This window comes from Olea europaea, chromosome 18 (assembly GCF_002742605.1).
Source record: "Olea europaea var. sylvestris chromosome 18, O_europaea_v1, whole genome shotgun sequence".
NCBI lineage: Eukaryota > Viridiplantae > Streptophyta > Magnoliopsida > Lamiales > Oleaceae > Olea > Olea europaea.
In genome coordinates, this window is record NC_036254.1 from 30,063,288 (window position 1) to 30,165,129 (window position 101,842).

At 33.6% G+C, this 101,842-nt stretch overlaps 2 protein-coding genes across 9 annotated transcripts; both read left to right on the forward strand.

Annotated features, from left to right (window-relative positions):
* The first annotated feature begins 3,821 nt into the window (after positions 1-3,821).
* LOC111368111 (serine/threonine-protein kinase ATM) lies at positions 3,822-79,310 on the forward strand. Of its 7 annotated transcripts, XM_022989321.1 has the most exons (79): positions 3,829-4,109; positions 4,922-5,030; positions 5,133-5,276; positions 9,461-9,622; positions 9,723-9,918; positions 10,043-10,199; positions 10,278-10,417; positions 10,497-10,584; positions 11,546-11,649; positions 12,136-12,234; positions 12,852-12,908; positions 13,206-13,290; positions 14,194-14,268; positions 14,777-14,818; positions 14,952-15,022; positions 16,647-16,695; positions 18,195-18,266; positions 18,670-18,810; positions 18,900-18,989; positions 19,078-19,265; positions 19,705-20,296; positions 20,403-20,474; positions 20,579-20,743; positions 21,509-21,634; positions 21,782-21,909; positions 23,366-23,522; positions 24,224-24,270; positions 24,350-24,413; positions 24,514-24,588; positions 24,684-24,803; positions 25,180-25,365; positions 26,035-26,156; positions 26,250-26,319; positions 26,456-26,583; positions 27,720-27,861; positions 27,948-28,088; positions 28,239-28,337; positions 28,471-28,517; positions 32,166-32,358; positions 32,435-32,653; positions 33,558-33,629; positions 40,309-40,378; positions 42,577-42,691; positions 42,781-42,904; positions 44,580-44,723; positions 45,875-45,982; positions 46,930-46,977; positions 47,079-47,183; positions 47,312-47,398; positions 49,678-49,992; positions 50,132-50,247; positions 50,391-50,457; positions 50,538-50,612; positions 50,898-51,017; positions 53,429-53,593; positions 53,673-53,771; positions 54,915-55,066; positions 56,943-57,144; positions 57,271-57,318; positions 57,437-57,520; positions 58,014-58,097; positions 58,517-58,597; positions 63,745-63,834; positions 64,556-64,618; positions 64,847-64,987; positions 65,079-65,135; positions 65,259-65,318; positions 67,063-67,157; positions 67,274-67,382; positions 67,935-68,024; positions 69,064-69,143; positions 69,233-69,311; positions 75,537-75,583; positions 75,657-75,756; positions 75,836-75,967; positions 76,040-76,174; positions 76,258-76,323; positions 78,259-78,405; positions 78,864-79,310. In XM_022989321.1, exons 1-79 carry the CDS (start codon positions 4,032-4,034, stop codon positions 78,939-78,941), a joined length of 9,090 nt encoding a protein of 3,029 aa, XP_022845089.1. In that variant the 5' UTR covers positions 3,829-4,031; the 3' UTR covers positions 78,942-79,310. The 7 variants fall into 7 exon arrangements, 6 of the variants coding, with proteins under 6 accessions (XP_022845094.1, XP_022845092.1, XP_022845091.1 ...); XM_022989323.1 differs by lacking the exons at positions 78,259-78,405; positions 78,864-79,310 and adding an exon at positions 78,021-78,244 and having other exon boundaries at positions 3,827-4,109; XM_022989322.1 differs by lacking the exons at positions 69,064-69,143; positions 69,233-69,311 and having other exon boundaries at positions 3,828-4,109.
* An 18,765-nt stretch (positions 79,311-98,075) lies between these two features.
* Positions 98,076-100,187, forward strand: LOC111368115. 2 transcript variants are annotated; one of them, XR_002697953.1, is made up of 4 exons: positions 98,076-98,196; positions 99,087-99,553; positions 99,821-100,071; positions 100,105-100,187. XR_002697953.1 is itself a non-coding variant. In XM_022989332.1 (3 exons), exons 2-3 carry the CDS (start codon positions 99,110-99,112, stop codon positions 99,971-99,973), a joined length of 597 nt encoding a protein of 198 aa, XP_022845100.1. In that variant the 5' UTR covers positions 98,076-98,196; positions 99,087-99,109; the 3' UTR covers positions 99,974-100,164. The 2 variants fall into 2 exon arrangements, 1 of the variants encoding a protein (XP_022845100.1); XM_022989332.1 differs by having other exon boundaries at positions 99,821-100,164.
* The last annotated feature ends 1,655 nt before the right edge of the window (positions 100,188-101,842 follow it).

Genomic DNA, 101,842 nt, shown 5'->3' on the forward strand with positions numbered 1-101,842 from the left:
TATAAGCACAACATACCAAAAGTTTGGATCCCATTGACAACTGATTTGGTATAGCTCTCGCGTCCCGCACTTGAAGCATTAAGGAAGTGACTGTCCATATTCTTCTCTGGACATATCAACTCATATAGGTTGATCGCCATCTCTCTCTCTCTCTAGACACTAAGGAATAGACTAGTCTTATCATAGTTATAGCATACCTTCATTTTAGCTAAATACATTAGCCTAATCCAGGCTTTCTTTTCTTGCCCTTTACTTTGTTGTGACCCTACCATTTTATCTTTCTTGAAAACTCAACACTAGGTTTTTCTTCTCCAACTCTAAATCATCAGAGATGCCGACATTAAACTTCTGGACAAATAGTATATTGTTAGAAAGCCATTCCTTTAATCTCCAAACATAATACCGTCTCAAACCTCTTAGCCTTCGTCAACTTAGCATTAACCAACATGACCCATTCTCTCATAACTTCCACCTATCCTTAGCCCGACTTTAGAATTAGGGTGAGTGGGCCAAAAATAAGCTCCACCAAGCCCTACCATTTGGGTTGGCCCAAATATCCAAACACTTCAATGCCCATTAAGCTCACATTGTTGAGCTCAACTTCAACCTCAATCTCATGTTATGGCTCAAGTCTAGCCTCTGGCTCGACATTAACTCTTCCAATATATTTGTCCAATATGAGGTCCTTACCATATATGTCATACTCTATCTCAATGATATATCTCATCTAGGACTCTCGATATCGCTATAGCAACTTGTTGACCTTGCTCGAAGAAAGCCTCCACCAATTGCATATTAGAGTGTGCATTTATAGTTTGGTACTCCTACATAAAAGCTCTATTAAGGTTGTACAAACATGCACTATATGATGGCCTATATTTGAGTTGAGGTCTACAACAAAATGTTCGTATTTTAGTTTGACTACTGTTGTCATGCCAGAGGCTTGGCGATTTCTACCTCATTCGTAGTAGTCCCTCAAATTCTAGTCATGCTTACAGTATGAGTTATGCCAAGCGATAAGTGTGTTTGTCATACACTTATTAGGCACTTCAACGAGCTAATTATTAATGAAATTGAGTGAATTCCTATTCATAATTGTGTAATTATGATGTTTGTAGGCCAAAATTCCAAATTAGAGAAGAAAAAAGCTATAGGATGAAAAATAAGAACAAAAGTGCACAAAAACATGACTTTGGAGACCAAGGTGTATGTGTCAAAAGTTTAGGGACCTAGGATTGCAATTTTTGGGTATGATAGAAAGGAAAGTCAAAATTTGAGAATTAAAATGGACAAGATAAAAGTTGATGGAGTGGACGCACAATTATGTGGAGGACCAAAGCTATAAAAAGAAAAGAAGTGAAGTGAAGTGGTGCCTAGGTGCCATTATAGCAGCGCCTACACCCCAGTTGCCGAGTTGGGGACTTTTGCTGTTTTTCGAAGGTTGGAATCATTTTGCAATTCGCTAGGACGATTTTTATCCTTTTTAATATATTTTGAATCCCTTTTTTCATTCATCATTCAACATCTTAAAAACCTTGGCCTAGAAGAAAAAAGGGGAAGCAGGAAATGAGATAAAATATCAAACAAAGTTTGGGATTTCAAAGGATGATTCAAGATTTCAACCCTTCATATTCTTCAAGAATATATCCAAGGAACATGTTTCTTCTTTTATCGTGTATCTCTTCATTATAACCCTCGTTTTGTAATGTATTTCCTCTTTATTTCCTTGTTCTGTTGCTATTGTGTAATGAACTAAGTATATAAAGCTGGAACATGATTTAGCTTGACCTAAGTTTTCATCAATATCAATATAATTACAATTTGATGCTAAAATTGTCATTATCATTGTGCATTTTTTTATTGTGTTTACATTTCCATCATTTATTTGGCCAATAGATGACAGTGTTAGGCGATTTAGGTAATTATCGAGAGATAATTAATGCCCTATATTGTTTTAGGAGATAAAAATATACTTCTAACTCTAGGCCACCTATTTGAGTTATTTTTGTTACATCTAATGTAGTGGGTAAAACTAATTAACTAGAGTTATTTTTGCTCGAGAAAGGTAATTAACTAAAACTAAAAAATCAGTTGTAACATCGTAAATTGATGATTTATATTTCCGATTTATTGAGATATTAATAAAACAAAGGTCAAGCAATATCGTAAATCCCATTCCATTTAAAATCTAAAATACTATCACTTTTATAATTGTTTAGTTTAATTAAAGTATAACATTACATTCTTTTCATTTTTAACTTCAAAGATTTTAATTATCCGTGCCTTTATCTTTAATTTGAATCAATTATAGTGTAATCGAAATAAACACACTTTCGAGGGATCTACTTGGACTCAACATCCACTTTATTAATTGAACGTAACTGTGCACTTACAGCATATAATTATAGCGAACACCAAGTCTAAAATGTTATGCATTTAAGTTTTGTCAAAATGATTTAACTTGCATACTGAGTAGACATGCAACCCTATCAATTGGCTAAATAATTGTACATGTGACAACTTGTAAACTTTTAGGATTCTACAAATTCGTCCATGTGTGTTACTCTACAATTTAAAGAAATTAGAATTGAATCACATGAGCACAAATAGAGCAATCCTTGTGCGATTCAATGCTCTCCATCACTTTTATTACTTCTTGTCACAACCTTTGTACTTACAATATTGTTTCGTAGTAAAAAACAAACATCATCTGCACAGATCCTCATTAACTACACCAACCTTCTAAGATTCATATGAGTTGGTATAATAGCTCCATTTTGGATCTACAAAGAAAATTTATAATTTTGGGCTCACTAGTGCTTTCCAGACAATTTTCCACCGTCCGGTGAGCCCAATATTACTAGAATTTCAAACCAATAAACATGCTGCGACTTTATATTAGGTTTACAATGCCTCACCAACTCATCTTGCAATTGGTGTCTCCCGATGGGATAGATATATGTGTAGTGTCTATTAGGATGGATAATCGTTCCACCTTCATGACATATCAAGCACGTGTGGTTACAAAGAATTGCCAATCACAACACCCTCCCCACACAATTAAGACTTAAAATTTATAGGCTTTGATAGTGATGGTTCAAAAAAACATGAATTGAATTGACCCCACATTTCCGACTTACCACCTCAGCCTTTGCTAAAGAAGATTGTGCCCCATAGGTTACTCTTCTACACCCAATTGTAATAAATTTCAATAATTGTCCTAATTCCATCTCATAGATATGTACAATATCAGTTAATATCCGACATTTAAAATCTCTTAACTTAATTAATAAAATCATTTACAAATAATAGATTACGTCAGTTGATGATGTGTTATAGAGCACCACGTTCCCATCAATCAATCACTGCACTCTACTCACCTTATTAGCCTCAAAAAAGCCTTTGCACACAAAATGAATAAATAACGTAATGACGGGCAACCCTTGTGTATTCATACGCATAAATGGCCGACGTGTCGAATGATACATGGTCATTTGATGTACAATTTTTGAGAATCAATTTTGTGAAAAATAAATTTTTTAATAATATATGGTTAAAAAGTAGGAAAAATTGTAGATCCATGCGTAAATATGTATGATTGGAGTTGGATTTGGGATTTCAATCATGCATTGGCCATTTAGTCCCGGGTCATTTTCATCTGGGCCAGTAGTAGAAGCGTAAATATGTATGATTGGAGTTGGATTTGGGATTTCAATCATGCATTGGCCATTTAGTCCCGGGTCATTTTCATCTGGGCCAGTAGTAGAAAAAAGAAAAGGAGCGTCGCTTTTTGTACCCCCGATGACTACCGTGGACGCGCGCTTTACAACAGTCCAAATCCAGAAAACACGCTTGCTCGCATCACCATTCTCTACAAAAACCCCTTCAGTCTGTAAACCCTCACACGAACCAATTCTCTCATTCTCCCGTCACTTCCCCCTCCTCTTTGAACAGCACTATATTTCTGAGCACCAATATGCTATTGATTCCATGATCAACAATCGGAGCCGACAGTTGTTTAAGATACGGAAATGACTACCAGAGTTACTGCACGAGATGTTCAGGAGGTCATCAACAAACTGTCTTCAGATAAAGCCAAACTTCGCGAAGTATATATAATTTCCAAAACAGTTTATATAAAACTTACGAAAAGTTTTAATGTTAATGATAAGTGAATTCTGATTAGTTTTTATTTTTAAATGATTTCAATAGATAATCTGTGAGAAACAGTACCAATGTGATAGATTTTGTTTTATATAAGCAGAAATAGACAATTGTAATGCATTTTTTCTTTTTAAAATTTAGACGTTTGGGAAGGCAGGCGTCATCTGGTTTGGATGAACTATTTATTTTCTATGTTCTTTCAGCGTTGGAGAATAGTTGGAAGCTGTAATTCGTTTCTCTCTGGTTACATTTCCAATATTTTATTTCTTTTTTGTTGTAATAGTAAAATAAGTAGAAATGTAATTTTTGTTAGAAATAAGTCAAAGTAGACTATTACTACTCATCATAATTGCACTATCTCTGTAATAATTTGGAAAAATAAGCAGAAAAGTACATTTTATTTCTTTTTTGTTGTAATAGTAAAGTAAGTAGAAATGTAATTTTTGTTAGAAGTAAGTCAAAGTAGACTATTGCTACTCATCATAATTGCACTATTCTCTGAAAGAATTTGGAAAAACAAGCAGAAAAGTAATTCTTAATTTTGCACCTTGATATTTTAGTGTTTACTAAAAATTAACTGGAAAAGTGTGTAGAAAATCTACGCATAATCTTTAGAGCAGGACATTTTTATTCACTCTCACATGCCAATGTTTTCTTATTTCTAATAATAAAGATACATTGTTCAAACCAAAAATTGAATTGAAGAAATCTAAATTAAATGTATAACATTTTTATATTTGTTGACCTGTGATTGTAGGAAGGGATAAAATTATTGAATACATGGCTAGAAGGTGAACGATCTGTTGGATTTTGTAAGTACTTGTCCGAGAAGACTGCAATGCTAAAACCTAATGAAATTCCAAATTGTAAGCATATGTCACAGTCTCTGTTTAATTTTCAGTGCTCTCAAGTGTTTTATTTGTTGGGATAAATTTGAGGGCCCAATTATTGACTATTTATTCGTGCAGCTGAGACGTGGCCTTTTCTTGTCAAATTGCTAATACAATGCATATCCCTGGAAATATCCTCGAGCAAGAAGAGATTGCCCAAGTTAAGTTTGGGAAAGACTCTTCGGATCGTTGTCCAACGGGCTGAGGATGATAGATTTGCTGGTCAGTGTTTCGAATTATTGTATATATGATGCATAAAAGTAGCATTTGTTAAATATTTACAATGTTTACAATTACTCAAGTCAAATTTTTATGAACTGGATGGCTAACTGTTTCTGAATTGAACCCCGGCGTGATGGTTGAAAATTAAATGTTTGTTTGGAAAGTTAAAAAAGTGGCTAAAAGGTTGAGGTAAAAGTCAACAATTAATTTTATTCACACATATCATGGGACCCACAACTTTTATCTATTTTTCAACCATATATTTCGTCAACTTCTATCAAAATTCACTAAAGCTTTTAGCAAAAGGTTTGTCAAACACTCCATAATTTTTTTTTCGAAAATGATAATATAAGGATGAGGGGTCAGCAACACTAAAATAACTACGGATGCTGGTGAGCAAAGTTGAAGATATGTCTTTTGCCTATTTTTATTATGTTTTTGGCCATAATTGAGCTGGCCCCTGTTGTAAAGTTGACTGTTTGATGTGATATAGACACCAGGTAGTCTATATTAATCTAATGTAAAATTGAATTTGCGGGGATTTCTAACCATTTGGGGGGAGATTTTAACATGGTTCAGTTCACTGTTGAGAGGTCTAGCGGTGAGAGATTAAAAGGGGCAATGGAGGAGTTCTCAGATTTTATCAGGGAGAATATATTGGTGGACCTGTCTTTAATTGGAGGAGACTTTACTTGATCTTCTAATCAGGATCAACCTGTTCTATCTCGATTAGATCGATTTTTGATTAGTGGGGATTGGGAGGAGAAGTACTCAGAGGTTACTCAAAGAAGATTGGGGAGGGTGTATTTTGATCATTTTCTTATTTTGCTATCTTGGAATGTGAGGTGTAGTGGAAGACATTTTAAGTTTGAGAAGACGTGGTTAAAAGTAGAAGGCCATAGGGAGCGTGTGCGAGGTTGGTGGACATCTTATGATTTCTTGGGGTCTCCTAGTTGTGTGTTGGACCAAAAATTGCAAGTCTTGAAGAGAGATATAAAGAAGTGAATGTGGAGGAGGTGTGAGATGTTAATTGACGCAAAAATCAATGCATTTTAGATATAGAAGAGCTGGACAGGAGAGAGGAAAGTCAAGGATTGGTAGGGGATGAGAGGGAGATGTGAAAATTTACGAGGAGAGTTGGAGAGGTTGGTAGAGATGGAAGAAATAGCTTGACGCCAGAAATCTAAGGTCAAATAGTTGAAGGAGGGGGGTAAATGTACCCAATTTTTTCATAAGGTCGCTAATTCTAACAGGCGTATCAATTCTATCACTATGTTGGAGGTAGATGGAGTTACTTATGAGGTCCTACAAGAAATTGAGACTCAAATGATGAGTTTCTATCAAAATCTTTATGGGGAGCAGTTTGACTGGAGGCTCAAGCTAGAGGGGTTAGATTTTTTTCCTCTCACCGAGGAGGATGCCTACTGGTCAGAGCAACCATTTGGGGAGGATGAGATTTGGAAGGTAGTGTTTAGCATCAATGACGATAAGGCACTAGGACCGGACGACTTCTCCTTTTCATTTAATAAGGATTGTTGGGAAGTGGTGTGGCTAGACATTGCGGAGGTATTTACTTATTTCTTTCAGTGTGGTAGGTTCTTGAGAAGTTCTAATGCTACATTTATTGTGCTGATTCCAAAAAAATCGGGAATGATGGACATTAAAGACTTTCGTCCTATCAACTTAGTAAGTGGGGTGTAAAAGATTATTGCAAAGATGCTGGCAAATAGATTAAAAGAGGTGTTGGGGAAAGTGGTGTCTAAATTTCAAATTGCATTTGTCAAAGGGCGACAGATTCTGGGTTTCGTACTTATAGCAAATGAATGTGTTGACTCGAGATTGTGAACAGGGGTTCCAGGATGTTATGTAAGCTTGATATTCAAAAAGCATATGATCAGTTGAATTGGGGATTCCTTTTGTATATGCTCAGGCGATGCGTTTCGGGGTTAAGTGGTGATGATGGATTCAGTTTTGTATCTCTACGGTCTCCTTTTGAGTTTTGGTGAATGACACTCTCAAAGGTTATTTCCAGAGTAGCGGAGGTTAGAGGCAAGGGGATCCTTTGTCTCCACTGCTGTTTGTTATCGTTATGGAGGCGTTCAGTAGGATGCTTGAGAAGGCTGTAGAGGAGAGTTCGTTGAGGGGCTTTATGGTTGACCAATTGTGGGTATCTCATTTGCTATTTACAGACGACACATTGATCTTCTGTGATGCAGATGCTGAGCAATTCAATAACTCCTATCGTCTGCTTCTATGCTTTGAAGCTATATTTGGTTTGAAGATAAATTTGGGAAAATCTGAGGTTATTGCAGTGGGAGATGTCAACAACGTGGAGGAGTTGGCGGTTATATTAGGTTGTAGGGTTGCGCATCTGCCTATTTCATACCTTGGGCTTCCCTTAGGAGCACGTTTTAAAAGTATACACATTTGGAACAATATTGTGGAAAGGGTGGAGAGAAGGTTAGTGGGTTGGAAGCGTAACTCTCAAAGAGAGGACGTCTTACCCGTCTACCCCCATCGAATCTCCCTACTTATTTCTTGTCACTGTTTTCTATTCCCGTCTCAGTGGCAAATAGATTAGTGAGGATTCAACGGGAGTTTCTATGGGGAGGGTGAGGAGAGGAGAGAAAGCTTCACTTGGTTAATTGAAGCGCAGCTTGTTTTCTCGTAACGATGGGTGGCCTCGGACTGAATAGTCTTTTATTATTTAATAAGACTTTGCTGGGCAAGTGGTTAAGGCGATTCAGCGTGGAGAGGGAGAGCTTTTGGAGAGAAATTATAGAGGCAAAATATGGTGTTATGGAGGGGGATGGTGCTCAGCTGTGGATTGTGGTTCTTATGGGGTGAGCTTATGGAAGTATATTCGACGAGGGTGGAGAGACTCTCGGGATAGATTGACGTATGTGGTGGGGAATGGCAATACTATCAGATTTTGGGAAGATTATTGGTGTGGAAATCAACCATTAAGAGTGGAGTTTCTTTCTCTGTACCGTGTTGCTTTGAGGCCATCTGCTATGGTGAATGAAGTCTTATATATATATAATGGAAATCTCAGTTGGAACATTGTTTTTGGGAGGGGTTTGCAAAATTGGGAGTTGGATGATTATGCGCTGCTTTTGACCTCTTTATATGAGGTGCACATCAAGGTAGGAAAGAGTGATTGTAGCAGGTAGAGGTTTGTACAGGATGGTATCTTCTCAGTTGGCACTTATTTTAGATGCTTATTGGATCCTGTGGAGAGCTTATTCCTATGGAAGGTGGTATGGAAATGTAAACTGTCCCCTCAGGTGGCATTTTTACTATGAATGGTTGTGAGGAGACAGGTGTTAACATGGATAACCTCCGAATAAGGGGTTTGTATGTTACGGAATGATGTTATATGTGTAGGAAGAATGAGAAGATGATTGACCACTTGTTTCTTCATTGTGAAGATGCTTGTTCCCTGTGGAACGATATTCTGGCTTCCCAACACATGAATTGGGTATTTTCACGACGTATGGAGGACGTAGTGAAAGTATGGAGGAGAAAATTTCGTAATAAGGATAACACACTTGTTTGGGATCTTATTCCAAGATGCATCGTGTGGAGGGAGAGAAACAGTCGCTGATTTGATGATCATACACGGACAACTGAGCAAATTAAAGAATTTTTTTATATGACATTGTATTCTTGGTTTAATGCTACGGCTTTTATTCGTATAGACGGGTTGCCTAATTTTAAGTTTTTTTCTTGTATTAATTGATAATACACTGCCTGTGTATTATCTGTGATTAATAAAATATTTGATTATCTAAAAAAAAGAAAAAAGAAATTCTAACCATTCTAACTCATTTCTAACTGTTCTAACTCATGAGCTTACCATATAGCATGACAGGTCACACACCATAACTGCAGCTTTTGAATTCATTACACGATAAAACTAATATCAATGGTTCGTTTGTGAATTTATTGGTCTAGGACGATGTGAGAAAGTCCTTGCTGAAACCTATTTTTCTTGGGTGTGAGTTCATTGACATACTTACATGTACTGGTAGAGTGTAATTTGAGGTTTGATCTCGATTCTTTGATTTGTTTGTTTAGAGTATTTAAGTATACATATAAGTGCCACTAAAGTATCATTATCATACAAATTTTTACAATAGAAGTAGTGTCTCTGTTTCATGTCATTTTCTATCCCCTTGCAGGCAAAAAGTTTCTTTTGTTACCTGTGGCTAAACTACTCTTCAGTCACGTGTGGGATATCCTAAGGGACGTTCCAAGCTTTCAGTCTGAGTATGGTGTTATCCTCAGGCATCTTTTAACAGTTAGATATTATCGATTTCATATGCGAAAACGAGTTTATTCCAGTGAGTACACCTTCTTCTTCACTAATTATTAGCTTATAAAATCCCCTTGAAAAAAATATTTACAATGTCAAGAAATTTGCTTGTCCTTTGATATGCATAGATCTTGTACTTCTGTACATGGAAAAGGTAGGGACAAGCTTGAGTGCAGAAAACATCGGCCAATTAACTCCCAAAGAGGAGGTCTTCCGCTCCACTCTTACACTTCATTCACTTCTTGAAAATCCTCCTGGAGATGTTCCTGATGATCTCAGGGAAGACATTGTGAAGGGTTTTATTGGAATATTTTCTAATGTTAGGTAAGACATTGAATAGTCTCCTCACATTATTCTTTTCACTTCTATCTTTCTTCTTGTATTTTTAGCAGTTTACAGTGCTTTTGTGGCTTAAAATCAGATAATTACTTTTCCCGTTGCGTGTTAGGGATGAGGGAAAGATTTCACGCAAGCTTATTGAGTGCATCAATATATATTTGATGAAGGATGGACCAAATTTAGGTTGTAAATCCCTGGAAATGCATGAAGCTGTGCAGCAATTTGTGTTCCGTTGCTGGATCACAACTCATGACCGGAGTCTAAAAGTATGCAACGGAACGCCTGGACAATTTCTTTGATTTGAATTGAAATGCTTTGTCTCCTAATGTTTGTCCTTTTTATAGGATTCACTTGTTCTATATGCGAAATTGCAATTAAGCTTAACTAGGGGCGCCGATGATGGAACAGCTTTACTAGAACAACTTCTGGACGTATTAGGCAAGGAGCTAGATCAGATGAGTTCTGCCAGCACAAATTTTCCCCGGTTAGTATGGTTTTATTTTGCATGTTTGGGGTATTTGGAATGCTTTCCACTTTTCTTATGTTGATGATTTGGCATTTAGGAGTGATGCAACCAGGGACGACAAATGTGGGATCTTAACAAGCTCACAGTACAGCGTATTGGAGCTTTCAGCCTTTGTATTTCGCCGGGTACTCGCTATAGAAACTTAGCTTGCTCCCCATTCTCATGGTTGATGCCCTGTAGCCCTCTTTACTACATGTTTGCAGTTGCTTGTCTTTCAACTGCCATGTTGCACTTATCTTAAATAAAAAAAAAAAAACTAATAGAAAATGATGTCCAATTTTCTACATTGTTGAGAAAATGGAATTTTTGATTGTTGTATTGTACTCTAGGATGCATTAACACCCTCTTGGCGTCGGGAACAATGAGTTGGTGTCAGACATGTGTACACATCGTTGACACATTGCTGACATATTGGGAGATACATCGTGTTGGATGTTGATATGTCGCCAACACGTGGCATGTCCAAATTATTTTTTATTTTTTTTCAATTGGATACATCGTTGACATATGGCTGGGAAATGCATCTCGTCGTACATTGACACGACATTGCCAACATGTGTCAAAAATGTCAAGTGGCTTGTTCAAATTTTTTTTTTTTGGTTTTTTACCATTGACCACATTGGGAGATACAGTGTTGGCACATCAGGAGATATATTGCAGATATGCGGATGAGAGATATGTTATCAACATAATTTTTTTTTTATTATTATTATTATTTTTTACTTTACAATATATAAAAAAAATAAAAGATGAAAATAAAAATTAAAAGAAAGTAATATTATTTTGAGTGTCATGGATGTATCATGTTGCTATTTCTTTAGAAAATTGCATATCGGCATGTCCTTGTCGTGTTGTAACTGATGTTTGTGTCTGTGTCAGTTCTTGCTAGATTATATGGTTGAATAACCTCGATTTACTCTATACAATTCCTTACATTTTTAAAGTTTCCTTGGGACCTGTATAAATATTAGCATACATACACGATAAAATCTGGAGTTTCCATTTTTATCGAAGATACTAGGAACATAAGTGTCTAAGTTAAGGATGTGGGATTATGGTAACTAGTTCATGTGATTCTCTTCTCAGGCGTGCACTAATGCACCGAAAACACGGACAGCTGAAAAAAGAGCCAGACGGGAGCATGCTGTGGTCCAGATTAAAGAGAGGCTCGTGGAGGGGAAATGGTCGTGGTAGGTTCAAAAAGAAGTATTTTATTGTTAACTAAATAAATATACTTAGAATTACCTATCAACCTTCCTTGGTGGAGCTTGAAAACCCTCTGAGGCTGTTTGATGTTTAGCTTTAAAAAAAAAAAAAATGGAAAAAGAGAAAAAAAAAAACTATGTATACTTAGAATTTCATGTCATACTTGTGGACTGATTTTGATTGAGAGGTTTTATATGTACTTGTTTTAATGTTGATAGTATGTGATAGCTAAATATAAATCTCTTTCTGAATATGGTGGTTGAATGGCATGTAGACTCCCTTTTACTAGTTCCAGAAATTTTATTCCTTCAATTTTATAGCCTTTTAAAAAAGAGGATATAAGCAAGAAGGATTTCTGGAATGTGGATTACATGCAAACAAGAGAATCACTCATTCACTATTCTATGCTCGTGCGTTAAACTTGTAGTTTCTTATGGTCACTTTTGGGTTATATGAAACTTGTGCGACAGGCATGCTGCTTTTTTCTTTCTCATCCGCAAATTCTCTACTGGCATCAAAAAAGGTCTCTTATTCTGTTGGTTTGAAAGCATATCTGCAAATTTTGAAAGGTAATCTTATAAGCTTTACGATAGAGGTTTGATTGTGTCCTTGTAGGCATCTAAAGTAATAGCTGTCTTTTCTCCATCAATGACAAACTGACCATACTTTGCTTTTACAAAATTATTTTCCGTCTACCTTTTCCTTTACAACATTATCCTCCCTCTATCTCTCTGGAACCTCTCTTTTTGTCTGATTACTTATTTTTAAGATGCTTAGCTCTCATAACATATACTTTTCTTTTACAACATTATTGTCCCTCTACCTTTTCTTTTACAAAATTAGCATTACTCTATCTCCCTCTCTCGGGAACTTCTCTTTGTCTGATTACTTATTTTTGAGATGCTTAGCTCTCATAAATTTCAATAATCTAACAGTCAAAATCTATCTTTATTGAATGCTCTTTTCAGTTTGAAAGTATAGCATTCATTTGGCTATACACGTGCAATCCTCATATCCTCATCCGATTCTAGTTTCTTTGTTCTATTCTCTATTCCTTTCGCTTCAAAGGAGAAGCATTCAGTTGTGTGGCCATACATGCTTGTGCACAATTTGAGTTTACACACTCCTTGAAGTCCATGCATAATTTTTTTATCTTTGGGACTCACTAGGACATTCTCCATTACAGAATAATTAATGATGCAAACATGGAGCATGCTTATGATGGCCTACTGTGGACTTTGCGGTAAGCTGGTTGTATTTTATAAAATAATGTTCAGTCATTGCTACTGTGCTGGAGCTGGCATGATGCAATGCGTAACCGCTGTCCATAATTTCATTTTTCTCAACGTAACCTTCACCCCTACTTGTATCTGTCCAAACTCTTGGTACTTGATGCTCATAGGCATTCTAGGTTCTTTGCGTATGTTTCAGATATACTTTTACATACATTTGAGTGCATATGAAATTGCCTGTGTAGTCCTTCTAGGTTCTTTCTGAATTCTTCCGCTTGACTTTTGCCTACATTTGATTGCATATGAAGGAGTCTTCAGGGACTTACTTCGCTGCTGCTATTTCCTGATACAAGTGCGGAAACTGTACGAAAGTCATCTTCTACCGTGAATGAGGTAATTCAAACCATTTTTTTCTAGGCAACTGAATGGATTTAAGTTCTATAAATATATTTTTTTCCCCTATTTTCATTTGGTTGTATGGAAATGACAATTTTTTTCTTTCTAAACTTGGGAATGTCAATTTTATACTCTTTCTGACATATTTAGTTGTATATTTAGTTGTTTTGAAGGATATTCTGCAAAATTGTGCTTTAGTGCATGTTGTTTGCTGATGAGGTGTCGTTCTTTGGATTCTTGGGGGCCAAAGTGTTCTTGTAGATGTCATGTAGAGATTTGAACTCTTCATGTAATTGTGGACATCTAAACCTCAACAAGTATCAATAAGCTTCATTGTCTATAAGAGAAATAGATATCACTTAACTTTGGGGATCTATATGGACCCAGGGTGGCAAGAGTGTGGAGATGGCAATGATGGCCATTACCTTCTGTGCTTGCAAATTTTAAACACCCTAAATGCAGGATGTATTTTGTAATTTTTGCTAGTTTTAAATTATTGAATCTTTTCATGGTGTAATTTTACAATTTCCCCAGTTTTAAACCATTGAATCTTTCCCCTCTATCAATATTATTACTTTTTCCTGAAAAAGGGAAAGACAAACTTTTAATATAATATAACGTATAGAAATTTTATTTGCAAACTCACTGATCCTGCATTTAGTGATGCTGGCAAAGACTGACTAAAAAGTTGAAATACAATATAATGCTCTGATCGGTTGATGTGTATGTGCAGTTTGTGGGGGTTCCATGTTATTTATTTATTTTTTATCTTACACTAAATATCAAGTTTCGATTCAGCATAATCCTTTGTTAATCTGTATGTGCAATTTGTGTGTGGCTTCCTTGTTTTTTTACCTAACCTTTTCTTCTCAATATGATTTTCTTGACGAGCTTTTGTAGGCTGACAAAGGTTGGCATATAATATGGAGCTGTCTCATGCGTGGTTTGCCTACATTCAGTAATGTCCCCTCAATTGTAAGTGTTGCGCTTAAGGACTTTTACTGGTGTGGTGTATTGTCCACCTTCAGCGTTGTCTATCACCTGTCACTGCATAAGCACCTTTCGCAGGGAAATATAGGGAAATAGAAAATGCCATTAAACTCCACATGGATTAATATTACCATCCGAAATGGTAGATTATCGATTTTGATATGTGAGTTTCCTTGTTAGTTACTGTTGCCATCACTGGTTATGCTGCAGTAAGCACTTCTCCAAGCTCCTTTTGTGGAGTCTTCAAGTGTTTTGAGAAAAAAGTGAAGAGTGTTTTTTTGAGTGGTACAATTGAAGTAGTTATATCTCTGTTTTGACTCTTTGCACCATGTACATGTGGAAGTCAAGTGTATAACTGAAATCCATAGCTAATCCTTTGGCGTATCAAATAGTATACCATCACTAATGCTCTTTTGAAGGCAATTTTCATAATTTCTAAAATGATGAAAATTTTTCATCATTATTTGCTTTCTTGTGCTTCTGTTAATTGCAGGTGGATGCTGCTTTGATGCTCCTTTGTAACATATTGTTAAGTGTAAGATCACAAATATCTGCATTGTCAAGTTACTTCTTTTGTTTTGATAAATTGTTCTTCTGTTACACAATGCCTTGACATAAGAATGTGGATTTCAATTTTCTTGACCTCTTTTATATATGACATCTTTCAGGACACAACAAATGCATGTATTGTTACCCAAGATATATGGGACCTTCGATTTTTCAAACCTTTGCCATCCGCGTAAGTGGTTATCACTTGAAAACTGGCGTTCTTTCTTCCTTTGATTTTATTATTTTTGAGTGGGGTGGGTTTCAAGTCCTAATCCTGGATCTCCAGGTTCTAATGAGGGGTTTCAATCTCCAGGCGCTTAAAGGTGCCAGTGTCCCTACTTTATTCTTTAATTTTTTTTCAAACAAGGTTCAGAAAATAAAATTTAAAGGAGTTTTGGCATTATTTTTTAACGGACATCAGATTCATCTGCATTCTGTTGTAATGCGCTTACAGCGCCTGTGAAAAATGTCATACTTTGGCTTTGTGTCTTACCTGGACAAAAGGCATATACATATTTCTGGAGTTTTTTATTGGAATCCACTGGTGCTTTGAGAATCCCAATATCCAATGATTATGGACTCTAATGAGTTTCCCGTTCTTTTGAAATAACACCTTCCCTTTTTTTTTAATGCATTTCAATGATTTTTTATTTATTTATTATTATTATTTTTCTATTTGTTGTTACTCTTATACTCATTTTGGTATGTTTCCTCCATTCCTCTTTGAAATGAAAATAATTTGTAGCTCATATCTTATTGTTCGTGTAGGATATAGCCTATTTGGTCTGATATATCTTGAATTCAATAAATTAGAAGGCTAAATACTCTATTTCAGGATAGTTCTTTTTCTTTTCTTTTGTTGAAGACAATATTTAAATAATATACTATTTAATAGCTTAAACTTTGGATCAAGTGGCACAACATAGTACCAGTGTAGGCAAAGGTGCAGCGTTGAAGTCTTTCCGGCACTCATTTAAATGAATTGTGGACATGTTAGGCTTCTATGGGAAAGAATAAATCCTACCTAAATGTGAGGGGCATGTTGAAAAACAACATTAAAATATATAAGTTTGGACTTATCTAATGACTTAAGCTTTTAGATCAAGTCGTTCAACACTTCTTCATTACTACCTCTTTCTTATGTTTTTACCTAGGGAGACGTTTTTGTTGCTTGCCATAATCTGTTGGATGTTAAAGAGTTCTTACTTAATTGTTTATTTAGAAGACCCCATGAGAGAACAAAGGCCATATTTGCCCAAAAGAATGTTGAAGTACTCCCTATAGCACCAATTGTCAGCGAATATGTTCTGTAAAATCTGCAATACTATTGGCGTCTAATGTGAATTGTTGCAATGAGGCATTGCTTGTTCAGGATTCAGTCTGTCACCTTTGAGAATGCTTGTTCTTGAGGTCTGCTGCCTTGTGCAATTTTGCCCTTTCCATTGAAGTGGGAGGATGTTCAAATTAAGAGCAGTATTAGTGAAAAATAAATGATGTGCATAATGGACTTTTCTCTCCTTTGGTGAGAACTTATGGATGATGATATATAAATCCTGCCTTGGAGATCTTGTCCTAATGTAGATTTTTTTTCCTTTCATTTTTACCCCCTTCTCTTTTGGGTGTTGCGGTATTCATAGTAACTTGCTTGGGTACCACTTCTATCCCTGCATGAAGTAAATTAATCAATTCATAGTTCTGATATCTGAGTCATTGTTTTTGTTTAGAGTCCTGATATGGTTTATGATGAATGAGTGGTTATCTCTTGATACGTATTCAACTTTCTGATATCTTTAAATGTTCTGAGTATTTTTCAGATCTGTTTTATCCTTCATCACATGCTACTTCTCGAGGAAAGCTTTGCAAGTAAGTGAGACCTCAGGTTCTGTATTTGCAAAAATTTTGCTAGTCATATCACTCATATCATTTGATATTAGACATGTAGATCATTTATGTTTCACTACAGAGTCATTTATTAGCAATTTGAAACAGATTTCTTTGGCTGGGTGGATGCATGCATTTTGAAGCTCTTCTTTTGCACATATATATGGAAGTACTAACCTATTTGAGAGTTTATATCATGCTTCAATCCCCCCCCCCCACACACACACACACACTTTTTTTTTTGGATGTAATGCATGTTTAAAATTGCTTACTTAAAAGATGTCCAAAGCTGTGTTGTTAGTTTGTTGGTATAAAATTCACTTGTGGTAGATGGGAAAGCGAGGATGGTGGATAACATATTACGATTGCAAATTTCTTGCTTGGATAATCTTTTATTTTTGGTTCTTGGTTCTGGACTTAGATAAAAAGCTATTTACTTCAAATGTCAAATGCTCAGAGTTACAATATATAGCTAATATATTGATATCTCATATGGATCTTTTGTCTTGTCCTTCGATGCTTTACGGCCCTTTGGCGATCAATAACTCAGATCTTCTATTTTAACATTATTTCTTGCTGTTTTGTTTTCTTAGTTTTCAGCTAAGATAGGAATGTGTCTTGTATGATGTATATGTGTGTGTATATACAACTTTAGTGCCTCTTTGCTGGGCTTGACCCGGTGCTCTCCCCTAATCCTTTCGGAAGCAAAGTCCTAACCGCTACATCCCTGGGATAACTTGAATCTGCCTTCTCTTTGTGCTTGGAATTGCTTGTCAATAGTCTTAAGAGCTAGGAAGAAGTAAATGTAGAAATGTATATGCATACATATACATGTATATGCGAGCTAGCATTTGTCCCAATTCTTCTCTATCTTGTAAAAGTGCGTTGTCAGATATAAAACAATTGTAATTTCATTTGTATAACTTTGTCTGTCTGTCTTTGTATATCAGTAATATTTTCGTAGTGTTGCAGGAGTTTTACCACTTTTCCATGTATGGAAAAAAAATTGAAATACTGCACCTCGTTTTATTAAAGGCATGTTTGGCATAAGATTTTTGTATAATCATTTTTTCATTTTCAACCGCACAGCTTCCAAAAAAAAAAGATCATTTTTCACTTGAAAAAATCTGTGCCAAACAAGCTTTAGGCAGTGCTTGTTCATATCCAGTTACAGGCAGTTATGTATCATGGCTGGTGTTCTAAATCAGTGCTTATGGCACAAATAATTCCTTGAAATTTGTCTTGGTGACTAAAGCATATCCTCACGATATCTACTTCTGAATGAGCATATTTTTAACTTGTTTAGGTTATCCGGATATGGCAATCCCACAGTTCATGAATGATTTATCTCGGTATCTATGCCGAGTTCTAGGTTTATTATTCTATTTTGATAAATTGCATAGCTAAGAGGGTGTTCCCAAATCTTTTGAACTTAATATTGTTGTAACATCACTTCAATGATAATTTTCTTCTCTCTGTAGGGTGATCTTCGAGATGCTTTATATCTCCGTCAGTATCTTGTGCGAGCTGTTCTGGCATTGGTCAATGGGAAGGTTTGTTCCAAATTATTTATAGTTTCACTGTTATTTATAAACACCGTATAGTGCAAACATATATGGATAACAAATAGATGCTGGATTATCCTTTCCTCTAATTGTTATTTTCCAATTTTTACCATTGTTTTCTCTGTGATAGATGTGAGATTGTACATGTAAAGTGCAGACACTAATTCGATTATTTTATCATTCCCATCCCTCACTGCACAGTTTTGGTCAAGCAGATGACATTTTTTCACTGTCTTTTCTACTGATCCTTTTATCTGTTCCTTTGCCTTGATTTGCTTTTCTTTTTTTGGTTCTTCCCTTGTTTCCAATTTTGGCGCTTGGGAAAGGGGGATTGGGGGGAGGGGGATGAAAGTTGCTCTAGAAACTTTGAGATTAACTCCTCCTCATGTAGGAGTGCTCGACATTGAATGAGCGGTCTGTTGTTCTAGTTCCAGCAGCGATTTATGCTCTTTCTGTTGGTTCTGCTCCTCTCTTATATGATGCCAAAGATCTTTCATTATATGTTCCTGAAGCTATGGAGGTGCGATCAAAGGTATTTCTCTTGTAGATTCACTCTTGTATCGACAAAAATATGCATCTGGTATATGTTGGTTCTTAGTGACTTAATGCTATTTGTGTTAGGCAGAGGAACAGTCGTTAGAAAGTCATTGTGAGTTTTTTGATTGCTCAGTTGAAAGTCTTGCAAGGATTCATTACGATTCATGTCCAAAGGTGCTGATGTTCTTCTTTCCTTCTTTTTGAAAGAAGTTCTTAGTTTCGTTGTTTTTTGATTTTCATCAGTTTAAATTGATAATTTTAGGTAACCCCATCAAAGTACCACGAGTTTGTACGTCTTCCTCGGCAACTAAGAGATCAGCTGCTTCATGAAGTGGAAAATTATGTTCTTGAAAATTTAAGTGAGAGAGAAATTGAAAAGATGCTTCTCCCCGAAGTCATCTACGCTTGCGCTCTCTTATCTAATTTCATGTACTGCTCGTATTCAACGAGGTAGTTTTTCGATTTTGTCCTTCACTGCTATTCTCCATTTGGTAAAAATCTGTCATTTTTCATTTCTACACCTCCATTTAAATGCTTCATCGAATTAAAATTGTATATACGATGGTCAATTGTAGTTTTGGTTGCTAGGAGATTCTTTCTCAATCACTTGATTCCAGAATTTGCTTATTTATTTTTGGCGACTTTGATCTTCTCCTCCTAGTCGCACTCACAATTTTAACGTTCGAGTTCTTCCTGGTATGTTTAAAGGACTGATGACAATATAACATGATTTGATAACATATTGTACTTGGCATCTTGGTATTACTCTCTAGGATCAATTTGCGGCATTCATAGGTTTCCAGAAAAAGTCATAATCCATTAGAGACTAATGCAGTTTATTCTATCCTTGCTGTATCCATCACGTTTTACTCGTTTTCCGTACATTCAGGATTAGAGAGGACATCTCTCCTTTCCTTTCCAAACTGGGTGAAATCTTGTTAGAGTTACTGGATCACGCTGTGTTAGTTATTCAGAAAACCTATAATGCTATCAAGTCTTCTTGTTTGGGTTCGAATTCTGTTTCCAATAACATGGACTCAATAGTGGCTTCCTTTAAATGCTTTGCTCACTCGCCGTTGCTTAGCAAATGGCAACAGAAAGATGATGCTTTTTATTGTGCAATTGTTCAATCCATTGAGAGACTTTTGAAGGCCCTGGCAAAACTATATGAAGGATGTCTTGAAAGCGGAAGGAATCTTCATTCAGACGTTGATTCTGACTTATCAGATTTGCATTCTGTTCGAGATCGTATTCCACCGAATAACAACAAAGTTATGATCGTGGATGTAGAGTTGGATGTGAATAGTGGGTCTACTGATGATGTTTTAACCATTGATGGGGATCAGACCTCTGGAACTTCCATGTCATCTGTAAATCAGAAAATGGACCTCCTGTCAATCATTTCAAGTTTTTTCTCAATTTCACCAATAGTTACATGGGAAATCTTGTTCAAACTTAAGGAGAAAGAGAGTGATCCAAAGGTATATTAACACCATATCTGTTTTCTTTCCCAAGTCCTTTTCCAATATTGCTGCATACGTATCTGTATTTACGTGATTTTATTATTCAATTATCATGTTGGAGTAGGTTTTGGAAAACTTTCTATTCATTCTCTGCCAACAGGCGCACTGGTCTTCCTACAGGCATTTATCAGATTTGGTACCCCCCTCTGGCTGAATCTTTCTTATTTAATTGAGCAAATAGGCAATCTTAGTTATTTGATTTGGAAATTGTATTCTTAGTTAATTTATTGCACTCTGCAGGTTCTGTCTATAAATGAGGTTGTGAGTACATGGGAAAACCTGAAACTCCAGTGTGCACCTATACTAGATGCCATCTGTGCTTTGTTGGAGAGCTTGTTGCACTTGGATGGAGTTGTGAAGGATAAGAACGATACTTCACCTTTAAGGAAAAGGCAATCTGAAGAGGTATGTTGCATAAAGGCACATCTTTGAAATGTGAAGCCCGACCTATGGGCTTCCATTGAGCATCTGCTAAATTGTTCAATCTGTGTACTCTCTGGCCACTATGGGATTCGAAGTTGTAAAGCGCTTTTTGTAGATAATACAAAACTATTCTTCCAAACTCTACTCAAAATTATTATCTTGCCGTAATGGTATATCTTTGAAATGTAAAGCCAAACCTTTGTGCTTCCATTGAGAATCTTCTAAACTGTTCAATCTGTATACTGTCTCTTGCCACTATGAATTCCTGCTTGTAAAGAGCTCACTGTAGACAATACAAAGCTACTCTTCCAATCTCTGCTGAAAATTATTATCTTGCCTTAGTCTTTATCTGGTGTGCCAAGGCTTGCCACTACTCTAATATGACAGCTGATTCAGCGTGTAAGTGTGAGGATGGAAAAGTTAGAGATACTACAGCCGCATGGAGCTTTTAAAACTGCAAGTCTCTGACAGCTTGCTACCGTCGACTGAGCATGCTTTTTTCCTAGCTTCTTGTACTAAAACTCCTATTTTCTCCATATATTTTCATGCTTTTGTGTGATCTCATAAATGGGGTGATCTTTGGTGCTAATATATGTGTCTGTCACAATGTAACCGTATTTAGGAAATGAATGCATTTCCAGATGTGTAAGTGACTATTTACCTCTTCTGCATCTTCTGTTTGTTTGTTAATACAGTGCAATAGAAGACTATTGCATTCTTTAACTTAGTTGCTTACCTTGCTTTCAGGGCTTGGTTTCTCTTGGAGATATAGTTAATAGAGTATTTGAGAACAGTCTTTTTGATTGGCGTGGTCGTGCTAAGCTCGTTGATTGTGTATGCAACTTCGTATCTCTCAGGCCACATATTGCTCAGGTTATCAATGTTCTTTTCTTTAACGACACTGAGAAGAATCCAAAGGAATCAATTTATCATCCTTTCCTTTTTTTCTTCCTGACTATTAATTTGTACTGAAAAATGTCATTTTTGATTCATGTTATATGTGTGAAAATCGTTAATCAGTCGATGATTGAAAAGCTGTTTATGCTGCTCCATGATCCTGATTATCGAGTTAGATTTTCCTTGGCTCAGTGGATTGGTGTCCTTTTCCAAACGTGGGATGGTCATGTTGAGCTCTTCCAAGATGTGTGGTAAGTGGCTTCAAATTCAGATTACAGATTTCCTAATCCTGCTGGAAGTTTATATCCCTTTCTAGACATGCTGATTTGATCTGTCTATTATGTACTGTTCTCTAGTCATGCCAAATATTTTACTATCTTATAGTTCATGTTGGTTGTATTATTGTTATGAGTGATCATGTGCAGGAAATTCGAATATTTGAAAAATCCTTATGCAAGAGAATTCAAAATTAAATATCCAGTTATATGGTATTTCTTAGGTATTGAAGTTGCTAGATCTCATAAAGGAATCTTTGTATCTCGAAGGAAGTAAACATTAGATCTTTTGAAAGAGAAGGTTTATTGGGTTGAAACTAAGCTGAAACTCCTATTAATATGAAATGCAAACTTCGGGCAATATTAGAAATGAGACAGTTGACAAGGAAAGAAATCAAAAGCTGGACAGGCTTATTTATGTGTCTCAAACCGGACTAGACATTGCTTTGTAGGTGTAATTAGTCTGTTTGTGCATTCTCTTTGTGAAGAGCAAATGGAGTACTGAAGGTTAAAAATCTTTCCTGATAAAACATTTGTGGTACTCTTATAACTTGGAGAAGCAAGAAGCAATTAATAATTGCTATATCTAGTGCAGAAGTAGAATAGGGGTATAGCATAAGTGATACGTGAGATGATGTGGCTAAGTTCTATATTATCAGAATTGAAGATGATTACTCATGATCCTTTGAAGCTCTATTATGATACTAGAGCAACCACCAATATTGAGCATAATTCCACCGAGCATGATAAGACTAAGCATTAATCAACCTTTTGTTCTTTCCCTGTTGTGTGAGCTTGACCGGTTTGATAGGCACTTCATCAAGGAGAGATTGAAGAATGGCTTTATGTGCTCCATTTGTATCTTTCGGGAAACATTTATTATATATTTGCTTAGGGACTATCAAACCAAGATTTTTTTTTTTTCCAACCCTTAGCAAGCAAGCTAGTAGACATCTTCTTACAAGCTTGATGGGGAGTGGTGAAGAAAATCAATGCCAGCAATGGAAATTTTGTTCGTTCTGAGATTTGATACCCCAATGTGGATTTTGTTAATTGTAAATTCGTGTAGTTACCTGTCAACCAGTTTCTTACAACAAGTGGAAAGGTCACATAGACTCGTAAAGAAGTTGAAATGTGATATTTATAAAATGTTGAACATGTGATCTCATCATCTACTAACAACCTTCTTGTCATATACTTGCTGTATGATCCTTTTTTTTTCCTTTGGGTTGTGATTTCATATTTCAGCTTGTGTTATAAGATTTTCATGTGACTTGTAGATACTTTCTAATTCTAGTGCTTCTAAAATTCCATATCAATCATTTGGAATTGCAAAACGTTCCTGTCAATTTGTTTTTGATTTACTTGCATTGGTTTCTCTTCTAAAGATACCTATTACATGCTCGTTTATTTTTCAAATTCCTTGTATCAGTTCAAATTTTGGTACTAAGTTGGTTGTCTCCTCAAGAGAGAAAGTTGTTACAGCAGCGGAAGTTTTAGCTGCTGGTCCTCAACCTCGTCCAATGATGGAAACCACCATAATAACTCTCACTCATCTTGCTCTGCTCAGTGAGAAAATTGAGTTAGAGGTACTCTTTCCAAGACCTTGTAAACAATTGATTTTATTTTATTAAGTGATAAATCTGAAATATCTATCGCGAAGGATAAATAACTGCCTGTGAATAATAATGTCCAATGGACATTGTAGTGTTGGCATCTATATCCTGATATTATGATAAATGTACTGTGGAATATGCAAATACTTGTTGATGCTCGCATATTTTTTACCTTCTGGAATGAAGAGAAAGGGAAAAGGCATCACACCCTTGCATTTGATAAAATTTTAATTCTGAAACTATCACCCCAGTTGTAACCATTTTAGATCTGTAAATATCAATGCCAAAGTGTTTTACTGAGGGAAACTCTTGTAGACCAAAAGCATGGTTAAGAATACAAACATAAAATGAGAGACCATTCATCAAATAATAATTTGCTTTTATTCTGTGAGGTATGAGATAGGTCGCTTTCAAGTTTCACCCACAACGAAATGGGTCATTGACTCATTCTGAACCTTGTGACCCTAGTATGCCCCATTTAGAGGATGTTAAGCTATACGACTTCTTCCTTAAATATCATTTCTTTTCTTTTACTTACCCTTTTATTTTGTCAGTTACTTAACTGACACATCTAAAAACTTACAGGGACTGATGCTCGTCTCTTTCTATTTTAGCAAGAAAAAAATACATTGCATTATTTCTTACTGCTTTGATGTCTAAATTTTGCAATGCAGGCTGTTTTTATGATATGTGCTATTGCTGCAATTTATCCTTGTCAAAGGTAAAAAGGAAAAAAAATTTCACCTCTTTGGTTTCGTGGAGCCTACCTGGCTTTTCTGAAATCTTGTCCCTTGCTCCAGGGAATTAGTCATTGCCTCACTTGACAGTTTATCAAGGGAACTACACTATACGAATAGGACAAAGGTGATAGGAAGATTATCTGTTGATTATTTTGATTATTGTGCAGATGATATAAAAATTTCAACTTTCACATAACTTTTATTTTGCATAATTACATTTATAGTATTTGGAGGAGCTTATGGGGCAAATTCTCTTTTGCTGGGTGGTTTGTGGTGTGAGCTTAGTTGCTCTTGTTGAGGTAAATTGTCATATATTATCTAGTTGATGCTCTTGGTATGTCACTTATATCGTTAAAGACAGCTTCCAATTCATGGGTTGTTATCCATTTTCCAGACAAGAGAACTTTTCATTTTGAACGTGGAACCAGTAACCTTCATGCAGTATTGTTGCAATTGGCTACTTCCAGCTTTGATCTTGCACGAGAATGCGTCCAGCCTAACGTGGGTTGCTAAGGTAAAAACTCTGATTGGTACTCCTCATGTCTAGATAACGCTCTAAGTTCACTTGTAATTCTGTGTTGGCTATAAATTTGTTCTGTAAATGTCCGAGAACTTACCACTAAATTGAGGCATGCGTTTCTCGTCACATGCTAAAACAATCATAGATGCGAATATTATTATGACAGTAGATATTTTTCAGCACCACTGGACATGAATTCAATGAAAACAGCAGTGGAAATAGTTGCCTTCATTTGGAAGGATGTATTCAGTGGATTTTCTTTTTGGAGCACTTAGTACTCATTTAACTCTTATATGTATTTCACGTTTTTACTTTAGGTATCTTCGATAAATATGCTTATGTATGCTTGTTCTTCTTTTTTCTTTTTCAGGTTGCTTGCCAGCCCCGTGCAGATCTGATTAGGAATCACTTTGTGCAGATTTTCTCTGTTTGTATGGCTTTGTATTGTAGCAAGAAAGCTGGGTGGGAAAAGGGATCTGAAGCTCTGGAAAGTTTAATTTTGTCCATTGCTGAAATATCTGAGCAAGAAAGAGACGAACTAATTAAGAAACAAATGGTATGATCCACAGTTATCTGCCGACAATCTTACTGTATATTTTCTCAGGGAACTTAGGTGCAAAAGTTGTAGATTTTTTAAATTGACAATGGGTGTATTTAGGTGTATTATCTAATGGAGTTATTACTCCTGCAGAAGATCATGATGGACTTTACATTTTACTAGTGGTGCTTCTAATCATTAGTTTTTGGAATGAGATAGATATAACTTCTATTCAATTTAATCTTATTTGTTTCCATGTATTATCCTTTGATTAATAAAATTATCTGATTATTTCTCAAAAAAAAATTAATCTTATTTGAACATCTTAAATCACTGGTTCTCTTTTAATTAATGAAATATAATTATAGAGTCTCATTCTAGACGATATCAAAGCTTCATTACTGTCTTTTTCTTATTCTCATATTTTTGCCCGATTCTCTCCTCCTGCTTCCATCTTTTCTGAACACTTAGCAGTTTCCATTGTATGGAATATTGTTCCTTTTAATTGTATATAAGCTGTTTGTTTAGTACTTTTTTTCCGCTTGGTTTTCTTTCATAGGAATTGCATAGAAGATGCTTGCAATTCTACGGTGGTCGTTGGTCTTCAGTTAACTAGTTTATGTTTGTCTTGATGGCATCAATCGAAAAAGTTTAACTGTTAAGATAAATTTTCTTATTTGCTTGCAGGTTTCTATAGTAAACCATACTTTCTCACTTGCTTCCAGCGCTTCAGATCCTCCACTTCCCTTCTTCTCCAAAGACACAATTGCACGTGCAATTCAAACTATTGTTGATGGATTCTTGGAGATGTGCAGTACCTTCCTTTAGATTCAACTTTTTTATTTTGCTTTTCGTTTTTATAAATTTGTATGTATTTAAATTTCTTTACTTGATTCTTGTAGAGAGGATTGTTCTAGAAGTATCAGCCTTATTGACAAGATTAACATCTTTAGACCTGACAGAGTATTTATGGTGATTTCTTGTTTCCTATATCCTTTGTAGTTTTTAGGGGAATTATTCTATTTCTTGCCACTTCATTTCTGCTCATTTTCTGAGTGGTTGTTGTGAATGCTTATTGATTTTCAATGTTTACTTCACAATTGTGCAGTTCGTAGTTGAGATGCACTACAGAATTACTGCTGCTGCGCATAATCGGCACAAAAGTAACCGTTTGGCTGGAATTGAAGTGCTTGTTGACGTGATTGGGCATAGAGCTGAAATTCCTAGTACTTTAAAGTGAGTGTGTCTATAGATCTAAGGGTTGCTTATAGCAATATGAAGGAGTTTTAACCTTGTTGGCCTTTTTCTCCCTCTTCTCTTTGCATGAGCAGGTGGTTACAGAATGTCAAAATTTAACTTTGCCCAACTCCATTTAAAGCCATTAGATCACTGTAGAATTTAAGTAACTTCATTGCTTTCTGTGCTTGTTTATGCTGTCGATCACATATATTACAGTATGCTAGAAACTAGATATGCTGCTTGTGACATCTCTGTTTCGTTAAATATATTTTTCATGAATGTGGTCTTAATTGCGACTCATTTATTTTATTCACTGATGATGGATTTTTGGTTCTTGTTCTCTGTTCTGAGAGTTCACACACATGGTTATTGTCTTCGAATCTGAACTTTCAGTTAATGCTTTGTGAGGGTAAGGATGGCTTAGCTTCAGCATATAGTCAAGTAGCCCATTTTATTTGAGTTAGAATGTTGGTTGATCAGTTCAAGGCTTTTGAAGCTATTTTAGAATTGTATTGTAGTGTGCACTTTGTATGACTCCAGCTGCCTCTTACTGGTTTTCTTCTACGTAAGGCCTACCACCAGTTTCCCAATACCTCTTTTCTTAGGAACAACAAGATGCATCCAATCGAGTCAAGAAAACCATTTGTACTTTGTATTTACTTTAAGCTGCCTTTTTCGTTGTTTTTCTGCTACTTCAGATCATAACTAGTTCCATAATACTATTATACGAATAACATCAAATTTAGTTCAAAAAATCACTAGACTTCTCAAACTGGATTTGAGTTCGGAATTTTGTTGAACGTGGTTCTCAGCGTGCCACACTGTTTAGCAGAATTTGTTTTCAGCAAAGTTAATAGATATTGTACCATTTTATTTGTTTTTGCAACTGAGACCTTTTATCATTCAATATCAAATTTAATGCTGTTATTTTCCTTGATTATTGTACACTTAAATCTCCATGATTGACTTGAATACATGTTACCTATTTGAGATTGGATTGGAAGTCATGTAGACATTTTCCAGTTGGATAATTCTCGTCTCATTCAGCCATCAACTCCCCCACCCTGTTTATGAATAGTTCGGTGTTATTTTTTTATTGGACTTTTCTAACACCTTTGTCACTTTGTGAACAGTTACATTCTCAATTTAATTGGTCAATTCATTGGTTGCTATTCTTTAATGGATCAATGTTGTTATATTATTTCCACATTGCTCAAGATCTTCAGTGATAACCCATCAGGAGAGACTACTGGAGTGCTAGGCGAACACCTTCAGGTTATGTGTCACCTAAACTCATAGTCCGTTCTTTTTGAACTTTAGGTTTTAATTTTCCACACTGACCTAGTTACTTTATTGGTCAGTTCTTGGTGTCTAAGTTGGTTTCATGTTGCATTCCTTCTGACTCTAATGGCGAGCTTTCTGTCACTGCTTCTTCTGAAGTTATATCTTTGCTCCAACGGCTTATCTTGGATACTCATTCATCTCTACACGAATACATTAAAGTATGACGATATCTCCTCGAATTTCCATCTCTCATAACTTCTGTAGAAAATTATTTTTGGTGATTTGGACGACTCACTTTGCCACAGTGACTTTTCTACTGTTTCTTGGTGTGGTATTGTTCCTGATCATTTGCCAACATATTGCTTTAGGAGCTAGAGCCATTCCCTGAAATAGACATATTTGATGAAATACAAAGGTTCCACCAGAAGATATGTCAAAACTACTCACCAAGGGTTCACTTACTAAATGTAAGGGAGTGATGTCTGCTCAGGATTACGTGGTTCATATGCTTGCAAATAAGTGATTTCTCTTCATGCTCATATCATCAGTTTTTCAATTCCACCGTATTTTTTACTTAATTAATTATATTGTTATTTTCAGCTTGTGAAGAGATCTCGCTATGTTCCACCGAGATTACTTCTCTACAGGTGCACGGTTTTTCCTTATTTTCACAAAATACATTCTGTTTTGTCGTGCAAACTAGTATTTCCAGCTTTTGAAAGAACTAAGCAAAAATAGTGCTGAGTAGGATGCAAACCCTAAATATTCGGATCCAAATCCTTATCCCCTTTTTGTACAAACCTCTCCCCATGGCAGGGATATGATCTTCTTAATACATGCTCCCAGTTTTCCCGTTGAGGAGTATCATAATTTAATAACATCTTGAAATTAGAATTCATCAAACTGAGAACTTATTTTTACTTTTCTGAAAAAAGGATTTGTCTGCCTTTTCCTATAGAGAGAGAGAGAATTAATTGCACCTAAAGAGGGCTTCTCACCAAGACGTATGGAAGTTTCTTCATTTCAGAAGCATATTATATCAAAGCAATAACATTGCAATTAATAGGTGTCACATAACAATATTTGGAGGATTCAATATACTAGTAACAGGTGTAAAATAAATAAATAAATAAATAAATAATTAATTATTTTTATTTTTAAGGATTCATAAGGGTTCATTGCTGATTTCAAATTCTTATAAAACTTCCTCAGAAGTTTGAGGATGGTAAATTCTAGGAACATTTGGATTCATTGCCATCTTTCTTCTGGAGAGGTAGTTTTGAAGGAAAAAGCTGCCTTTTATAAATTATAGGTTATGTGTTAAATTTTTCTTGATTAATTTATTCCTACATGTGCACAATATCCTTTTCTGAGTAGCTTCATATCTTGAAAGAGGTTGACATATACATTTATTCCTATCAAACAAGAAGATAACCAAACAATAAGAGAGGAACAATTAGGTGTTGAACCACCTAATCTAAAAGTCTAAATTGTTGTAGACAAAAATACTTTATTTAATTTTGTAACAGCTCAATTTTTCATAAATTGTAGTGTGTTACCAAAGATTTACTTTTCTTTACGTTAAATGCGGACCAATAAAAATTTATTTCTTTAAAATAAAATAATTGAAATATCCATAAATTTAAACTAAATACGAAAATTGTATCTTTAAAAAAACTGACATAATCAACTAACTAATTAAATAACATGTTTTTGAACGAATTAAACTAACTAGTAAATTGAAAGATAGAAAAACTTAATGTTTATTTTTTTAATCCACTTGGCAGCCTGCATCACCTTCCCGCCAAAAATCCAAATCGACTCGACTAACCTGTAAAATTATTGTAACAGTGAGTATTTAAAAATATCCAAAATGATACATTCAATTTTATTATATAACAATTAATTAAACATTTCATATTACTCTTCTTTTATGGAATATATTAGTGGCCAAGCATGACCCATCTCAGATCATCTTGAATTCTCGAGGGATTTCATAAATCTTTATAATGAACTTGAAGGTCCGTTGACAATTCATTCATATTTAATTGAATACATTCAAGCATAAGGAAACAATCCACTTGTACATAAGTATCTTACCTTGATAGATCAAATAAATCTTTGAAAGATAAAACTCGAAAATCACGTTTCAAAACTTTCGAAATTTTCCAGACATAAATGTGAAAAATTGCTTTCTGCCTCGAAAAGCACTCTCTTTTTATGAAATGTGTAAATAGATATTCTATGGTAATAATTCTCACTTCTTTGTTTGACCGTGTCTATGTATAATTATTTTGTGGTGAAATTTTCTCTGGACTTCATGGGGTATTTATAGTAAAAAAAAATATTTACAAATTGAATTTTGGTGCAATTATAGGCTACAAAAAGAGTACAATATCAATATACTAAATCTCGATCTATCAATATCTAATTATTTGACCCAAAATAAAATTGAATTCAATATCTGTTTCGCATTAATCCTCCAACTTTTCGAAATATAAAAATATAGCATATAGAACAAATAAATTTTTTCTATGAATTTTTAGAGCTTTGCAATTTTTTTTTCTTGAAAGTAGACCTTTATGTGCAGGCTTGATTCTTTTTTAATCAAAGCCCCAACATGGCGGCAATGTGCACCTTTCATTAGGGTCTTAAAATACGTAATACGTGACAATATGTATCGATGTAGTCCATTCCTACTACAATTAATAATTTCCTACTATTCCTACTACTAATATGTTTTATTTTTTTAGAAGTTTATTTTCTATTTAGTTTTCTTGTAATAGGACTTTTATATTTTATTTAATTAGGACTATATTTTCTTTATTGAGTTGAATAGGAGTTTTAATTAGATTAGAATTTTATTAGTTCTCTAGTTTCCTTATTTCAATTTCCTAATACTACTAGGAATAGGAGATAATTTGCCTATAAATATAGGAGTATTTTACACTTTAAAACAACAGTCAATTATTATTCAATATATACGTGACATGATTGTTCAAATATAGTTTTTATTTATTACGTAATTCTTATTATAAGAATTTTATCAACGCTTTCGCACCAGTATCGATCGAGTATCAAGCATTACAAGCATATATGTATTTATGCATTTTTCAATTTTTAATATTATTTTAAGTATTCTAAACTAATAAATAAAATAATGTATTTTTTGAAGTTTATACATATTATTTAAATTTTCAACTAAAAATATTGCTCCAAATTATAAATGCTATAATTACTTGGTAATCAATTTCTACAATTAGATTAGACGAATTTCTATTTTTTTTCATTTAAAAAAAAAAAAAACCCTAATCTTATATAGCTCTTTCTCGGATTCCGTTCAATCTTCTCTTCTTCGTCCAAGTCCAAGTCATCTTTCATATGATATGATGCAAAATCATCTTCACTGGGCTCCTTTATTTCAACTTTGAGAATTTTTATTACATTTTGTAGATGGTAAGATATCATTGTTAATCTCTTCATCATCATAGCCGTCAACAATCTAAGATTGTGCATTACTAGCATCACTTGCTAGTAAAGTTTCTAATTTATCGTTCATCCTCTTCTTTTCATCAACCTTGCATTAAATTGGAGATAAACTAGATTCCTCATCCTTGTGGCATCTAGCAATTCTTCTTCTTTGTGTGTACCTACGTATTAACGTAAACAAAGTTGGAAAATTCTAGTATACTAATTTAATTCATCAAGCCACTACCAAAGTAATAACTAAAATGCATCAACATAATTATTTAATTAGTTCTTACCCCTTTAAAGACGCTCCAATTTTTCTAAATGTCAAAACCCTACATACTGTTGTGTATAATTCATGATTTTGGGTAATTTGGGCTAACTTGATGTTTGTTGGGCTCAATTTGCCCTCCTTTTTTTTTTTTAATTATAAAAATAGGTTTGACTTTTCCAGGCTACTTTGGACACAATTTTTAACACAAATGCTTGCACATTTTGGTGTTCAACCGTGCATATGATGTCAACAAAATGGGTTGATCGCATTATCACACGCATATCTCGTATGGGGGCATTTCGAAAAACGCCATATGTACACATTTTAGAACTCTACTTTTCATAGATGGGTGACAGTGGCTTTTATACTATATTGACCAACCTCATCTCAAAGCTTAGTGCAATTTATTTATTTATTTTTTAATTTAAATTTGTCTTCAACATTCTGCTACCAGCCAAATTTTGTTGTCGCAACGGTGAACTGCATCGTATTTTCTGTTTTTTCTTGTGCAATAATTAACTACAGTAATCTTGTTGGTTGATCGCTCTTGCAGTCTCAAATCATTGCACAAGAATTTGTTTACAAGGGGAATGCATCCAGGAGAAAAGAATGGAGAAGATGTCTCTGAAGATGCATATTCGCATGCAGACAATGAAATTGTGACCGCAGCTTGGAATCTCGTTGAAATGTGCAGCATGGATAACACAAATGATCTTGGCGCGATGGTGTCTGATTTTGTATCCAGGGTATTGCTATTACAGTTGCCTTTATCTCAATATAACTTTCGACATCACATTTTCTTAGTTTTAATTTTATTTGCAGGTGGGTATTGGTGATCCCCATAGTGTTGTTTTCCATCGTCCTGGGGAGTCTCATATACGTGCATCTGGACTGGTTAATGCCATTAGTCCTGCAGATCCTAATTTCTGCATGGATACAGGCTTGTCAGAGGAACTTCTTCTTGTACTAATGAGGCTTTTGAAGAAATATCTGATGGATGAATCTGTTGAGATGATTGACATGACATCACAAGCTTTTCGGGTGAGTCGATACAAGTTCCTATGCGAGTAATGATATACAACACTGAACCTCGGTCATGCTATCTAATGTTTTATCTTAATGATCTATGAAGTGACATGTACATTATATGTAAGACTTCTAGAACTATTCTTTAGGCTCAAGCTATGTGAAAGTTTTCTATTATTAAAAAATATATAGATTTTCAATGCACTTGATTTCCCTAGATGATGGCGTCTAAAATTTTCAAAATGAATATAGCTTGTGATGGACAATAAAATTGCACCCATGGATTATGGATGTAAATCTAGTAATCTTGACCAACATGCAGGACTTTTGGACTAGCTATGGTGCTGCTTACTAATAATAATCATGTGTCGGATGGATTGTTGTTTCATCAAAACCCTAATGTCTGAATTTTTTTATGAATGGGGGTGTCTGTGAGATTTGAACGCAAACCTTTGTTTTCTTTGATACCATATTGAACTCTCATCATGTGAAAGCTTAAGCTATTAGAGAGTGTACAAATTATTTATTTAATTTTTGTTTTGATTACTTCAAGGAATTTTTTTCTTTATTTAGTAATATGGGCTGCTAACTAATTACACGGAGAAAAATAAATTTAACTTCAATTTAAGCTTTTTGTGTATATCATCGTTGATTTGATTGTGGTATTGGATCAGTTAACTTGTAATTCCTATTGGAATATTATATGCAGATATCTTGTAAATTTTGTTTGCAATGTCTTCTTTAAGATCTTGTTTGTGTTAAAAGTATCTCAATTAAGTGTTGTGACGTTTATGGTGACTTTGTCCTTTTATTTTTATTATTTATTTATTTATTATTATTATTATTTTTTTTTTTTTGGGTAAATTTGATATATGTTATTAAATCAAAATGTTTTTGTATTATTTTTTCATCTACTCAGGGTATACTTTCAACGGAAAAGGGTCAACGAGCTTTACTCTCATTGGATTCCTGTGAGAAGTCTCTTATTGAGGTGTATACTTCTCTAAATCTTTTGTCTTTGACATCATGTTATGTAGCTATAAATTTACTGGGAGTTCTATAAATAAACAAGAGATACCCAGAAAAATGTGAGCCATGCAAGTTTATTAACGAGTTTAGATGTCTGAGTGCTTGCATCCTTTGTGAAAAGAAGAGAAATCAACTTGTTTTTGTCAATTGTGTGTTCAAGAAAGATCATACTTTGGATAAATTTAGCTGTATCAGTGATACATATTATTTCTGCTACTCTGTTCCTTCCTCATTCATGGACCATAGGGACAAGAATGAACTGTGCCTTATCATACAATAAATTCAGAGTCGAATCCTTTTTCTGTACCCGCTCTGTTCATTAAATTTAAAGCAACTAGATCCTTAACAACTATAACAACCAATTCGTGTAGCATATCACAGTTGCTAAAAATTGTGCCTAAGTGCTCAATTGTCAGGTTTAATGAAGTGCAGAGAAGGCGCGTTATTGAGTTTTTGGTCCTTTTTGAGTCCATTTTCATCCCAATTCACTAGTTCTACTGTTGTTATATTAAGTTTTGGCTGCTAAATTTGCATTAGTTGCTGAAATAAATTGAGAAATCTTAGCTCAGGGTCTAGGGCTATTTCTGAATATCTATGCTCTTGCATTTGAAGTATGAAACAACAAATGGATGTAGGAATTCTTGTGGATTGTGTTATTCCTAATACTTGCATATTTAACAAATTTTCCCATCAACACTCCCTAAAACATATATATCACCTGTTACCCACTTGTTACGACTAGAACTAACCTTTGCAGCTCCCAACGCTTTGGTATATACATACACTGATTTCCAATAGTAATACGCAAATTGTACGGTGCAAAAGTTTATTTTACTAAGTGACAATCAATTTCAATATGATGTGTTTTTCTCTTGAAACTTTGGATATAAATGCTGTTGAGATTGCTATCTTTAGAATAAGATGGTGAAATGACTTATCTCTTATTGATTATAGAGAATGCTGAATATATACAAATACAGGAAGAGAAATCACAGGCTGATTCACATTCCTTGATTCTAGCCACTAATTTAGGAAAATAATATGTCTAATATGTCTAACCAAATCAGAGAAAAATAGGAAACTACTACAGCTAAATATAATTACATAAATACATGACACGTGGAAATCAATTCTAGATCATTCGGATATGCCCTACAGAATTAACTCTGTTAATTCTACACTCCCTCTCAAGTTGGGCAATAGATATTGATCATTCCCAGCTTGGAAACTAGGTCGTCGAAGTTGATTCTTGGAAGGGCCTTTGTAAGTATATCTGCAATCTGAAGATGTGTAGAAGTATAGATCATCTTGATGATTCCTTATTCTATTTTCTCCTTGATAAAATGTCTGTCAATTTTCACGTGCTTTGTTCTGTCATGATGAACTGGATTTTTAGCTATGCTGATGGCAGCTAGATTATCACAATACATTTTAATGGGGTCATCACATGAGATTTTTAGTTCACCTAGGAGTCTTTTTAGCCATATCACTTTGCATATGCTAAGTGCCATAGCCCGAAAGTCAGCTTCCGCACTACTTCTAGCTACTACAGATTGTTTCTTACTTCGTCAAGTGACTAAATTTCCCCATACATAGGTGCAGTAACCAGAAGTGGATTGACGATCAGTTATGGAGCCTGCCCAATCTACATCCGAGTAGACTTCACTGCTCTTATTGTTCCCCTTTTTAAAGAATAGTACTTTGCCTAGTGTCGTTTTCAAATATCTGAGTATTTGATATGCAGCTTCCATATGTTCCTCGGTTGGATTATTCATGAATTGGCTAACAACACTCATGGAGAATCCGATGTCAGGTCTACTGTGAGATAAATAAGTCAGTCTTCCCACTAGTCGTTGATATCTTCCTTTGTCGACTGGAGCATTACCTTCTTTCATCCCAATCTTACGTGTTGAGTCCATTGGAGTATTCGTCGGTTTACATCCAAGCATACCTGTCTCCGTAAGCAGGTCAAGGGTGTATTTCCTTTTGGAAATAGTTATTCCCTTGCTTGAGCGGGCCATTTCCATGCCGAGAAAATATTTTAGATTTCCTAGATCCTTAATCTCAAATTCTGATGCAATAATAGACTTTAATTGGCTCATCTCGTCATGATTGTTTCCTGTGACAATGATGTCATCCACAAATACAATGAGGAGAGTTAGTTTCCCATCAGGCGAATGTTTGGTAAAGAGAGTATGGTAAGATTGTCCCAGTGAGTAACCATATTTCTTCACAACCCTTGTGAACCGTTCAAACCCTGCTCTTGGTGATTGTTTTAGTCCATACAATGATTTATTCAATTTATAAACCGGGCTGGAATTTTCTTTCCTTTCAAACCCTGGTGGAATCTCCATATAAACTTCTTCTAGGTCCCCATTAGGAAGGCATTCTTGATGTTTAGTTGGTGAAGTGGCCAATCTAAGTTTGAGGCCAAAGATAAGAGGGACTCATTGTATTTCGTTTAGCAACAGGGGCAAATGTCTCTTGATAATCAATTCCATATGTTTGAGTGTAGCCTTTTGCTACTAACTTGGCCTTATACCTGTTTAAGCCTCCATCTGCATTGTATTTTACGTTGAAGATCCATTTACAACCGACTAGTCTTTTTCCTTTTGGAAGTTGTGAGAACCTACGTGCCATTTTTGTTGAGAGCTCGCAGTTCTTCATTTATGGCCTCTTTCCATTTTTGACATTTCATAGCCCCCTGAACACTGTTTGGAGTCTTTATAAGTGACAGATTAGAAATAAAGGCACGATATACAGTAGAAAGATTGTTGTATGACACAAAATTAGATATAGGGTGTTGAGTACAAGACTTGACTCCTTTTCTTTGGGTAACGGGATCCTCAAGATCATTTTATGATTAGGAAATAGGATCAGATGGATTTTCGATGTTACCTGAATCCACAGGGTCAGAACTTGGATTAGATGTTTGGCCATGCTCGAGAAGAATCTGATTCTCTCTCTCTTTGTCAGTTTTTGACCTTCTGGAGTAAACTTGGAGTTCTTTGCCTTTTCCACGTGTACTTAGAGTTGGGGATTTGATGACAGGTTCTACAGGTTCGATCGTTGACTAAGGAGGAATGAGCAAGGTTGAATCGGGTGATATGGATGTAATTGGCTCAGGTTGTATTGCCGTAGCTAGGATAGGTTCTAGTTGCCAAAACTGATATTCTTCTCCTCTTCCAATGCCAAAATTCTTCCACTGAATATGAGTTTTGGGGTAGAAAATTGTTTTTCGAAGAATGTTACATCCATAGTGGTATATAACTTTTTCGTTTCTGGAGAATAACATTTATACCCTTTTTGAGTAGGAGAATGCCCAAGAAATACACATTTAATGGCCTTTGGATCGAGTTTACTGCGAAGATGTGGTGGAACATGAACAAAAGCTGAGCACCCAAAGACCTTTAGTGGTAACTTAGAGATGAGCTGTGTGGATGGGTATGCTTTGTGAGAATTTGGCTCGGAGTGTAGAACCGGAGAACACGAGAGGGCATTCGATTAATCAAATATGCAGCGGTAAGGACAGCATTTCCCCAGAAACGCTTTGGAAGATTAGATGTGAACATAAGAGCACGGGCAACTTGTAGAAGGTGACGATTTTTACATTTAGCTCTTCCATTTTGCTGTGGGGTATCAATGTATGAGCTTTGATGGATTATGCCCTTCTCGGTAAGAAAAGTACCAAGGATGGAGTTGAAGTACTCTTTAGCATTGTCAGTTCTCAGAATTTGAATATTGACTTGGAACTGATTTTTAATCATTGAGTGAAATTTCTTGAAAATTGGACCTGCCTCATATTTTTCTTTCATAAAAAATACCCAAGTGACTCTACTATGATCATCAACAAAAGTGATAAACCATCGTGCTCCCGATATATTTTTAACTCAAGAAGGACCCCAAATGTCACTGTGTACAATTGAAAATGGATGTGAAGGTTGATATTTGTGTGTAGGAAATGACTTCTTGCGTGCTTAGCAAATTGGCAGATTTCACATTGGAATAAACTCAGATTTTTATTAATAAATAGTGATGGAAACAATTTTGACAGGTACATAAAATTAGGATGACCTAATCTGAAGTGCCACAGCATGATTGCACTATTATTATCATGGGATGAAACATAAACAGACATAGAATCCTTATTGGACTGACTCACTAAGGTTGGTGTAGTAGTGCAATGAGCTGTTAAAGTTTGAACTCCAGGAGAATCGCATGACTTGAAGAGATAGAGGCCTGCACACTCCTCAGCATTGTCAATCATCCTCCCCGAGTCCTGTTCCTTAAATCTGCAATGAGTAGGGGAGAATTTAGCAATACGATTAAGATCTTTTGTGAGTTTGCTTATTGATAATAGGTTGCAAGATAGCTTTGGAACCAGTAGGACAGAACTAAGAACAATATGTTTAGAGATAATAATGGTTCTAATTTTGGAAACCGTGAATAAGGAACCATCCGCAATGTGCACTGCATGATTTCCAGAACATGGTAAATAAGAGTGGAATAAAGTGGCATCACCAGTCATATGATCGGAGGCACCCGAGTCAATTATCTAAGGGCCGTTTTTCTCAACTTTGCTGTTAAGAGTGCTTGAGAATGTACCCTTCTGGGCTATGGAACCAGATCTGATGACATTAGAACTCATTTGTGTTTGGTTGAACATTTTCAGAAGGAGATCAAGTTGTTCTTTGTTGAATATTGTGGATTCAGCTGTAGCAGAGAAACCACAACTTTTACGGTCAGAATTCAACCTAGTTAGTTTCCAATCGACGAGTTTACCTTGAAGTTTCTAGCACTTTCCTCGAAGATGTCCAGGTTGACGACAGTAATCACACCATGGTCTTCCTTTGTGAGGGCGATTGTCACTTCCCTGATTGTTGTCTCCATGAGCGGTAAGGCCAGAACTTTCAGTTGGGGTTGTGATCCATTGAGTTCCCATCATGACCTTTCTCCTACTTTCTTCTCTTTTGACCTCTGAGAATGATTCACGGAGAGAGGGCAGAGGTTTAGTTCCCAAAATTCTTCCTCTTACTTCATCAAGATCTTTGTTTAGGCCAAGTAAGAACTTAAAAATTCTTTCTTTCTCCACAATAGTGCTGTATTTCTTTCCATCTTGAGGACACTCCCACGAGATATCTTCGAACATGTTAAGTTGTTGCCAGTATCAAGTGAGAAGATTAAAGTAATAAGTCACGGAGTTATCACCTTGTCGAAGATCATAGAGAGTTACTTTAATTTCAAAAAGTTCAGAGGTGTTTTCATTGTCCGAATAGGTTTCTTTCACACTATCCTAGATTTCTTTTGCAGTTGAATAGGACATGAAGTTTTGGCCAATCTCGACATCCATCGTGTTGATTAGCCAGGACATGACCATGTAATTTTCAGACTTCCACCTTCTGAATTTGGGATCCGTCATGGATGGTGGCTTTGCAGTTCCTGTGAGATAGTCATCTTTCCCTTTGCCGATGATATACCTCATGGTTGATTGAGACCACTAGAGATAGTTCTGTCCATTGAGTTTATCCCCAGTAATGGGAATGATGGAATGTTCAGAATTTCCATGAGGGGTAGAGATGATGTCCTCTACAACAGAGGTTACATCAGATGAAGATTCTTTTCCGGAGGCCATCTCAAATTTAGGGTTTCAGATGGGTAGCTCTGATGCCATTTAGAATAAGATGGTGAAATGACTTATCTCTTATTAATTACAGAGAATGCTGAATATATACAAGTACAGGAAGAGAAATCACAGGCCGATTCACATTTCTTGATTCTAGCCACTAATTTAGGAAAATAATATGTCTAACATGTCTAACCAAATCAGAGAAAAATAGGAAACTACTACAGCTAAATATAATTACATAAATACATATGACACATGTGGAAATCAATTCCAAATCATTCGGATCTGCCCTACAGAATTAACTCTTTTAATTCTACACTGTCATTTCAGATGCTAGATTCATAGGATGGGGATATCTAAATCCAAGTTCTTGAAACATATTTTCCAACCATATAAATTCACATGTAATCTTGCAACATATACACATCAACTATTGTTGAACCTGCCTTATTATATATATTACGTGGGAGAGTGCTGTTTTGGTGTTCTGTCACTCATCTCTCTGTCTTCTTGGCATGTTTACTTTGACTTTACCTGTCTTCCTCAAGCTTTTTGCAACCAGTAATTCATACTTAATCCCTAAAGATGGAAAAGCTATTATATGAAGTCATTCGGTTTTGAGGCTCATATGTGTTTCTCATATGATTTATAAATTTTATGTGAGAGTTTACTTGAAAGCATTATTTCTTGTTCTGATGCTGCCACTGTTATGTTAATGGCAAAATAGGGTTTGAGTAAGTTCTACACTTGAGTAAATGATTATTGGCCAATAGACAGAATATTTTGATGGACTAAAAGATTATCAATCAATGCTTTTTTCTATCATATAAATCCCAGAAAAATTGATTGCGAACCAGGGGTAACTGATACATATGCACCTTCCTATTTAATTTGATGAAATTGTTGAGACCTGCTTGTTTATTTTAAGCACACCAAAATATTATATCATTGACGGCATTTGTAAATACTCTGGTGATTTATGTATTTATAATGGTGCTTTAATGTATGTCTGTAGGTCCACTCCAAGGGAGTGAATATGGAGCTAGTACAGAAATTCATTGCAACTCTACAAAGAAAGTACAATGGTAAATTTTCAATTTGAAGCATACATGCTTACATTTTCAAGTACGTGAGGGAGCCTGTCTCTTTTTGTCTCATTAGTTAATTATTTAAGAAGTATATTTAGTGCTACTTTCACCTTATATACTTATCAGTAGTTTTTTTGTTCCACTGCAAGCACTTTATGCTAATGCGTATCGGTAAATTTAACTTGAAACTATAATAAAAGTTTGATGGTCAACGAAATCGTAGAAGAATCAACAGTTGAATAGAACATGACTGAAAACACAATGATGCAAAGTTGTAACACCTAAATTTTTCATAAATCCTAAAGTATTATTAATGATTTATTTTTCTTCACATCAAATGCGGAACAATAAAACTTTATTTCTTTAAAATAAAATAACTGGAATATCAATAAAATTAAACCAAAACATGGAAATTTTATCTCAAAGAAAATTGGCATAATCACCTAACGAATTAATTAACACGTCCTTGAACAAATTAAACTAACTAATAAATTGAAAGGCAGAAAAACTTAATGTTTATTTTTCTATCAATCCACTTGGTAGCGTGCATCACCATCCTGCCACAAATTAAATTGACCCGAACTAACTTGTAAAATCATTGTAAAAGTGAGTTTAAAAACAACCTATTAGATGTGCAACTTCCATACTAAATTATATAACAATCAATTTAAACACTTCATACCTCTCCTCTTATTGGAATATGCTAGTGACTAAGCGAAACACTCATCTTAGGTCATCTTGAATTTTCTATGGAAATCATCTCTCTTTATAAAGAGCTCGAAGGTTCATTGGCAATTCATGCATATTTAATTTAATACATAAAATCATAGATGAACAAACCACTTGTATATAAGTATCTCTCCTTGATAGATTTAAAAGGTTGTAAAGGAATGTAAAATGATGTGAAAACCCTTTTCTTATGTTTCTGTCTCTTTCTACCTTGACTTTCTTTGGCTGTGTCAGTATAAATATTCCGTGATGAAAGTTTCTCTTGACTTCATGGGGGTATTTATAGTGAAAATAAATATTTGCAAATTGAATTTTAGTGCAATAACAATAAAAAAGCCGTGTACCACCTGAAATTGGATAATAATGGGTTCAAATGGTAGAGTAAGTAGTATACTCGACTATTGGTTTCTTGGTGAACTACACACCGTGCAGTAAAAGTAAGCGAAATTTGAACAAATACTAATCATCCCATTGAAATAGGGCATGTGGCCGACTTGGACTTAGTTTCAAAAAGTTAAAAGAGGAAAAAAGTTTTTACTTGATTAATATTCCAAGTCCCTACCAACTCTATTAAACTTTTATTCTTTTAATTGGACTTAACTTGATGTAGTCTAATGCATAACATTTTTTTCGAGTCGAAGACTTCTAATTGATTATGAGCTACAAAAAGAGTCCAATATTAGAATACCTATCTTCCTTCTATCAATATCCAATTATTTGGCCCAAAATAAGAATTTAAAACCTATTTCACTTTAGTCCCTCAACTATCAAAAATAAAAATAAAATAAAAAATCTAGACTAAATAATTATATTCTAAATTTTTTTTAAATAAGAACTAACATCTGATCTGACCTCGAGAACCTGTAAATGAATCCCTTCAGAGTTTCTGCCATCTAATGATTTGACTATTTCTTATAGTTGAGCGAGGGCCCTAGTTTTAAATTTGAATGCTCTAGATGAATGATAGGGACCCATGTAAGGAATACAATGGTATGCATTTGCAAAGATATGTATTATTGTATGCGATGAGCCAAATCCAACACCGTCAAACGCGTCTAAATTCACCAAGATAATAATAATGTCTTCTGGTGCTGACTATTACTTAGATGCTACCCAAATAAATAGATGAAATCACGATTTCCAGGTTGAAGGATCTAGTTGTGCAGCTGCATGAGTAGCTCTTTAAAGTGGTTGATTAGCCGGTGTAACAGTCTAATTTCATTAAATTTCGGTTCTCATTTAATTCTTATCAAGAACATAATTTGCAGATCATTCTAAGCTTATGAAAGGGGAAAGGTATAGCAGCAACAAGGTTCATGCATATACCTAGGCTTGTACTTATTGAAGTTTCTAGTTAATACCCATGAGCTTGAGAATAAAATAGAAATTTTCTTTGTTAGTTTTTATCACTCAAAATTATCTGGTTTGTTAATTAATTCATGACACTTTCTTTCCATTATTGTTAGCTGAAGCAATTTCCATCGACAACCATAGTGTGTGGACTTCTGAAAAAACTTTTGACTCGTGGATATGTCCACTTGTGCATGCCCTCATGGGTTATTGTAACGATCTTATTCTAAGGTTATCCATTCTTCTCCTAAAGACTCCGTAACTTTTATTACTTATTGGCTTTATTCATTAATATATGTTGATTTCAATTCGCGTTTCAGATTATGTCAAGATATTGTGCTAGTGAAATCTGAAGTTGCAGAACTTCTGTTTTGCAATGTCATTGTTAATCTTGCTGGGAGGACGGATTTGGATGTTGATATATGTAGACTAATCTCTTTGAAGGTTACTTCTGGATTTTCTGTAAATTACTAAGTGCAATAACACTATATTTAGTAGTCAATTACATTGGTCCACCAATCCATTTATATCCAGTATTCTCTCACTACACACACACACACACTCTGGGGAACTGTTCACTTTCCTACCTGTTTTAAAAGTAAATTGTTGTTTAAAAGCTTGTTTGGGAGGTGTTTATAAATATTTGAAATTATAAATAAATAGAAATTAGTGGTGCATAAGTGGTACTACTTGTGATTCCCACGAAATGTATGGATAAGAAATGGTTTGACCATTTATGAACTACTATTACTAGTACTATTACTATTATTATTATGATCTTTTGTTATTAGTGTTTTTCTTGTGTTCCTTTAAGCATTTTTGCAAAGGGATGGAGGGCAGCAAGTGAAGATAATTTATTACGTTTGATGAATATAAAATCATGGGCCTTTGTTACCTTGTTACTTACAAGGATAAATGGATAGTCTTGGTCTCGCTAAAGTTGTTGGCGGAATCTAGGGATTTCCTTTGCCCATTTTCTGGTACAATTGGTCTTCTCTGCCTTTGTCTTTTGCATATTAGGAATCATTCTAGTTAATTTTTGAACATAAACAATTGAATTAAACTTTGTTATTGGAGCTTTCACCATAAAGGGGGTAATTGTAATAGCCAAGGCTTAACCTAGTAGGTTAGGAATTGTTTTAGTGGCCAGTAATGTTTTTGCATGCTACTTTTGGGAAGTTTGTTTTGCAACATTGCAATTTCTTAAGCACGTTGAGCTAGTCGGCTCATGCATTATTCATATAATCAATGTTCCAGCAAGTTTACATGATTATAATTTAATAGGAATACTCGTATAGTCCGAAGGCCTTCGAATAACTTGTCAATAAACTTAACGATGGTGTATAAACACCCTGTTACCCACTATATGAAGGAATCCTTGGTTATCTGGTATCTCTTGGAGTCAAGATTAAACCATCCCTAACATTCCAACAAAGTGGCAACTGACATCATGAAAAACTAGAATTTCTTGATTTAATTTTTTGGGTCAGTAATTTCACATTAAAACTACAAATTATGGATGGCCCAAATTACACACTTTACAAAATAATTTTTTAATGTCTACAAAAGTGAATAACTTCCCTGCTCATTGCATGGCTTCATCTCCTTGCTGATGGAGTGGGAATATTTTTCCATACCTCTTAAAGCTGGTCTGAGCTTGTTCTTGATAGAGGGAAATATTTTCAAAAATTGAAGTTCCATTGGTAATCCATGGATGCTACGTTCCCTGTTGATTCTTTGTACCGATTGGTAATCCATGGATGCTACGTTCCCTGTTGATTCTTTGTACAGTTCGTCCAGAATCTTGTGAGAATAACTTACGTACCCTCTCAATGCTTCTAGGCTTTCTACTTTGTGGTATATTAGGATCCTATATTTCGTAAATTAGTACCTTGGTGACTATCAATAGAATTTACATTTTGAAAGAGTAATTCTTAGTTAATGTAGGGAGTAAACATTGTCTGTTTCAAACTCTGTTATATTTGCTTGTTAGTTTCCTATGTCAAGCTCAAGTTTTTTCACTGTCAAGGTTATGTTTCCATCACTTAGACAGAAATTACATTAACATTTATTTCTTGTGCATTTGTGAGACACAATTATATTGTTAGTTGATGTACAGGTACAGGAGAATATATTTATTGAGTCCAATACATTAGTCAAATCGATTCAGATTTTCTTGGATGCTCTTAATGAGCTTCGCCTGTGCCACGTATTGGAAAGAACCAGGTCGTCTTCTGCTCTTCATAACCAGGAAAGATTAAAGGTACAGGTGTTAAATAAACTGTTTTTTGTATTATGCGTTATGCTTTTTGAGAATGGATAATCTGATGTTTGGGGTAACCATGGTGACACTGATGACACTGTTGTTCTTCTGTGCTTCTTAATGAACTGCTGGAAAGATGTAGAAACACAACTTGTTTTTTCTCCTCCTGAAGTTGTCGGAATTATTCGTAATAAGATATTGGCTACAATTGAAAAGGTCTTATCAATAAAATTTCCATTTAAAAACTTGTAAAGTGAAACCATGGTTTAATAATAAAGAAATTATTTGCATGCTGAAACTGAGGCCAAAGACATTGAGGATCATTATGCTATACAAATGTCAAAACAATTTAGGTGCCATGCTGAAAATATTCATTTGGAGTCGAAGTTATCATTAAATTACTTACACCACCTGTCCAAGACAAGAATAAAACAACATTTGGTATATCAAGTTTTCCACAAGAACTAATTTACTCAAAAAAATGCACAAACTGTTAAAACAAGCCAATTTGTTAATTGAGTATTTGGACTCTCTAGTGCATCATATTAATCCATATTAGTAAGTGGTCGAAATGGTCAATGCTAATAGCTACAACTTTTACATGAGATGGTTCTGCAAAATTTAGTAGTTCGACGCAAGTGTATTGCCATCCAAATTACCTTCATTGTGCTTTCAAGAATAATTTTAGATCTCTATTACATCGAAATACTATGTTGATTTCTTCGATTTTTACTGGTTTAAAATTGTATTTTTCCTGAATTTTTTATAGTAAAGAAGATGGATATTATCAATGACTTGTAGTTGAAGTGGTTCTTCTTATTATATTATTCAATGTCGTGGAGTCTGTCTTTGATAACCTAGCACAAATTTACACTTGTTGACTGATCTATATGAGCTGATCAATTATCAAAAGAGAAGAAACTACTAGGAGCTGTTATCTTTGTGGTCATTTCTTCTTATTCACAATCAGTAGTGCAATTATGTCAACAAGGTTGCTTAGTTGCGCTTGCAAATGTAGATTCGTATTTTGCGAGTTGTAATAAGTCATATGCATAAATGCGTTATTGTCCAGTTTTGACGTCGTGTGTATGTGCTAAATGGTTTCAAGTAACAGAAATAATCTAGCTTACTAGATTCAGTGGTTTAAACAGGGCACTAAGGCTTCTGGCTATGGGTCAAAATCACGTTCTACATCAGCAAAGGTGAAGGAACATCACTCAACTTCTGGACTGGTAATGTCGACATTGTCCTGGGAAAAGGTAGACATTTCTGCCTTCATCTTTCCATTTAATAGCTCTAAAATCTGTTCACTCCATTTGATTTTATATATTTAATATCATTGTTCTATATCTGATTTCTATATATAGTCATGATGAATGTACGGAAACTATAAGTTCACCTCTTTTAATGATTGGCAAAATATTATGAAAAATATAATCTCGTAGAGTACACCATATTGTCAGACATTTTAGATACCTTTCTCTTTTTATGTGATCATAATATACATTAGTCTATATTTTATGGGATGACGACACTTGGAATTTTATGTCATATATTCTGTATAAGAAATTTAGAAGCCTAGAAAATTAGGTAAACAGGGCAAAATCCCAAACCCACTGCATTTCATATTCTTCATTTCCTCAAGTTTTCATCAGTGGCATAAATAAATACAAGCCAGGTTTTCTTTCATGATTTTATCAGATTTGTTGGACTTTTTGGATATAGGATCGCAGAAGCTTGTGGTAGGTAGTACATTATCAAAATCTTCCTTTGATGCTGGAATGTGCTTCCAATTATCAATGCCGAATTTATTATTAAAGAAATTCTGATATGGTAACTCATTCTGGACAGCTTCTTCGCATGGCAAATGCAGTTAACCATGTAATCATTGTACCTAAAAAGGTGTTCCCACTTTCCAGGATGATAGTAACATTACATGAATTCACTGACCCATCTTTTAGAGTATAAACTTTTCACAAGGACAAATCTGTTAAGGTATAACCACATATAGGATAATAAAGTCACTCCCTAGCCTAAACCCAAGAGGGTGTAGTGAAACTGGTAACGAAACTTTAGTACAGGACATACAAATGTTGAATGCTTTTGTGATGTTATTTCAAATTGTTTTCAGTGAAATACATGGTTGTTGTCTCTGTCATTTTTTTTGCAGGGCCACTAATTTTCTCATTCTTGATGTGTTGTTTAGGTTTATTGGCTTTCTGTTGATTATCTTCTAGTTGCGCAGTCAGCAATTGTGAGTTCATATATCACTCTCTTTCTCATGCATTCGAATTATCAGAGATTACTGTTTTCTTCCATCTGTATCCTCTTTTGTTTAACTTATTATGTATACAGGATTGTGGCTCCTACTTTACTGCTGTGCTTTACGTGGAGCACTGGTGTGAGGAACACTTTGGTAGCCTCACATTGGGTAGCCCAGATTTCTCTCATCATGAAACAGTATGCTTACGCAACTTGAGTATTTATTATGTTGGAGAAATGATTGCACACATTTCTCTTCTCCGTCACACAATATAAAATGCCGTCTCTGTGTGTTCGAGTTACTTAATTTTCTTCTTAAATGTCAGCTTCCACGCCACATTGGAATACTTGCCTCAGCATTCACGCAAATCAATGAGCCTGATAGTCTCTATGGGATTATTCAATCTCACAAGGTCAGTTGAAGATGTATAAATGAAAGTAGATTATAAAATTGATTCCTAGCCACATGTTCACGAGTTCACTCAAAATCATTACTTCTTATTGAAAAGAGAGTGTTAGATACTCATTGCAAAAATATATTAGGATGCAAGTAAAGATAAATGGTGTTTAGGGTAATTAAGGGGGCTATTGAAAATGTTTCTTTGTCTTTATCCTGACTAATAAAATGCTTATCCAAAAAAAAAAAAAAAGAAAGAAATAAAGAAAGAAAAATCTTGGGCATGTAAGATATTAATGTATTTTGATAATTCTAGGAATCTGATTGGTAATCATTTTGTTCGTATATTCCTATTAATTAGCTGTTAGATTAATCATCTATGTTTTGTTATAGGACAATTGTATTGAAGCTAGAAATAGTCCTAGAAATACAGCCTTATTAGGCAAAAATTGTGTGTGAATATGTTTACACTTATAATTTAATGAACACGTGAGAACTAGTTTTTGCCATTAGGTGTTACATCATAAAAGAATGTCTAGGAGAATTCCACACAATTCTCAATTGATGAGTTTATGATAGCAGAGCAGTAAATCGAAAGTAGTTTTCCGCTAATTAACCTTTGTGGTTGAAATTTTAGGGAGAATAATGTCAACTTGCCTACTCAATCAACTATTACTTTATTCAGAAATGCTAGTATGTTACACTCAAATTTCTTATAAAATAGGGGCGTAGTTGCTAAATGGAAAATTCTATTAGTTTTTTATTGGAGGGGAGATACAGATTCGGGAACCCTTGAGCTCAATTGTGGAAACAATCCTTAACCAAGTGGGACAAGGAGAAAAGGTGAAATTTCTCTAACTTAAAACTTTATAATGGATAGAAAATGTTTAAAATACAAGAAAATCACCCAACAGTACTTGACCAAGCAAGGCAAGGTCAACTGGTGAAAATATCACTTGAGGGCATGTTTCATGTAGATTTATTGTGAATAAATTTTGTGAAAATTGGTTTTTTTTAAGAGAACACGTGGTTTAAAAATATGGAAAAGTTACGAGTCAAAGTGCAAAATTATTTTTATTGAAAGAATGTGAAGTTGAAAGTGAATTTGGAAAGAAATGATTTTTAAGAATCCGTACCTAGAGGGGCTAAAACTATATTATGGAAAGAAAATATTTTAAATATAAGAAAATCAATGAAAATAAATTACAATCTATTTTCAGTTTTGCGCCTAATATAAGTGCATATTTTGTTATCTTTCTGATTCCACTTCCATCACAATCTCAATAACTCTAGCATTTTTACTTTTTTTTTTGAAAGGTAATCTCAATAACTCTAGCTTGAAAACCTTTATTACATCAGTTTGGTCTGGTATGCCACATGCCTTTAGATGCGGTGTAGTATCCATTTTTTGTTTCCACCCCCATTAAATGTTACTATTACCATTGCTACTACTACTATTACAGTCTTTGCTGCATGTTAATAATAAATCATTGAATTTTTATGATTATCATGTTTTCACCTTGGTTCATCACAAGATTCATTATATACGTATCGGTTTAATTCTTATAAGTAGTCCGAATCCTCAAATTTTAGCTCTTTTAACCTCACCTTGCTTAATTTTTAGCTTTTCAAACCAGCTCATATAGTTATGCACTATGCGATCATGACGTTGTCCTCCACTTCAATATCAAACTATTGAAACACCCTAAATTATCAAGGAGTAGTGAAGGTGCTACACTTTTAAAAGCTCATTACTTCTTAGAATGTATATGATGAACTACCTTATCTAAAAGATCGAGACATTAGAACGGGGACATATTTATTCATTTTGATAGTCTTAAACACCCTTGATGTGCCTGCCATATTCCTCTCTTATCGAAGACCTGACACTTACACAATTTTCATAAATGGGTGGTAGCAAGAGTTGATTTCGGGACCTTTGCATGCTTTTCTATCACAAGATAATTGTGAATTGTTTCGATTAATTTCTGTGAACTGTGAATACATATTTATATAATAACAGAGATTAGGGAGGAAAAAATTGAAATACAGTTTATACCATTCATTCTTCATAACAAACGGAAAGTCAGTGGTCCAATTATGTACACGTTTCTAGGAAGGAAAAAGCAAAGATCAAGAAAACAATACTCAGTAGATAGAATTCTGGCCGAGGCGATTTCTGCCTTTGACTTTTTTCAATATGTGATTCACATAATTCTTGAGATGTCACGCAATATATCACGAAAGTTGTGTGGGTAGATTTTGATACCGTTTTGTCCCCTATTCATTCTGCAGCTGACCTCTCAGATTATCACTTATGAACACGAGGGAAATTGGAGTAAGGCACTTGAGTACTATGATTTGCAAGTACGCTCAGAGCCAATGGTTCAAACTAGTAGTTCCACTAATTCTGCTCTAGAGAATTCCCTACAAGCTGCTCATCCATCCTCGTCCAGAATCGAAGATGAGATAGTGCACAAGAAACCCTATAAAGGACTGATTAGATCTTTACAGCAAATTGGCTGCACTCATGTGTTGGATGTGTATTGCCAAGGATTGACTTCTCAGAAAGGCCAGTTTCAACGTGATCTAGAATTTACTGAGCTGCAGGTTTGGTGATATGTTTATTTTCTTTTAGCTGATGGAAAGTAATTTGATTATGTCGTGTCTTTCTCACCTGTGATGCTTGTTTCATATTGATGCTTTGCTTTGTTGGCTTCCCCGTTGTGGTTTTTTCCTTCATGTGCAGTACGAAGCTGCCTGGCGTGCAGGAAACTGGGATTTTTCTCTACTTTCTTCAAGTTCTGATGTATCAGTTTCATATCAACACAGTAAGGGACATCGTTTCAATAAAAATTTACACAGGTAATCTCCTTAGATCTTGAATAGTTTGATTGAGCATTTGCTTGAAAACTGCCATCATAAACTAGCGAACACAGAGAAAAATTGCACAAACTTGATATCTGTCTGTTAAAATCAATGTGGACATTCTGCTTGCTGCAATGCAGCTGTTTAAGAGCACTACAAGAAGGAGAATTTGATGAATTTCATAAAGAATTGAAAGATTCAAAGCAGGTTAGTTTCTGCTCGGCACATCTCTTACATTTGATCTGAGTTTTACTTGGCGAAAAATATCTATGGGTTATTTCTCTCAGGATCTTTTGCTATCTCTCTGCCATGCAAGTAAGGAGAGTACTGAGTACATATACTCAACGGTAGTTAAACTTCAGGTACTTTCCTAGCGATCACTTCCCCTGAATTTAGTCTCTTGCAATCTCACGCATGTTTTTGTGATTGGAAATTTAAAATCTTGTTAGAACTCCTTTTTAATTATATATTTAGATAATGTGCCCATAACACTGAAAACCCAAATTATATTTCAATATGAGATTGAAATTGGAGTTTGGTTTTCTATGTGTGCTTATGGAAAATTACCTCAAACAGAATTATTGAAAGATTATTGCAAATGAGATATTAAACTTTTATCAACATTTTATTTTTCATTTGGATGCCAGATTTTTTATCATCTTGGAAAGGCATGGGATTTACGTTGGAGTTCGTCATGTGAAAATATGGATACTTCTTCTGAGAGACAGAAATTGTTATCCGAACCTGTTGTCCCCACTGTGGACCAGGTATTTGTTGACTCTCTTTCATTGTACATATCGCTGTCTTCTGATGAGAAACTTGTAGTATCACCATTCGATATGTCTAGTGGCTTCTACGGAGAAGGAGATGTCCTTGTAGTGGAGTATAATCTGGGATTATCCTTGACAGAAATATCTGTTTCGTATGTAATCAATGCTAGAGAGTTAGTACAGGAATAAAATTGCTTATGCGTATTTGCTAATTTACATTCCATGTTAGTAAAGTCAAAATTCTCTAGGTATTTGTTGTCCCCTCCATGGACCAGGTATTTGTTGAACTCTCTTTCATTGTACATGTCACTATCTTCTGATGAGCAACTTGTAGCATCACCATTCGATCTGTCTAAAGGCTTCAATTTTCTGGACAAGGTAATGTCCTTGTAGTGGAGTATAATCTGGGATTATTCTTGACAGAAATCTCCGTTTCGCATGTAATCAATGCTAGAGAGTTAGTACAGGAATAAAATTGCTTACGCTATTTGCTAATTTTCATTCCATGTTAGTAAAGTCAATATTCTCTAGGTATTTGTTGTCCGAACCTGTTGCCCCTCCGTGGACCAGGTATTTGTTGAACTCTCTTTCATCGTACACGTCACTATCTTCTGATGAGCAACTTGTAGTATCACCATTCGATGTGTCTAATGGCTTCTATTTCCCAGAGAAGGTAATGTTCTTGTAGTGGTGTATAATCTGGGATTATTCTTGACAGAAATCTCTGTTTCGTATGTAATCAATGTTAGAGAGTTAGTACAGGAATAAAATTGCTTACGCATATTTGCTAATTTACATTCCATGTTAGTAAAGTCAAAATTCTCTAGGTTACTGATCAATTTGTGTCCGCGTCGGCGTTTCCTTGTTTGTAAGGAACTCTTTTAATTATCAGTGATAATGAAAAAAGGTTGAGTTGAAAATCAAATCAAGTATGTACAGTACATAAGAAATGTTATAATTCTTAATGAAGTCTTTCAAAATGGAGGGATTACATTCCTTCTATGTCTATCCCGCACAAAAGATGGCATATGACTTGGAGTATAGGACCCAAAGATATCTTCTTAATAAATAACGAACTTTAAAGTAAATATATGTCCATAAATGGGTTTATATGATAGTGATAATTAGTCTGCAGTCTACACAAGGAAGCTATATTTTCACACATCTTGATGTTTCTCAAACTATGAAGGAATTGGATTTTATTCCTTATGTTTTACGATATTTATTATTTAGGATAAGAGGCAATAACACTCTGCTTTCTAAAATTCCATACACAATTATATCTTAAAGGAGAAGCTGTATATATTTGACATTCAATTAAAATGGTACTTTCCTGTTGAGAGATTTATGTTTTCTTGAGTTTCTGGAGGTAAATTTCCATAAGATCAGAAGGTAAATTCTGTAGAAATGTTAAGAGAGGCAAGCATATGCTATATTATGGGAACAAATGTTGGTCTATACTAAGAAACAAGATATGTGTAAATCAAATATTGCTGAGACAAGAAGATAGAATCAGAAATAAGGGTGTAAACTATTTGGTTGAAGTCATACCCAGTTGGGGTATGTTGCTGGAAAACGAACTGTCAATGGTAAAAGTAGAGAATGTGATTCAACCTAAAATGACATGGAATGTAAGTAAAAGGGTTGAGCCCTTTGGCTTAACTTTGGAGGCGTCCTTGATACCGTAGCAATCCCAAAGTATTGAACAAAGAGTTTGAGTTGAGCTTCTTGCTGATGGAAAGAAGTTGATATACATAAATAGTTCAATATCATGAAGTTAATCTTTCTTGAAATCTACCATGTCACATCAAGGAGCATGCTTCTTCTCTTTTTGTTTCAATCCTGATGGAATATGTTTCCACGTGATTTGCTTTTAATAACCATTTTCTGCTTGGAATTTTTAATTGCTAGAAACTTGTGAAACATTTGCTAAATGTAAATCAACTTCAATGTGCTACACTAAAACTATGATATTATCCTAAAAAGTATTGTTGAACCACTTGATCTAAATAATTAAGTTGTTAAAGAGGGCCACGTGTATATAATTTAAATTTTACTCATGGGTTCATTTTTCCCATTAAAGCTTTACGAGTACACAATTTCTTATAAATGGGTGGCGACGAAATTTGAATCTAGGGCCTTTGTTTGCTTTAATACCATGTTGAACTACTTGTTCTAAAAGTTTAAGCCGTTGAGAGGCTACAATTATATTATTTAATTCGTATCTTCAAGAAAGATTGATTGTAGAAAGTTTTTTGAATCTGTCCCTACCTTACCTACATGTTTTATGATGTTATATTCTGGACAAGTATACCACCCAGATCAAGTTATAAACCAGTATCGATGAGGAATAAATGTTGAAATAGTTTATCATCTATATTGATTCATTTAAACATCTGCAAATGTAGTTGCAATGGCTGCACAACGATTGGAACTTCATTTTAAAACGAGCAGAGTTACATATGAATTTGTTGGAACCATTCATAGCATTTAGAAGAGTCTTACTTCAGATTATGAATTGTATGGTCAGTACAGTGAATCATCTCTTGGAATCTGCATCAGTCCTTCGTAAGGTATTCTCTTGAAAATTAATCTTGCTAAAGGAATCTAGACTAGACCCAATAAGAAAGTTACTTGATTTTTCATCAACAGGGCTCCAATTTTTCACATGCGGCTGCAACTTTACACAAATTCAAGTTCCTTTGCTCTGATATGGCAGGAGAATATTCTAATTTGTATTGGCTTGGAAGGGTATGGACTCTCTTCCCTCTTTGATAATGCATGAAATATGTAATCCTTTTTCATTTTTGTGCCTCTTATACTTGGAAACTGTAGCGATAATTTACATGTGTGTGTGTGTGTGTGTGTGTAGGTAGGTATATATGTATATTTCTAGCCTTGCATCAAGTAGATATTCATGCAATACAGGTGCATAGATTTTGTTTAAACTATGATGCTACCTGCCATTTAGGTAGTTAAATGCAGTTCGATGAACAAATACTTGCGTGATATTTCATATTCTCAAACACTTCTATTTATTGCCATTATTCACGCCCTTATCCAATCATAATCTTTATAGGATGCTTTTTGATATCGACCTATGTTGTTCAGACTTGGGTATGGTTTTGATATGCGATTAGGATGTGTGTGGGGCATGTGAGTTCTCAAATTAAGGACACTGGATTTATCTCAAAAAGGTGTATTGATGTTGGACATGAGTATAGAGCCACTTCATTGATTAGGGAAGGAGTTTGATTTTGAAATCTTGTCAAAGTACAAGTTAGGGAAGGATTGAAGATGAAATTTTAATAAATAAATTGTCACATCTCCGAAAGCTTAATTTAAATAAGATGAGTAATGAGCAGCTTATGAGCAAGCAAAGTTTTCTATTCATGTCTCATTGTCATATCCATTTATAAACACTATGAACATATTAGACCATCAATAAAAGAAAAATAATAATCTTAGTGAGGAGCATATTAAAGACAATTTAAATTGTTTTGAGAAGGGAAATATAACTAAAAAGATGTCAAACGAAAATACATAGTGTTTTGTAGATTTTAGTTTTGGATTTGTACTTGGAATTGTTCTAGGTGTTTCATATGGTTGGGCACGAACATTGGATCATTTCGGAGATGGATATGGCATAGTAAAAGAAGTGTTGAGTAACGTAGTTATCCTGTTCAGCATATGACGTTGCAATTTATTCGTCCTTTTCTGTGGGGTGTGTTTCTAGTTTTTGTCCATAGCAGTAAAAATTGGTCTCGAGGCTCCATATACATCTCTGACTCGCTCACTCTCTATCTACGTGTATATCCATGTGTCTACTTTCAATTTTATGCTGATTTCTTTTAAATATAAGCTAACAATGCCATGCTTCTTTTCATGTACAAGCTTGAAGAAGCTAAGCTCCTACGCGCTCAAGGTCAGCATGACATGGCTATCAACCTTGCTGATTATATTTCACAAAATCAACAATTGAAGGAAGGTGCATCAGATGTATTTCGCTTAGTTGGAAAGTGGCTGGCTGAAACTCGATCAAGCAAGTTAGTTCTACATCACAATGATCAAGATTACATATGCAGTAGCATTGCTCAAAGCTGTCTTCAGTGGATATTAGTTCTTTCTAAATCTCTGGGATGTATAACTAAACTAACGTATTATGATTTTTTGATATTAAGGAGACAAGACATTAAAGAAACATGACTTTAATTGAGCGTTTTTAAGAGTTAAAATCTATTACTGTGATGTAGGGAGCAATATCTAACTTGAAAGGGTGAAAGCAAAAAAGTGCTCTCGCCCAAGCCGTTAGCTTACGTACTGTCCGCTTCGGGTGGGCCTTGCGCCCACTTACCCCTCACGGCTTTCTATCGAGTCCCCCAGGATTCGAACTCATGACCTTTACATAAGAGAAATTTAAGTTGAATCCCGTTGTATTCCATACCACTCTGTCGTTCATCGTGGACTAGCATAGCTGACTATCGTGCATAAAACCAATACTGTTTGGAACTTAACTTCTAGAGCTCCATCTCTAAGAATAAAAACCTTCTTGTAAAAGGGGAAGCACTCTCAATTTAGGCAATCGATAAAGGAGTTTTACTCGACCGAAGATAAAGAGGTTCTGAACTAGCATCCATATCAATCACGTCACAAACAACATCATCCTTATAATACTTCCCAATAGAAATAGGAACATGACATATGGCATTTACCTGTACTGTTGGGCCCTTATTGTCATTCACCCGTATCGGCTCCAACCTTCCTTGCTAATTCTGACCTTTAGGTACATGCCAACTCTTTGACAAAAGGCGCTTTCAATATCATGGAATAGTGAATTGGTGATTCTCTCTGATAAGCTGTTTATTTGAAACGCACAGCTTAGGGTTTTAATACAATAGTAGTATTGTGTAATCATAGTTCTTTGTTTCCCGGCTCTTATCCCTCGTTCAATGATGATCTTCATTATATATTCTAGGATAAAGCTTTCTACAGGATGTTCCTTTCCTCGTAGAGTTCCCAGCCTACCGGATTCAACTTAAGTCTCTCTTATGTAGAGGTCATGAGTTCGAATCTTGGGGAACGCGATAGAAAGCCGTGAGAGGTAAGTGGGCGCAAGGCCCATCCGAAGCAGACAGTACGTAAGCTAACGGCTTGGGCGAGAGGTCCGGGTCGTTACAACCTCTACATAAGAGAGACTCAAGTTGAATCCTGGTACCAGAATTCAACTTAAGTCTCTCTTATGTAGAGGTTGCCCAATTAATACCAAGATTCAAATTAAGTCTCTCTTATGTAGAGGTCAAGAGTTCGATTATTGGGGGACGCGAAGAAAGCCGTGAGGGATAAATGGGCGCAAAGCCCACCCAAAGCGGACAGTACGTATTCAACTTAAGTCTCTCTTATGTAGAGGTCAAGAGTTTGAATCTTGGGGGACACGAGGAAAGCCGTGAGGGGTAAGTGGGCACAAGGCCCGCCCAAAGCGGACAGTACGTAAGCTAACGGTTTGGGCGAGAGGTCCGGATCGTTACAAAAAAAAGTGTCCCCCAGGATTCGAAATCATGATCTCTACATAAGAGAGATTTAAGTTGAATCCTGGTACCAATTATAAGCTAACGGACAGTACGTAAGCTAACGACTTGGGCGAGAGGTCCGGGTCGTTACAGGTAGCTAGTGTGATGTAATTCATGAACTAACTAGGTCAAGATCTTGAAGTGCAAACGTATCTTACCCTCTTCAATCATTGTATAATGTAATCAACCGTTTTGCTACTTGTTAAGCATAATTTGTTGAACACATAGTTATCTTTCTCTGTATATGTGTGGGTAGTTATCTTTCTCTGTATATGTGTGGGTGCACTTGTATATGATTTATGTTTTCCTTTTTCTGAACTAATATATCACTGTTAACTGTGTGATGGTCCTGCAGCTCTAGGACTATATTAGAAAAATACCTGAAGCACGCAGTCAGCATAGCTGAGGATCACAAGACTGTAGACAAGTTGTCTATGGCAAAACGAAGCCAAATGCATTTCCATCTTGCTCATTATGCAGATGCTCTATTTCGTAGTTCTGAAGAGAGACTTAACTCGAATGAATGGCAAGTAACAATGCGATTGCGGAAACACAAGGTATGTTTCCGATAAGATGATTTTAGAAAGAGGAAAAACTTCATGAGATTGAGCTGAACAGTTTTGAAGAAAGGAGTTGTAAAGATTATTTGGTAATAACATTTTATTACATCTATTGACGTGTAGACAAAGGAGCTAGAAGCTCTATTCAAACGAGTCAAGAGTTCATCGAAGGCAAGTCCTCAACTTCTAGTCTCTTTCAGAGTAATTCAGATAAAATAATCACCATCAGTTAAGGATACATCAAGGGATATATTTCTCCTAAAATATTTATTCTTTATATGGATTTTAGGGAGACAAAACTGACTATTCATTGAAAATTCTAGAGCTGCAAAAGCAACTTGCAATGTACAAAGAAGAAGCTGAGAAATTACAGGTGAGTTCAAGTAAGATGATTCTAGAGTTTTAAATTGTCACAAGTTTTATGCTCATAAATAAGATAATTTTATGTTGCCATATTTTTGTTATATCCTGGAAGAGTGACATTTTGGTTATGTTAAACAATGTGAATATATTATGTATCAAGGTTAGAGAGCATTGAACATGTTTGTTGGGCTTTGGGAAGCTGTAATGACTGGATGTTGATGTCAATCAAAATCATGAAATCGTGTCTTTCTAGGTCCTCTGATTTGTCAGATACTCCATACTTTAAGCTTTTGTTCAGAAAAGATTTATGATGTCAGCATCCTACATTCCACTTTGGACAGATTGTTGTCAACTGGTGGGATTATGTGTTACACGTGATTGTTTAATTCATAACTTTCATCAACTCATTTTAGGCTATTCCTAGATCAGTGTTGAAGCTTATTGTGTTTCATTTAACTGCTATTTTATCTTATTATTTTACTCATAAATTTGGTTGTCCTCAGGAAGACACAGACAACTTTCTATGTACAGCGCTAGAGGGGTACAAGCAGTGTTTGATCATAGGCGATAAGTATGATGTCCGAGTGGTATATACTTGTGTCTTGTTTCTTTGTTGAGAAAAACAATAGCTGAATGTTATTGTGATATAGTTCAATGTCGGATCATCATCTGAATATCATTTGGCAATTAATTTTGAATGCTCCTGAAATTCTACATAATCGGAAATCCTGGCATTTGCACGGGTATGTGACCAGTGACATATGCATCGCATCTCCTGCTTGACTGACCCGGAGGAAACTTTTTAACTTTGCTTGCTTATGTATGTTTCACATGCATTTTCATATGTTCTACTAGCTACTTTGTGTAATAGGACGTAGCTTCCAAATAGAGTTATCCTTCATTAAATGCTATTATTGGGATGTTTCATTCTTTCTATTACTTCAGAGGTTCTTAATTTAAATATTAACAATACTAGATACTGATTAAATGCCTCGTTAACTTTCAGGTATTTCGGCTTGTTTCCCTATGGTTCAATCTTTCATCTAGACAAATTGTTGTAGATGGCATGCTTGGCACAATCAGGGAGGTATGTAGTGTTAGTATGTAAACAACCTTATGTTATTTCTTAGTTTTTGCCTTTTAATGGAATGTGTTGTAAAACATGCTAAATGCCCATTGTTGACCTCTTGATTGAAGATATTGTAGAAATCTCGAGGATATGATAGTATCTTAACTGCCATAATTAATATTTATATTTAGGAAAATTGTAATCGTTGAATGATTCTTGGAGGTTTAGGTCAATTTAGGATTTAGGAAATAATTCTTTTTCCCGTAATATTTTCTTTCCTTATTTTTAACTCTTCCCGTGTACTAGTAAAGGGGACACCCGATTGTAGTGCATATATGAAAAAATATAGAGAATTTTCTCTTTTTTCAATTCTCCATACTTTCATGGTATCAGAGCCAAATCGTGGCTCAACCTAATGGCAGAAATTGTCGACACCAGTAAGGAGTCAATGACCTCCGAGTCATACGATGGTGAAACAGAGACAATTCCCTCTGTGGGTTTGGAAGGAATCGATAATTCATCTTTCCAACTCACCATAGAAAAGCTAAACGGAAATTTTTTTTAGAGAATGGGCCCAATCCATCAAACTGATAATAGATGGGAAAGGAAAATTGGAATACCTGACCGGAGAAGTGAAGAAGCCAACCTGAACTGAAATTACCCACTCGCAAAGGTGGAATTCAGAAAACTCCTTGGTGACTGCATGGCTCGTGAATTCTATGATACCTTCCATCAGAAAATCCTATCTCTTCTTGCCAACCGCAAAGGACGTTTGGGATGCAGTAGGAGAGACCTACTCCGATTCAGAGAACGCGTCTCAGATTTTTGAAATCAAAACGAAATTGTGGCAAATCAAACAAGGAGATAGGGAAGTAGTTGATTACTACATGGAGATGGTGGCTTTGTGGCAGGAATTGGATTTAAGCACTGAAGAGGAATGGGCGTGTTTGGCCGACTGCGCGCGCTACCGAAAAAAATTGGAGAGTGAGAGGGTCTATGAATTTCTTGCTGGACTAAACAGTGACCTAGATGATGTCAGAGGAAGAATTCTTGCCCGTTGCCCCTTACCATCGACGCGTCTTCTTGAAGGTCCGTCGAGAAGAAAATCGGCGAAGCGTAATGTTGGGGAGAGAGAAAAATGGACGGGCCGAATTGGGAGTCTCGGCCTTAATGTTAAAAGAAACTGGGCCTCACAAGTTTGGGCTAGAAAACATGGGCCTCTCTTCCAAAATTGGACCAAGTGGAGTTTTTAATGGTGGACTTGCTGGAAATTCAAAAAATGGGCCGGCTGAATATTTAGGATTATATTCAAAAGGGCGATTTAATGGGCCGAGCCCAAAGCAACAAAAGAGACGACCCTGGTGTGTGCCTTGCCATAAGCCAGGACACAAAGAAGATACCTGTTGGGATTTACATGGAAAATCGGTTGATTGAAAGCCAAGGCAGAATAATAGAAATCGAGGATACCAAGCTTTAGTAGACTAGCAAACTAAAAACCCCTCATCAAGCAGTGCATTCAATTCTGAACAGATAGAACAACTTTACAAAAAATTTTCTAGCCTTCTAGCATCCGACCAATCTTCCTCAAATGGACCTTCAAGCTCATTGCCTCATCGAGGTAATTTTTTAAAGGCCTTAAATGTCACCTCTCAATTGAAAACTCCTTGGATCATTTATTCTGGGGCATCATACCAAATGACGGGTTCTCACCAACTTTTTTCTTCATATTCACCCTCTGCGAGAAATTTCAAAGTTAAAATTGCAGATGGTTCCCTCTCGTCTGTTGTCGAAAAAGGGAGTATTCGCATCTCTGACTCCATCACTTTAGAATCCGTCCTTCATGTTCCAAATTTAGCCTATAATCTATTATCTATTAGCCAATTAACAAAGAACTTGAGCTGCTCGGCTAAATTTTTTCCTCCGTAGTCTTTTTCAGGACTTATCATCGGGGAAGACGATTGGCAGTGTTGAGTGTGATGGGATCTACTACTTTGACTAGGTTAATTTGAGTAAGCAACATCGAATTGTCGTTTGTGATTCTGCATCTATTTCTAGTAATAGTGAAATGTTGTTATGGCATTTTAGAATGGGACACCCCAATTTTCAATATTTGAAACATGTATTTCCTTCTATTTTCCTAAATAAAAGGCACGTCAATTTTCAATGTGAATTTTGTGAACTTGCTAAACATCAAAGGACATCATTCCCAAAATCTACGTATAAACCATCGAAGCCATTCACAATGATCCATAGTGATGTATGGGGTCCCTCACGTATACCTGATTGAACTAATACAAAATGGTTTGTCACGTTCATTGACGACCACACTCGACTTTGTTGGGTGTATCTCTTAAAAGAAAAATTCGATGTTCGAGCTGTGTTTATCAATTTCCACTCCATGATATTGACCCAATTTGAAACACCTATTCAAATTCTGCGCACTGATAATGGCACAGAATACTTCAACAAAAATTTGGAAGATTTCCTTTGAACACATGGAATAATTCATCAAAGCTCCTGTGTTAAAACACCCCAACAAAACGGGGGATTGCTGAATGAAAAAATAGGCACCTTCTATAGGTTGCTCGAGCCCTAATGTTTACTACAAATATGCTAAAAAGATTGTGGGGTGATGCGATCTTAATCGCCACCTACCTGATCAATCGAATGCCTAGTCGTACTTTAAACCTTGACTTGCCACTTACAAAATTCCAATAATTCTTTCCAAGCTCTCGACTTGGTTCAAATCTATCACTCAAAGTGTTTGGTTGTACCACCTTCGTCCACTTTCCCAGCAATCAAAGAAATAAACTTGATCTTCGAGCAATCAAATGTGTCTTTATCGGATACTCTCCAACTCAAAAAGGATACAAATGTTATGACCCTTCTACACGGAGAGTCATTGTGAGTCTTGATGTCACATTTTTTGAAAACACTCCATATTTCCAGAAAACCTCTCTTTAGGGGGAGGATCATGGTGAAGATCAGTACCTAAATCTAGATCTTATCTTACTATCTAGTTCTTCTATGTCATTAACAAGTGACAACTTGAATTCAGGGGGAGATGCAGAAAAACAATGAAACAATGAAATACTTGTCCACTCAAGGAGATCAAAAGCAATGCATGAGAACCCCACACCTAAAGCACCAAGAGAGTCGAAACCAATGATAGCTCTAGAATTTCATGACACCACAAAAGTACCTGAATCATCAGATATCAACCTTCCCATCGCTCTTAGAGAACATCCCCGATCATGAACTCTTCATCCTACCTCAAAGTTCATGTCATTTAACACTTTTAAGTACAGAATTCCGTAGCTTCACTTCTCAACTTGACAGTACAAAAATTCCAAAGAATATTCAGGAAGCTTTGAAAATTCCAAAGTGGAAAGAAGCGGTAATGGAGGAAATGCTAGCATTGGAAAAAAAAAACTTGGGAAGTAGTGGACCTGCCTAAAGGAAAAAGACCAGTTGGATGCAAATGGGTCTTCAACTTAAAATATAAAATTGATGGGACAATAGAAAGGTATAAGGCTCGACTGGTTGCGAAGGGATACACACAAACGTATGATATTGATTACACAGAGACATTTGCACCAGTGGCTAAATTAAATACTGTTCGAGTACTACTGTCATTGGCAACAAACCTAGATTGGCCTCTCCAGCAACTGGATATTAAGAATGCATTTCTAAATGGAGAATTGGAAGAAGAGGTTTACATGACATTATCTCTGGGTTTTTGCAAGGTAAATGAGGAGAATCGAGTTTTTAAACTCAAGAAGTCACCATATGGTCTTAAACAGCTACCTAGGGCAAGGTTTGATAGATTTGCAAAGGAATTAAAAGAGGCAAGGATACCAACAAGGGCAGTCAGATCACACTATGTTCCTCAAAAAGTTCAATGATGGGACTAAAACAATTTTAATTGTATATGTTGACAACATAATCTTGACAGGTGACAACATAATAGAAATGGAGAAACTAAAGAAGAGTAGCAGCCGAATTCGAAGTAAAAGATCTAGGACAAATGTGATACTTCTTGGGAATGGAAGTAGCAAGGTCACATCTGTATCTCACAAAGAAAATATGTACTTGATCTTCTTATAGAGACAAGAATGCTTGGATGTAAGCCAAGTGATACACCTATTGATGCGGAAAAAGGATCGAGAATGTTGGGAATTCTGTAGACATAGATATCAACGACTGGTAGGTAAATTGATCTACTTGTCACACACTAAACCTGATATTGCATTTACAGTTAGTGTGGTAAATCAACATATGCATGCTCCGAAGGAAGTTCATCTAGAAGCAGTCTACAAGATACTCAGATATCTCAAGGGTTCCATCAAAAAATGACTATATTTCAAGAAAGGTGAGAGAAAAGAAATAGAAATCTTCACGGACGCAGATTGGGCAGGTTCAACGAAGGATCGAAAGTCAACTATAGGATATTGCACCTTTGTATGGGAAAATCAAGTAATATGGAGAAGAAAGAAGCAAAATGTAGTAGCTAGAAGTAGTGCTGAAACCGAGTTTAGAGCAGTAGCACAAGGAATATGTGAGGGGCTGTTGTTGAAGAAACTCCTATAAGGGCTACATGTTACAATAAAATTTCCAGTCAAACTTTACTGTGATAAGAAAGCTACCATTAACATTTCTCTCAACCCAATCCAACATGATCAAACTAAAAATGTAGAGGTGGACAGATATTTTATTAAAGAAAAGGTAGAAAACGGAACTATTTGTATGACATATGTTCCCATATAGGAACAAACAGCAGACATCTTCACCGAAGGACTACCTCAACAAAAATTTGATGACTTCATTCACAAGTTAGATATGATCAACATTTACAATGCAATTTGAGGGGGAGAGTTGAAATCTCGAGGATATGACATTATCTTAACTGCCATAATTAATATTTGTATTTAGGAAAATTGTAATTGTTGAATGATTCTTGGAGGTGATTAGGTCTATTTAGGATTTAGGAAATAATTCTTTTTCCCGTAATCTTTTCTTTCCTTATCTTTAACTCTTCCCGTGTACTATTAATGGGGACACCCGATTGTAGTGTATATATGAAAAAATATAGAGAATTTTCTCTTTTTTCAATTCTCTGTACTTTCAAATATGCATGTGTTACATTTTTTATTTTCATTTTGCAGGTGCAGTCTTACAAGTTTATACCATTGGTATACCAAATTGCTTCACGAATGGGTGGCACAAAAGATATCCTTGGACATAAAAGCTTCCAGGTTAAAGTTTGATGCTGTATTCTTTTTTCTTTTTTGCATTCTCTCTTAATTTTTTTTTCCCGCCCCCCCCCCCCCTTCTCTCATTACCTAAGATGCACCGATGACATGGTGGTGTTTTAACACGTGTCGGACACCGACACGTTGCCTATTCGTGTTGGGCATGTCCATATTTGCTTAAAAAAAGGAAAATAAAAAAGTAATCATGAAAGGTAGATCTTTTTGTTTGTGCACATCTCCGCACGATTTCAAGCTTTTTCTAGCAAGATTTCGATGGCAAGGTGACTTTTACGGGCGGGTCCCCAAACCCTTGTTTGGAGAAGTTGAAGTAGTTTCACAAACTGTAAAACAAGATTTGGGGCTGGAATTGGGGGCATGATTTTTTTAACAAATTTATTGATGGTTTTTATTTTTTTTATTTTTAGAATTAAAAATAGATCAACATTTCTGTAAACGGGTCAATTGGTGAAAAAATTTTAAGTTGGTCAAAAAGTTTTTTTTTCTCATTTTAAAAGTGGGTTAACCCTTTTAACAAGTAAAGTTACTATTTTAACCCCTCATAACTTACTCAAGAAGCTTCCAATTTGCACCCTTCATCCCATTTTGAAAATTGCATGTCCGCATCGGTATGTCAGTGTTAGCACTTCAATGAAAGTTGCATGTCCGTATTGGTGCATCATGGCTCATTACCACTATACAACTAAATTTCTTTACTTTTTTGCAGTTTGCTTTGGTATCTTTGGTGAAAAAGATGGCCATCAACCATCCTTATCATACAATATTTCAGGTATGGATGTGTGATACTCTCAAAAATTAAAAAAATTAATTACATGTTTAATAGTCAATCCCTAGATTTCTCATCTTTCCAATTGAGTAGTTGACTTCTGAACTTCACTTGCATGAGTTATTTACCAGTCATCTAGCGCTTAGAAATTTTGAAGCAAGGTGTAAAGCCTGTTGTCTATTTGGGATTTAATATATTCTTGCTGCATATCCTTTTTCCTCTGGTTGTTAGCTGCTTGCTTTGTCAAATGGTGATCGCATCAAGGACAAGCAGCGAAGTAGAAATTCATTTGTGGTGGATATGGATAAAAAGATTGCTGCAGAGAACCTTTTGAGAGAGCTATCTTCATACCATGGTGCTATTATCAGACAAGTAGAGATCTCATCAATCTGGTATTTCATGCATTGTATCTGTATCTGAGGTTCAATTCCTGACATCGAGTTTACTCTTTTTTGTGACTTAGATGATACAAATGGTGGAGATCTACATTAAACTTGCCGAACTGGAAACAAAGAGAGAGGTAACTAAGTGTTTAGTTTTAGTTCTTTGATATCTAGTTTTTGTCAGGATCTGTTATTGCAATCAGGAATATTTTGAACCATCGAATGTGTCATTTGAACAAATAACTGGAATATGTGAACAGGATACCAACAAAAAGGTTAATCTACCAAGAGAAATCCGCAGTGTTCGAGAACTTGAACTTGTAAGACTGTCTTTTCACTTTCTTTTGTAGTTGGATATGATTTTATGTGCATACGATCAATTTCAGTTGAACATCGTAAAATGCTATCACATTTTATTAGCTTGATGAGTAGCATCACAAAGGAGTACTGGTCCAACATTCAGATTTGAAATAGAAGCAAGGTTGTATAAGGCTGATTTCATATTGTTTCTCTGAGATTTATTTTTGCTTCTGCTTTTTGAAAAGCAATAATTTCTACTAAACTTCAGTTACTTTCGCTTCATGCCATAACTTTGAATTTCGTAAAACATCTGACAAAATTTTTTTCTTGTTGTCAGGTGCTTAGTCACTTCTTATTTTCGTTTTGTGTGTTGCACTTTTATAATGCCATATTTAGAATATATGTGGCTTATTTTAGTTGTTTAAAACACAAACGGTTACTTTTTGTTTCACCGCCTTCATATTTTCAAGCTGGAAAAATTATTCACTTTCTCGTGCTTATTTATTTTTGTTTTTAACAATCAAATAATTAGGAGTGAGCATTATAGCTGGAGTCGAACCTCCTGAATCGAAATCGAACGCTCAGGTCAGGTTCCAAAAAAAAATAAAATAAAATTAGGAACCAGAACTTGGAACTTTGAACTGATTAGGTCCGAGTTGATTTTGGTTCTTGAGCCGGAATTGTGGGTACTCAACTCCGGTATCGAATTTGCTATTTTTTTTAAAAAATTGTTATAATTAATTTACCCTGCCTTAATGACTCAGCCTAACAAATAGCACATTTGCAATTTTCAAGTAGCATGTACCCTAATAAATCAATTTTATTTATTTAAATAGTTGAATTGTATCACTTTTATTCAAAGTCTTTAGTGATTGCACTTTACAAGTCCGCCCCCACAAATCGTTCTTGAAGCTCAGCATTCAGAGTCGCAACCAGAATTGAATCCTATATGCTAGATATATGGGTTATTTGTAATATGTATTTTGTGACATTTTATTTTATTTTTTATTTCTACTAGATATTGGAAAAATAATTTGTATTTTCAACTTGTAATTTTTTAACAAAAATGTTATAGGTAGAACTGAATTCGAATCGGAACCGAAACAGAAATCGATGGTTTGAATTTGGGTTCGATTCCAGTAATTACATAGAAACACTTGAAATGTAATGGGTGGTTCTAGGTATTGAAATTACTCGGATTAACCCCACATGACGCCCAGGCCTAAAAGTAATTATCAGATGAAGATACTCTCTTGATTTCCTCGCTGTTCTCTAACCTTGTTGCTGTCATGTTTCCATTATCACCCAGTAGAAGGTCTAGTTTTAAGTGCCTAATTATTGAGCACTCCAGTACTTTAAGACATTTGACTTGTGCTTTAACATTGATTAATGTCTTTGGGACGTATATTTTTGCTTGCCATGTGCATATTTCATGTTATGATTCTTTAAAACGTAGTGACATGTCCTATGAAATATTGAACGGGGCAAAGGCACCTGTTAGTTATATTGTCAACTACCAAAGAAACATACTCGTGGGTGGCCATGATATGCTCCACTTGTACCTATATACCATCTCAAAACAGTCCCCATATGTCCAATGTTGAACAACATGTCTTACAGCTTATCATCACTTATTGACAGTTCATACGAAATATGTATGTCATTGCTTGTTGATGTTATAGTTCTACATTCTAGTTTATTTTTTAACTTTCTTTATACAGTTTTCTTCACCTTTACTAGTTTTTGACTTTAGATGCATTTCAGGTTCCTGTTATAACATTTAATTTTCCTGTTGACCGCAATTGTCAATACCCTGAAGGATCTTTTCCTCACTTCAGAGGGTTGTCTGATTCGGTAACGTAAGTATTTAGTGTACAAGCTCACTTATATTATATAGAGGTTTATGAAAACGGTGGTCTCAGCAGATCTAATGTCCCTTCCTTGCTGAATTTTTATTTTTTTATTTTTAATGCAGCATAATGAATGGCATAAATGCCCCAAAAGTGGTTGAGTGCTTAGGTTCTGATGGTAACAGATATCGACAACTTGCAAAATCTGGCAATGATGACCTGAGACAAGATGCTGTATGGACTCAAATCATCTCTTCTTGTGAATTTTACTAGCCTTTATAAGTGACACCACTTCTTCAATCTAGATTGTAGGGCATCCCTAGCTTTTCTGGCATAATATTTTTGACAGCTAGGAGTTTTTGTTGATGTGCATTCAACTGTATTGATAAATCAAAGTCAGCATAATTCTAGAACTGTTAACTTTTGTCTGATGAATACCAATTATCTCCACAATCTGATAATTAATTCTTAAGGTTTCAATTTGTTTTGTCTTGCTTAAGAAAAACTCTATGTAAATGCAGTATGTATGCCTGTAGCTTCCAAGTTCTGTTTAGTTACCTTGTTGAACTTATTATATTTGCATTAATGACCATATCATCGGCCACCCAGCTTGGGTTTCTGTTTCTTATTATTTATACACAGCAGATGCATTTAAAGAAGTCATCCTCTCTCAAATTGGTCCCTCATATATATTTTTGTCGTTACATTTTTCCAGGTGTCTGGTGGACTTTATTTCTCAAGCCAAGAAACACATAATTGATATTATGTTGATCTTGTATCATGCAGGTTATGGAGCAGTTTTTTGGTTTAGTTAACACTTTCTTACAGAACAATCGAGACACATGGAAAAGGAGACTCAGAATACGTACGTACAAGGTATTGTTGGAATCTAGAAAGATATAATTACATCACTTATATGTCAAGAGGTGCTCTTCTTAATAACCTGTATTGTAGGACCCGTATGATTTAAGTTCCTTATTTTAGTCAACTTATTTTAATCCACTACTTAGTTCCTTTCTAGAATGTTTTTTAGAAATTTTAGCGCATCTTATGTACTCTTTAGGAAAATAACAGCATTTTTTCCTTCATATATATCTTGTCCAGGAGTTTCCTTGAGACAATATTTAACAATAATTATAATAACATCTGTTGTTTAGCTTAAGTCACTTTTTTTAACTGTGGCATTGGAGCCAACTCTATTTTTGTGTCTCCATTTCCCTGTTGTAACATTCACTACTGCTTCCCGTTCCTCGAAATTCATTTATTGGGGGTACCAAAATCATGTCCATTTTCTTTGAACTTATTCATTTACCCTTGCTTGTAATACTTTTTAGATTTCTCTTGATGTAAAACAAAATTCAATTTTATCTTTAAGCATGAGCAAGTTGGGCGTATGAGACATCAGCCAATTGTAGCATCATCAGTACAGAAGGTTAAATAAGTTCGCTTATCCAGCGTAGTGTACAAAAGCCCTAGGCATTTACATCAACCTAGTATTTATAAGGTTTTGACATACATAGACCCCTACTATAGGAGGCGAGTAAAAAGCCAACTCACCCTACTCGTTGAGTTTGAGAGTTTGTCGAGCTGAGGTGCTACTTTTACTTACGACTCCTTTTGGTAATGTTAAATTACTCTTTTCACCTATAAAATAGGCTATTTGAATAAAATAGTTAAAAAATGTCTATTTTCACTTTGTTAATGGTGAGGTGACTATTTTGAAAAATTTCTTGTTTTATTATGCATTCCTTCTTAAAGAATCTTTTGCTCTTTCTGTACATTGGAACCTCATAGATGAGTTCTAAATTACATTTTATTTATACATAATAATTTTGAACTTGTCTAATGAATTGTATCTGTGGCCACACATTCTGATCAGATGTACAAATTTAATTTAATTGTTGTTACGAGACAGGTCGTTCCCTTTACCCCCAGTGCTGGTGTTCTTGAATGGGTGAATGGAACTGTGCCACTTGGTGAATATCTTACTGGAAGGTTTGGGTTGTTACCTTTTGCAGTGGAATACAATGTATCAATACGATATAATGTATTTATGGTGAATAAATTCTGTGTCCTGACTTCAGCTCCAGAAGTGGAGGCGCCCATGGACGCTACGGAATCGGAGACTGGTCATTTCCCAAATGCCGGGAGCAGATGGCCATGGCAAGTGTCATATACTTGGTTATTTTTTTCTATGGTATTTCTACCCGTATTCTATTTACCCTTTCAGAGTTCACTTTCTTTTCTTTTGAAAGTAAAGGTCTTAATTGTGACACCAAAAGGGAATAGATTATATGCACGAAGATAAGGAAAATAACAAGTGTAAATTATTACCATGCCTAGGGAAAAATGAAATGCTGTAACCAGGTCAGGAGACCCCCACCTCTATGAGGCCTGGGAGAGGTTGATGTACATTGCCTCACCCTAGCAGTTAGGCAGCTTCAGTGGCTGAATCATATTATGTCAAATTTGTCTGAATTGTCTTCCCCTTTTGGAATACATTGCATTATATAGATAAATATTGCATACGTACATGGAAATACGGTACATTTTAGGTAAATTCTAATTACTTTCTAAAATACAATATATATATATATATATATATATATATATATATATATATATATGGTAATAAAACGGAATCTTTGGGATCTCGTGTGATCTCATTGACATCCCCCCTCAAATTGATGCTGGATGATCAAGAAGCATTAATTTGCCAACAAGGAATTGATGACGCTATCGAGTCATGGCCTTAGTAAATACGTTAGCGATCTAAACAGCAATGGTGATATGTGGAAGCCAGATAATGTGACCATCATAAGCCTCACGGATAGAATGACAATCTACCTCAATGTGTTTAGTACGCTCATAAAACACAGGATTAGCAGCAATTTGAATGGCACAAGTATTATCAGCATGAAGTGGAGTAGGCTTAAGCTGAGGACAACCGAGTTTCGCTAGAAGACCCCATAGCCAAACAATCTCAGAACAGGCAGAAGACATAGCACGATACTCAGATTCAGTGGAAGATTTAGAGACACCGTCCTGTTTCTTGCTGCGCCATGAAATTAGCGCACCCCCAAGAAACATGCACTAACTTGTAATTAAGCGACGAGTATCCACACATCCAGCCCAATTCGCATCACTATATCCTCTCAACTCAAGAGGGGAATTTGCAGGAAAGATAAGGCCTCTATTGGATGTACCCAGCAAGTATCTAATAATGCGACGAACCCCAGTCGGATGAAGATGTCGTGGGTTATGCTAAACTGACAGACCTGTTGTACGGCAAAAGAGATATCTGGTCGAGTAATAGTAAGATAATTCAAACTACCCACTAACTGGCGATATAGAGAGGGATCAGGAAGGAGATCACCTTCATCCTTACTGTACTTCACATTCACTTCCAAAGGAGTATCAACCGAACGACCATCCCGAAGTCCAGCTAAAGTAATCAACTCTTCCAAATACTTATGCTGATGCAGATAAGTTCTAGTTGGGCCTAAAACCACCTCAAGACCTAAGAAATACTGCAAGGGACCCAAATCCTTCATATGAAAAGAATCCTTCAGTTGATTTTGAAGTTGAGATATTAAGCCAGAGTCAGTTCCTGTAATAACAATATCATCGACATATACCAAAAGAAGTACAGTTCCCGCTTTGGTGACAAAGATGAAGAGAGACGAATCATATTTGCTCTGGATAAATGAGTAACCCAAAAGAGTATAACGAAATTTGTCAAACCAAGTACGAGGAGCCTGCTTCAACCCATAAAGGGAAAGCTTTAGTTTACACACAGCGGAAGATGGCAATGAAAACAGACCCGCAGGAGGTGTCATATAAATATCTTCCTTGAAGTTCATCTTGCATAGCTTTCTCCCTACAGGGTTGACCAGCAGCCTGAGAATAAGAAGTAGGAACTGTGAAATGAGATAAGGTTGCAGAGAAGTCATATCGAGTACAAGGATGACTTACACGAGTAGAGCGCTGAAGAATAGCTGATTCTAGAATTGAATCAGATCAAAGATCGGGATTGGGATCGGAGACAAGAAGGGGTAGTCGATCTGGAGGCCTTCGTCTTTGATATACTATACATGGTTTAAAAGGCTCTACAGAACTAGAGTCATTCTCAAAGCTAATAAGCGGGCCCAAACATGAGATGAAACATGTTGTTGAAAGTAGTACTGATTCTAAAAAAAAATCACATTGTGAGAGATACAAAAATGATATTGCAACACCATCATAATAGATGAAGCCTTTCTGAGCAATGCTATAACCCATGAAAGCACACCGTACGGATTGAGCACCAAGCTTATGACGTTGCTGAGGCACTAAATGGACAAAGCTAACACAGCCAAAAGTGTGAAACATGTCATAGCTAGGATGTGTACCGTACATGTGAAAATAAGGTGATTTAAAGTTCAAATGCTGAACAGGAAGACGATTAATCAGATGTATAGCTGTAGAAAGGGCTTCTACCCAAAATTTAGGTGGAATCGAAGATTTCAAGAGCAAAACTCTGACAACATCTAATAAAGCGACCCCATTTTGTTGTGGGGTATGGACACATGAACTTTGGTGGACTATTCCATATTTTTTTAAATAGTCTTGCAAAGAAGCGTTAAAATATTCTGTGCCGTTGTCAGTGCGAAGAATTTGAATTTGTGTTTGAAATTGTGTCAGGATCATGGAATGAAAGTTCATAAATACTGATCGAACATCGATTTTTTCTTTCAGCAGATAAACCCAATATACTCGAGTGTGATCGTCGATAAATGGGACAAACCACTTTGTTTGGGTACGATTAAGGGTGCGGGAAGGTCCCCATAGATCACTGTGAATCATAGCAAATGGTTTGGATGATTTATATATTGATTTTGGAAAAGATGTATGCTGATGTTTTGCAAACTCACAATTTTCACATTGAAACTCAATAGGTGTTTTATTCATGAAAATTGAAGGACAAACACGTTTTAAATATTGTAAGCTAGGATGACCTATTCTTTTGTGCCATAACAAGATTTCACTATCTTTAAAGGTAGATGTAGAATTACATTGTGAAAGTTGACCTCGTGAACTCACATCAGCTTCCTCAAAGTAGTATAATCTCTCGCATTCTTTAGCACTACCAATCGTCTTCTCCGATGAAAGGTCCTGAAAGACACAATAAGTTGGAAAGAAATTAGCAGAGCAGTTGGAATTTTTTGTTACTTGACTGACAGATAATAAGTTACAAGATAAATTTGGGACATGGAGAACATAATCCAATGTTAAGGACTCAGATATTCGAATACTCTCTTTTCCTGCAACAGATGAAAGTGAGCCATCTGCAATTTTAACTCGAATGTTGCTAGGACAAGTTGAGCAAGAATTGAATAGATGATACGTATCCGTCATATGATCGGATGCTCCGGAGTCAATAATCCAAGCATTTTTATATTTCGAAGTATTTAAGGCTCTAAGAAAGATACCTTTGTGGGCTAGTGAGCTAGAGGGGCCTTTAGGAGAAGAAGACTGATCGGAGGTTTGAAAGCTTGCACATAGTTGATAGAGTTGTTCCAATTGCTCGGAATTAAATGTATTGCTTGCAGTTGAATTGTTTTTCGTTTCAACCTGATATCCCCGGCTCCTCGAGTTTAGCTTAGGTCTCCAGTCATTTGGCTTCCCATTAATTTTCCAGCATGGATCTATTTTATGACCCAGCTTACGACAGTGCTAACACCAAGGATGGCCCCGTTGTTTTTGGGTTGACCCATTTATAATTCCTTTTGAAAAGCCCAAACCATCACTGCCATTAAAAGGCCCATTAATATGTTCAATTTCTGGCCCAAATTCTGGCCCATTATTTTTATAATGTCCTGGCCCAGAAGCTGTAGTTCTTGGAGGTCCATTTCTTCTTCCAGCTAGGGCCAAAGCTTCTCCAGAAATTTCCCTCATCATCACCTGCCGGTGAGCCTCTTCGCGACGTACTTCTACAAACACCTCTCGAGTGGAAGGCAGTGGACAGCGTCCTAAAATTCGGCCTCGAACTTCGTCGAGTTCGCGATTCAGGCCGGCAAGATATTCATAGACCCTTTCGTTTTCTAGCTTCTTCTTGTACAAGGTGATGTCGTCGGGACACTTCCATTCTTTTTCACTGCAGAGGTCGAGGTCTTGCCAAAGAGATGTCATTTCCACGAAATATTCTGTGACATCTCATGTCCCTTGTTTGGTCTGCCACAAGCGGGTTTTCAATTCAAAGATTTGGGAAGCGTTTTCGGCGTCCGAGTAGGTGTCTTTTACAGCATCCCATACATCTTTCGTTGTAGGAAGGAACAGATAGGTTTTCCCTATAGAAGGCTTCATCGAGTTCACTAGCTAGGCAATGACCATGGAGTTTTCGGAGTGCCATCGTTGTTGCAGGGCTGTGTCGGCCGATTTCTTTGTCTCGCCGGTAAGGTAGCCCAACTTTCCTTTTCCATCAATCACCAGTTTAATCGACTGGGCCCATTCACGGTAGTTTTTCCCGTTTAATTTTTTAATAGTAAGTTGAAACGAGGAATTCTCGAATGCATTCTGACCAATTGAGGAATTACCCTCTGTTTCTGCGCCTGACATTGTAGACGCAGAATTGTCGATAGGGAATTCCGTCATAGTTTTCTAGATGAGAGCACCTTGCTCTGATACCATGAAGAAAATGAGATTGAGAGAAATTTCTAATTCTTCAATAATAAAAACATTGATTACAGTAAGTACATATGCACAAGACGAGTAATAGGAAAAGGAAACTAATCTTCTAAAATAGGAATAAAACTATTCTACCAAAAAGATAAAAGATTATAATCACTGATTGACTATAATTACTATATTTTGTCTTCTTTCCATACTCGGACCTTTTCTACAATACTACTCCTCAAAGCAGTGGGCCAACACACTAAAATTATGAAATCCAGAGATAAATTGACGACCCAGACCAACGAGTCCACACTCTACTCAGCTAGCGTTGACCACCCACATACAGAGGATGCTGAAATCGCGTCGATTGCACACAGCCGCCGGAAGGCAAGCTGCGTCGCCCACCCAAGAGACGTCGGAAAGAAGAAGATGCCCGAAATCGCGTCGAGCCTTCAGACAGGACACTGGAATCGCATCGATTGTACACAAAGAGACGCCGGAAAGGAGTTGCGTTACTCACCCAAGAGACACCGTGAGTCGCGTCTTCCACACACGCCAAAAATCTCTCACAGAGATGCCGAAGATTATCTGTAATCACCCAGAACCGAATTCCCTTTCTTCTTCTATACGTATGGCTCTGATACCATGTCAAATTTGTCTGAATTGTCTTCCCCTTTTGGGATACATTGCATTATATAGATAAATATTGCATACATACATGGAAATATGGCACAATTTAGGTAAATTCTAATTACTTCCTAAAATAAAACATATATATGGTAATAAAACGGAATCTTTGGGATCATATGTGATCTCATTGACATATTACATGGTCATGATGGAGCAAGCTAACCATAGCACGAAGGCCTGACCTCTATCCATGCATAGAGAAGGAAATCAGTAAAGAGAACACTGCTGATGACTATGTGTTGATACAAAAGAAATTGTAATTAAGTAAAGAATCTCTTTTTTCCTTTCTGGATGAGATGTAACATATTCTTCGTATCCCCATCATTTAATCCTCCCATTTCAGTTTATTTGAATCTGCAGTGATCCTTGACTGTGTTAATTTATAAGTATTCTCTTGTACTTGGTTGCTTAAACTTTTGAGGTTGTTTCACAGAATCCTAGATTAAGACAGATGTCCTGGGTTTGGATCTGCCATCCTTTTATTGGTGGTAAACATCAAGAGCAAATAGTTCTTCATTTAGGATGGAGAAATTTGGAACTTAAAAATTAGTCATGAATTAACTTGTTTTGCTAGTTCTAATGACTGGTTTTCAGTTTCTACAAATTTTATCAGATTGTAAGTATAGAACTGTGGGAAAACAACAAAGAAACAATTTTCAGGCTTGAAGTTTTGTCACCACTTTGTGAAGAAGTCTAATTAAATTTACTAGATGGACTGTTAACTATTGCACCCTTAGTTGCAGATTACTGAAATTAGAGCTTGTGCTAGTGTGACACCATCTTGATAACATAATTTATAAATCATTTCAGATATTAAAACTCTATAATGCAATAAGGAAAAAAGAAAAAAAAAAGAAACACCACTATCCTTGCTTACTGAATTATGCAATCTCTGATAAAGGATTCTCAAAGCCGGCTTCTAGTGTATTCGGAATTATACTTTTTATTGTTGTTTCTTACTGAATTAACCTGTTCAATATTGTACCCTTCTTTACTTTTGTTGATTTAACCGCATACATATTGTACCATTCTTTGCTTTTGTAGGAAAATGACAAGCGCAAGGCATTTGAGGAAGTCTGCAAGAATTTCAGGTATGTAGTTTTAGTCAAAACCACCTAGCGTTATTAAATTCAGCTAAAATGGTTGATTTGGCATCTGATCCAGGCCAGTCATGCATTACTTCTTCTTGGAGAGGTTTTCACATCCTGCTGATTGGTTTGACAAGAGGCTTGCATATACGAGAAGCGTGGCTGCTAGTTCAATGGTGGGTGGGTTCTATTCAGCAGTATCTATCTTTCAACTTCAACCCTGATTGTGAAAAAACAAATTCAATCTGTATTTAGGTGGGTTACATTGTTGGACTTGGAGATCGGCATGCCACGAATATCCTCATTGATCAAGCCACCGCAGAAGTTGTTCACATAGATCTCGGTGTTGCATTTGAGCAAGGCTTAATGCTAAAAACACCGGAGCGGGTAACTTAGCTGTTTTACACTGTTGTGTAATATTTACTTTCTTGCTTGACTAATATTTTACATCTCCTGCAGATTCCTTTCAGACTGACAAGGGACATTGTTGATGGCATGGGTGTGACTGGTGTTGAAGGAGTTTTCAGAAGATGTTGCGAAGAAACTCTATCTGTTATGCGAACCAATAAAGAAGCATTGCTAACAATTGTTGAGGTACAACTACTAAATACAAGGCTCTTTTTTCATACTGAAAAGAGAACAGTCAATTATTGTTTTGATGTGAAAATTTTGTGCAGGTTTTCATCCATGATCCTCTGTATAAGTGGGCTCTATCGCCTCTGAAGGCCATGCAACGTCAAAAGGTATGTTAGCATTCCATGATTCCCAAGTATATGCAATCTGAGTGGATTAAGTGTACTTGTTCAATAATTAATGCTATTGATCGCCTTCTCCATGCATGAACTTGAGTATTTCCTTTTTGTTGGTGAGAAAGGAATTTTGCTTCACTGTATCAGTAATATTTCTGTTCAATTTATTTATTTATTTTGAGATTTGAGAATGGCCAGAAAGGAGGTGTTTGGGCTGCAGAATGTGTTCGCAAAAATCCTACACTACAAGTGTACGGGTCGCGTTCAAATAATAAAGTAGACATTTTGAGTCCAAGTATCGTCCCACAGAGATTGTATTAGTTTAAATTTAAATTATCTTCGCCTTAATCGAAACAATAGAAATTCGTGATTTTTTGCTAACTAAATTATGATTTAATAACCTACTTATAAATATAAAGCCTAAGTTAACGAACTAAATGTGTGATTATAACTAAATGCAAGATTTATAAAAATATGATAAAGAAATGCGTACTAGGATCCCGAATCCCCTTATATCAATCCCCTTTAAAATTGACAACACGATTCAACTATAAAGACCAATATCTAATTTGTTTAACAATCTCTCTTGAGTAGAATTAAATCTATTTTTACATGGGACCCGACTATATTTCTATCACGGATGCGAACATATAAAAATGCATTAAAGACTTATAAATATTTAAAGATCACGTAAAGCATAGTGATATATTTCTATCCTCTATCGAACTTTACGACAATTAACATAATGTCTAACTTATTTTCCATCATTCGAGGGTCAAACAAGCAACAAATCACGTACAACTATTGTGCATATAATTGTAGAGAGAGTAAAATTTATGCCAATCATTCAATAATTAAAAAACGTGTTTCAACGTCAAAATAAATAAAATTCAAGATTAAAAGTTCACAATATAAGGTTCATCGCAAATCCTAGCATAAAATAATTTAGCCTAACATAATGTGAAAATTAAACAAAGAAAAGTGGAAAAATATCACCAAAAATCGTCCAAACGTGAATAAGTTCTCAAACTTGTATTTCCACCGACTCTGTATGCATGTGTATTATAATCCCTTTTTAGTCCAATTCCCTGTGTATATATAATTCCATGCATCCGCCCACTTTTTCTCTTCCAAAGCTGATGCCCAGTCTATGTTTTTGTGCAAGATTTTCTCCTCCAGTTCGGCCCTCCTTTTTCCTGTTTTTTTTTTTTTGCCCGTTTGCATGTGTGTATATAATTGTTAAACCCTCAGCTCCATTCTCCAATAATGAGACCCAATTTCTATTCCATTACAATTGATCTTAGGCCCAATTAAATGTAGTTTATCTTCCAAGACTTCTCTTCATGGAATTAAGGTACTTTAGTCCTCGAATTGATTTAATTGTTACTCATGTCCTTTTTTAGTTCAACTCAAGCCCTTCAATTTGCCAAGTGTGGGATATTGTCTACAAACTTTCATCCAACGGCCAATTTGTCCTTCTTCTCTTTCGAATTGTTTCAAAACGGGTCCCTAACTAAAAACAAAAGAAAATTAACACAAGTTAGATAAAAATTAATAATTTGACTACATAAAAGCGTAGTTATGTAGTCCGAATACGTGCACAAAATGCACTTATCAGAATGTATTGGTGTTTTGTCATTGTATAATTTGAGATATTGGGGCTGAAGCACTTCCTTCTCCCCCCATTGCAGAATATGGAATAAGATTCACATGACATAGACTCTTAATGAGTTTAGGGCAGTTGCTGCTAATGAACAAGGCCACGATACGCGTCCTGGACATTTATGTTAACTAACAGTAACTTAAGCCTATTTCCCAATCTGCAACTCCTGAATTTTCTTTGATGGATGTATTCAAGTCTCTGTCAGCACGTGCTTTCTTAACCTGCATGCATCGCATTGCTTCTTACATGGATTTGCGTCCTGTAAGGAAACCGACGATGATTTAGAAGCAAACCTGGAAGATTCTGATGAGGATGAATATGAAGGGAACAAAGATGCTGCTAGAGCCTTGATGCGTGTTAAGCAAAAGCTGGATGGATATGAAGAAGGTGAAATGAGAAGTGTCCATGGTCAGGTAATTTTTTCAACCAACGGCAAAAACACATCGGACACAAGCATTTTCCACTATTCTTTATTGCATGTTTGTATTCTGTACGTGATGTTTTTAGTACACTTTTCAGATTCTCTATGTTATAACTATCATAATACCTTCATGGCATATTTGGTATAGGAGGAATAGAATAATTAGATTGCAACATACAGAATTAAGATAAAAAAAAAAATCTAAAATCTTATTAATTGTACTATCCATTACGACCTAGCTCTACATACCATAACGATTGTTCACTCAGGGTTCAGAGAATTGATGGCCATGCCTCCAATTAAATTCTCTTGTTATTAATATATGGCAAATCAGAAGATTAAATATGGCAGCAGGGTTAACTATGCTTCCTGTTCTCTAGCTATCTTCTATTATTTTTCCGTCATGGTTTCACTTACCATTTTGTGTATATTTTTAAAATTCTTTCGTAGGTTCAACAACTTATACAAGATGCGATCGATCCCGATCGTTTATGTCATCTGTTTCCTGGGTGGGGAGCTTGGTTGTGATAAAGCTTAAATCATCTCAGTTTTGCTGCCTTCATCATTGTACCTCTACTGCAGTTTTCACCCTTGACGAGGCCAGAAGTATGGCTGGGAACGTATATGCCCGAGCTTGTGTTCCTTTTTATCTGGCATTTTTGCCCTTTTTGTTCGTTTAGTTTTGGAGGGTGGGAAGCTTTTTGTATCGGGTTTGGGGTTTGTGTAGTGCATATTTGGTAAGATGGGACTACTATATCTGGACACTTCTTTGTACATGTTTCGTAATTGTGGTGGTGCGTGTTTCATATTTACTATTTAGTGGACTGGAATTTCGTCCTTCATACGTTTTGAGTAATATCAATTTTTTCATAGTAAAATATGAATAGATTTATTTAGTTATTTATTTTTTAACACGAGTAATTTGTTCAATTGACCTTGACATGAATGCAATTTTAAATTTAAGGTCTATTTATCTCAATTTCATTGTTATTGAGGTTCAAACTAGGAATCCTAGTACTGAATTTGGAAAAAATAAATGTCTCTTTCTAATTATAATTACTGTATTTGAAAAAGAACTGACTTTTTGAAAACCTTATTTTGGAAGAGCATAAAAAGTTGAGTAATGTTATTCAGTACTATGGGTGTCAAACACCAATTTAGGTGGTGATTATATGTTATTAAGTGATAGATTAACTTAAATGTTATGTGACTTATCAAGTGTGATTACTTAAATTGGTATTTTAATATCATTGTGTTAAATAATATTATTCTAAAAAGTTGCAATTCAAGTGAGACGCTCAGACCTCATGGTATATATCTCTAGTTCTGCAGCAAGTAGGTTTTAATGGAGGGATGCAATCACGAGAGCATTAAAAAGACGTACTAATCCTACTTTTAAATATTAATATTTTGAAAAAATGATGTATTTTTATTGTGCAATCAAGTTCTCATGGTGTTTGAGCACCAATCACAATATGATTTGGCATACGATGCGAAATTAACGTTTTAAAAATCGATTTGGACTTCAATTCGTAAAAGAAAAAAATGGTCAGAGGTTAAAGCATTGAATTGGGATTTGCTTGGTGGTTTTTTTCCAAAAAAATTAAAAAAATAAATTTTCGAAAATCAAATGGTTGGCTTTTTGTGATTTTCATAAATTTAAATCGGTGAAATATGAAATAGGTCAACGATTTTCATAAAATAAGGCAGGTCAACAAGTTCAACTTTGGACACGATTTTCGATTTCATTGTTCAAATTAGATCGAGTTGATTTTAATTACATTGATAAAGTCAATCTAATATATGAATGTGAGATCCATCTTATTGATCTTATCACCATCTCTAATGAAAATAAATAGCATTATAACCCCTCGGGGCACATCCAAGTTGGCAAAGGAAGGACAGTGCAGGGCTCGCAACCCCAGCGTGGGGAGTTCGATTCCTGGTTGGAGCAGCTGAGTGTTGTAATAACCAGAGGAAGAGTTGGAGCAGCTTGGTGATGTAATAACCATGGAGGAGACTCCCTTGGGGTCAGGAGTATAAAGGCTGTTCGAACCCTGGTCAACTTGGGCACATCCTGCGATTTACCTCCCTGAGCTGCTGAGGGGCCGAAAGTTCAGGGACGAGGATATAGTCTGGCATAAGTTGGGAGACCTCGTCAAAAAAAAAATAGCATTATTTACAGACAAATTTATTATTTAAAGGGTGTTTGTGGGGATTAAAATTAAATTTTTTAGTAGAATGTGATAGAACTTTTTGAAATGTGTAGTTGAAAAGTTGTGGGACCCATGAAAGATGTGGAAAATGTTGATTGTTTGACTTTGACTTAATCTCTGTTTGTTTGGGGGGATTTTTCTATTTGGCCTCTTACTATTCATGTTTATAGAAAAGTCTATATTGCCCTTAATGAAATGATTCTTTCTATATTGCAACGCATATTCTAATCTTTTAAACTATTTTATCTTATATTTATTATATTTTGAATTTTAGCATATAAATCCATTTTTTGATCAAGTAGATTGGAATGATCTGTAACATACTGTTCATATTTTTCATTAAGTATATTATATTCTTTAGAAGATGCATTCATATTTTTTAATTAAGAAATAATATTTTTTTATTTCTTCTAACATTTTTTCTAACAAATTATCTAATCCTTCAATTGTATATCTTGGCGTTAATACAAATAATCATCAAATCATGAAATTAATCCCTTTGATTCGCTAAGATCTAAAAAGATTCATTCTAATTTTAGAATAAATTTAATAGTTTTACCTTAGTTTTGATTCGGATCTTTATTCTTAGAACCGAGTGACCTTTGAACTTTGAATGTGTAAATTGCTTCCTTCAACGACCTCCTGCTTTCACGGAATCTTTACTATTTCAGCTTCTTGTTCTTACTGTATCAATTCTAAAGAATAAAATTCTAGACTTCTATTAAAGAAAAACTCTCTTTTTGATAAAATAAGAAGGAAACTTTTTATTAAATCCTTCAAGAATCTATGATAATAAAGATTTTAGAAGCTCATATTGATATCAAAATATTGAAATTTTTATTTCTATCAGAATTTATACAGGATTTCTATTTGATACATAAAGATTTCCAGAATAACTAGTTTTTCAGACTGGGGATGGCTTAAGAGTGGCTATTGATTACAATTCGAGATTTCAAGACAATTTCTTTCTATTACAATGCCTCCATTTAGACAAATATATGAGGCTCTATTATTATTCTATTACATCATTCAGTTCATCAGCAAAGGCACACTTGCCTTTCTATTATTGTCCTTCTTGGACCTACATCTTCACATGCAGCATCTGATTTTTATTAAAGGAGATTCTATTATTGTCCTCTTTTTCTATATCTCCACATGCTTTTTCAATTTTTTATCCAAAGAGCATTTTTTTCTATTATTGTCATCTATCTTGTATGTCTTCACATGTAGTTGGAACACTCCTTTAACTGGCAAAATTCTTTTATAGTGGTATGACATCCTGAAAATTGATATATTTCGAATCTTGTTAAGTCCTTCAAGATTTCTGATTTTTTCATATCCTCTATTTGATACCAGCATCCAGTTTTCTTATTGACAAAAGCATGAAGAATTTTTTTATCAAACAAATTTTTAGCAGTATTGATATAGCTTTAATTCCAAGTGCTCTTCTATATCCGATCCATGACTTTGTCACTGTTAGAACTTTTCTATTATTCTCCGCCACATTTATTTGGAAGTTGGCTGCAACATATCCAATTGAGATTATGTGTTCAATTGGATAATAAATAATTCCATCATATTCAGGATTTATTGAATCAAATTTCAAATATATTCTTCATTCCTTGTCAAATCTTGATACTTCTTTTATGAATATGTCATCAAATTTCGAAATTTAAATCAAATCTTTTCCTGGATATATGAAATCCATAAATCCATAGTCTATCATAATCTTTATAAACCAAGGGTCTCTTCCTTCCATAGTTGTTATTCTGGAATAAATATTATTTTTCGGAGAGATGAAATATGAATCACTTATTTTTATTTTATAAGTAATTTTGACTATTTTAGCATACTCTTCTTCTTTTGGATCTAAAGGGATTGTATCATTTTGGTCTATGATGCTGATAGTTTTGAAATTTTTTTTATCTCCATGTATTACCACTTTTTTAGTTGATGTTGAATCTTTTTTTTTTTTTTTATAAATTGGTATGGTGTCACGTCTAGGTCCACTTCTGCTTTCAACTGTCCCTGTTTGTATTGATTTGAAAAACTTATTTCTGAACTTTTTGGTATATCTGTCTCAAACAGTATAGTTTTTTAGTTGTGATGCAATAGCATCAACTTGATTTTTGAATTCTATGACTTCTTGATGATGCTTAGTAGTGATATTCAACAATATTTTTATATTTGAGTTAAACATCTCTGAGATTTGTGTTACTCCAGTATTTATGTCTTCAAATTCTTCCTTAAGAAAATTTGTCCATTTTTGTATATGTAGGATAGATTGGTATAATCCCATAACCTTGACTTTATCCATCAACAAATTCAATGTTTCTGTTGAGAAAAATCTGTAAGAAAATTATTAACTCCTTTAATATGAACTAATCAAAATTATAAAATGTCAAATAAGCTTGCTATATACAAAGCCTTCTGTATTGATGTTCTGATGGTAGTTTATTCCTGACTAATCCTGCAACTTGAAAATTATCAGTTTCAACAATAAATTTTTTGGATAATAAAAATAATGAGAATTTATTTATTCCTCTAATAATTGCTAATAATTCTTTTTCATGAGTGGTATAATTTATCTCTGCTTGATTAAAGGTTTCATTTGAATATCTACAAATTTCATTTAAATATGTTTTTAATATTGCTGCCTAATATTTATCTGAGGTATCAATATTAACAATCAAATTATCTTTTTCATCTGGTAATTTTAATTTTGATAAATTTTTACATTCTTCTTTTAATGATTTAACTATATTTGTATGTTCTTCATTCCATCCCTTAGCATTTGTTTTTCATAGTAAAATTTGTATTTCATGTCTTTTCTTAGAAAGATTTTCAATAAATCCTTCAACAAAATTTAAACATCTCAAAAATTTTTATATTTGTTCTTTAGATTTTAACTTATTTGAAAAACTTTCTATCTTCTTAGATATATGAGTCTGCAGTCTTATTCCTCTTTTATCTATTGATAATCCAAGAAAATATATCTCTTGTTTTTTTATTATAGATTTCTTTTTAGAAAGTATAATTCCTTCTTTTTTACAATCATTTATGAATTTGATTAAATGATTCTTATGTTCTTCTTTACTATTAGAACATATCAGTATGTCATCTATATAAACAATTAGAAATTCATTAAATTTCTTAAATATATTATCCATTTTTTTTGATATATTTGTGGTGCATTTTTTAATCCAAATGACATTACTAACCATTCATATTTTCCTTGAGGTGGACTAAATGCAGTATATTGTATATTATCTTATTCCATTTTTATTTCTCAAAGTCCTGATTTACAATCAAATTTAGAATAATATTATTTTCCTTTTGCAAGGTTTATTAAAACTTCTTTATTTGGTAAAAAATATCCATCAAATTTAGTATATTTATTTAATTCTTTATAATTTATAACCGTTCTAGTTTTTCCCCTAATATGTTCAGAATGTTTCATAATCATAAAAGCTAGACTACTATGAAGTCCATTACTTGGTTTAATAAGTTTCTGTTCTAACAATTCTTTTATTTGATTTTTGAATACTTGCGTATCTTCTATAGCATACACCATTGGTTTAACTCTTATTATAGATTTTTTTTAGAAAGTACAATTCCTTCTTTTTTACATTCATTTATGAATTTGATTAAATGATTCTTATATTCTTCTTTGCTATTAGAACATATCAGTATGTCATCAATATAAGCAATTAGAAATTCATTAAACTTCTTAAATATATTATTCATTTTTCTTTGATATATTTGTGGTGCATTTTTAAATCCAAATGACATTACTAACCATTCATATTTTCCTTGAGGTAGACTAAATGCAGTATATTGTATACTATCTTATTCCATTTTTATTTGTCAAAATCCTGATTTACAATAAAATTTAGAATAATATTATTTTCCTTTTGTAAGGTTTATTAAAACTTCTTTATTTGGTAAAAAATATCCACCAAATTTAGTATATTTATTTAATTATTTATAATTTATAACTATTCTAGTTTTTTCCCTAACCTATTCAGAATGTTTCATAATCATAAAGGCTAGACTACTATGAGATCCATTATTTGGTCTACTGAGTTTCTGTTCTAACAATTCTTTTATCTGATTTTTGAATACTTGTGTATCTTCTATAATATACATCATTGATTTAACTCTTATTATAACATTTTCTGTTAATTCTATTTTGACTTTAGTGTGATGTGGTTTTCAAAATAATAATGAATTTTCTCCATAAACTTTTTCTAATTATTCAATAATTTTTTCTATACTTATTTCTATTCCCGTTTTTTGTACTTTTTATATAATATTCTTTTATTTTTTATTTCATTAAATATGATTGGTTTTTCTCCCATTTATCATCACGCTGGATTGGTTGAACTCTATAAAGTCCAAATTATCTTGAAATTTTTAGTAAGTGTCCACAAAGTGTTTGTAACATTACCATATAATTATTTTGTTTATAATATTGAAATTGTTGTATAAAATTATTTCCTAATAATATATCACACTCTAATTTATCATATTTATATATTTTGTTTATTGTAACTTTTTTATTTCCAAGAATTATACTAACTTTATCAACACTATTTATTATCGGAGTACTTTCTCCTGTGACTCCAGTTATTTTTGTGTTACAATTATTATTCCATGATTTTATCAGAAAATTTTTAAATATTGTTATATCACTTCATGTGTCTATTAAAGCACAAGTTGTTATATTTGTTTCTACAATAGTAACTTGTATATATACAGCTAATGAAAATCTTATCTGATTGTTCATTTAGTTCTTTTTACATAATATAGTTTTTCCATTATGTACTATGTATAATCCTTCTCTTTTTATAATATAATCTTCTAATCCATTTAGAAAATTCATTCCTAAAATTATATGAGGGTTTATATACATACTTTTAATAATATAGCATGGTACTAAAAGATTTATTCTTCCTATTTATATTGGTATATTGACTTCCAAATCTGTAATATGTACGTGTCCATCAAAATTTACATATCTATATCGATTGGTTTTATGAGTTATTAATCCTTTATTTTTTATTGAAGCCATATGACATTCATTAGCTCATGTATCTATTAATATATTTGGTCAATTTATATATTCTCTTCCATTATAATATTCTCCTTCTATTTTCATATTTCTAGCATTCCTATATGGTTTTACTTCTTTTATATTGTTAAATTCTTCTAACTAGTCTTTATTAGGTATTCTAAAACTTTTTGATCTTTTAATTAATTTTTCATCCTTAAATGTTATATTATTAGAATATTTTTCTTCATTTAATTCTGTTATTTCAAGTTTATTTTTTGTTATGCTAAATTTATATTCTTCTGAAATTAAATTTATTTGTTTATTTGGTTCTATTATTTTGCTAATATCCTTACATTTTTTATGTACTTCAATATATGGTTTATTGGAATAAATGTTTCCATAATTAGAATTGGTAAATGTGTATAAAGCTCTATACTCTATAGTCATAATTTGATCACCTGGTTGCATGATATCATCTCTATGCAACTTAAAATGTAGCCCTAAAACTTCATTAAATTTTCTATCTTTTAATGAAACACAATATTTTGGGTAACATGTAAATATTATTTTTTGATATGCCGGATTTCCTTCTATTGTTCCTAAATGGTTATCTTTTAAATTTATTATCCTTCTATCATGTATGGTTATAGTTAATGGTGAATCTATCCATTCTCTAAATAATGATTTAAACATTATTTGTATTCTAGTTAAATAAATATATTGGATTTTTTCACTTTATTTTTTACTAATTTTTGTTAATAGTTCTTAAACTGTACTTTTTGTTAAAAGATTTAATTTATGTTGTTCATATGTTGTTCTTACATTTGTGATTTTTTCTATTTTGTGATATTCATTTATTGCTATCATTTCTCTTTTCCAAATTCTATCTAAAACTTCTCATTTCCCTATTTATAAATCTAAAGATAATTTTTGTAATTTTCTAAATTATTGTTATCAAAGGTAACTTTTAATCCATATCCTTCTATTCATTCACGTTTTTGTACATTTATATTATTACTTTCTATTTCCTCTATTTCCTTATTCAGATTCTAATTCATCATCCTCTGTTTTACTTATATAAACTTCTTGATTATAATATTTTTCAATATCTGATATTTCACTTAATTCATCTTTTATTTTCAAATATTCTTTTTGTAATATTTTAACTTTCTTTTTATCACAACCAGGGTTTATATGACATATTTCCCTACAATTTCAACATTTATATTGGCTTTTATTTTTTTGTTGAGCATATGAGATATTTTTTCTTTTATAATATCTTCTTCTAAGTTTTATATATTTTTCATTAAATTTTCTAAATTTTTTAAACTTTTTATTCTTATATTTTCTTTTATTAACTCTTCTTTCAGGATTACATCCCTATTGTATAGGGTTTTCTATATTTTCACAACATATTCTAGTTAATTTTCCTGATTTTATTAATAATTGTCTTTGTTGGCATATATATGCAAATCTTTCAAATAAAAATTTTATTATTGAACCTAAATTTCTAGGTGTTTCAGTATTATCTCTAACATATTTTTCAAATTCTATTTTAAAATATATTCCCCATGAACCTGTTAACTTATTATAGTACATGTCTTGGTACACTTCTTGATTTTCATTATTATAGAACTAAATATAATAATAATTTATAAATTCACAAGTATATTATTTAATTTTACACATATCACATAGTGTTAAATTTATTAATTTAATTCTAGCATTGTCTTTTTCTCTTATTGCTTCTGCTTCAGCATTTCTTATCCAATTTTCTCCTAAAAATTCATTTGAAATATATTCTACTAACTTTTCTATGTCTTGTTTATCTGATTTTATCATCTCTATTTGTACATTTCTTTTTATTAATGTTTTTGTTTCATTACTTATTCCTTCCCACAAATTTCTAAAGTCTCCCTCAGAAGATGCTATTAAGAAATCTATCATACTTTCAGTATTTTCCCATGTGTCATCTTTATTATATAAAAATAATGATATCACTGAATCTGCCCAAGTTAATAAGGACTTTTTAGTATATATTTTACAATTTAAATCTAATTTTGTTCCTCCATGATTAATTAGTTTATCATAATTATCATTTAATTCAAACCTATCTTTATATTTATTTCTTTTAAGTGGTTGTTTATCTCTTTATCATAAAATTGTCTATATGATTTATTATATATATGTGCATAACTTTCATTTGAATCTTGTAATTCTTGTGTAGAAGTTTTTATAGGATTAGGTCCTCCTCCAATATTCATTAAAATTTGGTATTCACTTATATCATCTAAACTTGATTGATCAAAATTTTCTATTAGTAAATCTAATTCCTCATTCATCTTTATTTTCTTTTTCTTTTACTTTTAATTTTTCCAATATTTTTTCTCTAGATTCTTCTTCTTCTTCTAACATTTTAGGTAATATATTTTTTCTAAATTCATCATCCATACTTCCTGTTTCTATTACTATATTCTCTTTCTCAATATGTTTATTTTCTATTCGGGTCATTTCTTTTTCTATTAATTTTTTTATCTATTTTCTTTTCTTTATTTTTATTATTTTCTTTTATTTCTCTAATTTCAATTTTTAATATATTTATATCATTTCTTGTTTCTTTTACTTCACTTCTTAAATCGTGTACATCATTTATTAATATTTTTATCAATGACTTTAATTCTTCCATATATTCAATTATTGACATATTAAATCTTTCCAATAATCTTTCTAACATATAAGTTAATTTGCATCTTTTATCATCTTTTTTATCTATTATTATTCCAAATCTTCTATTAGTATAGTTATTTATATTTACTAATTCTTCTTTTACTATATTAAAATATTTACTTTCAAATCTTAATCTTTCACATTTTAATTTTATTAATTGCATTTTATTTGATACTCTTATTCCTTCTGGTATTAACATTATATCTTGTATTTTTTCTATTTTTATAAGTAATCTATTTAATTTCAAATATGTATTATTACTTGCACTCATACTTTTCTTTATAATATAAATTAATTTCTTCATCTTCTTATACTTTAACAAATTTTTTGTGTATATATTTATCCTTTATTGATCATATTATTAATTTTTCTAATATTTGTTCTTTTATTTTTTTAGGTAGTTCTTTAATTATTGTTAATGTGATTATTTTTTATTTATTATGAATAGGTTTTAAAAATATAAAACTTCCTCTTTCTTTTTCTAAATGTCAATTATTATTTATTTTTCTTATTTTATTTTTCATGATCTCTATGACTCTGATACCAATTAGGGGGTGCTACTTTGAGCGAACAACGATCAAATAAATAAAGTAAATCAAAAAAATCTGTAAAAAAATCTATCAAAATTCAAATAATATTTAATTTTAAGGATTAAAATGGAAGATTTCAATATTATAGTGACTTATTATGCAATATTCAAAAGGAGGAATATTTTAGGTATTTTTACTTGATAAATTGGTCAAATGTCATTTTGGAAAAATGGCCTCATTATATAGGTCATTTCCTTGTATTTCCTATTTGTTTTCAATTTTTTTGTCGAATTTTAATCCATTTTCGGACAATTTTTCCACTGTTAGCCGTGATTGTTGACTTCTTCTCTCACAATGGATCCCACATGTTGGCAAAAAAGATAAAAAAAAAAATGGGGGATTTTTCTAAATGGCATATCACTATTCATTCTTGCCAAAATGTCTATAATACCCCTAATGAAATGGCTAGCCATATTTTGCACAAAATATCCTAATTTATTGGGATAGTTCCAAAATTCTTCTATTTATCTTATTTCGAATTTTAATATATAGTTCCATCCTTTGATCTAATAAATTAGCATAATATGTAATATAATTGTCATATAATTTTTTAAGATTATCATATTCCTTAGATGATATATCCATAGTCTCTAATTGAGAAAAAATATTTTTTTTTTTCTAATAGTCTTTCTAACAGATTATCTAATCCTTTAATTGTATAGCCTGGCATCATTTAGATAATTTCTTACAAGTTTTATGACTAATAATAACGCGATAGATAAGTTTTTGTAAACATGATAAATAATAATCCCTATGATTCTTTCAAGATATTAGAAGAATTCTTTCTAAATTTAACAAAGACAATAATTTTTCCTTACTTTTGATTTTAAATCTGTATTCTTAGAACCGAGTGACTTTCAGGCTCTGAATCTGCAAACTGCTCCCTCAAATGGCCTTTTGCCTCAATGAGAATTATGCTATTCCAGCTTCTTACCCTCACTGTATCTTTTCTTAGAATTAAGAATAAGGATCTTAAGTAAAGAAAATTCTCTCTTTGTTAAAGTAAGAAATAGATTATCTTCTTCAATCTGTCAAGAATCTATGGGATAGGAAGTTTAGAAACTCATATTTTTCCGATATCAAAAGATTGAGATTTTATTTCTATAATGATTTATACAAAATTTCTATTGGTATACAAGGAGTTTCCAGAAAAACTGGTTTTGAAGAAAGTTTAAGGAAAGAGAATGGTTTCTAATTCGAGATAATCTATTCTTTCCCCAAAGACCTCTATTTATACATAACTCAAACTTGCTATTATTGGTCTATTACATCATTCATACATCAAAATTTGAAAAGGCTCACACGCCTCTCTATTCTTTTCCTCCTGGGGTCTACATTTTCACATGCATTTTCATCAAAGGGGCATCTTTTCCTCTATTATTGCCTTTCCATCTTCGACTCCATATACAGCTGGCTAGATACTTTGGTAGTGCTAGGTCCCCTTTTATTTATCTCCATTCATCTTTTATCTTGAAGAATCAATCTTTTAATCTTGTCTACATGTGGGGCACTCCCTCAATCTGCATGATTCTTGGATTGTTGTAGGACTTCCATTAATTTGATGAGTATCAAATTTCTGAATATATTCTTTCAAAATAGTAGATTTTTCTTTTCCATTATTCCTAAGGAGTGTCCATCCTTCATATTCGCACAAATATCTGAATTTTTTATCATATAAGTTCTTTACAATGTTGTAAAGAACTTTCATCCCCAAAACTCTTCGAAATTTTATCCATGATTTATTGATTTTAGGCAATGGTTTATTATTTCGGCCAACTTCAATCTGGAAATCTCGGCCAACATATCCAATTATGATAATATGTTCAGCAGGATAGTATATCCTTTCATCAATCTCGGGACTTATTGAATAAAATTTGATATAAATCGATCTCCCTTGGGCAAATTTTGAAACTTCTGCCCTGAATATATCATCAAATTTTTCAATTTCTTTTAAATCTTTTTCTGGATAGATCAAATCCAAAAATCCATAATCTACTGCCATTTTGACCATGAAAGGGTTTGCATCTTTGGCAATTATTAATCTGGATAAACATGATCTCCTGATACAATAAAATATGATTCATTTTCTTCCAATTCATAAACAATTTTGGCAAATGATCTATATTCTTCTTCTTTTGATGATAAAGGGGTATCATCATCTTCATCAGTTTTGATTCTTATAACTCTTGTATGTTCATCACCATTTTTTATAGTCACCTTCCGGGGACTTGCTATGTCTCGTTTGATATTGCTGGGTTCACTACTGCTTCCTGGCTGTGTACCTGCTTGTATTTTTGAGATTGTATCAATTGATATTTCCTATTTGGTATTTAATGACTCGAATTGTGAAATAATATCAACAATTGTGTTATTCAATTCTTTGGTATATTTGGAATGAGAATTAGAAATTTCCACCAACAATTTGACATTTTGTTGGATAGATTCTGTTATTCGCTCTAATTGCTCAATTCCAATTTTCAAATCTTCTGATTCTTCCATGAGGAATTTCATTCGTCTGTTGACGTCTATTAATGAATTTTTGATATTATCCATTTCCAAATTCGATATTCCTGCTCAGAAAATCTGCAAGATAGTTATTTATTCCTTTAATATGAATAATATCAAAATTGTAGAATGATAAATATGCTTGCCATCTGTGTAGCCTTCTATATTGAGGTTCCATAGGTAACTTATTTCTAATAAGTCCTGCAATTTGAGAATTATCAGTTTCAACAATAAATTTTTTAGATAAAAGCAATAATGAAAACTTTTTGATTCCTCTAATAATTGCTAACAATTCTTTTTCATAGGTAGTATAATTTATTTCTGCTTGATTAAAAGTTCCACTTGAATATCTACATATTTCATTTAAATCTGTTTTTAATATAGCTGCCCAATATTTATCCGAGGTATCAGTATTAACAATTAGATTATCTTTTTCATCTGGTAACCTTAATTTTGATAAATTTTTATATTTTTCTTTTAATGATTTAACAATTTCATTATGTTCTTTGCTCCAACCTTTAGTATTTGTTTTCATAAGTAGAATTTGTATCTTATGTCTCTTTTTTGAGAGATTTTCAATAAATCCTTCAGCATAGTTTAAACATCCTAAAAATTTTTGTATTTGTTCTTTGAATTTTAATTCATCTGAAAAGCTTTCTATCTTTTTAGATATATGAGTTTGTAATTTTATTCCTTTTCTATCTACTGATGATCCCAAAAAATCTATTTCTTGTTTCTCTATTATAAATTTCTTTTTAGAAAGTACAATTCCTTCCTTTTTGCATTCATTTATGAATTGTAATAAATAATTCCTATGTTCTTTTTTAATATTAGAGCATATTAGTATATCATCTATATAAACAATAAGAAAATCACTAAACTTTTTCAATAAATTATCCATTTTCCTTTGAAATATTTGAGGTGCATTTTTAAAACCAAATGGCATAACTAACCATTTATATTTTCTTTGAAGTGTACTAAAACTGTATATTGTATACTGTCTTCTTCCATTTTGATTTGCCAAAATTCTGATTTACAATCAAATTTGGAATAATATTGTTTTCCTTTTGCAAGGTTTATTAGAACTTCTTTATTTGGTAAAAAGTAACCATTAAATTTAGTATATTTATTTAATTCCTTATAGTTTATTACCATTCTAGCTTTTCCTCTAATCTGCTCAGAATGTTTCATAACCATAAAAGCTGAACTACTATGAGGTCCATTACTGGGTCTAATTAACTTTTGTTCTAATAGTTCTTTTATTTGAATTTTAAATTCTTGCATATCCTGTAAGGTATACATCACTGGTCTAACTCTTATTATAACATTTTCTGTTAATTCTATTTTAGCTTTAGAATTATATGGTCTCCAAAATAATAATGAGTTTTCTCCATGAATTTTTTCTAATTGTTCTATGAGTTTTTCCATATTTATCTCTATTTCTGTTTTTAGGATCTTTTTATATGATAATTTTTTATTTTTTAGTTCATCTTTTACTATTGGTCGTTTTCCCCATTTATCACCACGCTTGGCTGGCTGAACTCTGTAGGGTCTAAATTCTCTTGGTATTTTTAATAGATGTGAACAAGGTGTTTGTAACATTATCATGTAATTATTTTGTTTATAATATTGAAATTGTTGGATAAAATCATTTCCTAATAATATATCACATTCTAATTTATTATAATTATATACTTTATTTATTATAACTTGTTTACTACCAAGTATTATATTAACTTTTTCAGCACTATCAATTATTTGAGTGCTTTCTCCAGTCACTCCTGTTATTTTTATTTTACTATTTTTATTCCATGATTTTATTAAGAAAATTTTAAAAAAGGTTATATCACTTCCTGTATCAATTAAGGCACAAGTTGTTATATTTGTTTTTACTATAGTAACTTGTATATATACTGCTAATGGAAAAATTATTTGATTATTCATCCACTTCCTATTTTACATAATGTAGTTTGTCCTTTATAAGTTATATATAACCCTTCTCTTTTTATACTATAATTTTCTAATCCATTTAAGAAACTCATTCCTAATAATATATGAGATTCAATATCCATACTTTCATCCAAATAACATGGTACTAAAAGATCAATCCCACATATTTTTATTCGTACTTTTACCTTTAATTCTGTAATAGATAGTTGTCCATCAAAATTCCTATATTCATATGGTTCTATCTTGTAAGTCATTAATCCTTCATTTTTAGTTGCAGCCATATGGCATTCACAAACTCCTGTATCTATCAATATATTTGGTCCTTTTATATACCTTCTACCATTGAAATATTTTCCTTCTATTTTCATATTTCCAATATTTTCATGAGGTTTTATTTCTTTTATACCACTAGTTTTTCCCAAATATTCTTTTTTATTTGGTAGTCTAAGACTTTTTGATTTTTTTATCAACTTTCCATTATGAAATGTTATTTTATAATCTTTTTCTTCTCTTAACTCTGTTATTTCAGGCTTATTTTTAATTATATTAAATTTATATTCTTTTGAAATAAGATTTATTTGTTTGTTTGATTCCACTATTTTACTAATATCCTTACATTCCTTATGAATTTCTATGTATGGTTTATTAGAATAAATATTCCCATAATTAGAATTAGTAAATGTATATAATGCCCTATATTCCATAGTCATAATTTGGTCTCCTGGTTTCATTATATAATTTCTATGTAATTTGAAATGTAATCCTAGGATTTCATTAAAGTTTTTATCTTTCAATGAGACACAATATTTAGGGTAACAAGTAAATATTAACTTTTGATATGCTAAATTTCCTTCTATAGTTCCTAAATGACAATCTTCAAGATTTATAATTCTTCCATCGTGTAAACTTACAGTTAATGGTGAATCTATTCCTTCCCTGAATAAAAATTTAAACATTATTTGTACTCCTGCTAAATAAACATATTGGATCTTTTCACTATGTTTTTTTTACTTATTTTTGATAATAATTCTGATACAGTACTTTTAGTTAAAAGGTTTATCTTACGTGTTCCTTGAGTAGTCCAAACATCTATAATTTTTTCAATCTTATAGTATTCATTTATTGCTATTTTTTCTCTTCTCCATATTCTATCTAGAATTTCCCATTTTCCTATTTTCAAATCTAAGGATAACTTTTGTATTTTCTTAAATTTATTATTATCAAAAGTTACTTTTAATCCATAACCTTCTATTCCCTCATATTTTTGGATTTCTATGTTATTATTTTCTATTTCTTCAATTTCTCTATTCAGATTCTGATCCATAATCTTCTGGATCTGCTTCACTTATAAATATTTCTTGATTATTATAATGTTCAATATCAGATATTTCACTTAATTCACTTTCTATTTCAAAATAATCATTTTGTAATATTCTTACTTTTTTCTTTGTGCAATCAGAACTTATATGACATATTTCTCTACAATTTCAACATTTACATTATTTTTTATCTTTCTTATAAGGTTTATTTTTTCTGTATATTATCTTTCCTTTTATAATATCTCCTTATAGGTTTTATATATTTTTTCTTAAAGTTTCTATATTTTTTAAACTTTCTGTTTTTATACTTTCTTTTATTTCTTTTTTCAGAATTACATCCCCATCTTGTAGGTTTTTCCATATCTTCATAACTTATTCTAATTAATTTTCCTGATTTTTTCTATAATTGTGTTTGTTGACATATATATGCAAGTCTTTCAAACGAGAATTTTATTCTTGATCCTAGTGTTCTAGGTATTCCTATATTTTCTTTAATATATTTTTCAAATTCTATTTTAAAATATATTCCCCATGATCTTGGTAATTTATTGTAATATATATCTTGATATACTTCTTGATTCTCATTACTATAAAATTGAGTATAATAGTAATTCTTGAATTCACAAGTATATTCTTTAATTTTACACATATCACAAATTGTTAAATTAATTAACTTAACTCTTGCATTATCTTTTTCTCGTATTGCTTCTTCTTCATAATTTATTAACCAATTTTCTCCTAAGAATTCATCTGCAATATATTCTACTAATCTTTCTATTCTGACTTTATTATTTCTATTTGTACATTTCTTTTTATTAATGATTTTGTATCACTACTAATTCCTTTCCACCAATTTCTAACGTTTCCTTCAAAAGATGCAATTAAAAAAATCTATTCTTCTTTCAGTATTTTCCCATGTATCATCTTTATTATATAAAAAGAATAATATCATTGAGTCTGCCCAAATTATTAAGGCTTTCTTAGTGTCTATTTTGCAATCTAAGTCTAATTTTGTTCCTCCATGGTTAATGAGTTTATCATAATTATTATTTAATTCAAATCTATTACTATATTTATTTCCTTTAGATGGTTGTTTTTCTCTTATTTTATCATAAAATTGTCTATATCGTTTATTATACATTGGAGCATAACTTTCATCTGGATCTATTGATTTTTGTTTAGAGGTTCCTACGGGATTATGTCCTCCTCCAGTATTCCTTAAGATTTGATATTCATCATCTATACTTTTTAAGTTTAAATGATCAAAATTATCTATAAGTAGATCTAATTTTTCATTCATTTTCTTTGTCTTGATTTTCTTCAATTTTCTGTTTACCTAACATTTTTTTTCTAGATTCGTCTTCTTCTAATATTTTAGGTAATATATTTTTTTAAAACTCATCATCGATGCTTCCTATTTCTATTATTATATTTTTCCTTTCAATATGTTTTTTTTTCTATTCTGATTATTTCTTTTTCTTTAAATTTTTTATCTATTCTATTATTCTTTTCTTCATTTTCTTTTAATTTTCTTACTTCAAGTTTCAATATATTTATATCATTTTTTGCTTCTTTTATTTCATTCTTTATTTCTTGTACATCATTTATTAATGTTCTTATTAAATGTTTTAATTCTTCCATATGTTCACTGATTGACATTTTCTTTTATCGATTTTTTGATTGACAATAATAGAATGCTATATACTCAGTATTTTTACAATCTCTTATCATTTTATCATACTTTTGTTTTATAACTTCAATATTTGTTAGTTCTTTTAATTTTTCATAATATCTTGCTTTTTCTTTATACCTTTCTTGCTTTAATTTTAATATTTGTTTTTCTTGAGTTTTAGTTATATCTCCAGGTATTAATAATTCATCTAAAATTTTACTATTTATTAATCTTATTCTTCTTAACTTTCTTTCTAAAATATTTTTAGTTTCTTCCATTATATTTTTATGATGATTTAAATATTTTTCTATGGTATAATTCATTTTTAAATACTTCGATAATTATTTCATATGTACGTATATCTTTGATAAATCCTACAATTAATTTATGTAATAGTTGTTCCTTTATTTCTCTAGGTAAATTCCTAGTTACATATAATATTATTATTTTTAATTTATTAGGGATAGGGTTGAAAAATATATAACATCCTTTTTCTTCANTAATTATTTTTTCTTTTAGTTCTAAAGGTAGATTTTTAATTACTCTAAAAATTTCTAATACTTCTTTTATATCTTTACTATATATTCCAACTATATTATCTTCTTCTATATAACCTTCTATATTAGAACTATATTTTACCCGATACCTTAGTCTATTTTTATAAGTTTCAATAATTTCTAAAATCATAAATTTTATTTATTTTCAATATCTTTTAGGTAATTTATTTTTATATACTTTTTCATGATCTCTATGGCTCTGATACCAACGAGATGATGCTACTATGAGTGAACAAAAATCTAATAATCTAATAATCACAAATCTAATATTCTAGTATTCTAAAAATTCTTTTATTTTTGTTTTAGTTAATTTATTTGTTATTAAGCCTATATAAAACCTTAATGTAAGGTTAAAAACTAATTTTTTATATGCTTGTGGTAATCTATTTTTTATTGGTCTTCTCATAAATTTTTAAGTAATTCTTCAAAATCTAGTAATGTCTGAGAATTTATAATATCAATATGTGTTATCATATCTATATCTGTTCTAAAAGGTATATCGTATTTTGAGATATCTTTCTTTCTTTTTTCTAATTTATCTATGATATCTTGTATATCTTTTATGATTATTGATCTTACAATTCCTTTAGCAAAATTTTTTAATAAGTTTTCTTTGAAACATTTTAATATTTCTTGTGATGCATATAATTGTTCCTGATATCCTATCTTATCAATTTCTTTTTCAAACTTAATTTCTTTTTTATTTTTAATAACCTTTTTTATATTATATGATCCTCTCTTATATTTGAGTTTTTTTCATTTTATAATTATTCATTAATAATTCTTTCAATTTTTTAGAAAAATTACTTGTTAATTTTTTAAGGACTTAGATAGAAGATTTTTATTATGAAATAGGTTGTTTTTAATATTTGTTTAAGGGCATTTTAGGTAGCTTCAAATGTTTGGAAAAGTCAAGGGCCATTTTCAAAAATGACCTCTCTTATTTGGGTCAATTTCATGTATTTCCCAAAAAAAAAAAATGCATATTTTCTTTAAACAATTGGAAATAAATAGGTACTTAAATTAAATTCATATCTTAATCGCACGAAACGGGCTACCACTATCTCCGGTCCAACTTAACCGTACACGGTTCACACATTCCTATAAATAGTCCTCATTTGTTTTCCCAAAATTTTCTATTTCACAGCCCTAAACGTCATATTTCGGAATACATTGGAGCGCTCAATTCAGGTATCTGATCATTTGTTTTATGATTTACTCTTATGGCTTTTGATTACATTCTTTCATTGATAAAAACTTTTGTGTGCTTAGCGTTGATTACTCGCGCACACAACATATAAAAGCACATAAGTTCCAAATAGAAATGAAAAAAATAATAATATGATAATTTACTGTATTTGATGCATTCTTTTTCCAATTTTTGGTATTTTGGGTCTGCTACCGGATTTATTTGTCGGATTCATAACTAGTTTTAACTAGTGAATTAATCAATCATGGTTACTATTGTTCTTGTTATTTTTGAAGTTGGGCACTGAGAATGAAATTTCGGGGTCTATTTTGCGGGAGGTGAGATGGGAATTGACAAGTTCTCTGAATCAAAACCGAGGGCATAGTTTGCCAAATTTCGATGATAATCAAACATTTTGGCAGTTATACTATTTAGGGGTTTCAATAGTTGCTGTTTGCACTTTATCCCTTGATTCGATGGTTAAATGAACATGGGGAATTAGCTACTTAAGTATTCAATATCTGAATAAGAATTCCGTGAGGGCTTAGGAACAGGTCCTTGGATTCCTGAATTACTGTATTGGCATGATTTATGAATTTTTATATTTCAGCTTTAAGATTTGTTCAGCACGTGATAATGATCAATTAACCATAAGAGAGCAAGTGATGTTTAGGCGTATAAATTTTAAACTTTTACTCTGTGGAAAATATCTCCATTAGGGATTTAATAAATTCAGCAATTGTTTAATACCTATCAAGAAAATAAATAAATACAGCAATGGCTCTTGGCATTTAACAGTAGTATGATGAGCTTATTTTGTCATCAGTTCATTAATTGTATTCTGATACTACAAGTTTGTGTTCACGTGTGTTCGGGTTTTAATGATTGTTAGTTAGGGGAATTCTTCCGTCGCTCATGGGCTCTTCAAGTGAAGAGTATGCTGCATTTCGAGAGAAGGTGAGAAGGACGATATATGTTGACAACATGTCGCCATTGGTTACTGAATCCGTCGTTAAAGCTTCTTTCAATCAGTTTGGTAATGTGAGCAGTGTTCAGTTCATTCCTACCTATCTTGAACCGAAAACCATGGCACGAGCTGCTTTAGTTGAGATGGAAGACTCAAAACAGGCCAGAGACATAATTGCTGATATGGAAACTCACCCACTCATGATATTGGGAATGCCAAGGCCTGTCAGGGCACGTCCAGCTGAAATAGAGATGTTTGATGATCGTCCCAGAAAACCTGGAAGGAGAATACAATGCCGTTGGTTGGAGCCTAAAGATCCCGATTTTGAGGTAGCCCAGAAAATTAAGCAAGTCGTGAATAGACATGCTGCAGAGGCTTCTTTCTTGCTTGAGGTAAATTTGGTTTTCCTTAGCTCATGTTTGTCAATGTTTATAAACTGGTTCTATTTTTATTCGCACTTTTTTGTAAGACCCACAACTTTTATCTTCTTTTTACCCATACATTCCTCCGAACCCACTAGTTATAATCAATTATAAGTTTTGACAAACATGGGCTTAATGTGTCATTTTTACTACCTTTTTTTTTTTTTTTTTCCTTTTTTTATCAGACATGTTCAAACCATATTGCTATTCATAACATGTTATATTGTGTTTATGCAGCAACAACTGGCACATGAAGCAAAACTTGCAAACCAGCAGGTTGAAACCTTAAAGGCGAACTATAAGAAGTTTCGACTGATAGATGGCCTCAATGAAGATGGTGCTGTTAAAAGGTTGGCAGAGTTTTATAAGATGCCTGTTTCAGACCCTTGATCGATTTTCATGACGGGTTAACTAGCTCGACCTTAGATACGTTAATTGGTCGGTGTAAAACTTCGTGTTTCTTTCCCTTTTCTCCCCTTACTGGGTCGTGCTGTAGAGAAGGTTGCTGTAAAGTTTACTTCTACCTGTTATGAATCTTTTCCATTTGAATGCTATAAACATGAATGGGCGTAGTATGTGCATGGCATGTCTCGGTTAATGGTTTTGTGCTTGAGGAAATTAGGAGTGCAGTATTAATCCCTGCGGAAATTAGGAGATGCTCCAAGCTTTAAAGGGGTCAGGGTGAGAAATCATATGAAGGTCTATGTGCTTCTCCATTGGTCTTCTTAACAACTAAATCGTTTTCAATTTTCAGAGTAAACCTTCCACTTGGAAAACCAATATATTTCTCTGAAACCTTCATTCCAGGCATAACTTAATCTCAATCACTCTCGCAACATGTTTAAAGTTTCAGTGGGGTCAATCGTTAACTTATATCACTATAGACTAAAAATGTTTAAATATGTTGCTTACTTTATACAATAACAGAATTTTGAATAGAACTTCGTGTAACGAAATGCACCAAATTTACCGTCAACATTTTGGTACATAGGATCATCGATCATCTTTCTAGAGACAAGCATCAACGAAAAATTCTATCTTGACATATGGATCATCGAGGATCTGTCATTACATAATGAAAATGCTGCGTTGTATTGTTAATATTCAAATGAATAATTCAATAGGTACAAGGATCGACATAAATGATATAGGTGTTGCGTTGATAACATTTGTACGGTGCAGTTTCTACGTTTGTTTTGCCAAAAACGACAAAAAACTGCCAAGTGTTTTTCATAATAATTCTGTCAATTTTTTTTTTGTACTCGTAGCAAAACTCTATTAAACTATCCGCCCCAGAGATAAACAACTTTCCTATTGTTTATATACATCTAAATAACTTTCTTATCGCTTACCAGGAACATGAAGAGTTCAATATATATATATATATACTTTTTATTTTTCCGATAAATACCTCGTACACATTTGAACCGTCTCGAAAATCATATTATATAAAAGAAAAGGAATGACTACAGCATCCAATCATGATCTGAAGTATAACTTTTACTCTAGCAAGCATTGCGTGATAATTCTTTTAAGAAAATTAAGTTGTTTTTGCATGTTCTTTTTATTTATTAAAAAAAAAAGGACCAAAAAAATAAGTTGTTTGACATTATTTGAAGGGGAAATTGCACCAGCAGTCCCTAATCTTTTTATTTTTTGCAAACTTTATCCTAACCTTCATTTTGTGCCAGCGAAATCCCTAACCTTTTATAAATATGCATTTGAGGTCCATCTGAACGAAAATTGACCAAAATACCGTTAGTTGACAGGAAAAATTAAGGAATCAACATCCAATAAAATCTTCGTGGTAGCAAATAGTTCAAGGATTTTTTTTTTGGTCAACTGACAGTGTTTTGGACATTTTTCGTCCAAATGGACTTCAATTGCATATTTATGAAAGGTCAAGGACCTTCGCCGGCACAAAATGAAGGTTATAGTAAAGTCTGCAAAAAAAATGAAAAGGTTAGGACCGTTGCTGCAATATTTCCTTATTTCAATGAACTTTTGAACATAAAACATTTATCAAACGCAAAAATGTGTTAACTAATGAAAAGTTTGACAATAAAAAAAGATATAAAAAATTGTTAGTGATATAAGTGCTATAATGAGCAAATGTTAATAACATTAAGTATAATAAATATGGTGTAAGAAATAAAAGTTGTGGTGTGAATATAATTACCTATTATTAAATCTTGGGTAAATATATTAATGCCACAATTTTTGTTAACTACACTACATTTTAATTACATTGCAAATCAC

Coding starts and splice junctions, on each gene's coding strand:
- LOC111368111 (XM_022989321.1), top strand. CDS start 4,032: ATGACTACCAGAGTTACTGCACGAGATGTTCAGGAGGTCATCAACAAA. Junction 14,819..14,951: donor TTTGTAACATATTGTTAAGT/GTAAGATCACAA, acceptor GACATCTTTCAG/GACACAACAAATGCATGTAT. Junction 65,319..67,062: donor GTGTTCGAGAACTTGAACTT/GTAAGACTGTCT, acceptor GATGCATTTCAG/GTTCCTGTTATAACATTTAA.
- LOC111368115 (XM_022989332.1), top strand. CDS start 99,110: ATGGGCTCTTCAAGTGAAGAGTATGCTGCATTTCGAGAGAAGGTGAGA. Junction 99,554..99,820: donor AGGCTTCTTTCTTGCTTGAG/GTAAATTTGGTT, acceptor GTGTTTATGCAG/CAACAACTGGCACATGAAGC.